We start from the raw sequence: 121,896 nt of genomic DNA, 5'->3' as shown, positions 1-121,896 counted from the left end.
CAACTTCACTGCTTTTACAGGTGAGTTAGTGTTGTGCTTACAGAGACCCTCCCTCCTCCCTTCTGCAAAGATGCTAGAAGAAATGTTCGGGGTAGGACGTCGCGCCGCCGCCTTTGAAAACGGCTCGGCGGGCCCGTCCCGCTGCCGGCAGGGAGCCGGCGCCCAGCTTCGTACCTGGCAGCTCTCGCCCGGCCGCCCGCCCCGGCTCGGCTGGGCAGGGAGCCCGCTCGCCCCGCGCAGTCCCGGCCGCCCTCGGCAGGCGGCCCCGCGGCTGCGCTGGGACCCGCCGGCCGCGGACGGGAGCGCGGGGAGCGGCGTTGCCCGGGTGGCGGGGTCCCGGACGGCGCGGCCGGGCTCGGCGCTGCGGCGCTGCCCCACCGAGCGCTGGGGCGCGGGCGCTGTGGGGGATAGGCCCGGGGGGACCCCGCGGGAGGGGTGCCGAGGAGCAGGGGGGCCAGGTCCGTGTGGGGCGGGGAGCAGCAGGGAGGGATGGCCGGCGGGGTGGGCGCGGGGGCCGAGGCGAGGAGACGGAGCCTGCCCGAGGAGAGGTTTGCTGAGACCTCTCCTGTCCCCCCTTAGGGAGGAGGCGGCGTTGTCCAGCAAAGGTGCCGCCTTTCCCGAGCAGCTTCTCCCGGTGGGGCAGCGTCGTCTGCCCCTGCAGCTCCGGTGTCTTCTCCCTTCCCCTCGGAGAAGCGAGGGGCAGAGCGGGAGCGGGCGGCGGAAGATGCTGTGCCTCCCGGTAGCCTTCCCGTTGCTGCTGGTGCTGGTGCTGTGCAGCCAGGGCACAGAGAGGTGTCCCTCAGCCTTCTGCGAGTGTTCCGACTGGGATGACTACAAAATCACTTGCAGGGACATCCACTTCATTCCCAGCCTGCCGGCGGACACCCAGACCCTGTGAGTACATTGGGATGGTTTAGGGGAGATGCTAGCCAGTTGTGAGTATTCATATTCTGCAAGCAGGAGATGCTCTGAGCTAATGCCCTGTGAGATGAGGGAGGGAAGTGGTGAGAGGGGGAGTGCTGTAATTTACCTGGGCAGTACAGCATAGCGGGAACGGCAATATGCGGACTCTGTGTGTGTCAGGGAGACGCAGTGACTCTCAAACCTTATACAGATGTGAAGAGATGATTGTCTGTCACGCCTGGAAAGTTCTGGGTAGGCTATGGGAAAATGAGTCACTTGGCTGTTTGTGGGCAAAATGAGTGGAAGGCTGGATTCTGTGTGGCATGTGCCTAGGGGGTGAGGGGAAGGAAGAATAGATCAAACAGTTTTGTAATTAAAAAAATAATAGGAATTGGTTGTGCCACCTCGCAAACAGTTCCACAAAAGCTTCCGTGCACTTTAAGCTTCTTTGCCAAAGCCCAACAAAAAGAATCCATGGGAACTGAGAATCCCAATATACCGTCTGGGAGACGAAGTACTTCAGATAAACAAAAGTGTGGAGTATGGGACAGAGCAGCAAATCTGGAGCTTGCCAAAGTGATAGAGCAATTCAAGTACCTAAAACTAAGTGTTTAGTACCATTACAGGCACTGTCGAGTATCTTGTCAGGTTTCCTGCTGCCAGTCCAGAAGTGTCATATCTGTCAGCCCCATAGAGATATATCAGATAAATACTCTAGAGAAACTGAAATGGCACCAGTCAGCTATAACTAAGCAGCTGAATCACTCCTGGGTTTTACGTTGTCTCCTAAGGCACAAAATGTTTCTAGTCTCCAAGGGAAGGTTCATTCGTAAGTAGATTACTTTCTGATAAAATAGACTCAAATATAAAACTCAAACTCATTTGATTTAATTGCAAGATAAAATGATAACAGGTTGATTGGTTTATGCCTTGATAATGATTCTCGGGACTTTATTTGAAAATATGAGCCACGAAGTTACTTGAACTTATTTGAATGGACTTTTCAAGATTTTTTATCACCTGAAAGTAAAGGCTAAGCAAATGGATCACTTACCTGAAAAGACAGAGAAAAAATTATTTATGTTATTTTCATTACTTATGCATGCCTTTAATTTTTTGGATGACTAGACTGCGGTATTTCAGTTGATAAGGTTTTAAATTACATGGTTTTGGTTTGGTTACTATACTTTTGTATATACAGTTTATTTAGTTTGAAATTGCAGTAATGTGACTGTATATAACAGGTAGTATGTTCTTTGAAATCTACCATGACAAGCTAGAAAATAAAGCAGTTGCAGTTTGTAGGAGAAATATGCCTTCATACAGGCATTTAAAATAGTTAATAGAAACAATGAGGTCACATAATGGAATTGGATACTTTCCTTGAAAAATGCTGGTATGACGGCTGAGAAGTACCTCTCCACATACAGTTTCACAAATAAAGCACTTCAGCTGCTGGAGTTCTAGTGTTTTAAACACCTGTTTTAATGGGGGCTCAAAGATCACAAGCCACTATTTTTAAAAGACAAAACCACCCCATGAAAATCTTATTTCCATGGAAAAAGTAATTAACAAAAACAGTTGAGAAATCTTTTAATGTTTATTTTGGGGTGACCCTTGCAAACTTCTCAAGAAGTGTACACCCTATCATTATAAGACAAGAAAAAAAATCCAGGTAATGACAATTGTGATTTTATAGTGTGTGGGAGAAAAGGTAGAACATGCACTGTATAGTCTGTTTGATTTGATAATAAATGGGAAAATTCTCTAAGGAAATAAGGAAAACAGAGCTCTTTTCACAAAAAACAATTAGCATTTTTTACTTGTTTGCAGTTTTCTCTCTGGATAAGGTGTGTATATTTTTTTTATATATTATTTGAATTGATGAAGTCTGGTGGACTGTATCTAATTCTGTAGTCCCTTGCTCTCAGCAAATGACTTAATCTTTCTTTCCCTCCATATGTTAAATGGGAGTCATAACAGTTACTTGTATCTGTTTTTCATTCAGAGTGCTTTCATACGCTTCAGACTGACTTACTTGCATGTGGAGTATAAAATAACACAAAGAGTTTTCCTGAGAGATTGTAAGATGTGTGCCCCTGCTTCCGTCATGTTTTGCATCCTTCTGCCTTATACCTGGCAACAGTTCTGAATTAAAGACAAAAGATTTCAAAATAAATGAAGTTTCTGTTAACCTTAAGAACAAATGAACACTTCTTTTGAAGTGAAGTATGTAGATGTGCGTATCTACGCATTATATGTTGAAACCCTCTACAATTTTCCCCAAATCCAGCAACTTTGTTACTGGTAAAGTAACTTTGCTTCTTGGTGATTATGCGTGAACCTTAAGATTGCCGATTTTAAAACTTTCTTATGTGGCTATTCAGTTTTGTAGGGTTTGTAAAGCTGAAGACTGGTGAGTCCAGGGACACTTTGCCAGCTTGTGGAGATGATGAGCTCTTTTCAGTGCACAGGATCTTGACACTCCAGTTAAAGTTTCATTCTGATTATTCAGTTGGGACTGTTCTCATTTCTCTGCCCTACTTTAAGAGAGTGGTTTAAGCCTATTTTTAACAAGCCATGCTTATAAGAAATTGCAAAAAATGTTTATTTTTAACTCTTTTAGTGGAAAAGTGTCATGAACTTCAGCCAGGAAAATGTGTTTGTTTTAAACCAGTTTTAATGTATTTGTCCAAATATAGTTAATGCAGGTGCTTATCCAGAATGGCTGAGTGCACAGATAATGTTCTTGAAAATGCTTTTTTTCAGTACAAGATTTTTCTTTTTTTTCTTTTTCTGTGGAGTAAACAAAATAAGTAGAAAGAAAAAGGTTTTGTGCATTACAGGCAAAGCTCGTCTTGTTGCCTGAAGTTAAGGATTATATACTCATACCATACTACGGCAGGAAAGCAGTTCTAAGTGGTATTGAAATACAATACTAAAAATATGAAATTAGGGTTTAATAATTTTGATGCATCTATAATATTTTCATGCCTCTTTCTGCACAACTGACACCTGGTTTGGTCTGTGCCATTTTAGCCCTGCCTGGCCCTCCTTTGCTTCTGCCCCTGCCTATCTTTGACTCCACTCCTCCTTCATGCTGTGGCAGTGGCACTACGTGCACGTACTGAGGGGATCCCTGTCCCAACCCCTCGGTTGGCAGTACTTTTCTCTTTCACCAGCACAATGTTGGAACAGAGCAATGGTTGGTGCTATAACCTCCTCCGTGTTTGGTGGAATATGCCAGGGGAGATACTGGCCTTTCAGTGCAAACAGATCCACTAGGAAGTGGGGGTTAATGACTCTGAAGAATTACTTACACTTACAGATCACCAAAATCCCACTGAACCTCTGTCCAAAGATATAATTACATGATAATGCTTGAATTATTGTAATACCATTCTTGGCATTTGCTTACTAAAATAACTTCAGCTCCATTTCCTATCCCCAATATCCTCAATACCCTCGCTTAACTTTTCCACTGCTTAAGAACAGCTATAGCAAATCAGTCCAACGGCTCTCATCTAACGCAGTATCCTGTCTCCAGGATTTCCCTTCTCTTAATTTTCCTTAGGTATCTGCATACAGAAGTCATATGTGGTACTCACCATGAATAGTGTCTCAGCTTTCAATTATTTTTACCTGCAGGAAGCTTCTAAACTCGATGTGGTTTTGTCGTTGTAGTAACCCTCAAAGGATAGCTTTTCTGTGTCTCTTGAGTTTCATGTCTGTGCCTCATTCAGTTGTCTCTTGAGCCCATTTCAACATCCATAATATCCTTCGGCAATGAGTTCCACAAGTTTAATAGAAGTTGCAAGAACTCTTTTTTGTTGTAGTTGTTGAAAATGCCACATTGTCCTCCCATCAGCAGCTGCATCACAACATTTTCAGGTCCATGTTCTGTCCCTTAAGCCTGCTGACAATATTCTCATCTCCTCCCTATACCTTCTATAGCAAGCCAATAGTAGTGTCTGATGTTCCTTTCCATAAATGTTACTCAAAGCAGTCTCATCTGCTGCCTAAAACCCATATATATATATATATGACTGGACAGAAGGCAGCGTCTCCTGAGTTCAGAGCTGCGTGAGTGCTGAATGATTATTCCCCACAGAATGGATAAGGGCTGAGCACTCTGCTTTTTTTCTTTTTTCTTTTCTTTTTTTTTTTTTAAATTTTCGGAAGGGATGCTAATAAGGTCTCAGTCCTGTACCCAGGTGCTATTTTCACATTGCCATAATCAAATTGGGTTGAAATTGGACAAGAAGGAGTTAGGGGGGGGACAGTGGAACTGGCAGATAAATAGACACAAAAACAGTACAGTCTTTAGGAATATGCTCTTTACATGAGGTATTAAGCTATGGTTCTGCATCTGCTCCAGGGTGTTGTCCATAGGTAGAATCCTGCTTTTTGATAAATGCAAGGTAGCTCACCATTCAGGGACAAGAAGCCCTGACGTATGTATGTTTACTGTGGTGGTAAGGGTGAGCATGTGGATACCAGGATAACAAGATGTGAATCAGCTGGTCTGTTTAGTTCCCCAAGCTGTTGTCAGCTTTTGATAAAACAGATATGGAAACTGTGTAACATTTTACATATTTACAACGTGTTATTTTGAATTAGCAATGATATGTTAAATATTCATAACTACTTACTGATAAAAATGGTTTTTTGAACTGGAGAACAAAATACATAGGGACTTAACAGTTTTACCTGTAATAACTGCATCACTGGCATCCACATTTTTTGTAAGCTTAATGAGTAGTTTAGAGCATTTTGAGTTCACAGAAGCTGCAAGTAAAAATGGAGATGACATCTCTACTTTATATTGAAAATAAATTAAACTGATTTAAAATATTTTCCCCCAAATCTTAGTCTTAGGAGTTGTTTGAAATTCAGAGATATTCTGACTTCAGGTAATTCTATTGTGATCTTTTTATAGTCTTCATTACTTCAGAATTAAGTATGGAGCCTCATAAATACATCTTCACAAATAACCTTGCAACATAAGCACATAATTATTATCCCTATTTTAAAGATGAAGTACCAAGAGTCTAAAAGAACAGGAAAAACACTGACATGTTTAAACAGACAACTGAAGGAAGCTATTAGGGCATCCTTCAGAAAATGGAAGTCATGCCCCAGTGAGGAAATATTTGGAAACTTGCAGTAATACAGTACAAAAATATTTTTATGAGAAACTTGTAATATCATAAAAATTCAGAATAGTCTTTAAAACACGAAAGAGGGTAGCCTGAAAAACTTCTGCCAAACTGAAGTGTCACTATGAAGCTTGTTTGAAACAAATTGAAAAATTGAATAGAATTACGATCCCTGAGCCAGTTAATACTTGTGTAAGAGTTCCAAAGACATTAAAATACAAAATTGCTGCATTACCTACTGTAGTGTGTAACTTACCATTTAAATCAGCCATGGTGACAGAGGAATGGAAGGTCACAAGTCTAGCATAATTCTTTTTAAAAAGTGCTTTAGGGAATACCTTGGGAACTACATGCTGGTAGGTCTGTCTTCATTGGAAGACTGAAAAATAAGAAGGAACCGATCTGGTTTTCATAAAGGGAAAGTTCTCTTCACAAATATATGTGTTCTTCGAAAGAATTAGAAACATGTGAATACATTGATTTTTGAACTCCCATTTTCAAAAAAAAAATCAGCAAAGACCTTAGGAAAGACTTCAGACAAATTAGTTGTTAGACATAGGAAAGAAAGCTGTTTTATGGATTGACAGCAGGTTTAAGCAAGGAGAAAAGAAGGTGGTAACAAACTCTTAATTTTCAGAATACAGGGAATTCATCAAAGGACCTTTACTTAGAACTGTGACATTGAACACTCTGGGTGTAGGCTGCTCCTTGTTGAGGCTCTTCCTAGTTTCTTTTAATCTAGGTGTTGTAGTAAACTGCAACAGCTATGCTGTGATCTTGATGAGCGAGCTGCCATCAATACATGCCAGTTTTATATCCTGCTATTTCTCCTCAAGAGCCTGCCACCAGCTATTATGGGTAGCTGAAAAGACAAAAATCTTACTGTTCCCTTTGAGTGAGCCTAATTGCCCGTAGAGTGAGCAGGAATTACACAGATCCATTGCAGGGGGACTAAAACCTATAGTTTACTGGTTTAGCTTCATAAGGGTTGATAATGCAGCTTCTTGCCCACATCTTTTAGAAACTGGCCTCATAAGATTTCAGTAAGATGTAATCTTAACTACATTGTAAAAAAAATATTTGGGTTGAATGGCTTGTGATCTACCGCCATTTAACTGTAGCAGAAAGAGCGTGTTTGCTTTCTAACAACTCCTTGTCTGTGAACATAGTCACATAGTCACATAGTAAAATATGTTATAATAAAATGCCATGTGCTCGTTTGTGAACTTCATTTGGTTTTCCTGCTTAGTAAGTTGTAGAGTCATAGATTTGAAGGCCAAGAGGGCTCATGGGAACATCTAGTCTGACATTCTGGATGATAAAAATCATAAAACTTCCCAATAGGTGGGGTTAATTAGAGCTCCTTCTCCTTTTTTATTTTTTTAGGGTAGAAAAATCCTATAATGTTGGCTTAAAAATAATATTAAAAAGAATCATATTAAAAAGAATCCCATACAACTGTTAACAATTTGTTCAAATGCTCAATCATCCTTGCTTTTTGTCTGTGTTTGTGGCTACTGCTGTGCGGTGCAAAGTAGGGAAGTGTATTTAGGCATTGAATTTACGCACTTTGAATTGCCACTCTGGAGTGAATTGACACTCTCTGCATTGACTCCAAGAAATTCAGGCTTCTAATCTTGATGCTCTGAACTGCACATAAGAAAAGTTCCAGAACTATCCTGGAGTAAATAGTTGAGTAAATAGTAAATTCTCTCCCAAGGTGAAATCTGGGCAACTGTAGCTTTATGCCACTAGATTTTGTGAGGTCTTTTCCTGTCAGGTGAAAAAGTCCCGCATTCTCACAGTTAACATGATCAAATTGCTCCTTTTTGTTTTGATAAATTGAACAAGTTATTATCCTGGTGTCTGCCACTGTAAGGCATATTTTTCAATACTTTATTTAAACCTGTGATTCCTTTCTGAACTGTCTCCAACATTTCTACTTCTTTCTTAAACTTGAGCATTAGAATTGAACTACCCATATGCTTTATTAAATATTTTTGGGCATAGAGCTCCAATCAGTTATCCACTGAGCATAAACCTTAAGTAATTTGTCATTTTCAAAGTCTTTGTTTTTGAGAATAGTGTCTGCCCAACCTGTAAGAAAAATTTGTAGTTTGCTGTTCTTACATTTTTTTTCAGCTCATCTATTTCAATGCACATTGTCTGCTTCACTCAATTTACCAAATGTTCCAGCTCTGTGTTTATCAGTGACTTGCCTTCTTCATTATTTACAATTCTCACAAAATTTGTTCTCTGTTTAACTTACGTAATTCAACACCTTCTTCAGTCTCCTCATCAGAAAGTCTGCTTTCCTTTTTTGTTGGATCTGGCAATATTTGTTGTTCATATTGGGATTGTAAGGAATTTATTCCCCTCATGTTTTTTCTCTCTCAGACTGTTGTAGTGCAAATAACTCCGCAGCTGAAAGATTTCTCTTATCAACTTAACAAAAACAATATGGTGCCATTATTTAAGAACCATTTCTGGACTTAAACATCAGAGTCTAAATCTGAATATTCCTTGTAAAACAGAACCTTTTACGTAAAGATCTTATAATCAATGGAGGACCAAGTTTGCTGAAACTTTCAAATCTTCCTATCTTTGGAGTACTTTTTGCATCTTGCAAAGGTAACTATTCCCTTCATTGCAAGAACAGAACATTGGTATAAGGTCTTTGTCAGTGAAAGGCAATTTTCCTTTTTCTCTCTTCCCAGATTTTCTCGTTTCCTGGTCCACCTTCCTCTTGTAACTGAATGATTTTAAAAGTAGCCTATGACATCATTAACCCATGGAAAAATATTATCAAAAAGTACCTCAAAAGGAAATCCTGTTAAGAGCAGAGGAATAGTTGTACTTGGCCAGACCAAAGGTCCACCTAGTCCACTATCCTGTTTCTGGTAGAGTCCATGAGCAGGTGCTGAGAGAGGAGTATAAGAAAAAGAGAAAGGAATATTATACTTTCCCCTAATATTCTCTTAATCTTTAACAATAAGGGGATTCACGAGCTAGATGTTCTTCTTGTCCCTAGGCAGAATCAACTATTTTCATGTTGTTTCTGAAAGATGTTTTGTTTTTAATAGCTTTCAGAGATGAAGTCTTCACAAGCTCTCCTCAGCAGTATTTTCCACTGCTTCACTCTCTTCCTGATGCTTTTCTTTGGATTCTTTCCAACTAATCCACAATTTTCCTGAGATGTGCTGTTCCAAAATGTGTCAATATTGGTGCTGACTAGGTACTACAAGTAGAATTGGTGTTCCTAGATGTAAAATGACACATGTGGGGAGGTCAGGAAGAGATGGGGTGTTTTTTCCTGAAAAAAACATTAAACTATATCTAGCTGCTGAAGAAGGGAATTAGCAAAAATTCCTCCACTTAATAGATTGAATTGAGGTATAGAAGTGAAGTGAGTTTTTGTCTAAATAAGAAACAATTATTTTATTAGGCTACAGCGTGACATTAAACACATAAGGATAGCTGCGCTGACTGAAATGAAGGACCCATTTTGCCGAGTACTCTATATCTGAGAGGGACCACAGACAGACTGGAAGCGTAAGAACAGGCCAAGCACATGTGATACTCCCTCAATACTTTCCCAGCTTTTCACCTTTTTCAGTTGAAGGTATTTCCTGACCCTGTTCATTAATATATTTTTTTGCCTTTTTTTTAATTCTCAGTGGATTTCTCTTTCAGTTGCACATCCAATTTTGCCTTGAGCTTATATCAGCTTCTTGTATCCACAATGTCTTTTGACAAGGAATTTCACAGGTCTGCTTCCTGTTGCATGAAGAAACACTTCCTGTTTGGTTTTGGTGGTTTTGTGTGCGGGGGGGGGGGGGGTTTAACTTCCTGAGCTTGTCTGCCTCTAGCTTTTTGTTCTTGTTTTTGATGAAGGAGTGAATAGTCATTCCCATCTTCTCCCTGCTCTTCCTGATGTGTAGACCTGTATTATGCCTCCGTTCAGCCATTCCTCAGCCAGAGTGTATGGTCCCAGGCTACACAGTATCTTCTGTGGAAACCATTCCATACCTTTGATCACCCTTCTTGCTTTCTTTGTATTTCTTCCTTAAGTTATTCCAGTAAATATTCTACTCCAAGTGACAATACCAGTGCTTTACAAGGTATGCAAGGTACAGACAAACCCTAAATTTGTACAGTGGCAGAAGTGTGTTATCTATTCCTTTCCCAGTATTTTCTAACAATTTGATTTGGGGTTTTTTTGACTGTTCCTAAGCACTGAATCCATGTTTCCATGGAACTGATGCCAGGATCTAACATAATGCCACGATCAGCTCCTGAGTGAAAATGATGAGCTCAGAACCTGTCATTTTTAATATATGTATCTATGTATGGTTTTCCCCCTGTGTATCATTTACATCTATTGACACCACATTTCATTTACCATTTTCCAGCCACTTGGTCTATAAAAGCCTTCTGAAATTCTTCACAGTCAGCTCTTAGCATTACTACCTTAATAACTTCCTAGCATAAGCAAACATAAGCAAACATGTTACCTTACTGTTCACCCCCTTTTTCAGGTCATTTATGAACGTATATTAAACAGCCTGAGTTCTTACACAGATCCCTGTGGAACTTCATTTACTCTTCTCCTTTGTTTCATTTTTTAACCAATAATTTATTTGGAGTGTATTTATCCAAACTGTCACAATCTTGGAAATGAACTAGGCTTTTTTCTTCCCTAAGGAAGAACTAAATTTTCCTTGTATATTGAATTGTCTCCCCTGGGAGAAGATAATTGCATAAACTTATTTTTAATAGGTAAAATCCTTACATAAACGTTTATACATGCTGGAAAATAACAGTGAAAACTATTTCTTAAGGAAGATCTAATTAAAGATACAAATAAATATATTACCTTAGAAACTGCTGAATGTGCTCTCTTTGATCAGCCTCAAAACTTAGATCTATTCACTTGTATATTGTCAACCTTACCTGAGTATTTCATTACCATGTTCGCTGTCTTTGGCAGTTTCTCTAAGATTCTAAACCTGGAGTGTTGTACAGTCTGAAATACCAGCTGGTATACCATTGCTTTTGTTACTGTTAATAAAAATGTCACAGGTGCTGACCCCAGGTCTCCATACAAGTATTTGTTAGTTTTCTGCATCCTCCACTGAGGATTTTAGACAATCTGGCAGGCAGAAAAAATGTCTTTGAAAGGCTGTCACTGCATTTTTAGTACTGTTCTGGATGCCCTTTTAAAAGAGGTTACATTTTGAATGTCCATTTGCATACCAGTTGCACTTCTCATACCTACCTGTATTTAACTTGCATTGTCATCACCACAAGTCAACTCCAGGTCATTCCTTACATTCCTCAAACAGGAAAAAATCAAGCAAATTACATTCATTATTTAATTAATTGTCTATATTACTGTCATTTGTGGACCAAAACCCTGTAACTGTGGGCATTGTACAAGGACAGGACATAGATGGTTCTGGCCTCCAAAAGTAATGTAGGACTGCAGATAGATATAGACAAACATGGGCATCTGTAAGACAGTAGAAAGCTGTATATTTACATATATAATGTATGCACATTTCTGGAATAGGGTTGTGTTCTTTTCCCTAAGGTAGAGCTCTGCCACTATTGTAATTTATAAATGAAAAACATTTAAGCTAAGCGAATATGAAAACAAAATTACTGCTTGTGTGTGTTTTCAGTAGAAATTCAAGCAGTTTTGAAGTAACTTCCCATGTAGTTTTATTTCTAAAAGTTCTTTGATGAACCTTAACAGTATTATGATGAATGTTTCTTTACATTTCCATATGTGCTTTTAATGTTTGTCACATGTACAAAAAATTAGGTTTCAGAGATCTTTCTGAATTTTAAAGTATCTCTGACTGTTTATAAAGGCCTCTGAGGTTTTTAAAGCCTGTCTCCTTAATGTCACATATGGTGTCAAACTTTCTTTGTCTCAAAACTAGATGTTGCTTTTCTGTTCAAATGGAATAGCAGGAAAATTCTTAATTTTCATTTGAAATGTAAAGAAAATTATTAACTAAAGCATGCTGTTCTATAATCCCTGCTTAGCTAGTCACATTCCAGTCAATTTCCCCCCTTCTTCCCGAATAAACATACAAAGATTTCTTTAAAGGGAAGTGGTTCAAGTGGTCTGTAGTGCAAATATGACCTACTGAAACATTTTCACAGTCTGGGAGAATGGCCACTGTACTCCAGCAACTTTTTAATCCATATGTCTAACTCATCCAGAAATCAAGAAAATTAACAAAAAAAAGTTGAAAAAATGCTGTAATCATATGCAAATGGCAAGAAAGAAAGGCTACATAGAAAAAGAAGGCATCATTTTGGTGGAAAGGGTGAAGATTCTCCTCTTGTGGATCTATGGTACCAATTTTTTTTCCTGACCACCAGAGAAAAGGTAATGCTGTTGCTCAGAGTTGTGATTTTGCAATCAGTATAGATACACATGTTCAGAATTACATCAGGAGCAAACCTTTTCTTCTGTGCTACACCAATTTCAAAATTGCCATCAGGACTATCTCAGCCTCAGTTGAATGCATGCGGTCATGTTCAGGTATGACAAAACATTGTAAAGGAGATAGCTTCTGAAATAGTCCTTGAATAATTTTTTTCTTTGTAACTGAATTTACCCACCAAGAAAGAATAGAATTATTTCTCTAATAGCTATGTTAAGCTCCAGACTTTCATTTTTTTAACCTTTGTTCACTCTCTTGTTGTGACAGAGACTTCCCCTTTTCCCAACTTGCATCAATCCTTGTGGAGGAAAGGAGAGGAATTTCACCACTCAGAGAGTTCTGCAGGAAAATTGTATTTCATATAGTCCTAGTTTCTGTTACCATTTGTGGAAACTCCCTAATTAAATGGGTAAGGAGAAAACTGCATTTTTTTAACATGGAGTCTTTTAAACTATTTTGGTGGGCATTTCCTTTCTGACTAATGGGTCTGAGTTGAAAGCAGCTTACTTCATTAGTTCCTGGGAGACAAGTGTGTGTACTAACTCTTTGGAGTGTCCTGGAGCATAAAAACTTAACAGTTATTGTACTGGGGCATAAAGAAAGCTCCATCTCACCCAAGATCCTGTCTTGAACATTCACCAAAAGCAGATACCCAGAGCATAGGGTATGAATAGTCTTATATACAGGGATCTGCTGCAGCTGAAACTAGCAAGGGATGTGAAGGGTAACAAGAAGGACTTCTGTAAGTGCATGGTCAGCAAAAGGAAAACCAAGGAAACTGTGGGCCCACTGTTCAGGGGAGCAAGGGACCTTGTGACAAAGGATATGGAAAAGGCCTCAATGCCTTCTTTGCACTGTTTTGTTTGGGTTTTGGTTTTTTTCCATCTGCTCCCAGGCCTCCTAGGTCCCTTTGCCCGGTAGCACAGCCTGAGGAAATGGAACATTACCTGCAGTAGAAGATAGACTAAAGAAGCACTGAAGTGTACTGAACATACAGAAATCTATGGGACCAAATTGGATGCACCTAAGGGTGATGAGGGAGCTGGTTGATGTTACAAACATCATGCACATCTTCCATTAAGGCAAAAAGGAGGATCTGGGGAAACACAGGTTGGTGGCTGCCATGTAGTTATTGTTTGTATGCAAGTCATTCTGTACCTTTGAACATTCTTCTGCAGGTGCTATATACACAACCAGTGGCAAAACATTTTTCTTTATTTTGTTCTATTATTTCTGTCTTAATAATTCCTAACATTCAGTTTGCCTTTTTGACCTCTGCTGAGCAGCTGGCAGCAATTACAGGCACTTAGTGGTCCTCTGATTAGAAACAATAGTAGCCAGCAATTACAGCCTGTTCTTACTATCATTCCCTGTAGGAAGTGAACCTCTTCTGACTGATGTTTTCTGAAATTCCATGGTCCCATTTGAACTTTCTTTGCAGCCATTTATAGGCTCTTAGCTTGATATTTCAGAAGCACAGCTCTTCTCTATTATATTCAAAGTACATGTTCCTCTCGTGCAGATGGAGCAAGGTAGTAGGCTGTTTGGAAAGGTGACCAGCAGAGATCTGCCCAGAATTAGTTAACCAGAATAAATCATTGTGATTTTTAAAGAATATTTAAGTGTGAGCTGAGACTGATAAGACCTTTAGAATTGATCATAATGAAAGTATGCCAGTGTTTTTAGTAAAGTATTATTTTTATTAGTAATTATCAGAAAAAAATCTAGGCATGAAATATTCTTTCACGCATGGGACTCTCTCTTAGATACCGGGACTAAGAAGGAAAACCAGAAGAGAAATCCTCACTATTTCTACAGAAAAACTGGAAGATTGCAGTACTAAAGACATTAAGCAGAGAAATCTAGGGATCCAGTGAAAGGTATAGAAGAAAGAAAAAATAGGTAAGAGGCATAGGAGGTCAGAGCAGAGACAATCTCTTTATGGTCTGTCTTACTAGCTGTGGCTGAAAGATAGCCTTAAAAGAGTTTTCATATTGTGCCGTTGAGGCAGTTTAACTCTTTCCTGAATTATACATAATTATACAGTTAACATGCTAGGTTATAGTGTTAGGTTTCATTTCAATTACCTTTACTGGCTCTTTAATCTCTGTATTTAACTGTCTCCTTGTCCGTGAGAGAAAATAGCTCACACTTTCCGTGTTGTGTGACTCAACCTTTCTTCTTAAAAATTGCCGTTTAAAACGTTGGTTTTCCTTAAATGGGGGTATACTAGAGGTAATTGCTGTATACTTTGGTACCTTTGTTTTCATTTCAAAACGAGTTGAAAAGATTTCCATGAAATTACTCTATGATGCTTTCTTTAGATCCAGACAGACCACATTCACTTTCTTGAGATCAAGAGCGAACTAGTCTTGTTTTAGCATGTGTCAGCAGCTCGTTACCTTTGTTGAGGTTTAAATTGTAATGAATTTACTGTAGGTGCTATCATTGCTTCTACTTGAGTCAGTAGCATTGGATTTTGGAAAATCCTGGATATCATTATTTCCCATTGACTTGGGTAAGGTATTAGGGCACTGTCTGTGTTGCAGAATCTTGAATAGAATAGAAGCTGTTGACATAAAATGGGCTTTTTGCAGATGGGACTACTTTTAATTCTTGAGTAAATCAAGATACTTTTTCTACTCTCTAAAATTTTGGCAACTGTTTGAGAGACACTTAAGTGTGGTTAACAAGCTGCTACACTATTAGCAGCTTCACAACTAAATTTGTTAGTTTTTTCAAGGCTTTTTCATGTGTTTCCTGTGAAGATGAGGATGTGTAAGGGCTAAGGCCAGAAGAATACCAAAGCATGTTTGAAATTTTTGAGGAACTGAGATTGTACTGCAAACTACCCATCCCTGTTTTGGCAGATCAGCATTTGACAGTAGTTTGTCTGTTCTACATGTGAAATTATTCCATCACAGTTGGTAATGAAGGCAGATCATTTAGATTTTTTTAAACCACTTCCTGAAATGGTCCAGTTTTCCAAATATGATCACCTTTTTTAGACTGTTTTGAGGTTCTGTAAATGCATGTTATGGAAAATATCAAACATTTATTGATTTTGCAAATACATAAAAAGCCTGTATGAGTCAGATTTGGGAGAAGTTGCCTTCTTAACTGATACCAACAGAAAACATACTATTATTAGCTTTTTGCAAAATACTCTGTGAACAATTGCTTAGTAGTTACAGTATTTTGTAATATTTAAGCTTTTTCTTTCCTTTTACAGTTATACCAGTAAGCTCTGTTTCTCAGTTCAGAAGGCTGTTGTGTGCTTCTGAAGTGTAATGGGTTGGAAATTTAATGTCAAAAGAAAACAATGTAATGAAAACTGACTCCAGTAGCAATTCAAGATTCAGTGTACTGTAACACTTACAGAATCAGTCTGTTAAATGACTGTTGAAATCCTCTCCTAAAACAGAGTTTTTTAACTCTGGTGTAAAACACTTTTTTGCTACCAAAACTAGTCATCTCCACAGACAAGGAAGAGATAAAAATGAGTTTCTACTGCCATATCACCATTGTCTTTTGTGACAATGTGCAGTATTCTCATTTAAGTGAACCTCTTCTTAGCATCTATAAAAGAAGTATTTGCAGTCCCTCTGCTTTTCTGTTGAGCAAGCTATGTGTGTAGTTAAAGCATACTGAAGTAATGCTTGCTTCTACTGGGAACGGGAATGGCTTTTTGGTTTGCGCTTGTGCAGTTCCCAACCCTGGCTGGGTTTCTGTGCCATGACACAGGGATTTTAAATGTTACAAACATACAGGAAATGCTACTGATACTGATACAAAGACTGATAAGCAATGAAAAAAAATGTATTCAATGTTCAAAAAATACTAGTTTGATTTTCAGTAATCTCTCTGGTCCCCTACTGTCACTCATTCCTGTTCTTCATCTGGTCACTTCATTGGGTTGGTGTGTGTGTGTACAGTAAAGCAGTGCATAGTCTGTAAATAATTTCAAGAACCCTTAGAACAGTTTTGTCTATGACTCACCATTGTGGTTATGAACAAATAATTTCATTTTAACATTTCACTTTAACTGAGAGGATAATACATACTAATTTTTTGGACCTAGTGTATGTCAACATGCAGGATTTTTGTATGTCAACATGCAGGTTTTTTGTATGTCAACAGCAGGATTAAAGAAGTAATACCATGTCTTTTTAAGCAAAATATGTAGGTAAATACAATAACATGCATCAGATTTTAAAGGAAATTTTAAAAGTACAGATTTTTGTAAAATGCAGTATTTTGGAAGCATTTTATGTTGCAGCATGTGCATAAAATTATTTAAATGATTACCTGAAAGACAAATGATAAGATATTTTAATGGATTTGTTAAGTATAACAGTGTTTGGTAGAGAAGTAATTATTTATTTCAAGAAAGCTCAAATCTGGTTTTGGCTTCAGAAATAGTTAAATACTTTTACAAATGAAAACAACTCAGTGTTGTTCGGAAAATGAACTAATTGCAACTAAAACTTTTTTTTTAAGAAGTGTAGCTGTTTCTTATGATAACCTACAGAATATCCAGATATTGCCAAAGGTCAAGGAAAAAATCTTCCAGTTGTGAGAAATGTGGCCAATGAATAGGCTGCATGTCTTTGTTTGGTATTTACATGTGATGTCTCATCAGGTACTTGACTTTTACTTTCTTTTTTTAATGCAAACCCAGCAGTTATACACTGGGTTTACAGGTATCCTGTGTACTGTTAAGTGTATTAACAATTTACTTTGAGGAATGGGAGTGATATCTTAAACTGATATGAATTGAAAATTTCAAAGGTAGCTCCCGGTTTTGTTCAGAACTCATTTTATGGGTATGTTTGTAGAGCTTGGAAACACATTTCCCAAAACAAAGCAGTTAGTTAGCTGATTTTTAGAGGGTTTTTTTTTTAGTTCAGTATTTTACTTAGTAATTTATTGTCTTTTCAACTTTATTTTCTATTCAACTTTGCCTTGAATAAGGAGAAAATATTTAAAACAGTTGATCAATAGTCTTAGTGTTTATACATAAATGCAAATATCAATGGAGAAAATAATTTTTATCCTTCAAATGTTAAATACAAAGGCCTTACAAAGATCTTATCACTATGCAGGGCAGTTGTGTATGATTTTTATAAAAAATTGTTTTAATTTGGCATAAGTTGAAGTGTGACTTGTCACCATTTTAAATCCCAGTATTTTCCTTTAGATCCTTTAAATTGTATTGGCCTTTGCTGCTTTTTCTGAGAGAATATTTTGTATTTGAAAAATAAATTTAGAAAACAGAAGGCAAGTGATTTAATGATATATCCAGATCAGGATTTTACTGAGTCACATTTTAAATGCAACTTTAAAATTAGCAGTTATTTCTTCTCATTTCTTAGCATATACAACTGTGTTATTGCAAGGATATTATTTAATTTAAATCTTCCACAGAAACTTACAAATGCACATTGAAGTGTGATCTTCACTGTGATGGTCTTACTGTGACACCCTAGAAATACTTCTGTTGTTTGCATTTTGTATGGCCACCTTCCTTTAGCATTGAAATGTATACTAAGCAAAACATTAAGCCACTATCTAGTTTCCTATTTGGTTTTTCTTCATATTGTAGTGGTACCAATTATGTTTTTACCGGCTCAGCCAGCATCCTTCAGCGGTTCTCTGTATTAGTGCAGTTCCTCACAGGATTCTTCCCTATCACATTTTTTGCAGTTCACGGTATCTCAACTATTTAGGATTAAATGCCTCTGCATTGTAGGTATTTAAATGGCACACTTTCTTCAGCACTGACAGTTCTGAAGTCTCTTAAATGACATTAGCAACCTGCTGTTTTGCTGGTAAATGGAAGGTAACATTCAGCAGAGCCAGTGCCTCCTGTCAAGTCTTCACTTTTTACTCAAATCCAGCAAGAAGCACTGGGTGATCACACATTGAGCAAGAATAAGCTCTGACCTTATGGATTGGTGTTTTCTGTTTGCTATATATTAGCAAGTAACCAACCTGAATTCTTGCCTGTCAGTCTGACAGTGTCCATATGCACCTCATTACATAGGAAGAGGATATGTTAACACCAAGAACTTACTTTCAATACAAACTTGTCCCAAATGCCGACCTGCACACTCTCATTTTGAAAGGCTCTAGTATTTCTCTAATTTCTTAGGGCTGGGCCAGTTTTGATGTAGACTTTATGTTATTCTTTTGGACTGCTGGTTCATTGTGGGAAAGTAGCTATGTAGTCTTCTAGCAAATTCAGAAGTGATTTCCTACTTTTAGAGTTACTTTGCTGTGCGAATCTTTCCCTTGCTCCTACCACATTGGTAATACTAGCATTAGGCACTATGGGTGATTGTCTTCTGGTAAACCTACCATGCGTTTCACTATGTGAAATGCTTTATAGCTATTTTTGTACCGCTGAAAGACTATGATGCATTTATTTTCGAATAATAAAAAAAAAGTAATATTTTTAAGTTTGTTTAGTTTGCGTTGGGTTTGTTGAATATAAAAAACTAGAAGTTAATGTGTCAATAATTGTTTTACCTAGCCATTATTTTAGCTGTCGTAGTTATTGCTCCTATAAAAGCTGAATGACTATTCCTTGTTATAATTTTGTCAGAAAGATGAAATTAGTATGCAAAATTACTTACTTTGTTTCACATATGGTCAGGTTTTTTTTCCTGTCTTTGTGGAAAATTCTTCATTAAAATACTTCTAGCTATTGTTGCCATGATTCAAATTATGGATCATGTCATTTTAATCTGAAATGGTTTGGATGCTTCCTATTTATTTATTATGTTTTGTAGACAGACATTTAGAAAATATTTTAAAATGAAAAGGCTGAGTTTGTAAAATATATATTTACTTCCCTAATATATCTTACTGAAGTAATATCACAGATACTGCTGAGGATGTTGTTGAAATCATGTGTGTGTGTATATATATATGGTTAGACATATATTTACATGTTTCTTAACATAGAAAAGGTGGAGCTGTTTATATTTGAGGAAAACGTTGCTTTCACTTGGATTTTTCACTGACTATTTGCCTTCAGGTCCTGCTAAAAGATAATGTCCTCTCAGCACTGGCATGGTCAACTAGATGCTTTTTGCTTCCTTATTTAGGGCTTCAAAGTAGCTGCAGGGATTGCTGCAGACAGGCTGCAACTGAGCAAGAAGGGTTTCCTTCTCTGCCATTTACTGGAGCATGAGGTCAGGTCCCCTGTTACAGATGATTTCTGTGAGTCTGGGTGCAGCAGTGGTCCATGAGAAGGGATGGTGCGACCATCGAGATCCAGGGAGTAGATTCAAAGTCCAAGAGATATTAAAGGGGAAGAAAGAACCATCTAGCCTTGAAGTCATCCAAGAGAAGAGACTTGTTTTCCAAATTTGTATGTAAGGTGGAGTTCTTTGGTAGGCTGTTGGGCACTGAAATGATACAGTGTCAAGAAAAAGTGTCAGACTCTGGGGTAAAATCTAGTGTATGTAACAAATGGTACTTTAAACCAGGTGCTACATACTTCGTACAGCTTTCTTCCCAGAGCAGATTTGGGAAATCTAATGCAGCATGAATGTTGAATTAAGCTAATAGACATTGGAATAAATAGTTTAAGTGAACAGTTTAATATTTATAGTTAGGCAAATATTTCCATTTGCATTACAATATGTATTTTCTCATGGTGTGTGTTCATTTCTTGATTAAATGAAGGAGGTTGAAAACCAGGGGTTGTTTTTTGTAAGGAATTCACACATGCAAAGTTTAAAAGTATTAAAAAATCATTCTGTGTTGTTATATTATGCAGAGCAATCACGCAAGGTACCTGTAAGGTTATGTGGAAAGATAGTAACTGCTCCCCTAAGATTATCTGATCAAGGACCTTGTCAAATGGGATGCTAAGGAAAAGGGAGGCAATAAACAAAACATACAGAGACACAGACCTCACAGAGAAACAATAACAAGAATGACAAGAATGACAAAACAACACAAAGACACCAGCTTGGTCAGTTACACTAATTGATGGGCTATCAAGAAACTGCAGGCATCACTTTGAAGAGGGGCCAACCTGGACTTTGCAACTGATAAGGATGCAGACCTTGGGGGTCCTGGATATTGGGAGGAGGGATTGGTGGAATTATGCAAACTGATGAGGCAATGTGCAGGGGAAGGGAGTCACTGGGAACAAAGGAAGAATAAACAGAAAGGGATATAAAAGGGGTCAGTTACACATGAAATGGGGCTAGTCAGTCCATTTGACCGAGCCCTGTGCCTGATCACTGCAGTCTGTCCTATCTTCTTACTAAATCCTCATAACATTATCTATTATGTGTAGTCACGGTTGAAGTTACATTAGATTTTGCTGAAACATAATATTTACATATAATACGAAGGTCATATTTAGATATGGTATGAACCTTAATGAAAAGAAAGTATAGATGAAATCAGAGGAGGGGAAGGAAGACAGCAAATAAAAGGCTTGTGCAGGATCATGCTGAAGCTCCATCTCTCCCAGTCTCCCGCCTGCAGCTGTGACCAGTAAGGTATGCCCCATGAAGAGTATATGAATAAAACAAACGTGCAGTGACACTGTCCTGGAATAGTCTCTCAGTTACAGTTCATGGTTCATGCACTTTCTTAACCTGAGAATTTGTATTTTATATGTCCAGATGTGTTTTTATTCCATTAATCTGTCCAGTCACTTTAGAATCCAGTATTTTTACCATTTCCTCTGGTACTGTCCCATCTCAGAAAGGGCTGAAAGGAATGTTTTTCATTTTTCCACCACCCAGGTCCCTGGCCAGTTTACCAATATAAGTAATTTGATTTAATTTCATATTAATATGCTAGGCTGTACATGAGGGAGAGCTAAGAAGTGACACCCAAACTGTCCAGCCACTTCTGCCAACATCTAACAAAGACTATCCCAGTTAAATCTACCATCAGAGTCCTCATGCAATCGCGCCCATCTCTGTCTCTGCAGCTAAAAGTGTTTGGCGTCTTCATTTACCACTTTGTTGTGTGGGGTTTTTTCTGCTTTGCAAACTCAGGTGATAGACATGGGTGTTTAGCCTGATCTGGGCTTGGTATAGGGTATCAGAGAATGAGTGGGAGAAAGTCATGGTCAGCATTGTTGAAAGAAGGAATGCTCCCTCCCACCAATCTCTCACAGGTGACAGATAGGAAGGACACCCTTCTGCTGCTGCCCTGTCTTGATGAACAGAGTCTCATGCTTGGGAAACAAACCAACCCCCAAAAACCCCACAACAGACCCCAAACTCTTGAGAGGCTTGTAGCTAAATGCAGTTGTAAAAATCTTTTTAAAAGACCAGTGCTTTTTATAAATGTGTTTAGTGTAGCCTTCAAGCTATTGGAAGAACTTCAGCACTGAGTCAGGATTCATCAGCAATGAGAAATAAAGCTTTCAAGTGATTTACCAAGTAAGCCAGAGAGCAACAGAAATGTTTTCTCTTTAGATTTTCATATATTCTATCACACCTACATCTGTAAGTTCTCACTCTAATAGTATTTTGGCTACTTGGTGCACGCTATTAGTGCTAGTTATCAGATGAATAGGTGTAATTGAAGTGGACGTATACCTTTCCTACATTTTCCCCTGGATTTTTTTGGCTTTAACACAAGACAGTAATAGAAATGAAACAGTCAAACATAAGCAGGCAGAGACTGTGGCAGTTACACGTACACACGGATTGCCTGTACCTCTCAAATGGAAAAACCCTTGATATTTCTCTGGGCCTAGTTCCTAGGTACTTCTGATATTCACCAATTTCAAATGTTTGAAAATGGTCACCTGTAAGAAATGATATACCTATAGAAGTTTTCAGTTTAACCTCCTTATATGCTGAACACCGACTTTTGTAAGTCATAAGACAGATTCTATTCTTGTGCGTATGTGCGGTCGAAAGAGAACTGGGATTACAAACAGTTTCATTTGAATCTTGCTGTAACTCCTTGGTACTAGTCTTCCTCTAACTGTATTTAGCATTCAACAAAATAATCAGCTATGCTGCAATTCTGACTTAAATGCCCAAGTGGAAGTGAGGAACTCCGGGCTTCTGAGATGTAATTATGGCTTTGCTTAACATTAAAATAGAGGGCTGTTAAATGTATAGTCAAGAACTGTAATCTGTATGAAGAGTTAGTAGTGTTTCATATATATGGGCAAAGCTTTTCTCCTATTTTTCTAATCTTGATTTATTAGTGGAATATTTTTGTGAAATTGTTTTTTATTTCTATTATTACCTTGTGTCATGGTTTAACCCCAGCTGGCAGCTAAGCACCACACAGCCACTTGCTCACTTCTCCCCAGTGGGACAGGGGAGAGAATCAGAAGGGTTAAAGTGAAAAAACTCGTGGGTTGTGATAAAAACAGTTTAACAGGTAAAGCAAAAGCTGCCTGTGCAAACAAAGAAAAACAAGGAATTAGTTCACTACTTCCCATTGGCAGGCAGGTGTTCAACCATCTCCAAGAAAGAAAGAAAATTTTAAAAACTTCAAACTGACTTTCTGACCTATGAAACTGGGAAGTGCAAACTAAATGTCATCCTATAAAACTTAAAATGTTTTTCTGAAACATTTTCAAAACAACTCCTTTAGCAACAATGTGATTTGTATGCTTTTGTATCTCTGCAAATATTGATAGCATGTTTGTAATGAAAATTACCTCAAACTTTGGGTTCTTCTTTTTGAAAGATTTTATGGAAAAAAGACTGAGGATTTTTTCTGGATTTATTGAGGCTTTTAATCTGAATGAGAAAATAAAGGTAGAAATAAATGGTAGTACTCAGGTTAGCACAGGAGTAATTTCTTCATTAAATGGTATTGAACATTCCCATGTGTATTGACTTTGCCTTAATATAAAAAGGAAATTAAGTGAGCCTGTTAAATATGTAAGTGCTTATAGTTACAGTTTTTCTCACTTGGATAACTAATGCATATTTTCCCAGTAAAGTTTTTTCCTTTATTCTGAAAAAGCTTACTGTCTTCATAAACATACTGTGGCTGGGTGGATACTGGACTCACTTGCTAAATTTCAAATTGAAACATGCAGGTTTAAAGAAAATTTCTAATGCATGCGAGAGAGGAAGAATCACAGTCCGTTAATATAATGAATTCTCAATTATTCATCATATGTTCACACTGTATGTTACGGTTGACAGGCTGGAAGTCCTGACCTGGCTTGCCTTTCTTGTTTCTGGCTTTGGCCTTTAAATTCCAAAACTTGTTGCTTTCCCAGCCTGAAGAGTGTATTAACATAGTTGGTAAGCTTGTGATCTTTATATGCAGTTAGACCGAGCTAAACTAAAGCTAGTCTGTTTAAATTACTCTCATTTTTGATCCATCATAGACTGTTCTGTTTGAGAATTTTCTCAGCCTGTCTTCTTCCCACTCCAAAGAATTACTGTCCATTCCACAGCCTTCTGCATACCACTGGTGCCTGGTGGTCCTCAACCAATAATTATCCAGACTCACACTTGGGAAACAGGGACTGAAGCAGTGATTTTTTTCTGCAAAGTTTTAAATTGCTTTAGGAAGTGGCTTAAAATTTGCAGTAATGTATCAGCCCACAGGTTTTTAAAACTCAGAGAGAACTGGAGCTTTGCAGGTGATGGTACACAAAGGCTGGCTTAAAAGTTTGGCCCTGGCCCCAGACCTGTTGCATTGACTGCATTTTATGGTCTGCACAACCATTGGCTCTGTGAACCCAGTCAGCAATCTGTTAAAACAGCAACTAGTTGAAGAATGGCAGCTAACAAACACCAATTACTTTGTCAGTATATGCTACATGCTATTATTTAGCATCTTGTTTATGTGGCAGGTGTATTAAATGAACTTGGAGCCTTCTAGTTTTGCTGACAATTTCTGATACTGTTTCACCTCACAACTAAGCTTTTGTCATGAAATGGGCTATTTCTTCTCTTCTTCTGCCTAAGATTTCTTTCTATTTATACTTTACTGTCTCTCTTTTCTTTATGAGTCCATTTATAAACATATCCTGTACCCCATATGGTTTTTTGTCATATTGCAGAATGTTGGTTTATCTTTAAACTGTAGCAGATGATAGATATGAAGAAATACGATACTCCCACTTCCAGCCCATATAATAAATTTACCAGCCATTCAGTCAAAATATAGCCTTTAAGGCTACGTTTCTTCATTGTGTCTATTCTTGAGATAGTAGGAGCCTTGTCTAGAAATTTATAAATGCAGAGTAATTTCATAATACAGCAACTTTGATATAATTAATTCATAAATATTATCCAGAATTTCCAGGCTTTTCTGACGGGATGTGTAAATTTCAGGTATGTCAATGAAAGAGTAATGCAAGCTCACTTAGCTCATGTGTAGCTCATGAATGATGTGTCTGACTCTGTTATCTGAAAAAAACGGAGAGGGATGAATGTCTGACATAAGAGCAGGAGGTCAAGAAGAGACTTAGGATGGTGTTTAAATCCTTGCTTTTCTGGAACATGGAATTATGCATGGGTGGTAGGTTAAGTACTAGTTTCTGTAATGATTGGTGATGGGAAGTAACTATCATGTGAGCCAGCATTTTGTCGGTGAACAGAGGACCAGGGGGATATAAGAGAGGTTAAAAGTGAGCTTGGATAGTTGGAATTGGCTTAAACTAGGTTTTTCTTGGCTTCTCAGGGAGAAGCCTTAGGACTGCTTTCTTCCCCTAATGCAGCCTAAGATACCATTAGCCTTCTTTGCAGCAGGGGCACATTGCTAGCTCATGTTCAACTTGGTGTCCACCAGGACCCCCAGGTCCTTTTCTGCAAAGCTGCCTTCCTGTCAGTTGGCCCCCAGCATATACCGGTGCATGGGGTTGTTCCTCCCCAGGTGCAGGACTTCGCACTTTCTCCTTGTTGAACTGTGTAAGGTTCCTGTTGGCCCATTTCTCCAGCCTGTCAAAGTCCCTCATTCACGCTGTTCTACTTTAAGACTTGTTAAAATCTGTCTGAAACCAGAACTTCCTCAGTCATCACTGTCAGCTTCCTAAAAGGCCCGGAAATACAGACAGGTGTTAAAACACAACAGCAAGATCAGCAGGCTGTGCTGGACTAAGCAGCTGGTTTTTACAAATATTTTGTCTAGGACTGTGATAATAGAAGGAAGCAGTAGTATGAAGTGGAGGCGGGAGAAGGATGGGAGAGCAGTGGTATGGGTGTCAAGGTGCTATGGGTGCAGGGGAATAGGCAAGTATACCTCTGGACCAACTGACATTCCCCTGGTTGGGGGCTTGGTGGGAGCTGGGTGGATTGAGGTCAAGATAAACATCAACGCAGTGTTGGAAAAATACCAGTTTTTAGGTTCTCCTTGCTCATTCTTGTAACAAGTATAGAGAGTAGGGGAGGTATACTTCGGAAGTAGACAGAGCCTTCCCCTGGGATGATAGGAGTGTACATTCTCTTAATTTATATTTTTACTCAAGATGGAAGTTTTAAGAATTTCTACAGATATTTTTATTTCTTCTATGCAAGTTCCAGAAGCTTGATAAATCTTAAGATGATAATATTTTTGTCTGTGTAATCAAATATAATTATTATAATCAGATGCTTCACATTATGAACCAGAAAACAGAATTAGGAAATCATCCTAATTTGTTTAATTTTTTTCTACTGAACTGTTCTTAAACAGCAGCTATGGGAAAAGTTTATAATTTGTTCTTGATTATTCTTCAGACTATTTATTGACTGTAAATTATGTAAGTGTATTCCCAGATGTACTGGAAAACCAAAAATTATCTCATCCAGCAATGACAGTTTGCAACTGTAAGTTTAACAGACATTATAGGCTAATTTTCCAAAGCATTTCCTCATTTTTTTGGAGGAGTCAATCTGCTAGAGATTCATTCTGTTAAGAACTTGGCTGTTGATAGGTATCTCCCTTAAATATTGCCTGTTTTTCTGACACCTCCTGCAGATGGGTAAGATACATAATTCTATTCTCTCCTGAAGTGCATCTTTAACTGGGCTTAAGCTGAAAAATAACAATGTACATGCCATCCCCACATCAGAGGTTTAGGGAGAAAGAATGTGGTATTTATTTCAAAGTATATGGAGAATTCTGTGGCAGTGGTATGCAATTGCTCTAATTCAATTTTGGCTGGTATACCTGAATTTCTTGCTCGGAATGAGGGAAGGGATATCTTTGTGGAGTCTGAAATTATTAAAAGAATGCTTATACTCATTTACTTATACTCATTATACTTCATTTACTTCAATGGGCAAATATGTTTGCTGGTCATGCTCTGGGGATTTGGAAGGTCCCTCATTACCACTGAATGCTGAGTTCCTAGGAGAGACGATGCAGAAGGTTGTAATTTAGATTGATGGAGCACACCAAGCAAACCAAGCCACATAATGAAACAGGAATAGAAATGAGGCAAAGATGGAAACATTGGGAAAAGGGAAGATAAGAATAGAGATATTGGAGGAGAGCTGGAGTTGTTTAGGACTTTTTAATGTTAAATTGTACTTACCAAAGGATATTAACTGCAAACTTTTATTTCTATAGGAGGTTTATGGAGACTCATCTAAGAACAATTCCAAGTGACGCTTTTTCCAATCTCCCTAACATCTCTAGAATGTAAGTTCTGTTTCTGATATTATTCTTTTAGCTCTTTTATTAAAAATCACTTTCCTTCTCCAGAATTCTGTCTTTGTGTATAAAATCTTCTGAAATGAAAATATTCTTGCACCTTTGCTACCTCACCGCTTACATTTTAGAACTGCAAGTAATCATCCCATTGTTTATAACCTGAACCAGCTATAGGAAGGCATAGGAGGCGTTTTTGGATAAATGCACACCATTATTGGAGTAGATGTGATAAATAAGGCTAGAAAACTCTTTTTTTTTTTTGCAGTTCTCAAAATATGATAAATGGTTTCATTCATAACAAATGAACATATGCTATTGCTGGTCCTGGTTAAAAATTTGTTTCTAGCTCCCAGCATGATTTGTAACTCATTTCATTGGAGACCCTGTGGCATTTCTAGACTAGGGATGGACTTTGACCAAAACATTAGTATTTGTGTGATGTGAGAGGAACTTATATTGTGTCACTTCCTTTGTATGTAAACACTTGCATGGATACAATCCGTAAATGCACAACCAGCAGCCTCTACCTATTTGTTCCATGTCAACATTTGTCCCATTGAAAGTAGCTACCCTTGCACCGCACTGCTCATTGATGTGAGCAGTCTTGAGATAAAGTTGTCCTACCTTTGTTTCTTCTTCTTGGTGGCTGGCCCATGATCTATCATCCTGTGCATGGCTATTTGATGCCGAGAACTTCTCTGCCATCTCCCTATTCACTCCCTAGAATCAGTCATGTAATTTAGAAGGGACTTCAGGAGGCCTTTAGTCCACCACCTGCTGGAAGTTGGGACAACTATAAGGTCCAACCAAATTGCTTAGGGCTTTATCCAGTCTGGTGCTCAGCTTTTTTTTGTGTCCACTGTTAACTAAATAAACCACCTCATTCAGTAAAAGGCTCGCATTTTTCTTGTTCAGCCTTTTATTACTTATGTAGCAATAGGAGCTCTTCTTGTTGTCCTTGACATTCCTTGCAAGTCTCAACTCCAGCTGAGCTTTGGCTGAATGGCTGAGATGGACTATTATTTAAGAATTCATGAAACAGGACTTTGGGGGGACATGGAGGTCTGCCTAATTATATTTTATAGTTTCATCCAGGTCTACTCAAGTAATGACTTTCTAAAATCCTCATAAGTAATTGTTCTTGACTATCTGCAGCCTCATTTACCATCTCAGTTTAATGAGATAGATGGTGTATTGCTTTGGGGTTTTTTGGAGGGGGGGAATGTCTCTCATATGGCATATAGTAACATATAAACCTGATAAACTTTGTTCAAAGCAGAGTTTTATTAAATGTAGAAGGATGTCAACTCTTTGGCTTTCTGTGACACATAATCCATTGCTTAGATGCTTTTCAGGTTTTAAAATTATCAAATTCTAGTATTTATGAATTTGTAAAAGCACAGGTGTTCATCTGAAGAATTCAGTGAACCCCTCTCTAAAGATGCCTAGCCACTAAAAACTTCCAGTAGCCAAAAGGCTGTTACACCAAATCTTCCTAACCTTCATGGCACTGGAGGTGAAGAAGGGGTATTCACTCTTCCTGTCTCTAGATCACTTAGTTGCCTTGTAGGCTAAGGACATGTAGCCACCTAGTCTCTCTCCATGATCGTTAAGAGTCAATGACAATCTTTTGCCTATACTGTTTGGTAGTAACATGGTAACATAACCACTCTGTGGCATGCTTTGATCACATTTCAGTTGAAGAGGAAAGTTAAAATTACAAAGACCTTATGGCCTTGAATGAGACAAAGAGGTGCTTTTTACACATCTTAAGATAATATGTTGGCATCCATGTCAGTTTATTTGGTTTGTGATTTCAAGGCTACCTGGGGAAAACAAATGTCAATATCTTCCCCAAACTATTCTTTAAAGAGAGTATCTGAATACGAGTTTTACCTTCCCTCTACTCCACATTTATGCATAGGCAATTAGCATAGGTACTGTTGAATATAGCAGTAACCTACCTAAAATCATGACCTTATGCGGCAGCATTACACTTTCTCTCCTGCTGTGCAATGCCTTCTAGATTACCACATTTCTCTTTCTCTTGTTAATTTTTAAAAGCCCATGAAGAGTAGACAGCGGTTTAAATTTGAACAGTGTCAATGCCCTTCTGGATTTTTCTTATAGCATTATTACTACTACTACAAATCATGAACTCACACCTTCTTAATACAAATTTTGGGTTAAGGAACCAGTACTTGTATTTTAACTACAGCTCTTGTGTGTATGTCTTGGCCTTTAATGTACCACATGTCTCATTTGCCTCTCCCAGCCCATAATTTCCATCAGCAATGAAAATTACCAGGTCATTCCTTGCTTTGTAAACTCATCTAGAAAATGTTCTGAAGTTTCAATAGGGTGATAGAGACTGTGTTTACTGTTCCAGATATAGCACTTCATTTTGCTATATGGTTTCTTCTATATAATTTCTACAAATAAACCTTTTTTTCTTCTGTACTGAATAGAAAATTTAGTTGTCCTCTTTATGAACCTTGTTTAAACAAAAATTTTAGAGCTACTATTTCTTTTAAATGAATGCATATCTATGTACTCTTGATAGCCAGAAATAGAGATTGTGCTGCTTTGCCACAGGAATGAAACAAAAAGCATTTCAATGAAATGCTCAAGTGCAAAGCTAATTCATGTCATAAATGCATCAGTGCACTGAAAAAAGAAGGTTTTATAAGGTATTCAGATGCAAGAGAAATTTCTGGTTTACATCCTTAAAGCTGCAAATACATTAAATCTTGGTAGATGGGCTTCGCCTGGTATTTCCTACTGACTTAGAACAGGTTGAACATTCAGTATTTTTAAGGTCAAGGATAAGGAACCTTTTTCCTGGGCTCAGGATGATGCTTTGGGGTCACATTCATGAGTACCTCACAGACACCTGACCTGTAGCTCTCCGAGCAGTTTTCTCCACAGCTTCTCCACGCAAAGTAGCATCCCCGCATTGCACAGTGCTCTCTGCCAGCAGCCCCGTGCAGAGCACAACATTTCCTCTGTGCACTGTTTTCCTCTGTGCAGCACAGTGGACACCCCGTGCACACTGCTGTCCCACAGCCAGTGCCACCACACGGCTCCCCACACCTAGCATGCATCTGCACCGCAGTGCTCCCACACCTCCCCGCTCCCCAGTGTCAGCCCATACAGTACAGCCCCAACTCAGGGCTTCAGTTGCTTTAGCTGCTCCTCGTTGTCCTCTCATGAAGTATCCCACACGTCACTGAGCTGCCCGCCATCAGCAGCAGAGGAGAACAGGGGCAGCCAGTGGGCAGCAACACAGCTACACAGGGGATGCTGAGGCTGAAAAAAAGCAAAGAAAGGCAGAGAGAGGGAGAAGGAAGAAAACAGGGCAGGGAGGGGGCCTTGTGGCTACTGCCACGTGCTGATCTGCTTTAAATCCTGTGTTCTCAGGCTCTTTCTGAATGGGCAATGGTGATAAAGTGTTGTCTGCAAACAGACTTTCTCTGAAGCTGTGCCTTTGGTGTTTCAGCTATAACTGTATTCGCAATGGGTGTTGACGGCATTTTGAAATCCTGCAAATTAAACACAGCTGGTAGGGAGAGGAGGTGTTGAATTGTAACACGCCTTCAAAATGGGAATTTAAACACACTTTCCCTCTTCTTCTGATACAACTACTTCCAGTTCTGATTGCTGCGATTTTCATTTCTTACATTTAACATGTTGTATTACGTGTTCATTAGCCAGAGCCAAAGGTTTTTGGAGGCACACTGAACACCTGCAAGTAAATGTTTATGCACCATTAATACGTGTTTTTGTTTGACATTCCTGTCTCAGAGGAGATTTTGAATGTGTCTGTGTGGTTTTGGGGTGTTTATCTGGATGACACCAAAGCAAGTAAAACTACTCATTTCCCTGTCATCAATGATGATGTGGTTTAATTAATGTACACAAATACATCTGCTTATGGAGCAGAAGAGTGGAGGTCAACATGCAAAGAAAATAAGCCGTTTCCTTCCCACTTTTGTCCCACAGCTGAAAGATACAGAACTATAACTCAATCAGCTCCAAGCCAGGCAGTATAGTAAAAATGTGACATGCAGTGTGGTGGGAAGGGACATGGTGGCTGTAGGAGTGAGGGAGGGGAGGAGGAATCCCTGTTGCCACTCTTCTGCCTCTTCTCATATATGAGAGAAAAGGACTTGCCTGCCTGATGTAAGGTGACCCATTTTGATGATGGAGCACACAAAAAGTATTCTCTATTTCCTAGCCCCAGCATGAGGATGCAATGTTTGTTCATTATCTGTTTTTAATTTCATTTTCTGTCAAGCTGATTTATATATAGCTGTTTGCTACATAGAGCAACTTTTTTTTAATGTGTCATTGATATAACCTATCTTTTGGTATGTTAAAATGTAAGCTCTGTTAAAATGGAATAATTCATTTTCTTTTAAGATTGAAACTCCAATTTCCTGGGCAATAGACATTTATTGCTTACAGGAAAACACAATTAAAGCATCTCACATAAACATCTAACCCTGCAATACTCAATCACAGAGGTACAGACTGGAAATACTTTCTTTCTTGTATTCCTCTTTTATTACCTTCCTTCCTTTTGGAAGAGGCAAATAGCTTTGTAAAAGCAATATTACTGTAGAAAAAGAATCTGCTGGTCAAACAATCTCTACTAATTACTTTTCTGGTATCTTTTCAAACACTGTTGAATACATCTCCAAAGCGACCAATAAAAAGTAAATTTCGTGTTAGAAGAGTCAAAATTAGTTCAGGTCTCTGGTCTGGAGAGGACATAAATTCCCTTGGAACAGTTAGTAGTATTAGTCATCTGCTGGTTGTTAGAGCATGCGCTGGTCACAAAGTATTCTTTCCAACTTTTTTTAAAACATTTTAAGTATTTTTCAATATAAATTGAAAGAAATAAAGATTTATCTTCTTTAAAATTTCCACAAAAAATAAAAATCTGATCCATAATTGATTGTATTAAAAAGCCCTCCTGGGTTAAATGATCATATTTTAATTTGTTATTTACTATTATTACTCTTAATACTGTCATCGGAAAAAATTGAAAGAATGTTAAAAATCTTCTCTGTTTTGTTTAAGGAACACAACCCTATTAGAATTGATGTAAAATACCAGTTGGATATTTTTTAAATTAAGTATGATTCTAGGTCTTTGCAGGTCTACTGATTAAAGAGGAGGAAAGGCATATGATATAGTCTCTTTATTATTACATTTTATTTGATTTTGACAGCTAAAATTGACATCTAAGACTCTTCTAGTCAATTTAATTTTGTGCATTTAAAACAATGATCAAGTTGCTCAGGGTATGTATAAGCATGCAAAATATTAAAAACTGAGTAACTTCGATCAAGAGTATCAAAAGATAGTAAATAATAATAATAATAATAATAATAATAATATAATAAGGCATTCAAATTATTTTAAAATATTTATAGATTACAAATGTGATATAAAATATTATTAGAAAAGTAAATAAAATACAGGAATACATCTTTTAAATGCTATTCCAACATTAATACATTTTGAAACTCAGAGATATTTTGAAAGACAGAATCAGATAATTTAACCCAAAGAGTAATAAGTCAGTCAGTTACTCTGAAAATCTGCACTAGTTAGTTGTATTGCAACTTACTCACACTTCAAAGCCTTTGACAGTAGTTCGAGTATTATCATCCTCCTAATGATGGTGGAGAGACTCCTTAGAGCCATTTTCTCATCACGTTCAGTAGATCACTAGTAGTACAAATGTGACTCAGTCTAAACAGTGTGCAAATAAATATTTCTTAAGCTTGCTGTCTGGCTTTGCTTCTGAGATACATTACTCCTTACATCCTTTACAACATTCACTGTATGGCTACAGTTTCTCTCTAAATTCATGTTAGAGCACATTTTTTTCCTCAGCAATATCAAAGCATAAGTTGCCCTGCTGATCTGTTTCTCTCTAGAGAAATTGAGACAGTTGTTGCAGTGATGGCCCAAGAACCATCTTTGTTTCTTTCCTTCTTTTTTAATTCTTCAATACAGAGAAATATGGCAATTTACCTCAGGGCTAGATCCCCTTAGAGAACTCCAAGGTGATCTTAAGTGGGGAAAAGGGAAGAAATATGATTCTGAAATGTGAAATATGGATGTTTGCTTTTGCTGCTTAACAGCACTGTTGTGGTTTTTTGATTTAACTGTATTCTGCAGTATAGTGTGCATCTAAGGCATCAGTCAAAATCAAAATCCTGGTGCAAGTTCCTCCCTCAGACACTGTCCATGTGTCTGTCAGTGTCATGGCAGTTGTATGAGAAAAAGAATGAGAGAAAAAATAAAGTGGCAGGATGGTACTAGCCATGGCTTGCCAAGATCTGAGACTTGTTTCTTTTTCTGTTTGCTGGCGTTTAGCTACATCTCCATAGATGAAACACTTCAGAGTCTAGAGGCCCATTCCTTCAACAGTTTAAGCAAAATCACTCATATGTAAGTACTGTAATTGAATAAATGAATACAGTGATAAAATAAATTTGGGGATGTGTGGAAATAACATACATGTTGATGTTTGAATTGTCATTCTTGTCTTCTTTGTAGCTAAATATTTCTTTTCTCATTTCCTTTCTCCGTAATGTGGAGTCGGTCTCTTTTTCGACTTGTGCTTTCTTTCCCTACATCATTTTGGTTCCCTTGCTCTTCTGTATCCTCCCATAAAAATTTAGAAAGTGTAGTGAAAAGAGCTTGATGGCAAGATGAAATAAACTGGCAACTAAGAATTACTTCTATCAAATTACTGAAGGTAAGTGTAAAACAGTAATATAAGCACCAGAAATAAAATCAGAAGGGCCAAAGCAAAGAGCAAAATGGCACTGGCTGGAGACATGAATAATAATAAGTAATCATTCAATGGAACAGGGATGTTATGGACAAAGGCTTCTGGGAAGTGTTTTTATACGTTTTTTTTTCTTACCAGTCCTCACCAAATGATGCACTAGGGCATTTACAATAGTGGTAGGGTACCTGCATCTAGGGACCTCCCATCATTCAGCAGTACCCTGTCAAAATGAGAAGGTAATGTATTGAATAGAACTTTGAATAGAGCTTCATAGGATCCATCCTGCATCTGGTACTCTTCCATGTTTCCATTACTGATCCAAATGAGGGAATAGAAAGCACGCCAGTGTCGTAAAGCTCAGATGAGTTGCAGTTTGGCATATTTCAGAGAAGATTTGCATTTGCAGAGGTTCCATGGGAGAGCACTGTCAGTCATCACGGATCCAGAAAAACATTGTCAGAGAGGAAAGACTTTTGTGTCCAGAAAGGAAATATGACAGAGGCAGATATATCTTTTAAGGTTGTTGCAAGGTGTGAAAGCTGCAACTCATTTTCCACACTGATATTTGACAAAGCAAGAGTAATAATAACCTTAAATTAGATTAGGCAGGATTCATGCTAAACTCTAGGAAATATTTTCATATGGCTGGCATAAGTAAACACTAGGATTGTTTTCCTGGGGAGGTTGTCCTTATCCCTGGAGGCCTTTAAGACTGTCTGATCAGGAACTCCATAGGTCTACTTAATCTTCACTCAGAAAAAGATATTGAACTAGATGATCTCTTAATACTGCTCTATTTTCTATAATTTTTTTCCTTTCACTTAACACAGTGTGAAACAGAAAGGTTAATAAAAATAAAGGAGATAATATCATTACTGTACTGTAGATAAAGAGCAACTAATGCTGGAAAGTGGAAGTGCCTCCCCTAAGAGTACCTGATAGGCAGAGCTAGAAGTAGAGTCCAGGATCCTGAGCCCTAGTTCAGTCCAATAACACGCTCCTGTAGTATTCCTGAAAGAGTTTCACAGAAGGCTTTGGTGTGATAACAGTACTTATCTTTGGTTATAATTCCATTCCCTCTTCTGTAGATGGCTTTTCCAGGCCTGTTGTCTTCATGTTCTTTCTTCCTCTTTCATGGTTGTGTCTTTAGCATTTCTTGTTTAACACAAATGAACGTTTAATGAAACATCTACTGGCAGCACATTTTATAAGCAATGAATAAAGCATTTGGCACTATGCCCTACAAATTCCTCATGCAGTACTTGTTTTGTGGTTCATGTTATTAGATGTTAAAGATAAAATGCTCTTGGGCCATGCCATTTCATTGCAGGATTCTTCCATGCAATATGCAGTGTAGTATCTTGTCTGTTTAAAGTTCTATGGGTATAAAGGTTTCTTGAGGATGGCTTGAGGAAAAAGGAGCTAGCTGGCTAGATAGCTGTTTTCTATGGTTTCTGTATTAGATTCAAAGTGGAGAACAGACTAGAAAAATCTCCTTCAGGATCTTAATTCATAACACAAAGCTGATCTCCTTCAAAGGGTAATGCAATGTAAGCCTTTGAATATAAGAACTCTTCTACAAAATGCACACTTTTAAACATGTGACTTGTTTGAAGGAGTGGTGGATGGAGCTGTGGCGTTGCCAGTGCCTCCCAAGGCACTTATTCTTGTGATGTGCTCTGTAGCACTGCCTAATTGGCATTACTTTCTGCTACCTAAAGGGTTGGTGAGGAATATGAGTAGAAGCCTTTTCTCTTGTCCTCTTCCAGTCTCTAACGACCCCCAAAGGATGTTTATATTCCCACCTGGGAGGACAGCCAGTGCCCCTTGCCATAAGCATGCCCCTGTTACAGCTCCCCTGAAGTCAGGTCAGAACACACCAGCAAGGTCCAAAATCACTGCATTATCACACCCAAGCCAGATCCTAGGCCTAGATGTGCTGTCCATGGCTGGGAAGCTGCAGGCCCGGGCAGGAGTCAGCAGACCTCATGGGCACCTACACTCACGTTGCCTATGGCACAGGCTGCAGGGAGGGCAGGATGGGGAGGAGGTTTCCTGATCTGCTATATGAGGGTTATGGTAATGTGGGACCCCTTATATTTCTCGCAAGGCACTACCAAAAAAGAAACTGTACACAGATGTGCAAGATATACTTTTTTTTTCTGTGCAAGAGAATACTACTCAGGAGAAGACACCAGAACTCTACTCACAAAAGCTATAGGCAAACCCCAGACCTTTGCAGAGAGCCCACAAAGAAGGGCTACCTCTACCATTCAAAAGCGCTTAGCAGTTTTTTAAAATCTGTTTGGAAGTAAGGCACAGGTATTATTTAATCAGGGAATAACCAGGCATCTGGCAAATTAGGTAGTTGCATATAAGCTGTAAAAGAAAGGAATATATAAATTTGACCATTTTTCTGAATTCTGATTTGTTAACACTTATTGTTCTTGGGTTTGATTTACTTTCCAAAGAACAAGATTATTCAGAGATAAATGTATATGTTGTGCTATGCATTTGTTTAATGTTCTCCACTTGCATAGTTTTTTCAAAGTATTATTGCTAAAATAATACTGGGTAAAGATTATTGCAGGGTATTTTAAAGGAAATTGAAGTTACTCTAACAGTTTTGAAAAGAAGTAATTTCACAGAGTTTCATTTTCATGGGTTGTTTTTCATGGACTTTTCATAAAGTGCAGTTTTATGTAAGCAGTCTTTTTTACCCTAATTTAAACTTATACACATAGTTTCATTTTAAAAACATTTGTTTTTAAACATAAGAACTTCTTAGGAGAAAATTTAGTGTTTGTAGAAGGGAGGAACTAATTGCTTTGGCTTGAGTCAAGTGTCATGTGAATAGGCATCCTGTGTTCGTCATCATCCCTGTCTGCCAAGCCTGTTAGTGTGCTTCAGCTTTGATCTTCAGCGTTCCATTTTCTTGGTCCTTATTCCGTTCATGTGCCTCTGTCCTGACTTTCTGTTCCTTCCAGACATCAGCTCTCTTTAAGCATAGGTCATATTTTTATGAACCTATGCCTGTCAAGTGCTGAGTAACCTCTCCAAACTAAGGATACCGATCACCTGCTGTATTTTAATGGGCCAGATCTCAGTTTGGTTGTAATTAATGGCAAAATTCCCCCTCTATGAAGATGAAAATCAGGGCCAAGACTTTGTGGGGGTTTTTTTTCCCAAATTGTGTTAAATTGGTCTCACAGTGGTTTCTTGTCCCTTCTTTTTGTCTTTACCTATTTTAAGTATGTCTGTGAGACAAACTTAACATATTTACAAATTCAGAACTGTCTCTCCCCTGCAGTGGCATAAGTATTTATTTTTTCTAGATATAATTGTGAAAGTGTCTGATTAGCAGTCAATGTCTCTGTGTAGTTGTCTTACTAGTCGAGCTGCAGCTTCGTAGCATTATACTAAATAAAAAGCTTTTGTAATTAGGTCATTGTTTCTCAGCAAAACATTCCTGTGGAAGGAACCCCAGAAAAATTTACTCTTCCTTTTCCCTTTCTCTGTGTCTCTGCACACTCTCCTCTGATACGTCCCTACTCCCTTCTCCTCCTCACACCAAAAGCTCTCTCCTCTTACACAACCACATGAAAAGCCCTCTCAGCATTTGGGAACGGGGCCAAAGGTTATGGTTCAAGTGGCTTGTGCTCGTATATGCGACGTCATTTGGAGAGCTGGTGGGGGACTGCTCTCCATCTCTGCAGTGAGCTGCGGTGAGCTGGAGCCAAGGGCCGGGGCAGTTCTGCCAGCCTCCAGGTCAGGGCTGCACTTCTCTTCTTGGACAGCTCGTGGAGCCAGGTTGTGGGATACAGCGCTGCAGAAAGGAGAGGTGATTTGATGGAAATATCTGAGAAGCAACTGGAGAGGGAGACTGAAGAGATTTGGGGGTACTGCTGTATACCTGCAGTGAATTTCAGGGCACTGGGACAAATGCTGTGCGGAAAAATCTTGTTAAAAGCTGCAGTCTGGAGGTAGGGAATGGACTGTCGGGAGCCCAAACCAGTTTTCTGGTGCTAGCAGTGCAAAGGCTTGGCAGGTGCATGCAGATGAAATAACATGGATAGTTTGGCTGTAGGGGGAGAATAAAACATGGAAGTATATATACAAGTGACAGAAGCCAAGGAAGCTACAGGCAAAGTAAGTCTAAGAAGGTAGAGAGGGGTCCCAAGTTATTACAAGAAAAAAAAAGGGCTGATTTAAAACATTTGAGAACTGTTGACCTGGATATCCTTAGTCTTCCTAGGTATCTCAGCATAACATGATTATATCGAGACTCCATGGCTAGATTTGCAATTTCTGGATTCTGGCTTGAACAAATTCAAGAATGTGTCAATATTGCAAGGCAGGTATGAAAGACATGTCTGGTCAATGAAATTTAGAAGCCACTTAAATATGTAAATGTGCTTTTTTTAATGTTACTGAAGTCATATAGGATGTTAAGTACCTTATTAACCTTCCTAGAAGTTATCTGGTGAACTTATGTCTCATTAACTAATTCATTAGACTAATATTTGAATAGTTCTTATTATTAGTTTCATTTTTAGATTCATTTAGATTTGGAACTAAAAATTTATATCTTTGTAAGTGAACATAAGTTCATAGTTATTTGTAAGTCTTGACACAGGACTTTATATCATCAATGCACATCTCTGCACATCTGTTCTTGACGTGTTTAAGTTTTTTAAGTATTTTCTCTAAAAAGCAAAACTGAGTTGCTGTTCATGGACAGTCAGGTGGTGGTTTGACTGTGAACCTAGTACATTTTTAATTACTAGTCTGAGTGCCAGAAATAAAATTTAAAATATTGACTGTCTTTAAAGCACAAATAAGCCAATTCTTAATTGTTTTATGTACTTTTAAATATAAAGCAGAAGCTGAATAGTTTGTAAAGTAACTTTGAATAATTTTGTATAATATTCCACAAATAATTCTGTTACCTTGTGGGTAGGTAGCAGCATCCTTCTTTCTTATGAGCATCTCTAAGTAATTTTAGTTAGGACTGCAAAGTGAAATGTTTGTTCAGGGACTTTTGCCTCTTTGCGTCAATGGTCAATGAAGATGCCTATTAACCGTCTTAGGGTTTTTTATATCTTTAAAGCACTTCATTCTCAGAAGGACTCAGAATCGTTATATTGCTCTTGGATGCAGAATTTAAGCACTGTATGCTAAGATTAAGTTGTATTTATAGAGTATGTCAAAGTTCCATTTCAAAAGTCACTTAAAATCAGCTCTCAGACACTTAGATACCTGGAAACTAACCTACTAGACATTTTTAAGTATACTCTTTGGCTTTATCTGCATTTTAGGCAGCTAAAACTACTAATAGTTTTCCTAGAGCTGCTTTTCAAAGGAACCTTAACTTTCTAAATTCCTGGGTTTCAATCTTTTCAATTCACCAATTCAGAAAATCTTACTGATAAAAGTGCAAACCCTGTCTAATGAATCTACCACTGATCAACTTGCTTTTCTTAGTTTTTTGGATGCTTTGGAAGTAATCCTTACACCACAGCAGTCTTTTGATTACAATTTGAAAATTACTATCATCTAACATTTAGACACCTTTGAGTGTATTTCTCATGACTGATTAATGCAAAAGAAATTGTGAAATCCAGTTTATGTATCACTATCCTGTTAACTGATGAGATCAGAACTATTCAAATATCTTTTCTCTTTATGGCCTCAACTTCATAGGCTCCAATATTCATGGAGCTATAGACATCCTTTAAATCTGTGATTTTACAGAGGGATTCCTTCCAGTACTCTGAGATTAACGATGTTTGAGTGTGCAAAACAAGGACAGCAGCATAGTTCATGAATGGAACTGAATTTGAAGATCTTTCTCTTTTTCATGCATATGAAATGAGAGGCCACATATCCAGCCAGTCAAGTGCAAGAGGCACATTTGACTGCACTAGAAGTAGGGAAAATTGGACTTTTCTCCTGATTTTTTTCTTAAGCATAGCATTCACTTTGGCCAAATCACCTTTTACCTTTTTATACCTCTCTCATCCTCTTTCTCATCTATTTTGACTAGAGACTTCTAAGCAGCTGGCTGTCTGCTGTTGATTTCTGTAGTGTCTATCACAATTGGCCCTTTTCTTCCCTTTGGGCTTTAAGAAACCTCTGTAATACAAAGTGTAGGATGAAATGCAAATATAAATACAGTATATATTAAAGCATGCTTCTTTCCTAATCCCAGCATTACCAATTCAAGGAAATTGAACAGCAGGGACATAAACATTTCCCCAATGTTTAGTTGAATCATATTGGTTTCCTCACCCACATTATTTCAGCTTTTCTCTCATTACTGTGCCAACTGTCTCATCTGGCAGTTTTAAATATTTTATTCCCAGACTAATTAGTTTTTCATTTGCCTTTGTTAAACAGCACATGCCCTCTCATGGCCCAGTTATTTAATAAATCAAAATCTGATTGAATCTCATTGCATTATTTTGTGCTTCCAATTTTAGTACCATCTGCAGATTTTAAATTTTACTTTGAGTACTCTCATCCAAATCATTTACGCAGAATACTATGAATAGCAACAAGCCAAAACCTGATGACTCTATGGTACTACAATGCATTATCCATTTCCCGGCTGAAGGTTGATCTGAAGACTGTCTTTCCCTGCAATATGTTTGGTCCACAACAAAGGATTATCTGGCCAGGAAGCTCATGAGTCCAGCATTTTAAATGTAGTCAGTGATGGAAAAAAACATGCCAGTTAGTTTATAGAGCAAATTCCACTGTTGGGAGCATGATAGCTACATAAGTAATAAAATAATTTGAGAAAAGCAAGAGACTGACATTGAGAAGATTTCTTTTAAATACAGAAACAGTACTGTTCAAAGTAGCTAACAGACGTGAAGAATATTTGAATACAGCACTGTAATAGCAGTAGTATAGCTATTAATTACCTCAGTTTAACACGGAAGTAAATGGTAAATCCTTGTCTCCCTGCAATGTTGGAGTAAACAAAATAAAAACTGAAGACTTGAAAGGTGGAGCAGAACTCTTTTGTCAGTACAATAGTATATAGAGAGGCTGAAGTCTTGGTACCTATATCTACATACAGATTTATCTACTGTCTTACGTCTCTTTTCCCACTATTATTTCTCAGACAACTTGGCTGGGTAGATTTTACCCTGTAAAAATTATTCCAGTGGCAGAGGTATCCTTAAAACCCAGCTTCCTGATACCAGTATTTTGTAGGTTACTTGGCACTGTTAGGACATGGTAAATTAAATACTACTGGTTTCTGCCCATTGAGTCTCTGCCCAGCAGCACCACTTCTTGGACTGACTTAAGACCAGAACATCACCCACACAACCTGCACCACCATGCCATCTATACCTGTCGTCTTCATCAAATTTCTCTATATAAGTAGCAAGAAGTGCTTCCCTCAGTCCACTGCTTCACAACTAGTCTCAGGAGGAAGACTGGCACTGTTCTTTCTATATAGTTTTTATATTAAGAAAGGCTGAGAGTTGTTCCAGCAGAGCTATAAGACCAATGTCCAGAGCTGGTTTAAGGTAAAGAAATAGAAGCAAACATGCAAAAAGGGCTGTCACCTTCTGGAAGTAAAGAGGCCAGGAAAGGAAAAGTGTGCATGTGATACGGGCAGGTATGGGTGGGTTTTTTCATAAAAGATGAAAATTTGGTATGTCTGCTGAGTCTAGACAGGGAATTTTGGCACAGTGTGACTGTTGCAGCCAGACTTCTGACTGTCATTAGAGATACAAAAGAAAGAAATCTGCTGAAAAAAAGAGTAATGAGAAAGATTGAGGAAAATTGTATAAAGGGCACAGACAAACATTTCAGAAAAATGAGGAAGATTCATGATGCCAGGCAATGATCATGATGGCTGGAGAGGCAGCAGCCCCACCAACACACCAACAGAAAGCATGCAGTATGGCCATAGCCATGATCAGTGTCAGGCTGGTTCTTCAACATGTGCAGTCTAAAAAGCCATCTGCAGGCCAAGCTGTCACCTGGGTAGACATAACTGTGGACAGAAGATGTAGGGAATGAAGTCTATGTTACATTTTGCATCAGTATAAAGCAAGGAGACACGCTATCCTCTATACTGCTGGGCATGGCTGTGAATGGTGTATCCATTTCAAGTCTCAGAATGGAGTTAATTTAAGTGACCTGAGCCATCTTTTGGATCCACTGATGAGTTCTGTAAAAGAGACAGGAAAAATAATACAAAATACTATTAGAGTGGAGGTAACCAGAAAAACAGGACATAAAATTATAAGCTGAATAGATGGTTGTAAATTGATAGGATTATTATACATCAATACTGAAAGTTTTGCTTAACTTTTCTTCTTTTTACTCAACTTTGCAGACACAAAACTCTCACCATGTTCAAAGTAATAGCCATTTTCACAGGTTATTGCTTTGATTTTAGGACCATGCAGAAAAAGGATCCATAATCAAATTCCAGGTGCTTCTTCCCCCCTTGCTTAAGCTAGCCAGTCTCCAGGACTGTATCTATCCAGACGATAATTCATCATTGTAAGATTAGTCAGAATGCATAGTGTTCTTCTGCTAGTGCTGGCCAGTACAAAAGCTCATTGCAGGAATTAGGTCCCTGAAATTTCATTTTAACATTGCTCATTTCTGTTATGATAAGTAATTAAATATTAATGATCAATGTGGTAATGTTCCTCCCTTTTTTTACAGTGAAATTCGAAATCTTAGAAACTTGGATTACATAGATCCAGATGCCTTTAAGAACCTCCCACTTTTGAAATACCTGTAAGTATTTAGCACGTGTAACAAGTTGGCACTTAAGCCTCACAGAGTACTTTTTACACTGTAGCAGTTTTGTTTCTTTGCATTTCATTTTGGAACTGATTGCAATGTTCTTCCCTGTTGCTTTATTTTAATGACAGAAAGGCAGCTAGGGTAGGGGTTGGAACTTCGACTACTTTTGTGAGAGAGGAAAACATGTTCACAAATTCATCAGTAATTTTGCCATTCTTCTTATCCATTAAATGTCTGGAATACACTAATGTTTCCTTGGCAAAATTCCACAGCTAGCTTTCTTCTTATGATAAATGCTGTCCTACTATATTTTTGTAGGGAATAGTGGGAAGGGGGGACACAACAGAAATATACACATCTTTTATATTTACTAGATATTTACACAGGGATTTAAAGCATACCTGTCAGCTAAATGTGACAAGCCTGTCTATAGGCTCCTGATTTCATATGACCTCTATGGCAGAAAGAAATCCTAAAGAATTCTCTGTATTCCCTGGAAGTTTCTAAAGAGCAGCACTGACTAACCAAACCATGAAATTTTAGAATTATAGCATAGGAAAGAAAGATGAGAAAGACAATAACTTCCGTGATTTTGAGTAATGTTTGGAAGACTCTGGAAGGGGTTCTGTGTGTGTGTGGTGGGTGTAGCAACGAGGAGGAAAAATTTTTCTAGATTTTTCCTATAGATCTGAAAGCAGTAAAAAGAAAGTAGTCAAAACAATTTCATTTCAGGAGAACAGTTTTAATGAGAACTAAATTTTCTTAAGCTATTTCCACTCTACAGGAGTTCAGAAATAAGGGGCATTAACTGTATTCACATTTGAAGACAGTTTCCCTTTTTAGAGCTATTTGAACAGCTCTTAGCCTCAATGTAAGATAGAGGATTTGGGGGTCCAGACTGTTGTCTGAAGCAGCCTTAATCTCTCAAGTGAATCCAGAGTTATAATTTTTTTTTTTCCCTATCCACTTCACAGGCTACTTCCATCTGCAGATCTGCTTAACTGTCTTATTATTCTCTGCTCCCATATTTTAGATTCTATAATTTATCATAAATCTGGTATTTTGATTTTTTTAAATTGTTCTTGCATCCTTATATTTTGGGCAGTTGATTATAAATTAATTGACTGACAACAGAGAGGATGAAATAACCATCCTGCACTGTTGCTTTAAATATATTTGTTGTTGTTCAGTGATCCAGTACATATAATTCTTTCTGTTTCTTCTCTCTTTCAGTGGTATTTTTAATACTGGACTCAAAGCATTTCCAGACCTCACCAAAATCTACTCATCTGATGTGAACTTTTTACTGTAAGTATGTGTCCTCACAGATGGTTAGAATACTGCCATCCTCAGATCCTAAGAAAACCTATAGTGAAGGTTTCTGTTTTCAAGAAAAATATCAAATAAGTCTGACAAAGCACTTTTCCTCAATCTGTATTTCAATAATCATTAGTACCAAATCTGGGAAATGCCAAGTCACCTAGCACTATACCTTTGACTTGGATGACAGACATGGACACACAAGCGCATTTCTCTTGAAGTAGCCAAAGCACATGACACACAACTTCTACAGGCCTTTTGCTTTAGTTTGTTTTTGTAATGGCTGTGCAATACCTGAATTAGTCTGAAGTCAGAATAGTGTGACACACAGGACCTGAGCCGACATACGGCCTGCTAACATGAAGTATCCTATCAACATTCTTCTAACAAATTTGTGCTAGCATGGTGAGCTCATATTACACATTTTCTGATACTACTCTTCATTGAGCTCCTATATTGTTGAATCATAACCTCCATTGGCTATCTGCCTTCTTTCTTCTGACCCCACCCTGAGCACAGAAGACTCAAGAGCAGGAGAACTGGACAATCTTGAGAAAATTGTTTATCATTGCACCTTTAAAAAGCTCAGAGTTGGCTGAGCTCACATTTTTAGGAAGATTTTGGTGAAGATTTATTGTATCCAAAATATGTTGCTTCATACAATTAATGTTTTAATAAAGAAAACAGAAAAGGAGCTTAAAAAGCAAATCGCTGAAGCTAGGAAATAAAGTAGAGCTTTTAAGTCACTAGACCTGGAGCACCTTGGTTTCATGACAGCCTTAGTAGTGATGTCAGCTCAGGCTGGCACAGCATGTCTAAGAAAGAGGACTACCCATCTCTCTGCTGTCACTCACCCTTTTTTCATAGTAGTTGAATGAGATGCATGCTCTTTCAGATTGACAGCATAAGCTTCTGTGAACACACACTTTGCCTAAATACCCTTGCCCAACCTTACTTGAGTCATATTTCAAGTACAAGTCTACAGAATCACAGAATCACTACAGTTGTAAAAGACCTGTAAGATCATCAAGTCCAGCCATCAACCAACACCACCATGCCCACTAAACCATGTCCCGCAGTGCCACGGCCACACGTTCCTTGAACACCTCCAGGGATGGTGACACCACCACTTCCCTGGGCAGCCTGTTCCAGTGCTTCACCACTCTCTCAGTAAAGAAAATTTTCCTAATATCCAGCCTGAATCTCCCCTGGCGCAACTTGAGGCCATTTCCTCTTGTCCTGTCGCTGGTCACTTGGGAGAAGAGACCAACACCCACCTCTCTGCAACCCCCTTTCAGGTAATTGTAGAGAGCAATAAGGTCTCCCCTCAGCCTCCTCTTCTCCAGACTGAACAACCCCAGTTCCCTCAGCCGCTCCTCATAAGACTTGTGTTCCAGACCCCTCACCAGCTTCGTCGCCCTTCTCTGGACACGCTCCAGCACCTCAATGTCCTTCTTGTAGTGAGGGGCCCAAAAGTGAACACAGTATTCGAGGTGCGGCCTCATCAGAGCCGAGTACAGAGGCACAGTCACCTCCCTACTCCTGCTGGCCACACTGTTTCTGATACAGGCCAGGATGCTGTTGGCCTTCTTGGCCACCTGGGCACACTGCTGGCTTATATTCAGCCGGTTGTCAATCAACACCCCTAGGTCCTTTTCTGCGGGGCAGCTTTCCAGCCACTCATCCCCAAGCCTGTAGCATTGTATGGGGTTGTTGTGACCCAAGTGCAGGACTCGACACTTGGCCTTGTTGAACCTCATACAGTTGGCCTCGGCCCATCAATCCAGCCTGTCCAGATCCCTCTGCAGAGCCTTCCTACCCTCAAGCAGATCAACACTCCCACCCAACTTGGTGTCATCTGCAAACTTGCTGAGGGTGCACTCTATCCCCTCATCCAGATCATCGATAAATATATTAAACAAGACTGGCCCCAAAACTGAGCCCTGGGGGATTCCGCTTGTGACCGACCGGCTGCCAACTGGATTACCCTCCATTCACCACGACTCTCTGGGCTCGGCCATCCAGCCAGTGTTTTACCCAGTGAAGAGTGCACATGTCTAAGCCACGAGTCTCCAGCTTCTCCAGGAGAATATCATGGGAGACAGTGTCAAAGCCTTTACTAAAGTCCAGGTAGACAACGTTAACAGCCTTTCCCTCACCCACTGGGCGGGTCACCTGGTCATAGAAGGAGGAGATCAGGTTGGTCAAGCAGGACCTGCCTTTCATGAACCCGTGCTGGCTGGGCCTGATCCCTTGGTTGTCCTGCACGTGCCCTGTGAGTGCCCTCAAGACGAACCTCTCCATAGTCTTCCCCAGCACCGAGGTCAGGCTGACAGGCCTGTAGTTACCCGGATCCTCCTTCCGGCCCTTCTTGTAGATGGGTGTCACGTTGGCAAGCCTCCCATCGTCTGGGACCTCCCCTGTTAACCAGGACTGTTGATAAATGATGGAGAGTGGCCTGGCAAGCTCCTCCGCCAGCTCCCTCAGCACTATTGGCTATTAAAGACTGAGGCAAAGAAAGCATTAAGTACCTCAGCCTTTTCCTCATCCTTGGTGACAATGTTGCCCCCCACAACCAGTAAAGGATGGAGATTCTCCTTGGCTCTCTTTTTGTTGTTAATGTATTTATAGAAACATTTTTTGTTATCCCTTACGACCATGGCCAGATTGAGCTCTAGCTGGGCTTTTGCCTTTCTAATTCCCTCCCTGCGTGACCTAATGAGACCCTTGTACTCTTCTTCAGTTGCCTGCCCCTTCTTCCAAAGGTGATAAACTCTCCTTTTTTTCCTGAGTCCCAGCAAAAGCTCCCTGTTCAGCCAGGCCAGTCGTCTTCCCCGCCGGCTCTTCTTACAGCACATGGGGACTGCCTGCTCCTGCGCCTTTAAGATTTCCTTCTTGAAGAAGGTCCAGCCTTCCTGGACCCCTTTGCCCTTCAGGACCGTGTCCCAAGGGACTCTCTCAAGCAGTGTCTTGAACAGGCTGAGATCTGCCCTCTGGAAGTCCATGGCAGTAGTATTGCTGACCCCGCTCCTTACTTGGCCAAGAACTGAGAATTCCATCATTTCATGATTGCTAATGTCCCACTGAAGGACCAAAGCTAAAGTCTACAGTCCCACTGAAGGACCAAAGCACCTGGACTGACAATTACCTACTTTTAAGCTAGACTTCCTAGGTGGAGCCATCTCTCATGAACTAAAGGCCTCAGCTGAAAAGAATTTTCCCACTAGCAAGCTTTGCTAATTTAGTTGGGTTTGTTCACATGAGGCACTTTTACATAACGCTAAGACCTTCTTCCTTTCTCACAGCTTAAAACCCATTAATTTTAACTAATTTAAAGACACACCCTCTGCCCTTTCTTTTTTTAATATGGCTTGAAGCAAATTGAAGAACAATTTATTGGAGAAAGAGAATGGGAACACACATGGGGGCAGGGGGGCCTCCCACCATTATCTTTAAAGGTATTTCAGAAACAAAGAGTTCTGCTGTAAAAAAGCAGGTGTTTCTTGGTATTCAGAAAGCAAAGATGACATCCATCTTTGTGCCCTAACCTGCAATTTAAGTTCAAATTCTGGGTTGTAATCAAGCCAAGAGGGAAGAGCAGCTCAGATGAAGACTTTCAGGCTGACACAAGGTAAAAGTATCTTGGTCACTACTTAGTCCTAGAGAGGAGTTAGTAATCTTGTATTGTAGCAGTGTGTTCAGCTGGAAGAGGCTTGACTGCTGGATGGGCTAGGTAAAAGGCTATTAAAAATGAGAAGTATTATGCTAGAAGGTGATTTGCAAAGACATGATTGATGGTCTATCCCAGGCATTGTTTCAGTGCTGCTAAGGGGTGTTCTTAATCAAGAATGGTCAGTCCCCACTGCATTCATGGTCTGCCATTGGCAAGATAAACCTCAGAGTAATGTAAAAATGCTGGTTGCTTTGCTAAAAAGTCTAAACCTGTAGTGAGCAATGACATCTTCCCTCTCAAGGATCTTCTGAAACAAGAGGTAAGCCTTGGGCTAACTCATGCTCCATAACCTGGAGCTGCTATGTTTGCCTTAGCTGTAGGCCTCTGAGATTGAAACCTGAGTCAGCCAGAGCTCTGAGTGGGATACAGCTACATCTTAAGACCCATTAGGGAGTTCCTCAAAGACCAAAAGGATTTCAGCTTAGATTAAGCTATACTAGATTGTAAATTAAACACTATGTTTACTAAGTAGAAAGAACCAAGAATTAAATAGGCTAGATGAAACAGAAGCAGTTTATACAACCATTTGTGTCCTTGCTTCCAACCAACTCAGTGACTTTCTCAGTGGCAGATAGCAAAACATTATTTTACTTCTACCTTGAAAATTTTTGATAAAGATCACTAACAAAAAATAAACCTGGGTCTTATATGCTAAAGACCTTTTAAAGAGTAGACCTGCACTTTCAAGGGAGGTATTTCTAAACATTGCTATTCAATGAAAGATAGCCTTTGTGTTCCTTTCATCAAGAAAAAAAATCTGCTCTTGAAGAATAATAGGTTTCTAAATTACGAATAAGTTATAGCTGGGGAAAAGGCATTCATTATATCACTATTGGCCTTTGAGGTCAAACAACTTACAAGCAAACATTTGTTTAGAAAAGTGAACCAATCTAAAGAATGTAAAACCAAAATAACGTGTGGTAGACACCACCTATTGGTGAAAACTACTTGGAATGAACATGGTTGTAGTACAGTTCAGTGTTAGCACATATATAGCACAGAAAAGGAATTAAATTGTTCCTGTCACATGGGCAATTGTTAGGACTTCTTGACCCATGGACGTTTTGGTCTGGCCTTACTAGACCACATCTAATCCACAAGCTGAAGAAAAGAAAAATTTGCAGAATATTTTGGTTTCCAGACTCTAATATAATTCAGGAAAAAGCAGAAAAAGGACAGTCAGACACTTTGCTCTGTCCTTTGTTTCTACCAGCTTTTTCCACTCTCCTTTCTCCAGTTTAGTCATAGTAAATATCTTTAGTTTTTCTTTGTCCCTTTTGTCACAACCAAGTTTTGGTCTAAAGATACATAGTATTTATTAAGACTGCAGAGTGGGACTAAAAAAGTATTTAAGAAATGACAGATAATGAAACACTCATTTGGACAAGAGAGGAATCATTCAGTTAGATCACATAATAAGTTATTTCACTTGTGCTAGATGCAGTTCTGTAAAATGAAACGCCTCTGTCCTGAATAATGTATTATCTGATGTCTTATCCGAGCTTAGCTAGAGAGCAGGATCTCAGCTCTAAAGTCACTTGGGCTGGCTCAATTGACACTGCAGCACTATTTACTTCGCTAATTCTCTGGCTTATGAGACAAGGGACCTGTCTGTGCTGTTAACCACTATAATCACACAGGATGGCACACCTCACCAGGACTATAAAACCCATCTACTTCACAAGCTCACTTCCTGGGTGCTGGAACTTGCTCAGTTCTTAATCATCCCACATGTATCTTCTGACCTTAGATACAACTAAACAAGTTATTCTACACTTTTTTTTATTATCAAGGCAGAAAACAATTAATAATAAAACTGTTCTGGAGAAGCTCTATTGGGCAGATGTCTGATTGTGATGTTTTATCTCCTTTTTCAGTGAAATTGCAGATAATCCTTTCATGACTTCAGTGCCTGCAAATGCTTTCCATGGGCTTTGTAATGAATCTCTAACTCTGTAAGTTCTTCCAGTTCAAGTCACAAGACAATCGCCTCTCTCAAGCAAATATTTAAATGTTTAAAATGTTTTTTAAAAAAAATATCCCTGTCCTACTCTCTAGTAGTTTGTAATAGAGAAACACCATAGACAGGCAGTATCCATAATTTAGTTTGCATAAATCCTTTACTTTGACAGTGATTTGAATCAGGCCTGCTGCTTTTCTTTAAAACTTGCTTGACAAAAGTGGTTTTGCTTTTGTATGACCCTAATGCCAGTGAATGGTCATATTGGAGAAAAACAAAGGGAAAAGTTTGCAGAGTTCTCCTTCTGTAAAGCTACAGCAAGGTTAGAACTGTGTCTGACTTCTTTGCAACTAAGTGGCACATACCATGAAAACTCATGGGTGGCAAATGTTAGAAGAGACTTATTTGAATGAAAAGTGTTAAATGAAGTTCAGTTATGCAAGTCATACTCATAGTGAGCCACAAGAAAGGGCTGAGGGGAGTGAAAATGACTCTTATGAGTTATGACCTGAACTAGGGGAAGAGAACTAGAATGCAAAAGAATGAATTCTAAAGAAATTCTAAAAAAAATTCTTTTGCTCTAATGGAGCAAAAGAATGAATTCTAAAAATTCAGGCAGGCCTGATAGTAAAATCATACCTATTATTTTGCTAGTTATTAGTTCCTTTAGCCTTCCTTAATCAGTCCTAGCAGAATTTGTTTCCTTGGTTTTAGTTTGAGGGTAAGAAAGTTATAGCAAAATGTTTTAGTTTAGTTCTATCTTAGCTGTAAAAAGGAAAAGATGGCACACCTGCCACATGGGATTCTCAATTCAGCTACACTCAAGAATGCTGCTGGGCATTTGTTTGACCTTGTACTATAATTGCTGCTTCTTCAAGAGATTAAAATTAACCTATCCATAAATGTGCTGTTGCCAAGAAAAATGATACATTAGATATTAGGTATTCAGGTATTGAATTAACCCAAAATACACTAATTTTTTTTTTTCTTGCAGCAAACTCTACAATAATGGTTTTACCAGCATCCAAGGCCATGCTTTTAATGGGACAAATCTGGATGCTATGTAAGTAGCAGATCATTCTCTTCTTTCAGAAAAAAAAAATTCTATAATAAATACTCTATGCTTGTTGGAGGTTCTCAGATACATATCTTATCCTAATTATTTTTAAGGAGCAAAGAGAGGATATTAATTTCAGCCAGCAATAAAAATATGGGTGCTTAATGTCTTCTGCAGTGTGCTTTCATTTGGTATGTACATTTATAGCTCAGAAACAAAATCATGGCAGGTAATTCCAGTGTGAATTTTGTTCTGGTTTGAAGCTACAATAAAATTTGTTTTGATCAGTAACGTTTCTAAGACAATTTTGAAGATAATTATGCTGTTTTACTTACAAGAGAATTTATTTTAGTAAGTGTAGCACTGATAATGGTAGCAGCCCTTTCACAGAAATCTCTTACGTGCTAAAAAGACAAAAAGGAGAGTGGTGTAAGATGTTGGAATCAATTCAGAGGAAGCAGTCACTTGCACTAGAAATGAGAGATGGGCATCTCAAAAGCGTGAAGCAACCATTTCAGCTTTCCTTTCACCTTATTGTAGTTTCTGGAAAACTAGTACTTAGTGAGTGAATATCCTTTTTACACCATACCCAGAATCATCTGCCTCAATCATTAACACAGAACAAATCTCAATTCCAGAGGCTCCATTCACTTTGGCAGAGCTTACTCTGGTCCTACAGAGGTTTGACTGAAGAGTGTGGCTGGCAATCTCATGAGTAAAGAGATTTCTTCATCGTGAGCTCTTAAATCAACCAGAGAGGCATGAGGATAGATATGATTATTTTCAGCATTTTATTTTAAATTGGGCTTGAATTCTGTAAGAATTCTATAAAAGCATCCTTCAAATGATCTTAATCTTTCCAAACTGCCTTTTTTTCCTTAACAGCTATGTCGACTTCTTGAATTTTGAAAAGGTTTGAGTTAAACTAAAGGTCTTTTTTTACTCACATTAGTTCCGTTCCTTTGGACTTTCATATGAGAAAGAAAGTTTTCCATGATGACATAGTGTTTGTACTAGTGCCCACAGAAATTGCAAGGTATAAAATACAGCAAAATGAACCCGGTGTCTTGATTGAATCCCTCTAAGCTGTATATGCAATACTTAAATTCTTTCTAAGCCTTAGCCAATATATGAACTGTGTTGGCTCTTCCATTTCTTACATTTTGATGAAACACAGGTTGGAGATGATTTTGTAGGAAATTTTCTTTTTGCTTCTCTGATAGTGTGCAAGTGCTATAGCTTCTGGCCTCTTTGGAATTTTCCTTATTATTAAAGAATCAAGTGAAAATGTAGTTTTAGAAGAACTGGAGTCCTAAACATCTGCTTTATTGGACTGGGTGGAAGTAGAGAAGCAGAAAACACATACTAGGTACTGCAGATACTGATTGCTTACTTTCAGAAAAAGTTTGTAATTAGTATTCTTTAAGGGTATTTCAGTATTCTTTAAGACCTCGAGAGTAGAGGGCCTTACAGCAAGATCTGGATAGACTCAAGAGCACCAACCATATGAAATTTAACAAGAGCAAGTGCCGAATTCTTCACCTGGAATGGGGTAATCTTGGTTTTGCATACAAACTGGGGGATGAGAAGCTGGAGAGCAGCCCCACAGAAAAAGATCTGGGGGTTTGGGTTGATGACAAGTTGAATATGAGTCAACAGTGTGCCCTGACAGCCAAAAGGGCCAACTGAGTCCTGGGGTGCATCCAGCACAGCATAGCTAGCTGGTCGAGGGAGGTGATTGTCCCACCCTGCACTGCACTGGTGTGGCCACACCTTGAGTACTTGTGTGCAGTTTTGGGCGCTTCAACATAAGAAGGACATCAAAATACTAAAGTGTGTCCAGAGGAGGGTGACCAAGATGGTGAAAGGCCTTAAGGGCAAGACTTATGAGAAGCAGCTGAGGTCACTCGGTTTATTCAGCTTGGAGAGGAGAAGGCTGAGGGGTGACCTCATGGCAGTCTACATCTTCCTCAAGGGGGGCAGAGGAGGGGAAGGTGCCGATCTCCTCTCTCTGGTGACCAGCAATAGGACACAAGGAAATGGAATGAAGCTGTATCAGGGGAGGTTCAGATTGGACATTAGGAAAAGGACCTTCACTGAGAGGATGGTTGGTCACTGGAACAGACTCCCCAGGGAAGTGGTCACAGCGCCAAGCCTGTCAGAGTTCAAGGAACATCTGAACAATGCTCTTAGTCATATGGTTTAGTTTTAGGTAGTCCTGCAAAGAGCAAGGAGTTGGACTCGATGATCCTTATGGGTCCCTTCCAACCTGAGATATTCTAAGTGAATCTTTCCAGAGACTGGCTATGATGCACTAGTTAAGCAAATTTAAGGAAACCCAAAAGAACTAAAGCCAGGCTTACTTTCAGAGCTTTATCTACCAGCAGTAAAAATGGTTTATTACAACAAACAGTTTTCTCCTAATTAAATCATACGACATTTACTTGGAGCAAACCACTACTCCAGATTTACAAGGTAAACTAGGGAGCTGAATATCAGTGGTAAAGCCTTTATCTGTTTGATAAACTACATTGAAATTTCTAAACTAATTTTCTGAAGTAGTTTTGTTACCATATGCCAAGATAAGGTATAATTTTGCTAAGTGCAAGCTTAGAAATTTGTTGTTTCTAGCAGCAGCATTATGTTAATGCAAAAGGCAAATATTTCATTTTCTGTATTCTGACATTTCTAATTTGAACTCCTGTTTATCTACCACTGTACAGCGAAGAAAGTACCTGTTTTCTTCTGGGTCTGATCCAAGGTCCTTTGGACTTGATGAAACTAGGAGCAAAAAGAAACTAAGAGAAAGAGTGAGGGAAAGAAATTTTAACAGGTTTTGAATGATGATGTCAAAGAGGAAAACAAGTAAAAAAGGAAAACAACCAAAAACAAGAATTCATTTTTGACAAATCATTCAAAGACTCCATGTTCCATCCATAAATCGGAAGACATTTTGGGAATCTCGGAGGCTACGTTCTACCATGCAGTGTGCCTTTCTACCACTCTTGCAGTATAAAAGACCTATGTAATTCCAGGAGGTCAAAATCAATGACAGATAAATGCAATCAATGCAGATAAAGGTGTGGAACCATGCATAAATGGTTTCTGTTATCATACTGAATGATGGCACTACCTAATAAATCTTCTCATCCCACAAGGATCTGTGTTTTATAGCAAAGCACAGTGTCGCTGTATATGTTTTATAAAGGCAGGGAAGTAAAGAACCAGGAATGAAAGGCCAAATGACACTTTTACTAAACAGCATTCATCTGAAACGTGAAACCTTCGTTCTAACATATCATTAAGGTCCATGAACAGCATCACTCCTGCAGGCTTCTGCAAAGCGTTGCTCCTGCACCAATGTTTATTTCTGTAAGGAAATTGGTGAGGAAAGAAGATTTTTTTTTTTTTTAAAACATATTTCCAGTGAATGGCAAAATATATTTGTGATGAGCTTTTACAGAGTTGTCTAAATTACTGAAATGGAAAGTGTGCAATCTCAAAATCTAATTACAAAAATAAACTCCAAAAGAATATATTTACTTCAGTATACACTCTCAGGGATCACTTAGAATGCTTGGCTTAGCTCAGAGTCAAGATAAACAATGGTGTAGAAAAAACATACGATGAATCCTTAATACTGCTCATTTACCAATGCATCTCTTTTGCCTGTTCTCCCTTTCTTTAACCTTCATTTCATAATCCAACAGGATGCATGGATACATTAACATGTTACATGTCCAGAACCCATTTAATACTATAGTGGTGATACTTAAATGTGTGGCCAATGTATTATTCTTCTCCTTGTTTGTTAAGCTCTGCTGCCTTATTTTAAAATCAGAAGCTGAAAGAAAGCAAGCAGATACTATGAAATAATACATAATTCTATAAGCCAGTGAGGTATTCCAACTAGGAATTTTGGTAACTTAACTTTGTTTTTAACTAAGTGATCCTTTGGAAGAAAATTTTGCAAAACCTCCCTTTTTCCCTAATCTGGCTGTTCATTCTTATTACATCATTCCCTGTGCTGATAAAATTGGCTGTGGAACTGCAGTAAAACCTTATCAGTGAAATAATCCATCTTAAAAAAAACCACTGAGAAAAGTGTGTCCAGCAACAAAATGGGGGATAGTATGAATGACCTTGTACTATGGAAAAAGAGAAATAGAAATCTTTACACTGAAAAAAGAAAGGTATGTGGAACTATATGTTGGTTAGTTGAAGTAGCTGGTCAGCAGTTTTTATTCATATCCTTTACCCCCAGAAGAAAATACACTTTTAGTAAAAATAAAATATTTTGTGAAAATATCTTCAGACCTTTCAGCTTTTTTCAGTTTTTCATCTCAGTTGAAGATTTTGAATATTTTGGATAATCAGAATTTTTTTTTTCTTTTGCTATCTCATGCTTTTCATGTTTGCTCTGTATCTCTAAAATGATGTCCCTAAAGAGCTCCCAGAATGCCCTCAATAATTTAACTTTCATACTTTTGTTTATTTTTAAGGAAGTTTTCTCATATATATGTTTTTCTCCTTTTTGAAGACTATAGCTGTTGTGTATTCTTTGGCTGTTTTGGTCCTACAGAGTTGCTAAATATCACTACCTGGTGGTTGCTCTTATAAAACAGACTTTAGACTGTAACATTTTGAAACAGAGTGTGGGTGCCACTCAAGCTGAAATCAAAAGTTGCTTTTCCTCATATGGACTCTCTAACCTGTTGCTTTATGAAGCATGCATTGATAATGTCTGAATACTCAGTATCTCTGTCACGCCCTGACATGACATTGTCCTGTTTTACATAGCAGTTGGAATGCCCTATTACTGTTTCATGTCTTCAGAAGATCCTGCTCAGCATACTGCAGTCATGTTGTTTTCTGGTGGGGCTGAGAGTTAATGCAGTATTTTTCCCACTTGCCCCTGGATCTTGAGTCTGTAGAGATTCTGTATTAGTCACTAGCATAGTTAGCTTACTGATCTGATTTGATTAAAAAAATGAATAAAATTTTAAAAAGCCTTCTTTTACTTACAGCACTATGAAACCATCAGCATATCCTACTCCAGATTCAGCATTTACTACTCCAGATTTCCTGCATACTTTGCACTGTGGTATTCATGTCTATCAGATTGCCTTCCACCAACTTTCCAAAATTACTATTATTCTAGTGTCCCCACTGAAGAGAAATATTCCGTTTCACCCCTGTAATTTCTGAGACTTCCAACATTTGTTTAGATGCATGGGTACTACTGTTGTGGTTTTCTTTTCTGCAGTGTATTTAAATGACATTCTATACCATTTAGCTATTATTAACAACAGGATTAAAGGCACTCTCAGAAGGAGCTATACTGGCTATACATAAACTTTCTTTGTCAAATTAATATTTACCAATGTCTTATTCTTTCCATTTAAAAGAGGTACCTATCAAAATAAAAGGGCTTAAACAACTGAAATCAATTAGCATCAGGAAATTGTACATTCTGATGGGCCTGACTCATCTGTGTGAAAACTGGCAGCTACCACTGCAGCCCCTCCTTGGTAACGCATGGTTATGAACTTCCCCAAAGTCTCTAGCTGGCTGTTTCTATTTGTAAGTTTGAAGATTTTTATCGTGTAGGTAAACTATTATATTTCAGGTTTATCACTCACTATGGTGTTCAAATATCAGGCGAAAATATGTCAAAAATGGACAAGCAATTATCTGGTTGTATGATAATGTTTAGTTACTAAAGCAGACAGGTTTTATTAGGTCGGGCAGGTTTTTGTGTCCTCCAAACCTACAAACTAGATATTGAAATCTTGGATTAATTCTTAGCTTGTGCTCTGGTTTCTATTTTTGTATTAGATTTGCAGACAAAATCATGAGGAAATTTGCAAACTGAAGAAAAAGTTCACAACAAAAGTGACTAGGTTGTCATTTACAGAATATGAAAGTCAGTTCTCAGAAAACACAAATGTCAGGTGATACTAGAATGTCATATATTTCTAAAGAATGAAAGCTTGTTTCAAACAGCAATAGCTGAGAAGTTGACGTAAGCTATTTTCCTCTGTAAGAAACAAGGCTTTAGGCATGGGTAATGTCTAATGAATAATATGCCAGAAGTGTTACCTAGGCTTGGTTCCCGAAGACTTTGTGTTGTGTAACCCAGTCGAAGTGCATTTACTTCTCATTTCTGACTATGGTGATCAATATAAGCTTATATCATATCCAGTGAATGTTATGGAACATTTGCCAATCACTTCAACCAGAACAGGATTGGAATCTTTGCTTGATTTTTTTCCACACCAAGAAACAGTTGCTCTGACTTTATTACTTTTACAGCTAAACCCCAGTTCAGCTATCTGAATTTGAAAGATTCTTCCAGCACAAAGATAAAATAGTGGCCTTCTGCACTTCTCTGAGTCAATTCCATTATCTCCACAGCCACCAACTCAAATGGCGTTTTTGTTACAGAACTTAACAATTAGGAAAGGTTTGACCTTTGTGTCTTTGCCACTACCTGGCACAATGGCCACAAATCACAGCAGCTTCAGGGACACCCCCTGAAATCTCTTGTGACAACCTTTCTATTGTATTTTTTGCCTTCCTAGGTACATGACAAGCTAGCTTTAAAATGTTTATAATAGTTATAGTACCAAACATCCCTCTCTGCTTGAGGTATTACTACCTGCATCAGTAGTATCAAATTCTTTCTCCTTTCATTTCATTTAATTTCTTTAATAGGTCTGGCCTGGGCATCTTATAATTTCTGTGCCAACTGCACTCAATTTTATGAAATTCCTCTTTTTAAGATAATTATGTTTAAATTCTGAGCAATGTCACCTGGCTTCACTGGGGCAATATTGTTGGTTTTCTCCTATTTCTTTCTTTTGCTGCTGATCTTATAATTAGGAATTTTCTCTGCTTTTATCTACCCTGTGAAACATGACCTCCGTAAGGCAGTCTCTCTGCAATCCTTGCAAAGTTTCTCTCCTTTAGCTGAACTGAGGGCCACATAATCGTCTCTTGAGCAATGTTTTATGGTCATCATCTGCACTCACCTTCTTTTTCTTCATTCTTGCATCACAAGGCCTCCACCAGCCCTGTGCCCTTGTTGGTGAAATGTCAAGCAATCCTGACACTTGTAGTTGTTGGGCCTGGGACACCCACTGTTGTCATACTTATCTCACTATGAGTTCCTTTTCCTGGTTCTGCTGGACCTGAGCTACCTGAGCAGCCTATGGACCCTGTTGTTGCTCCTAGACTGCAGCTTCATGCTTTAATTTGTGGTTTGCTAATGGGGCCATTAGACTTTACCTTTTCCACTATCCAGAAAATTGCTAACATTTATAAATGGGATAGTCACAGGTGCTATGAGTCTCTTCTGCCTAGGCACCATGGTCCTTCAGGGCCTTTATAACGTTGATCGTTTTGCCATCATTTCATCAAGGGGAACATACATTCCCGTTGACAAATTTCCTTGGCAATTTTCTATGTTCTCCTCCTTAATGGGCTGCATTGCATTTCTGCCCTGAAGCACAGTCCTGCAGCTGTACCATCCCCTTTGCTGCCCTAGTTCAAACTTCTCTCAGAGGTCCTTTTTCTCATCATAGTACAGAAACAAAATGCTTGGACTGTTTTGTCTCCTTGCATATGTAGTGCCCCTCAGCCAACAGAGCTAGATGCTCCTCCATCCTCCTCCACGGACTACTATATTTGGTAAATGATTCTTAATCCCATCACAAGATTTCAATTTCCATCTAAATTAAGTTAAAAAGCATGACTAGGTTTGATGCCTGCAAGCTGTTTCTCTTGTAAACATGGTGACAGAAGTGGATTGAAACTAAGTAAAAACACCACCTAGGGTTTAATTGCTGGCTTAGGGAAAGAATTATCACAGTAGTATCCATGTGTACATATCTATATACGTACACACACACATATACACGTATATAGGTACGTGTGTATATATCGCAACCTAATCTTCAGTCTCTTTTCATTGCTCAGCTAATTCAGCATGTTCCTGTTTTGTGTTTAGGAGATCTAGCTGCTTATAACTGCAGTCCTCCTTCCTCCTGGCTAACCAGGAGGAACCACCTCGTCAAGGAGATTAACATGCCTGTTGCATTTTGTGCAGTACTTTTTAGCTGGACAATAGTTCCAAAACCACATTTTTAATCTAACTCTATGTCAAATGTACCAAACTAGTACACACAAGCTGGCACAGTATGCAGAAAAATAACGCTTATTTTTTTATTCCATAATGTTCTGTGTATATCTGCTCTTCACAGAATGTCATAAAATGTGTTCAGTGCCGCACATCCACTGTGACTCTGGCAGAAAAGCAGGATGCCTGTGCTGCTTCTGCTCCTGCAGCTTTTTTAATTTATGCTTTCTCTTTGTACACCTGCAATTGTGGAACTACTGAAGCCAATTATTTCTCCCTGAAGCCTTTCAGAACAAAAGTCTCGGACAGAAATGCACAGCCTCTCTAAAGCAATTTAGAACTTGACTGAATTACCTGTAATAATAATCCATGTATTTATAAGTTTCTCAAACAACAATTTCAGACCATGGTAAACAGGATTCCAGCTTAAAAAAAAAAAAAAAAATCAAGATTCATTCTAGATCAGTCACTTTTAAATCTACAATCACAGAACTGAATTTAACATTGATTGTTCCACTTGGGTTATGTTAATTTTTTGAGTGTTCAGTAGCCTTGCATTGCCTGTCTTTAATCACACACCTTTAACTCAACTCTGTAAATTCCCTACTTCCTGAATCCACACTTTCTTATAAGTCATTTTCCAGAGTGATGGGAATTAATGTTGGTCCTTGATTACATGACTCATGTAATGATAGGAGAAATTTGCAGCATTCCATATTTCAGGAAAGTGTTGGCTACTCAGGAAATTGGTCATGCTTTTGCCAAGACTTTAGAATCATCATTTTTTTTTACATAAGTTTTATATTATTTTTTCCTTCAGATTTATCCTCCTTCTCACTCCCTCTCTTGCTCTTATAACAAAACTTCATTCTTAACTGTTGACCTTTATATGGGAGTGTCCACTTGGCTATAGAGATTTTAAAGCATTTAAAACTCTTATTATCGAACTCAAAACAAAGAGGGAATTATTTTCATGTTTGTTCACGATGTGTTCCTGTAAGTATCATGTATGCATGTGTCTTTATGTGTATGGCAGAGAAAAAGAATTTTGAGCAAAGATAATTTATTTTGCTAATTTATTTATTATTTGCTGAGAAATTTAATTTATTTTCAAAATAGCAAACCTGTATTTGTTCCTTGGTACACAGAAAATGAAGTAATTATGCTGATTATGCTTCAATATGGTGTTGGGATAGGATTGCCTTCTGTGAATCCGCTCAGGCAAGTAAACTGAAGATCATCTTCTTTAACCTATGGATAACTATTTCCAAATCACTGTGTTTTGTTTGTTTCTGCAGCTATCTGCACAAGAACAAATACCTGGAAGTTATCAACGATGATGCGTTTCTGGGAGTACACAGTGGACCAACTCTACTGTGAGTAGGAGAAAATGAAGTAGAGAAAGCTTTAAAAATGATACTATTTTAGGTTAGACTTTCTTTCCAACCATTTCTAGCAGCAAAGCAGGAGGGATGGGAATGGCATGTTTGCAAAAAGAGTATCAGCAACAAAAGTTGTGCTTTAGGGAACTGATTTAAGAAATGTTTGCATCTTACATTAGAAATACTGTTCCTACCAATTTTTCTTCTGAAAGATTCTGTACTAGAATCTGTCTTATGACTGTACAATTGTAGCACAATTATAATACAAACTAAGGACTCTAGTAGCACACATGTAAAGGAAATTGAAACAGAGATGAAAAAATAATTTTAGACAGAATAAAGTTACTTCTGGTGCTGTCTTTTGTTCTTTCTCATGTAATTTGGCTTCCCGTCTGATTTTATAGTCCTCCAAAGAACTCTTCACTAAAATTGGGAATTGCAATACAGAATGAAACAAAAATCTTTACAAAGTTTAAGAACTTTAAGAAGAATCATATTCCCTGACTCAAATCATCTAGCATGTAACATAGCGTATAGGACTGATCACGGGGAGAACTGAAGTGCTGAAAGTGGGATTCCCTCCTCCACTGCAAAACCAGATGGTGCTGGCAGTGCTCACTCCATGTAAGAATCAGTTTTACTTTCTGCTCTTCAGGAAAACAGCATATTTATATCAGAATAAGTGTGTTGTTCACAGAAAGAATCCCAGTAGCTAGCTATAATAATGAAATGGTGCAGAAGACATTATTTTTCTCCCAGAATCTTCCCAACTCCAGAAAATCAGGCTGGCTACCAGCCACATAGCGATCTACAGTAGAAGTTGTAACGGTCATAACTACTTTATGCTAAGAAGAGTTGTGTCCCTGCTGTGCAAAGATGCAACAGACCTTTGATCATCATCAAATCTCTGGTTCTCTCTGTCCCCTGCATCTCAGGTCAGATGCATTGCAAGGCTGTGTGAATGATAGCCTGTCTTCTGCTTCAGTCATCTAAATTATTTTGTCTTGTGGGGTGAAAAGGAAGATCTGGGTGAGGGCCCACCTTTCAGGGCCACATCATTCCTCCACATCACTCTCTACCACAAGGTCCACTGCAGTTGTTAGCGGAGTCCTTGGGAACAGGGTCTGAGAGCAGTTCTGGGGAGTATCAGGTTTTCCTTTCACCATCTCGAGGGGACAGAGAAGCACAGACCATTCATGGAGTCATACTGCTGAAGCAGATATCTTAAATAATTGGACATTGGAGGGGCAGTCCATAACAATCAGTCATTCCAACAGCAAATCATGCCAAACCACTCCTGTCACACTGGGGTGACATTTTGTCTGTCTCCTAAAGTCACCTCTCTTTCCCAGTGGCACCTGATGCATCACCAGCTGCCCCCTTTCAGAGCAGCTCAGAAAGACAGAGTTGGGAAGCACCCATGCAGTCATCCTCGCAAAGACATGCAGGCCAACTCTTTTCATTGCCCTTCCCTCTACAAAAAGCTGCTGCAGGACTACATAGGTCCGTAGGGATAACGTTATGCCACGACCTTCTCATCTGAAGTCTGGCAGCTCTGGCTGCCAGCTGGTGGGCCATGCCTCCCAGCGCTTCTCTCCAGGGGCCTGCAAAGGGAGGAAACTAGTCCAGGCCTCTTCCTTTGAAGTTACAAAGTCATTGGGATGCAGGTGTGTATAAGAAGAATATGTAAAGGTGGTAACACGCTGCACTGTGTCCCTCAAGACACTGTCAAGGACTAACATGCCTACTTTTTTCTTTCTTATCACTGAATCACCTGAAGGATAAGCTTCAGTTGTGCCATGAGGGGCCAGATCCTGAGATACCAGGTAGCAGTCTCTGATGATGTCTTTAAAAGTTATACATTCTGGATAAGAAAAGCACAATCAAGGCCTTGGTCCACCATCGGGATGAGAACGGCCATCTAGGCAGAGCAAAAGAGGGTGTTCTGGAAGCAGAAGGCAACAGATCAGGAAGGAAACCTGAAAAAGCTTACACAGGGGCTGTTAAACCTCCTGCTCAGGGAGCCTTTGTGGTGGCTGTCCCTCAGAAAGAGCCATTGCTCCTTTTCCTCCCTGCTGGGTGGATCACCTTCATTTCCACCGCTTCTGCTTTCAGGAGGACTCAGGCCACCCCACCCTGACTGAGATGGTCATTGTAGCAGTACTGTGATGGAGGCTGTGCTGGTGCTGAGTAACCCTTTCTTTCCATTAGTATTTGGCTAATGAGGCCTTTTTCTTAATATTGCACGTGGCACCAGAGAAGGCCTTTCTCATTTTGTACCTGTCCAGAAAGACATTTTTCAGTTGACGTAACTTTACCTGGACACCATATTTCCATTTTGATACTACTTTGTCACAATAAATACACAGTCTCAAAACAAGGTGCACTCTCCTATTAAGTTTGTGGTCTCATACGGCTCACTGCACATCTTCCCTCTGGGGCTACAGGTGGCACGATAGGTTGAAAAGCTCCTTCCTAGGGACAGCAGAAGACAAAACACTTGGGATCTAAAGTCTAAAGAAGGTTAGAGCTTGCAGCATCACAGATTTTGACTCTTGGAGTTATTGTGGGTATTTAAAGCACCAGTGGTGTTGTTATGCTAGACAGGTGAACAAGTAATGACATGCTGCAAAGGGCTGTGGGGTAATCATATGCCGTAATAAAGTTGCCAAGTAAGCTCACTCTGCAAGGGCTAGCTTTGAGGTGTGTGAGCTACACAAAACCTCTTCATTTAGGGGCTAGAGATGACTTCCTAGGACATGCATACGTAACGGTAAAGAACTTCCTTCTCATTCTGTGTTTCCAAGTTAGATTTCTCAAATTATTTGAAATTTTTCTATTCTTCTATAATTATTATGCTAGCCCAGCTGCCATTGGTCCTTGATCTCAGGATGTGTTTTACATTTGCAGCCTAAACAGCCAGTTATCCATCTCCCAGTAGAATGATATACCTCCATAGCTAACAACAGTCCTAGTAGTATTTATAATTAAAGAGAGATGTGGTACTACAGTGACATTACAGAGAGAGGTATTGCTTCTCAAAGGCAGAAGGCAGAAAATGGCATGTAAGCAACAGTAAATCAACAGTGACTAAAAAAGTTGAAGTATTTTACGTCATGATCCTTTGATTTGCTAGCCCTAAGCTAAAGATTTTAGAAAGGTGTTGCGGTTTAATCCCGGCCTGCGTCCCCTCCCAACTCCTTCTGCACCCCCAGCCTGCTTGCTGGTGGGGCAGGGTGAGAAGCAGAAAAGGCCCTGATGCTGTGTAAGCACTGCTCAGCACTAAGTAAAACATCCCTGTGTTACCAACACTGTTTTCATTCACGAATCCAAAACATAGCCCCATCTATGCTTAATATGGCCCATGGACAGGACCAACCATCTGTTGTTAGCTCTTCAACGAGATTAATCCTGAGTCAACTAGAACTTCAAGGCAGCTGTGCCTGTATCTTCTCCCCAAGCCCAACAGTTTAAAACAAGCAGAGTTTTTGAAAATAAAACCTGCAATAACTAAGTGCTTAGATACACACCCATATACACATACATAAGAGACTTCAAAGGAATTCAGTAAGATAGAACAGAGATGATGTAGTCTCGTAACTAAGTCTTCCAAGCCCTTTCTTCTCACTGAACAGATCTTTCTTTCAGACTTTTTAACATCACTTGATAACACTCTGAGTTGCAGCAGACTTTGCACGTTCCCCTCTGCTCCCTGGAGATTGCTTCCATGACCTGAGTCCTGGGCTGGCTCCTCCCTTCTGCTCACAGCTCTCCAGGAGCTGCAGCTCCCTCCCCTGCACACCCAGGGTCCCGGAGAGGCTCCTCTCTGTGGCTGCTTGCAAGGCACAAGCCCTTGTCCCCCAGGATGTTCCTCCTGACCCAGTCATTTCTGATGGGAATGTGACAACTGTGAATAAAACCAAAACAAAAAGGGATATTGTCCTTCTTGTTACCTTGTTATTTGGCCTGTACAATGAACCGTGGCACTGACTTTCACAGTCAGTGATGCGATTTTGTGAAAAGATTGTACCTTTTCTCATTTTTAAATATCTTACCTCACATTCTTAGATGCCCCAAAACTCATCTCACAAGAGTGAATAATCATTCCCAATCACCTTCTTTATGCTATGCATGCCATCTGTAGTGTCCTACTGCTTCCGGTCCTAGCTTTTTCCAAGAAAAAAATCCTTATCTACTCCTTATTACTTCATATATAAACAATCTGATACTTTTAATCATCCTTGCTGTAGCTTTTCTGTGCTCTTATTGTAAACTACATATAGTATTTAAGATGCAGTCATATTACATTTACAAAATGAAGTTTTTCTGTTCGATTTTCTATTTCTTTCCTAAAAATTCTTAGCATTCTATTTCCCTTCAACATTACCGAATAGCACTGACCTGACATTTGCAGAGAGGACACCAAGATCTTTCCAGAGTGTTAGGTAAATTAAACCCCATTGTCATCCATGTGCAGTTAAGATTGCTTTTTCCTAAATGCACTTTACATTCATCAATATTGAATCATGTCAATTATTTTACTGCTCAGTCACTTAGCATTACAGAATCCTTCTGCTTCTTTAGACAATCAGCTTAAGCTTTCAGTACCTTGTATTATTTTGTGTTGGAAACAAGCTTTGTTGCAGTTATTCTCATTCTCTTTCCAGACCATTTATGAGCATTTCAGTAGTACCAGCACTAGCCTAGCCTCTGTGGGCCTCTGCTGCAATGATGTGTATATTCAGATGCCAGTTCATTTTCCATTTTTCTTCTAGCATGAAAACTTATCATCTGTTCCCAGGCTTCTCCCTCACTCTTATTTTTTTAATTAATCTAGGAGAGCCATTCCACTTGTCACATAACAGCTTAGTTACCTCAACAGCCCTTGATATCTGATTTTGTCAAGGCTTTTCAGAAATCCCAATTCATTGTATAAACAGGATCATCTTTCTCCATACACTTGCGCCAGAACATCTTCAAAGAACTCCCAAGAGTTTGTGAGGTGTCACTTCCCTTCCAAAAAGCCTTAGCACCTCCCATCACACAGCACTTAACTGTGTTCCCTTCCTGCAGGTAGCTGCCACCACCATGAGGACTTGATAGAGACCCATGGGGGTTGCTGAAAGGCCAACCTTGTCTTGGTAAGATCTAGTTTACCAAGATGTTTTGCTTCAGAAGGATAGCTCTATAAAATAAGGAAATTAGTGAAAACCAAAAAGGAGCAGGCCACTAAGCTGATTAAGGGACAGGAGCATCTGTCATATTTGGATAGGCTAAGAGAGCTGGAAATGGTTAGTCTGGAGAAGAGAAAAGTCAAGGGAATCTTATCAGTGTGTATAAATACTTGAAAGGGGGGAGGCGGGGAACTGCGAAGATGGAGCCAGGGTCTCCTCAGTGGTGTCCAGTGACACGACAAGAGGCAACAGGCACAAACTGAAATACAGGAAAGTCCATTCCAACATAAGAAAAACCTTCTTTACTGTGAGGGTGGTCAAATGCTGCAACATATCTAGAGAGGCTGTGGAATCTCCAATCCTGGAGATACTGAGAAGTCAACAGGACACAGCTCTGAGCAACCTGCTCTAGGTGACCATGCTTTGAGCAGGGAGGTCAAACTGGATGATCTGGAAGCTCAACTATTCTGTGAATCTTTAAAAGATAAAACGATAGCAGGCAGCATTCAGACTCTTCTAAGGGCCAGTTCAGGGGCTTGGTAGAAACATATACTAGCTATCAAAAAGGACTCCAGAAGAACAAAAAAGTTTTTGTGGTTGAAATCAACTAGTTCTGACATATTCAAATACGTATGATAGCAAAGAAGCTATTAGAAGTAAAAAAGCCCTCCTACAGAAAGATTAAGCAATTTCTAACTCAATCTAAAACCAAATACACGCAAATCAAAAGAAAAAAAATAAAGCAGAGCAAACCCAAGTGTTTTAGAAGCAATTTGTCTAAAGCACAAAATTAGTAATAATTTTCTTTTAGGTGCAAGAAACCAGCCAGTGGGTGAGACTTCTAGAAGGATAGGAACAGCACTCTTGGGAAAGAATGGATAGAAAAAAGCTGAATTATTTATTATTAGGGTGTTAATGATAAAAGTGCTCAAACAATGTTCCTACACTAGAACCTTTTTTACAGGTTTACTTCCTTCCAGAGTATAACTCTGAGAAAACATCTTGACTTCAAGCGTCAGTAGAAGAGGGTTTGAGACAAAGCGAAAAATGAGTGGAAAACACTAGCAAGACCAGACGACATTCACCTAAAGGAAATCCACCTGAGGTGGACTCAGTACCAGAGAAATAGAGAGCAGCGCACATAATACTAAATTTTCTGAGAGTTTCAGGATGGACTGAGATAGAAGATTTTAATTTAAATTATGAAGAACATTGTTTTAGTAATTACAATGCTTTCTATTGAACTATCCCAATAGGTTAAAATGAGTCTAAAGAGGTCTAAAGGAAAATAGTTCTTCCAATGGAAGATGTGATTTCTTTAAAGAATTTTTTAAAAGTTTGTTTTTGCATATGCATTTGTATCTGGTTGACTTTAAAGGTGTAATTTGAAAAGTCCTGATAATTCTTTATCATCCATATTCTGCACTATGAGACCTTAAAGACAAAAGCTTTAAAACACAGAGAAAATTCATAGGAGAAACTCATATCCTACTTGAATTTGAATGGTATCAGAACCTAGCAAAGTGATATGAAGTCCCCACCTCCTCTGGATTTGATTTTTGCTGTAGAATTCTATGAAACTCCTAACTTACTGGGAGAACCTGAAAATATTCAGATCCAGTCACCGGATATTCTGACGTTTGTCTTTTCCTTCCTTTACCTAGGGATGTCTCCAGAACAGCCATTGCTAACCTTCCAGCCAAAGGACTGGAAAGCCTTAAAGAACTAATGGCCAAAAATACGTGGACTTTAAAGAAATTACCAGCTGTAAAAATATTTCTTCAGCTAATGAGAGCTGACCTATCATATCCAAGCCACTGCTGTGCTTTCAAGAGCTGGAAAAAAAACAGCGGGTGAGTTTCACTAACTTATATTCAATTTTAAAGTAAGTGAAGACAATCTTTTAGTATTAATATAAAATTACATCTGTTGACACTTTTGTGACTTTTTTTTTCTAGGTATAGAGGACATTCTTTGAAACAAAGATTACAATCTCAAACTGACAGAATAAAGAATTTTTTATATAATAATTTGTAGGACCTTTTGCAATAGCTCCTCCTTTTGTTGAGCCTAAAATTAAAGGGAAAAAAAGAAAAGGGTGATGTGCTATAACACAGAATGTGCTATAGTAATGCCTGGAAAAAGAAGTTTTGGAGGGGTTACAGCCTCATGTCTCAAATGTTTTCTAACTGAAAAGCTCAGAATAAATGATTCTGTAATAATCTTGTAGACAGATTATTTCAAATTCCATTTTGGCAGGATTTCCAGCCTCCCATCAGAACAGGTGCAGAAATTCTGCTTTTTTTCTTTTGGAAAGAAAAAAAATACATTTATAGATGTCCTGATGCAACACAGCGACTCATCTGCTGGGGGGAGGGAAGGAGGGGAGATGACTTACTGTGATTAGCAGCAGAATTTTACTGCAGAATGCAAATCCATTGCAAATTTCTCCAAAGTTTAATAAGGTTTAGAGAATTCTTATCCAGGCCAGCCCCTGATTTAGAAGGACAGCCCCAGTCTTCAGTATTGCAGTATTTGTGGTTATAATCCATAGTATATTAAAAATATGCTATGATAAATATATGAATTACTAAATAATAAACTCACAAAGCAATAACATTCATAATTACAATGGACTGGGAAAGTGAGGACAGAAATAAAATAGCACAATCTAATGACTGAAAGAAACAAATATTTGTATGTCTATCATTAGAGATGAAAATTTATCAGACTGAATTGTATGCAGTCTCAAATTGTAGGCAATCTCAAATTCTACACTCCTGGAAATGAGAAATGCTAAAGGTTATGTGACAGTGGATCACAGTGATCACAAAATTTGATGCCAAATTGCAATTTTTTTTCCAGTAAAAAATATGAATAATTTTTGACTACAAATACAGATGCATCATACCATGAGGTACAGAATTCCCAACCATTACACTGCTAGTTAGCTGTAAAGCACCTCCAGAAAATACACAGAACAGAAATTAAAATTATGGAAGTTCTAAGAGAAATTGATTTGTGAGCAAAAATGAAAAGGAAAGTAATGCTGTCTGTATTATCTAAGAAGTTATAAACAGTAGTTAAAAGTCTTGTTACCTACAAAGAATGTAGATCCCAAGAAGGAAGAGGGATTACGGATGCTGAACAAGCCAAATTACTACTGGGGATAGCTGATAGCAATGAAGAAGGAAAAATATAGTTTAAAAAAGTGCCCAGACATGCTCAAGTTTATTACTCACTATACATTCTATTAACAGAAACGTATCCGATTACATTTTTATAGCTATGTTTTCATTCACAATGATTTGCTTTTGAAGTGTTCCCTTTGTTTACTCCCTGTACTCCAGTCAGACTGTAAATGCCAGTGGTGATTTCCCCCTCTACTCTTTCAGAATCCTGGAGTACCTGACATGTAACCAGAGTGGCAGTCACAGCTTTCATAAGAGAAGATCCGTCAAAGCTCTCAGAGGTCCATTTTACAAAGACTATGCTGAAGAATACACAGACCACACCGATACTGTGTATGACAAAAACACCAAGTTCACGAATTTTCATGAAAATTCCCATTATTACATTTTTTTGGAAGAGCACGGAGAAGTAAATCTTGGGTTTGGCCAAGAGCTCAAGAACCCTCAAATGGAAGATGTCCAGACCTTTGACAGTCATTATGACTATCCGGTCTGTGGAGGCAATGAAGACGTAATATGTACTCCAGAGCCTGATGAGTTTAATCCCTGTGAGGATATAATGGGATATAAATTTCTGAGGATTGTGGTGTGGTTTGTTAACCTGCTGGCCATCCTAGGTAACATTTTCGTCCTTTTCATCCTTCTCACCAGCCATTATAAACTGACTGTACCACGCTTTCTGATGTGTAACTTGGCCTTTGCTGATTTTTGCATGGGGTTATACCTCCTCCTGATCGCTTCAGTGGATCTCTACACCAGGTCAGAGTACTATAACCACGCTATAGAGTGGCAGACTGGGCCTGGTTGCAACACAGCTGGCTTTTTCACAGTCTTTGCTAGTGAACTTTCTGTATACACACTGACTGTAATCACCCTGGAGCGTTGGTACGCCATCACTTTTGCCATGCGCCCAGATCGAAAGATTCGCCTCCGGCACGCCTTGGTTATCATGCTGGGAGGGTGGCTCTCGTGCTTTCTTCTTGCCCTTTTGCCACTGGTTGGCATCAGCAGCTATAGCAAAGTCAGCATCTGCTTGCCTATGGACACGGAAACACCAGTGGCTGAAGCCTACGTTGTCTTTGTTTTAATATGTAACATTATTGCTTTTGTCATCATTTGTGCCTGCTACATAAAAATCTATGTAACTGTACGAAACCCTCAGTACAAGTCAGGGGACAAAGACACCAAAATTGCCAAGCGGATGGCTGTGTTGATTTTCACTGACTTTCTGTGCATGGCTCCCATCTCTTTCCATGCTTTATCTGCCATTATGAACAAACCATTGATAACTGTCACCAACTCCAAGATTTTGCTGGTACTCTTCTACCCACTGAATTCTTGTGCCAACCCCTTTCTTTATGCTATTTTCACCAAAGCTTTCCGAAGAGATGTGTTCATCCTGCTAAGCAAGTTTGGTATATGTGAGCATCAGGCTCAAGTCTACAGAGGTCAGACAATCTCAGCCAAAAACAGCAGTGGCTCTTATGGGCAGAGAATCAGCCGAGGGATAGGTCAGATTCTTACAAGCGTTCAAGACCCAGTCAATGATTACCTTCCTGCCGTGACAATGCAAAACCAAATTCTCGTGGAAGAATGCAGGCAAACTGAGCTATAACATCTCAAAGTGAGGTGGTTGTGCATACAATGAATTGAGTGAGAAGAAAACATATTCTCCATATCCTTTTTCCCTAGTCTATCCTTTGTGATGTCTGAAAGTACCTTCAGAGTGGTCTTCTTTTAGACAAGTCACTCACTCTTGTCAGTGCAGGTCAAACGATACTGTTCTGATGATAATGCTGGAAGTAGAAGCGTACGTTCTATCTAAATAGGAAAATTAATATACATAAACTCAGCAAATATGAAATACAGCCTCATCTAAAGAATTTAAGGAAGGAGGAGACTAAGCATAAAACTTGGGGGTACTTCTATGACTAAAAAACGGGCATGAAGTTTTATAATTAAAACAGGGTTAAGAAAAATTAAAGGTTGAAGTTCTCAAATGCCAACTGCCTATGTGTCAAAAGGTTCAACTGGTTTTCTAATAGCAAATTTCTAAAACTTCCACCAGGGCCTAAAATGGAACAGATTCCTTCTGCTTCTGCCATCCTGACCTAAAACAAAGCTAGTCTTTTGTTTGCAGTTCTTGGTTTAGCTGGGTGAGGTGGGAAAAGAAGCCTCTTCATACTGCCTTTATAGCAGTAAAAGGCAAATGTCATTGATGTGGCAGCTGTGCATAAGATAACAGGTAAGAAACATTAGGGCATTTGTCTTTGTGTGCTGCAAAAATTCCCTTGCTATCACAACTCTCTCACTTTTTGATAAACCAACTGAGGAGATGGTTCAGTTTGAATTTGTTCTGAAGACCAGTCTACCCAGTCAAGTTAATGATGTTTGTATTTTTTTGATGGCTGAAACTTAAGACTGTACTAAATTTTCTCCCAATTACCTATTCTTCACCTGACTCCAGTACTGTTTAATCTGAGCATGTTTATTACTTTGAACACCCTGTAACTACTGCTTTCTCACCACTACTGCTATCCCTACTTATCCCTCTCTTCCAGGGCTAGAATGACTTTCCTTTTAGCACTTGCTACATTGAGCTGCTTCAAATCTACACTTAAACAAAGGGAGTGGATCATGCCTTCAGGTTACTTCATGGCCTTTGATTACTGAACTGAAGGCAAAACTTGTTGGAGGCACTAGCGGTTAAAGAACATCTCTCCATCTTGCACTGAGATCTGTTATTTGACTTTTGTAACGTCTGCAGTACAACTACATAAACCACACAGTTAGCTTCTGGTTGGCCATAGCCTCTCTATAGCTCAGACACATAGTCTCCACACTGTGCTTAAGGAAATCCAAGCTCCGATACAAGGAACAACCCACAGTCTTTTGCTCCAGTGAAGCACTAAAGCATTCTTCTGCCATACCTGCTGCTAGATGGGGCCAGACCAAGATCAAGCTTGGCTGTGCTCAGTCCATCCATAGACCACAAACAAATGAACCACGGCCTGGGTCTCTACATCTCCTGCAGACATCAGGACTCAGGGTAAAAGCTGCTCTGCACCAGCTTGCTTGTTAACACTTTTGTGGCCCGAGTGCCTGGTTTTGATAGCAGGATCAGACCTGTTCTCAGCCAACTGTAGAGACTTAGCTCTGTAGGACTGCTACCAAGATTGCCATTGATCATTTCACTCTCATATTTGGAAGGCTTACCATCAGAATGGAGAATATTGGGTGAATCTTTGCCTTCAGGTACGTATTTTAAAGTTTATTTTGTATTATCTATACAGTTTTTAATGGAATTATAGTCTTTGAGGAACTGTAATTAAATTAAACAGAAAATAGTCAGATCTTTCATAATGTGGGTTAGTAGTATCCAGAAAAATGTAATGGTAGAGCCCTTCAAACTGCTAGCTGCTACAGCTGGAAACTGCATAATTGCAAATGCCATGTACATACTGCAATTCAAACTCAATTTGATTCCATATTCCTGATTATAAATGAAGGCTGCTTCAGCGAGCAGAAACAAGGTTCTAGATTCATCAACTCTGTGAGAGTGAATTTTTCATAAAAAAATGATTGTCATTGTTAATGTCATTAAAAATCTACAATATTGCAGTATAGATTAATTTAGCTGCTTAATCTGGGGAGGGGCATGCTTCCATTTTTGGTTGACTCTCTGCAAACTTTGAAACCAAAACCATGCAAATAATAATTCATTACCTCCTTTTGTGTGATCTAGACTCACCCAGTGTTAATCAGAAACATAAAGGTAGCTTCTTAAATGTGCCGATCAGCAAAATTTCCTACTCTTCAAATGGCTGCATTTGGAATGCTCTGGCTGTGTCAGAGTTCTATACAAAATGCGTTATGTTGAGATGCAACCCTCGCCCTTGGGTTCTGTCACCCTTCTATTACTGGAATAATCATTAAAGGGAGAAAAATGTTCCTGAGTGCCTTTATTTAGTATCTCAGTAGCAGCTAAGACAATCAAGTTCTCATGGACAAACTACATTTATGCTACAAGACTTCATAGATACTAGTGTACCAGTGGAAAAGAAAATCCAAGCTTGAATCATATTCTTTTTCAGAAAGAGAGGAAAGACTAAATCAACATTTATTTTAAAAATGCTTTTAAAAGTAACAGGGGCCACTTATTTCAAACCTCTTTTTACCTTAAAACAAACCAGAATATTTGTTCCATGGAAACTAGTAGGACATTGGAAAGATGTGGTATGTTGGACTGATTGCAGTATGCTTTTGAATTAATACAGCTGTTTGCCATTACCAGTGGATGACAGATATTTACACATTATTGAACTTTTTTATTTCCCATCTATTAAAAGAATTCTGTGATATTGCCTTTATGAATCGAGTTTGATATTTCTGGTTTATGTCTTGCATATTCCTTCTTGCGCTTAACTTAGTAAAAAATATTTTAAAAGCTATTGGAAAGATCCAGGCAGTAGACTTTAATTTATTTGCCAGACTTTTTCTTGTAAATGTTTGTATTCTATAGATATTCTCTTCCATTTCTGCTCTCATCAATCCCTTCAGCCATTTTTGGTTTTGCATATACCCTTACGTAATACTTTCTATTTTAAATTTGTCTCAGCAAGGTGTATTATTTCTGGCATTCAGTACATATTTTCTCTAGAACACTTTAGAAATAATGCAAGACATTGGAATAAAACGTTTTGTTTGAAATTGTAAGAGGCTCAGCAAGTTTTTTCTGAAGGTTTTAAAATATTTTTCCTATAAAAGAAGTTAATACTATTTCTCTTGCACTCAACTTCATTCTTCTCCTTGGCTGGCCTACAGCCAAAAAGACTGACTACATGACACACGGTTTGACAGAGATTTTGGGTCTTTCCCCACCACTAGCTGGGAAAGGGATGTCCTAAATGGCCATCTCAGACAGTGCAGCAGGGATGGAAAGGAAGAGTAACCATCATTAATTACATCCAGGATAATCCAAATAATCATCTAACAGCCATGAGGTCCTCTTCAAAAGACTAAATCTGAAATCTGATCTTTTCCCCTCTCCTTTCTAAACCTAATGTGTATGTAACAGCCATAGTGACTAAGGATTGTATACTTCATGAGAAAACACTTGCATAGTAAGAAGTTTGTGTGGTGGAGAAACTCTACTGCAGGAATTCTCAGAAAAGCTAAATTAATCTGCCCATATGCAACCTTACAGAAGATCCCTCCCTCCCACTAGGTCTTCCCTCAGAGCAAGTGTCCCTTGTCCTGTATTTGCCAAAGCTTATACTACCAAATTTTATCTTCAGTAATTCTTATCAGTGGGGGGGGAAAAAGTAATGATCTTTGCTATATGGATCCTTGCATTACCTGGAAAAAACCACGTGAGGGACAACTCACACTGCTGAAAACTATCAAAGTGCTCAAATATCAGTCAACTCTTGACATACCTTCCCTGACCCAAAAAGCTCAGCTGACTTCAGTATCTGTGCACCTTGCCACTGCCTGTAATTGTACTTCCCTCCTAAATGAAACTTTAGGGTGCAGGGAAGGTTTTTTTTCTCAGTTATAGATGCTAACTGGCATCAGCTAGGACAATCAAGCTTATAGGCAAGAAGAAAATCCAATGGGCCAACAAGTGACAAGGAATAAATAGTTCTTTCTAGGAGGCCTATGCTGTTCAGTATGTGCATAAGGGACCTGGAAAAAAAGAGTGAACAGTATGATAACAAAGTTTGCCATAATATCAAGATATTCAGAGCAATAAGAAAAACAGATGGCTATGAAGAACCGTAGGAAAACTTCTTAAGACTGAGTGACTGGTAAGAGAAATTCAGTGTACATAAATATAAAGTGAATCACTTTGTAAAAAAAAAGACAAACTGACATCTTAAATGATGTCCTCTAGGCTGACAACCCCAATTCAGGAACAAGATCTTAGGGGTACAGTAGACAAGTCCATGAAAATACCAGCTTATGCTTCCTGGAGACCAAAAAAGCAAATCAAATTGTATTATTGGGAAGGGAGCAGAACATAAAACCAGTAATTATTACATAACTGTATAAATCTGTACCTTGAATAGTGTAGCTCTTATCTCCGCAACAGAAAAACAGTATCATAGAACTAAAAAAGTTTCAGAGTACGGTAGCAAGGAGAATGAAAGGCTTGGAGTTACAGCTAAGGAATCATTAAGTAGGACCCCTTAGACTAGAAGGGAGATGACAAAGCTTGATAAAAACATGAGCAGGAAGGAGTAGCTGAGTTACTGAACTTCTTGCCAAAGGCTGCTCTGGGTAATAAAGTTTACATGAGTTTATGGAGAGACTGAGAATTAATGGAAGAGAAATCTGTGGAAAGATACTAAAACCACAAAAACCGTCTGTCTCAGGATGCTTCTGAACTGCGAATACATGGCAGATGGGAGGCACTACTTGGGGAGTGTATCACACATGCTTGTCTATTCTTTTATGCTTTGCTCGCCATACACCGTTAGCAGCTATTACAGTCAGGATTCTGGCATAGATGGACTTTGGCCTGTTCCATGGCAGCCACTTTTGTGTTCAGGCAGTTCTCCTATTCAGACTGTGACGACAGCTTCAACTGCATCTTCCTTCAGTAGGCCTGACCACTTAGCCCATATAGATAAAAACAGATCCAGCTGAGTGAAGAAGAGCCTATCTCCTGTTCACAGCACTACCTCAATGGATTTTACCTCATGGCTCAAGTGAAAGGGCAGAGGCTAGCTGCCTTCTCTCAAAACCCTGCACAGAAATGGGAAGAGCCAATGTCACCACTCTTCAGGGCTTCGGCTGGCTCTGAGATTTCAGATTGGAGAACAGAAAATCCTGTTTCGGGGTGGCAGAGAATGCCATTATTTTCGCTACATAAACTTCTGTGATTCTATTTGCATAATTTGGTGGTCATTTATACACTATGAAAGATTTCTTCATTCTCAGACACTGTAGAAAAAAGCTGTAAAGTTGAGCTGGAGCCTTGGCTATGAGGACTTGGAACTTTCTCTGAGCAATTTAATTTAAACTGGCTATAGCTGACTTCTGGTAGTCTCCTCTCTCTCCACCTGTAGAGAGATGTGGTTTTTTTGATTGAGTAGGCATTTATTCTACATGACACCACCTGCAACAGGTCAGCTATAGTCAAAGTAAAGCACACCCTGCTATGGTATCCTGGAATCTGAAAATAGCACAAGCAATAAAAGGTACATTTCAAATCACTACCATAGCATTTTGGTTTATTAACATAAATGAAAGACACTTATTTCCTTTCTTGCTGGATAATTCAAATATTAATTCTCACAGCACAGTCTTTGGAAAATCCATACCAAAACCACTCCTTAAGAAGTAAGTTTGATTTGAGCAGACCTCCTATGTTTATGCGTTAAAATGAACCAAACCTTCCCTTCCAGGCTGTTTGGGCAGGCTGATGAGCAATAGCAGCACAATCAGTATTGTTTTTCTAACAGATGCCAGACATCCTCACTCTAAAACCACTCAGTAATCAAATGGTTTCTGGGTTGCAGTTAAAACTGGACAGGGTGAGGCACAAAATTAATTGCCTATCATGCCCTTCCAGTATGCACTTCCCTTCTCCTTGGTAAGGATTCTGAAAACTTATGACACTATACTGCACTTTGATGCAGGCTTTGTGGGCTAAGACACAAGGCATTGAAGGGCCATCATCAAGCCCTGGAACAGATGATAGTTAAGAGGTCTTAGTGACGCACACCGAGAGATTCTAACAGCATCGTCAACCTAGAATTCACAATGGTTCAATAATACATCTGCATAAAACTGAAATACTTTTGATTTGCTTAGTCACTTCCATCTCACCTGCCTTATTTTTGTGCAACTAGAAATTATGATGTGAAAGCAAACAAATGGAGGCTCTATGAGGTTAATACACAAAGTGTTTCATCAGCAGAAGCTGTCAGTTCTAATTTCCTAGCCCCATCTCACACCTGCCCCCCATGCACACACATTGGTATGAATTGCCACAGTACCTCAAATTATCAGGTTCTCAGATCAGACAGAATACCAAGCCTGTGGAAATTTGTAATTTTTGTAATTGTTCATCCTTATTTTCCACCCTAAAAATATTGGGTAACTATTCCAAAACATGGAAAAATCTCCTTAACTGTAGTGCAGGACTTGGACATCATTGGGGCCATCCTGAAGTTACTCCTTCCAAGAGCTTAACTTCTGCAGGATTAATATGAATCAGCTTGAATCTTACCCTACTTTTTGGGTAGGAGCTTTCTGTGCTGTCCTGATTATACACAATGTGTGTATGTGTGGTCATCTGAAGTCCTATCTTTAGTGTGGCATATCTGTGCAGTTCAGTTGAAGCTCATGAAGCTTTGTTAATTAGTTAGAGGAGGAGGGGCACACTCATTGTGGTTCTCAGCTATTTACTATGCAGCTGTGATGAGGAGTCTCCTCTGGGTTGTCTATTTTTCTTCTAAGGAATGAAAGCTGTTGTGAACATCAACTTCATTCACAACATGTCTCTAAGAGCTCACTAAACAGTCATTACAAAGTGATTGGAATTGCTGGATTGTTACTTGCATGTATACTGTGATACTTTTTATAAAGACCTACTTTGCTGCCAAGAGCCTCCCTGTTGCAAACACTGAGACTGATAACTGGCTCGACTGCCAAACCCATGCTGGCTGTCTTACAGCTGAACAGTTTCAGCTGAAATGACAGCAACTTTTCTTTGAAAAGTGAAGAAAAATGACAGCACTACCTGTCTTTTGTGAAGGCAAAGCTGCAACAAATCAAATCCAAGTTGTAACATGGGTTTTAACAAAAAACTTCTCACTGCAACTTCTGAGGCACTGTCTGAATGTCTGTCTTCTCCACAGCTTGTTGCTGACTGGCATACGCATGATAGTGCTGAAACACCAAGCAGCATGAAGGTTGTATTCGTGCTGCATGTACAATGCTGGTTTCAGTTTGACTGTAGTGAAAGAATTCCCTAAATCATAGGTGGATTACTGCTGCTGCCTAGAGGGAGCTGTGGAAACAACAGATCAATTCTTTTTTAGCCAGCTACAGATTTCCAATTAAACCCAGCAATGATATGTCAGTACAAAGCAGCAAGAAGTATATTTTCATAAAAGGCAATTAGGAGGGGTGGCTGACACACTGGAAGATGCACTTTCCCATGAAGTATCAAGGAAAAAAAAGAAGGTTTTTTATTCCTTACATACACTTCTCTTTTGACAACTAAGTATGTTAGCACTTGGTCTTTGATATTTTTTTTAAAAGGCTGGCTACCTGCTTTTATCTTTATTCTCTGTGCTCTCTCTGTTTCCTCTTACCAGATCTGCTTTACGTCTCCTTTCTCTACTACAAAAGAAACCCCATGCTCTATTTGATGAAGTACTTTACATTTTCCACCTATTATTGTAAGTTATTTAAGCTACATGGCAACGTATACACAGCAACCTCAAGGAGAAATTACAAAGCTGTTTATGGGTATGACAATGATTTAGGACAGAAAATGAAAGCCAAAAGATACTCTGAATAAACATTAACAGCAACTTGATCTGCTAAAATTAAGAATTGCTCCACTTTCCCTCTGCCCCATCCCAAACCCAATTCAAGTGATATCACAGAATCACAGAATGATGGGGGTTGGAAGGGACCTCTGGAGATCATCTAGTCCAACCCCCCCACCAGAGCAGGTTCACCTGGAACAGATTGCACAGGAATGCGTCCAGGTGAGTTTTGATTATCTCCAGAGAAGGAGACTCCACAACCTCTCTGGGCAGCTTGTTCCAGTGCTCTGCCACCCTCACAGTAAAGAAGTCCTTCCTCATGTTCAGGTGGAACTTCCTATGACCAAGTTTGTGCCCATTACCTCTTGTGCTGCCACCGGGCACCACTGAAAAAAGACTGGCCCCATCCTCCTGGCACCCACCCCTGAAGTGTTTGTAAGCATTAATAAAATCCCCCCTCAGTCTTCTCCAAAAACCCAAGTCCCTCAGCCTTTCGTCATAAGAAAGATGTTCCAGTACCCTAATCATCTTTGTGGCTCTACAGAAAGGCAGAAGTGTCTGTGATGTGTATGTTTCTTCTTTAGCTAACCAATTTTCATCAGTATCATCATCACACTTACCAAGCCATTTGTCAACTCTCTACACATACAGAGTTTTACTAGATGCTGCTTTAAGATCAAAACTACTTATTAAAATTAGACAGACAAATTCAGACCACAAAAAATAGTATGTCAGAAATACTATTCCCAGCACTAATGCTTTGCCTTTGTTAAAAGCTTGAACCAGGTAAGCTTCAGAAGGAAAGAGCTTCCATCCTGCAAAAATTCAAGTTTTCTGCAACAAGGCAACCCAAAACAGAATAAAACCTACAAGCAGAATTTCCACAGGGTGAATTCTGTGATACATTCTTTTTAGAAATGCTTTACTCCCCAGAACACTGTTTCCCAGAATAGGTTACCTGTTGAATCTGGACAGCCCACCTGGAGTCAGACAGTTGTTCTTCTGAGAGGAAAGGTCTGTACAAAATCCTCGGACATTGGTACAGCAGGACATAGGAGGAGCACTATCTTGCAGCAGAATTCCTAGGAGAAATGGGAATAAGCCTTTGGAAAAATGAGGAAGCTAGGTGGTTTGTCAAATAAGACTGCCTTCCTTATTTTGCTTGTCCAAACCGTTTTCCCCATCATCAGCTAGGAAAGGTTTTTCTTTACCTTGGCATTAAATCCCGCCAGCTCCAGCACCTGTAAAGCAGCATCCCAACTCTCTTGGGATTCAAACGTGTCTTCTGTTCCAGACATCCACAGGGCTTGTCCGCAGTGCAGTTCTGCTTCATTTGGTACCTCTAGCAAAGGAAAAGCATTTCTACCTTGACAGAATCACACATTCACACGTAACATTTTTTGTGTTACAAGATTTTTTTATTTATTTTTACAATTTAATGATAGTCTGTTTTGGATTTCTTACTGAAATATACTTATCCAAATGAAACACTTGCTGTTTTCAATTACTTTTGTTTAAAAAAGTGAACTAAAAATTAAAACAAAAACTAGAAAGTGTAAACCAAATACGCCCAGCTATGTAATTTTTAAAATAGTTATCACTAGAAGGCATTTTAAAATACCAGCTCTCCAATATCCATCTTCAGAGAGGGGGTTTTGATCCATGGAAGCAAATAGGCAACTCAGTATCATTCGTAATGCAAAACACTACTTTCAATTATTTATTCTCTCGGCATATTACCTCATTATAACCCTCGTTCAGGTCAGGCAAGGACATGCGCATTTATACTATGTAAAAAGATACAATTGCACAGGTATTTCACACAAAAATAATTGGGAAAGTCTTCACTTTAAAGAAAAAAATTGTCATAAAAACAGTTTTCTGAATGTTACATATCCACACTGAAGGTCAAAAGTAGTTGAACTGCAGTTCATTTGACTGTACTATAGATGTCATTACATCCAAAAGGATTGAAGTTGTTTTGGCATAATCCCATTAGTGGTGAAAGAAATAGTTTGAAAAAAGAGTGACAGAGTCTGCTCAGAAAACAAGCAGCAAGACCTTCAGCCTTTAAGAGAGTATTTTTACAAACAAAAGTCCTGGTTAGAAAAAAACAAAACATGAACTCCAAAGCTGGTACATTTTAAGACAAGTTGTAAGGAATGATGTGTAGTTGAAACTAAATGGGGATATACTGAAAGCTATGCTAATATCCCAAGATTCTTATCCTCTCATACTGTTGCAATTAAAATAATAAAGCCATAAAGAAATCAAACTGATGGGGGGGGGCAGGGGGAAATCAGGTGTTTTAAAATATAAAATTAAAAAACCCAAAAAATATCCTCGAAATAATTTGCTCATGCACAGCTGGGAGAGCACAATTAACATTCACAATTATAATGTTCTCATCTTTCCTTACAGGGATGAAATCCAGATTTTTTTTGTGTTTTGAGTTTGCTACTAATTTGTCAGCATTCTGCTTTCCCACCTCTTTTTAGGGTCCTTTTGAAAATATTTTGACCAGAGCAACAGGCCATTTTTCCAAACTGTTTTTTTTTTTTTTTTTTCTTACACAGTATGCAAGCTCAGACAGAAATGATATTTTTTGGTAAAACATCATAATTTCTGATAGATATTTATCCAGAATCATCTCCAAATCCTTTTCAAGATGACAAGTAAGGCAATTTTATGCAAAAAGCAGTACTGTTTTTTTTTTAAATTTGCCAAGCATTGAGGGCTGGAGGGCAAGAAAAGTATGAAGGAAAAAACCCCCTTGAGTATTAGAAAAAATACCACTCCATATGATTCTTGGTTTGCTATACCTTTACACCACTATTGCTAAAAGATTACTTCAAAATCACCACATTCCAAAAATACAATGCCCCATACAGGCAGTAGAGCCTATAGCTTACATTCTTTCTAATTAGATTTAGAATTTCAAGTTCAAAATTTAGATTTAAAACTAAAGCACAAGTCACATCTGAAGATACTGCTTTTAGCCAGGAACTAAAAAGATGTCACCTGCTTACACTAGAAAGCAACTCTGTCAAATCAGTTTCACTAATGAAGACGAAACATTTTTGAGCAGCCAGCTATCACCCAAGAACACTGTATTTTACTTCTCGATATTGTCTTGCATTTCCATTTACAGGAAACAGATGGCCCACCAAGTTATTCAACCAATCTTGTCTCAAAACTTAACTCTCAAGTTACCATAGGGAGAAAATTCTTAAATAAATATGGAAGTCTGGCCTCAAGATTAGAATGTAAATTACTTATAACATTGTGATGATGTTAAATGAAAGTCTACAAGGCTAACTCAGCAAGTAGGTGACAGTGAAGTTACCTGTGTGTGATGAAAATAAATTCCAAATCTTCAGTGTTATTACATAATAGTCATTAAGCCTCATATATTAAACAAATGCACGTGCAAGATAGTAAATGAAGTGGCAAACATTTTTAAATAACATCTTTAATTAAAGTTTTTGCAAAGGCAAAATATTAAACTTAAAATAGGTCTTAGTACATCAAAATACTAAGTTCTCTAATTGTATTCCAAGCATGGCCTTTGAAACATAATATCCTGTATATCACAGAGGAGCAACCTTGATCTGCAATTGTACAGAATGAATTTTACAAACATAATAAATATATTTACCCCCTTACACATAACAGTATATGTACAACAGCAGTTGACAATAGTAGCTCAGAACAGCAAAAAAGGATATTCCCCCACTCCGTAATCTATTGGTACCCTATGCACTCTGGAACATGTCTCATTGGATGACCGTACATACAGCTAACCCAAGGTAGTTCTTCCTGTGAAAAAAAAGCTCCTTTTGTTCCACAATGTCTAATCCACGAAATAATAATTAAAAGACACACTGCATGAACTGCCCAAAAAAAGTAGACAACAGGGAAACCAATGGACTGGTTTGTACACATTTCCCAACCAATCACAGCAATGGGAAAACGAGACTTTAAATGCCAGACACCAATACATAACAATATGCAAGTTTCTTCATCTCGTACAGTCACTAATCTTAAAGTCTGAAAAGAACTCTAATTTCAGTTGGGGGTGCATGGGTGGTGTGGCACAAAGTAAACCCCACTATGCTGTGTAAGGCAGCCCAGTATCAATCCAGTGTGCATTATCCTAAAAACCACTGTTCACTTCCTTAACATCTTACTGCATTCTATTAGGAAGCTTTTGCTTTGGGGGAAGTTTTGGGGGGCTTTATTGTTTTTAAAGGCGCTTTTACAAATTGAAGAGATTGAATCAAAATGAACTTTAGGTAACAAGGTCTAACTCCTTCACTGGAGTTAAGACATTTTACTCTGGTAGTGTTACGTGGTGACATAATTACTGCTAACTGTCAAGCGGTGGAATTATTTTCACAGACTCAATTAAGTTTACTTTAACACTCCTAATTGTGCTGCAGAAATAGAAAAAACATTTATAAAAAAATCTGTTACATGACACAACATGTTCTTTGCTCTTTTCTAGAAACTGTGCTTCAGAATCACGTATCATATTCTTGGAAATAAGCTCGGACCACAATTATCACTTTAAATCATGTTTAGGTAACTGAATGATGTTCAAATGCAACTTGTGAGTACAATGCAGGAACAAGGAGCATGAAGCCTCAAAGAAATCTTGTTGCTAACTAGAAACTGAGGGGGAATAAAAACATATTTTATTTAAATAGTCCAATATAAAGTTCCTTATGTGACTAAAATCTCTATCTCCTTATCAGAAAACATATTTCAAGTTGTTTTCAACTTAGATGTTTTAAAATGATTGCACACACTAAAACCCAACAGAATTAGAGCAAAAAAGTTGCTTTTCTGATCAAAGCACTACAGGAAATTTACTCTCTCAGGAATCAAAAAAAGTATTGTCATACTGGCAAAACAGGTATTCTGCAAACTGAAAAGGCACAAGACTCTCAATTTTGCCCAGTTGGTCTACAAGTTTCCATCAGCCATCATGGTTATAATTATGAAGTTATCTTTCCCCATTTTTTCCATCATAAAAAGGTGCTCCATTATCTGTGCAAATTTTAACATAAGCCCTCTTGAAATCATTAATTGTTTCCATAATACTGAACTATTTAAATGGGAAAAAAACAACCAAAAAACCTATTTCCAAGGCGGGGGAAAAAAAAAAAAATCATTTATGAACATGGGAATCCCTTGCCCTCTGAAAGGAACAGTTTCTTTGGAACCTAATGAAATGGTCTATTCAGTTACATTGTTAAAACCATGATTAAAAATTCAAGTACAATAATAAAATTAAGCAAACTACATTCTTACAGCAAGCTGCTACAATAAAATGAAATTAAAACATGCTTTTTGATTTAAAAAAAGGAACACTTGATGTAGCAATAAGAGCACAGTTTGGTATGTTCATGTTTGACTGGCTTTCCGAAAACTTCACAGGTTTTTGTATTTGAAGACAAAACTTATCTGCAAAGCATACCATATAATTAGCTTGCAAGAGACTGTGCAAGTTCAGAAAGCTTTGAACATCCTTCAGAACAGGCTAACCTTAAGTGACCTTTAAAGTTCTGCTATCCCTTAAAAATAAATAAAAAGGCTATGCAGCTTCTAGTATATGTACGTGGGTGAAAAAAAAAAAAATCACTAAAATGTATGAAAAAAAAGTGTTGTACAAGTAATCTGGGTTCCAGTAGTATGGACAGGAATCTATAGCTAAAGGGATTTTTTTTTTTTTTCCTTTTATTGGTTTGGTTGTGCAGCATTACGGGAATTTTTCTCAAGTCCACTACTTAAGACTTACTGGTAACAGATATGGAAAAGGTGAGGGAATTAGTACAATTATTGATTTCATTGCAGTTGTACATAGAAGTGTCAACAGTGGTAAAAAAATTAAAATAAAATATCTGCTTTGTTCAAAAGAAAGCAAACACCGATCAATTTGAGATACCTTGAAGCCCCAAGCCAAAAATGCACCCTAAATGACAATTCCATTACTTAAGAATTAATTAGAAGAAACATCAATTAACTTTTCATAAAGCTTATGTATGTAGATGGCTTACTAACAACCATATGGCTCAAGACATAGCCTACAGGCAGTTTTAGTCTGCACCAATGAGAGCACAGGTGTACAAAATCACAGCAAAAAAAAACCCTTTACAATGTGTTTTGCGTTTTCTACATACTGCTGAGACTACGAATCCACTTGGAGGCAAGTCAGTCAGAATGAAAGCGCAGTTGTTATACACTGCTAAAATATACTTGTGACTTTGTTAACTGTTTAAAAACTTTCATTCTCAAGCAAAAAAAGGTCAGAAATCATGGTTCAAATGTCTGCCTCTGAAAGTCTTCCCCAATTTAGTTAATTATCTTCACTGTGTCCTTTTTTTATCGACTTTCCAAGCACCAATGAAAACAAAATTTTTTTGAAATGGTGAGCCACATGAACATTACTTCCTCAACAGTTTCTGAAGTATAACGCCCATTCCCTCTTTTCATTCAAAAGTAACTGTATTTCCAAAGCAGGGCTTGCAAGAATAACCTGTGCATGAAGAAAAGGTATTCACTTCTCAGGAGAGGAAGGGAAGGAGGGGGAGCAACCTTGTTGCTTTTCACAGAACCAAAACAAACAAAAAAACCCCACCAAAAACCACACCTCTGGAAAAGGCAAGTGAAAAAGTGACTACAAAAGGTTTAGTGCATCTGACTGCTTGTTTTTTTGTTACCAAGACAGTCTAAAGATACTTTAACAAAATCTGTGTTCTCAAAGCTGTGCAGATCTCTTCATGAAATTACATACCACCTGGAAACTTTAGAGATTAACTGCTGCAGGTAACTTATGGCTATACCTTTTAGTAAAGTGGATCTTTGATTAACAGAGTTGCAGCCAGGATGTTAGAATTTTTAATGCGATTTTCTGTATTAAAAATTTAGTCATTCTTGTGGTCTGTTGAATTATTTGTGGATGTCTGGACTACACATGTAGTAAGCAGGTGAAGGAATGCATCTATTATGCCATTACCTACATATTTGTTTCAAAAGGTCTCCAAAGCCTTTTTTCAAAAATCAATGGAAACTATATTTTTCGTTTCAGTTCAGTGATGCCGAATCACCACCAAACAGCAAGAATATAATTAACAAGGTAAGCAATCTGACTTTTGTGGGGGGGAGCTACAGGTGCTTAGTATTTAAAAAATACAGCCCTAAATAAAAGGTATCACTGACATGAAATTAAAATAATTTTGAAATATAAATGATCATTTTACCATTTTGTAACTGCTAGGAACAACAACCTATTTATGGGGAACTGAATTGAAAATAACAAACAGATATAATAATTAATGAGCATATCAGAATTAAAAATATTTTCCTTATACAAGTTATTTAAATTTTAACACCTTAATTCTTACCCTTCTGTACAAAGCTTGCACGCAGTTTAAGTAACATTCTGACCATCCTCACTACCAAAAGGAAGTGTTCAAAGCAAAGATTTGTACACACAATAAGCATTTTCAGATTAATAATCCATCAAAGGGAAGAGTTCCTTCAATCAGTGGAAGAAGTATTTTAAAATCTTAAATCAAGGGAAGAAGGGGGGGGAACAAAGCCTTACATGCTAAATACCAGCTGTAGGTACCTGTATGTAGAATTGATAATTAAGGTATTCCTAACACACAAAACCAGCTCCCAGACAATGCTATAGCTGCTACAGTCCATGGCTTGCTCATCTGAAGTAGTGTCTTTGTTGCCACATTCTACCTTTGTTCCAATACTTCTGTTTATTGTTTATTTCTGATGTGCAGATACACATTTTGATTGGAGTATACATCCAAGTCTCAACCTCTCCTTCTTTTGATTTTTTTTCCTTTTACAGAGTTTTTTTCCTTTGTTTTGTCTTTTAAAACTTCACCATTCTGCATCCCCAATGGCTTTGGAAAATACATAATCTCTTCCATTAAGATTCATGATGCCATCTTTGAGATGAAATTTCCATTTGTTTTTACTTCTATGAATCTAAAAATAGGGAAGAATGTTGAACTATTACTCTGCATCAGAAATAGGTAATAATGCATAAATAAATTATAAGGGCAAGAAAAAAATGAAAGTAACTATTAGACATACATTGCTAAATTACTACAAATATCTTGAAAATCACTTCTGCATTTAGCTATGAAAAACAAAAACTAATTATACATATAGCAGTATTTTCTGTTTTCATTTTTTAAACCAGGGACAGCAACTGTCACAAAACCATGCAAGCAGAGGCATTCCAAAATCCAAAGCATACAGCATATTTTTAGAGGTGGTTGGAAAGGAAGAAGAGAGATATATCCACCTGTGCTGCTTTAATTTCATTAAATTATATTTGATTATGACAGCCACAAAACTCCACTTGAAAGCCAGAAATTCCCATTTCAACCCCACTGTAATAGAAAGACTAACTTTTTAAACCAGCCCTGAAAGTATCAAACACTAAGTTTTATTATTTGCACCTCTTGTCTAAACTCCATTCTGCATGAACACTAGTTTGATTATGTTACGTATAGATAGATAGCAGGCCTATTCAACTTTCTACTTCTAATATTAGAATTTGACTCCAGGTTTCCAAAAGTTAAGTTTTGATTAAAAGGCAAGTGGATCATTTACAAGGTTTTCAGTCTGAAAATCTCTACGGTACAAAACGCACAAGCTCATATAAAATACATGTACTAGTCTTATGTTCTATAACTTCTCCTCAACGGAGAGTCATTGTATACGATTTACATTCCAATGCTCATCGTAAATTGTCAAGTGAGGAAAGTAACATCGCCAGTATTGGGGATGATGGCATGAAGCTTCAACTTTAACCTACAGTCTTCCCAGTTAAAATATTAGCCCTTTTAAGGCTTTGTTTAAAAGTAATTTGTAAGAGTAAGCTGGGAGATCAGTCCAGCTATTTGCAACAACCCAAGAAATACTAGGACAGCATTAAAAAAAAAAAAATGAAGACATTAATTCCACTCTTGATCCCCAGGGAGTCCCTATTATGGAAGGCTGTGACGTAAAGGATCTTCAGGTTATAATGGGTATTCCTCTTGACACAGGATAAGACAAAGAATAAAACAACAGTTTTATTCATATGCTATTTGTAAAAATATTCCGTACAGAAGTAACTCTTCTTTCTTTATGCACACTCCCAAACAAATACTACCTGACTACAGGAAGCAGGTTGACCAATGTGGTGAAGGAGATCAGAGAAGATACAAGGACAACAAATAGTTGTAGTGTTGGGAGACTGCAATTATCTTATGCCTCCTACGTAAACATCAAGGTGCAGCATTGAGGCTGTTTTAGATACTATACAATCAAGTCCTACTTCATGAAGAAGCTAAGTCAGGAACCCACAAAACACAAAATCCTTTTCTTGGTTCAAGACACTGTGCAGGGTTTAAGTTAGAAAATATCACCAGAACTAACAGCAACTACGTAAAATGAACATTTTCCCAGGGGTAATAAGTCAATAAATCCCCTAGAACACTGTTTAACTACATTTATGTTGTTATGTTTAATTTAAAACTACAAAAAAAAAAAAAAAGACCACCATATACTGTAAAGCACAGAGCAGATGAATACCTGCCACCTATCAAAAAGGGCATAAGAAAAAGCAAAAGACCCCCAGTACAATTAAGTAGCAGGACAACAAGATATTCAAAGAAAGCAAATATCTTTCAAAAAGCTGAAATGCTGTCCAAAAGAGAAAAGATTATCATAAACTTTTGCATATAAAACAAAAATTTAATTAGGTGATCTACAAAAGTTAAGAAAATTTTACAAAAGGCATAAAAATAAGGAAACCCCATTGCAATTTTTCAATTTCCATCAAGGACAGGAAGTCTCATCATCTGCTATTAGTGCTGTAGAAACAAACAGTAAAGCAGCACCAGAACAGGTATAACCATAGCACTCAATCAATTAATAGTACTACTGTTTGGTCTGTGCTCACCTTAAGCTAAGAAGCCAGTGGTAACAGCAAATAAATTGGCTTATATACTCTGGCTTATATACTCTGCTTGCCCTTCTGAATGGCACTCAACAAAAATCCCTCATCAGAAGCATTTGAGCTGCCATAAGGAAAGAAGGAAGGTCCTCAGATGAATAAATAACTGAATAAAGATTGGAAAACAAGGGTAAAAACACTGGTTTTACAGTGAAATGGGATCATTCAAGAAGAGATTTGTGCTGGCTGGAGTCTGCATGGTTTAAGAATTCACTTATGAACTGGAAAATAACAAAACATCACTGATGATACGAAAAGAATAGTTACTGAAGAGCTGCAGAATGATGTTACTGCCCTAACTCATTGTGTAATAATACAATGGTGGCATTCAATGTATATGAAGGTAGTAATAATGGAAAAAACAATTCCAACTTGCATGGATAGAAAAAATGATGGGTTTGAGTTGACAATGACAAGTCAGGAATGAGATCCCAATGTTTTAAGACTTTTCCATGAGAACATCAACTCTATATTCAGTGGGGTCGAAAGGACACATGAACTATTGCAGAATATTGCTACACCACTTAATAAATTGAAGGTTCACCTGTGTTATGAATAGCTCTGATCCTCCCTCAACCTTACCTACCCATATCAAATAAGATACAGAAGAATAAAACAGATCTGGAGAATGAAGGTAAGAATAATCAAATGTTTGGACAGCTGTACAAATAACAACTGAGTAAAGTAGAGCTCTGATTTCAAAGAGATGACTGAGGAGGGTTATGATGGTCTGCAATATCATAAAAGGCACCAAAAAAGCAAAGAGGAAACACTTGTCTATATAAAGAACTAGGAGGTATCATACGAAACTAATGGGTTAAAAACTAGGTAATTCTCCACGCAGCACGTAATTCATTTATGAAACTTCTTGTCATAAGACAAAGTTTACAAGGATTAAAAAAAAATCAAATTAATTTCTGACAAATTAAGGAAAAAATCCTCTGCTGGCCATTTCATACAAAGCCACTATCTCTCCCTCAAGAGACAGTTCACAGAAGGATGGTAAAAATGCTTTACATGAGCATCGCTACCTGTTTGCCCTCGTCTCATTGTTCCAGAGGCACCCACCATCAGCTGATGCAGGACACTGTGCAAGAGGAAACTCTGCTCAGAACAACTGAGTTGATCCTGTGTATTTTATAGAGACAAACTGAACAATGATTATTTGATAAGTGATGAAGCCCTTTCAGAGCATGTGGCACTAGAGGTTAATAATGGACATCGTTCCCTACTCAGTTCATATTCTTAACTTTTAAGTTCCTGTTGCTCAGCTTTAGCAGCTCCCAACAAGCTTTTCTGACTGCTATTCTGAGATCCCTCACTACTCTCATGAACTGCCTCAAAAAATAACAGTTCTGGATTACAGTCTGGAGGAGACAGATGGCTGGGATGTAGATACTGATACCACTTTCCTCTATCTTAAATTCTCTGTTGAATCTGATGACAAGCCTAAGCAGAGTCTGGGCATAACTGAAGATCTTCTAACCAAGCCATTCTCAGTTAGAAAAAAGCTTACAGCTTTTTTCTGCTTTAAAAAGGATCCTTATTCATCATAGTCCAATTAATCTAGCATAGGAAAAGAAAGAAAATCCACATTTAATAAAACTTTCTGCATACTACCTCAGTAAAAAGGTGTCTGATATCCTCTAGACATATTTAAAATAATTCAGACATGGATGAATCCTTGCATATTCCAAGGGCAAATATGCAAGAAGAAATTAGTCAATATAGAGGAGGAAAGACAGTTCAGCAGAATTTAAAGCAAAATAAGCAAAAGCATACCACATTGCCATTTCAGTAAAGAATGTACAGCACAGAAAGAACCTTCTCCTCTAATATTCCTCTATTCAATCAAGAAGAGATATTTTTAGTGATCAAGGAACTTGTCTTCCACAAGTGTAACATCATAATGACTAACTTCTTCCATTCATGGCCACAACAAATGCACAAACTTACTTATAATAGTTCACTTCTCCTGAGCCCAGAGGACTGACCTTTTGCTAAAGGTCACAAAAAGACATGATGAAGAAAAAGAAAATGCAGCCAAATTTTTCTAAGCTTTACTCATTACCAAGTTTAGTACAAAAATGTCTCACAAACTTGTTTTGAAAACAAACAATAGCTAATTCTTATATTACCATTCACATTATAATCTTTACAGATCTACCTGTACTTAACAGTCATAAAGATATTACTTAAAAGATAGGAAGAAGAACAGAGAAAGAATTCTTGGATTCTGTTCTATAGAGATTACCTTATCATACTGGCACACAACAACATTTTCCGTATCGAACAGTTCTTGTCCTTCCTCATCACTCACATCATCTTCACTGTTAAGAGGCTCCTGAAAGAAATACATGCAAAAAGTTATGCTGTAAGAGGCCAGATTCTGGGCGCTGCAGCCTTTTGTCACCGCAACCATTCTATCCTTTACTGTAAATGTTCCAGCACTTGCAGAATGTCTTTACAAATAAATTAACATCATGCAGATTTTCATTTTTCTAAAGCATCTAAGCAGTACAAAGGTGACGTTAGTCACATCACTCTCTATGTGCCATTAAAAATAGAAACTCCATGACTTACTCATGTTGGATGTACCACAAACAGAAACAGACCTCAACACATGCAGAAAGTTTTTGCAGGGGGAAAAAAAAGATGCTTTAAGATGATCTTTCATTGATACATACAAAATAGCTTCTCCAGACCTTCTAGAATGTCTTTTCATGTCCCTTAAAAATTACTTTTCCTTTCTTCCTCTTTCTGCTAACACTCTGTTCCAGCAGAGATCTGGGTTGGTTTTTTTTAACCTCGTGTAAATAACAAACATTTCAAAAGCTAAAACAACCTCTAATAAACACAAAACAACTTTTGTGAAGTCTTATGTATGATCCTCATCTTCCCACCCACTCCTAAATATAAGCTAAATGGGGGAGATGCTAGTAAGAGAAGAAAAAGTTGTACTAATTCCTTCCAAAGTAATGATATATTTTACGTTACTTCAAAAGCTTTAAGGAACTGGTCCACTCATTAAGTAACTGCTGATGATCAAAGGTAGCAGAAATAACAGGAGATCTCTGGCATGCTGATAACAAAGTCTTGGCATATAAAAAAAATTCCATGAGAATGCTAGCATTAGGGCACTATTAAAGAACACTTAGTATTTAAGCATGATGACCTATACTTAATAAGGCAACTATTAAAACATTCAAACTGACACCAATGCTGATCAATATAATGGAAAAGTGATGTGAACCCAACCTGTCAGTTGCAACAGAAAACTACTGTTAGACACCACTGTAGATGTACTACAGAAAACATGATTTAACTCCTTGATAAAAATTAGAAATTTTACCTGCATATACTGCATGGGTGATACACTGTGAAATGCTACATATGCTCCTCATATAGGCATTTTAAAAGGAATCTTAAAATAACTGGAAAGGCTGCAGAGAATTGTGGAAGTGATCTGACAGTTCAAAATGCATTTTAGGGGTAGGTTTAGGGAGCACCGAGTTTCCTGTCAGAGATTGAAATAACAGTACTTTTAGCTTATTAGTATCCCTCCCCCGCCCCCTTTTTTTTTTTTCTTCATTTCTTATTCCTGTGGTGCTTTTTGAAGCAACACCTCAAAACTTACTAAGAACCACTGGCTCAAGTCCAAAACCAAGCAAATTCAAAGTCTAAATTAAGCACATATTGTTAAGAATGCAACAATATTCACTCCTGCTCCTATCTCCTGATTTTGTTAAATCAAGGTCAGATGTGTTTCTAGAAGGTGCTTTATAATCAAATTTGAGTTCTCAGGCTTGTTGTAGTGTAACAGAAAGCAACAGAGTATCAGCGAGATAAAGGTCAGACCACACCTATTGCTCCCCTCAGTGAACTAAATATATGCTCTCCTTTTTGTCAGTCTTCCTAACACCTTGCTTTTGTATGCACTCAGTCCCAAGTGGAGTTGACTATTTCTGTTTGCTTATGAAGGTTTCATAATTTCATTGCTGACCTCTCCATAACATCAGAAATATTACAGCTGAAGTTTTTAAAAGGGCATTCACAACAATTAACAGTGTTTGCTGTGTTCCCTGCCTTTCCCAGCTCCATTTCAAGGTGCTCTGCTAATAGACACAGTTTCCACAACTTCAATATGGGAAATAAAGAAATTGAACTACAAGGATAAAAGTTTTAGTCTCAAAATTACTGGAATATAATATTATTTGAAGCATAGAGTTTTCTTTCAAGTATTGCAAAAAATTAGAATGAAACACAAGCATGCTCCAGTCTTCTGAAATAATGTTAAGTTTACCTCTTCAACTTGGCCATCTTCACCCCCATCTTTTTCTTTGTCTTCCTCTTCATCATCATCATAGTCTTCTTCCTCATCTTCTTCTTCTTCAGACGATGTGTCCCCTGCTCCATCAACTTGCAGAACAAGTGGTGCTTGAGGTTGTGCCTGTTGTTGTTGAGGTTGCTGCTGACCGGCTGCAGGAATCTGTGCTTGAGCTGGTGTAGGGGCAGCCACTGTTGTAGGTATGACTTGTGTTTTATTTCCTGTGAACAGGATCTGCTGAGGCTGAATAATCACTCCTGTCTGCTGGGAAATCCCTCCAGGGATAGGAGCCAAAACCTGATGGAATATCACTGCAAATACTTTGGCTGCTAACATAACAATCTACCACATCACTTACTCACAGAAAACAATTAGAGCATATCAATCTGACTTGCACTAATTAAAGAAGCAAGAGTTATAACTATTCCAGCCTGTATCAGATACATAATTTAATCTTCAATAACGTATCTTCTCTCACTAGTCGGTGTTCATTTTCTGCATTTTGCATTGCTAAATTTAAGAAAACCTACTGTCTTTCCATTCTAAAACACTAGCACTACTGCCACACCCGAGTTCCAAGCACAGCAGAGGAATGTCTAAATTCACGTAAAAAGATTATTTTTAAACCTTCTCTATAAAACATTTAGCTTTAAATTCTCTACAAATTGTTATTCGTGCTTAAACTGCAGAACTCTGACACAATGCTAAATTCAATTCTTACACAGTCTGGACACATTTGACCTTGTAGCTGAACAAAAATTCTCATAAAACATACTGTATACACTAAATAAAATAACTGGGCGGGGGGTGTGTGTTTGTTCTAGGTATTTTCTTCTATATGTTACGTGACAGAGAATCATTTTAACCAATAAACACATTTTTAAAAGGATGTAGACTAGAATTATGGACATAATATAATAATTGTCATCAGGGACACACAAAAGAAATTTTAAACTGCAGCCAGTCAGAATCTGACAAGAATAAAAGTGACATTGAAAACAACACTTCAAAATTGTTCATTTTTAAGAAACATACTCCTTAACACAATGCTCTTTTTTCTTCTTTTTTTTTAATATAACATTTCTGACTTTGTGTTCTATTTCAATTCGCTCACAAAAATGCAAGCCTCTTTAGTAATTACTATAATGTTTTTTCTTTCAAGTGTACCTATTCAAAAATTTTTCTTTACCTGCTGTATAACAGGTGCTTGTACTCCACCAGGCTGCATTTGCGGTATGACCTGCTGCTGTAGAACAACTGGCTGCTGTGGTTGAATGATATACTGAGCTCCATTTGCAGTTCTAACTACTTGGAGGATCTGGCCTGTAATAAAATGAATACCAAATTAAATCAAATGCAGAAATTCACTTTTAAAATTATCTTAGTTTAGAAGGTTGTTTTCTGGAAGAACACCAATGACAATTAAAGGAGAGCATTTATGTTTCGCTTTCACCGGTGAAAAGATACTATGCTATAGCAGCTGTGTCAGAAACAAAGAACTAATAGGGTTGTTTACCACCAAAATATAATCATGAGAGATGCAATCCAAAAATAAATTTACACATGCAAGCCAAAGTCTAATCGTTTAACACAGCACAGTATTTTAAATATTAGCTCTCACTTAAAAACATACCTCATGTTTCAAAAGATAGATTTTACAGACAGAAACACAAATGAACACATACCAAAACAGGAATACAGGTATTCACACCACAAAAATTCTACCCACTGCTAACACTGTGGTATTTCCAGGGTCCTGTCAGATGATGTCCCTTCCTCAGATTCTTTTCCCTCCTCTTACCACATTACAAGAAATTCCTCTATGCATAACTTTCTTTGCAACGTTATCATGCAGTTGCCTTTTTGAAAAAATCTATCCTTACAATTTTTATCCACCTCTCCTTTCTGTTCCCATAATGACTGTACTCGATTTTCTTTTATTATCCTATAGCTTTATCATTTTATACCTTTCGTCACTTCACAAAATACATCTAAGACTCACACACCATTGGAGATGGCCTCCAACTCTGAAAAGCAAGTGCTAAGATATATTCCAACATTAGTTTTTCACATTTCTAATCAGAAAGATGGAGAAGAAGAAATTAAATTAGATAATCCTGAACTTCATACATTTCCCTCAAAGACTGATTTTATTTCCTGTTCTCTCTCCCCAGGAAAATGCAAAACCCTATTTACTGAAATAACTAAGTATATCTTAAATAAGTGACTACCCTAGCCCCTTGTTTAAGAAAACATACTACAAATATTTGTAACTGAAAAAAACAAATTATGACCATAACAAAAGTAATAAATGTGAGACACAGATTATTCTATGCTATGTCAAACATAGATGTGCTTCCTTAAAAATTGGAAAGATTTTAATTTCTAGAACAGCTACACATTTAAATTTCATTTCAACTACATATCCATTAAACATTCAAATGTTTAAAGCAGGGAGGTTAAGTCCCAGGTGATTCTGAGAAGACTAGATGAATTACTCTGGCAAAAGCAGCAACTGATCCTAGAAAACGAGCTTTCTCAGATCTTCCTTTATTCTCCACACAGAACAGATCTAGAATCAAGCTTATAAAATCAACATAATACAAAAGTATATGAAGCATCAGATATGCTGTTCATAAAAGTAACATATAATTATATTCTAAATGTACAGCATGACAGTATTTAAAAATGATAAATCTAAAATACAAATAGCATTGCTAGCAAAATTAGAAATTCCACTGTGTGCTTAGCAGGTATGAGAAACCTTAAGACATTCCCCATCTGAAGTCACAGATTAAGTGATCCTGCTCCTTTATAACCAGACTAGTATCTGTGCTCAGATCATGCATCACAAAGCTCAGAAATACACAAAGGGGAAAGACAGCAACACCTGTCTTCTTGCTTCACATGCTTCTCTAAAAATTTGGAGAAATACAAAAATGGAGAAAACTGGCACAGCATCTAACCCACACCACTGTTTAGGTCAGAACCACAAGGTTCGTAAAACTAGCAAGTCAGTGAGCAGAAGAGTCCAGGAGTCTACTGAAAAGACTGCATTACCTTGTAAGGGCGGATTCCCAGGTTCTGCTTTTTAACAATATATAGGAGGGAGTAAACCCCAGAAATTCTCCATCCCAAGCACCCTCAAAACCATTGTTTGATCTCAATATTAAGACAGTTACCTGAATTTGTAAGTATCTGCTGAACAGGAGTAACACCAGCAGGGAGAGCCAATGTAGCTGCAGTGGCTGCAGCACTCTGAAATACAAGAAAAGCTTTTAAACCACAGATGTTATTGCCAGTGTTTCATCTCACAACATACTGCCTGAAAACATGTACCTTTTTATTGCTGTTTACAATGTTTGCACAAAAGTTTCTGCAGCTATTGAAATGCAGTCATTAATCAACTGTACATTATACTACATATAAAAATTATTTTCCTTTTTACTTAATAGGAAGACTGAAGCAACAATCACTAAAAATCACACCTTAACTCAGCTCCACATGGTTTCTTGGTTTCACAGAATCACAGAATGATAAGGGTTGGAAGGGACCTCTGGAGATCATCTAGTCTAACCCCCCCACCAGAGCAGGTTCACCTAGAGCAGGTTGCACAGGAATGCATCCAGGAGAGTTTTGAATGTCTCCAGAGAAGGAGACTCCACAACCTCTCTGGGCAGCTTGTTCCAGTGCTCTACCTCCCTCACAGTAAAGAATTTCCTCCTCACGTTCAGGTGGAACTTCCTATGACCAAGTCTGTGCCCATTACCTCTTGTGCTGCCACTGGGCATCACTGAAAAAAGACTGGCCCCATCCTCCTGGCACCCACCCCTCAAGTGTTTGTAAGCATTAGTAAGATCCCCCCTCAGTCTTCTCTTCTCCAGACTAAAAAGACCCAAGTCCCTCAGCCTTTCCTCATAAGAAAGATGTTCCTGTCCCCTAATCATCTTTGTAGCCCTTTGCTGTACCCTCTCCAGCAGCTCCCTGTCCTTCCTGAACCGGGGAGCCCAGAGCTGGACACAGTACTCCAGATGCGGCCTCACCAGGGCAGAGTAGAGGGGGAAGATAACCTCCCTTGACCTGCTAGCCACACTCTTCTTGATGCACCCCAGGGTGCCATTGGCCTTCTTGGCCACAAGGGCACATTGGTGGCTCATGGTCATCCTGTTGTCCACCAGCACTCCCAGGTCCCTTTCCACAGAGCTGCTCTCCAGCAGGTCAGCCCCTAACCCATACTGATGCATGGGCTTATTCCACCCCAGGTGCACTACCCTACACTTGCCTTTGTTGAATTTCATAAGGTTCCTCTCTGCCCAACTCTCCAGCCTGTCCAGGTCACACTGAATGGCAGTGCAGCCTTCGGGTGTGTCCGCCACTCCTCCCGGTTTTGTGTCATCAGCAAACTTGCTGAGGGCACACTCCATCCCTTCATCCAGGTCACTGATGAATATATTGAACAGGACTGGACCCAGCACTGATCCCTGGAGAACACCACTTGTTACAGACCTCCAATTAGACTCTGTGCCACTGATCACAACCCTCTGAGCTCTATCTACCAGACAGTTTTCAATCCACCCCCCGTTGTCCGTTCATCTAACCCACACTTCCTAAGCTTGCCTATGAAGATGATGTGGGAGACGGTGTCGAAAGCCTTGCTGAAGTCAAGATAGACAACATCTACTGCCCTTCCCTCATCTATCCATCCAGTCATACCATCACAAAAGGCTATCAGATTGGTCAGACATGACTTCCCCTTGGTGAATCCGTGTTGACTACTTCTGATAACCTTCTTTTCTTTATCTGCAAGCTCAGCAGATTTTTTTTCTCTTCTGCCTTCTCTGCTGATCTACTAGTAGAGTACAACACTCCATTGCTCGTGGGACTTTTACTTACACTTTTTCAAAACCGCTAAAGATATGGGCCTACAAATCTGAAGAAACATAAGGTACTGAAGCAATGATCATGTTCGCCTGTCTTGTTTTCACAAGGAGTAGTAATCTGGTTTGCACTTTTCTTCATTCTGTAAATGATCTGCATTTCGAGTCCTGAATAACACAGCTCTTTTGAGTGAATATACGCATGCAGTATACAGACTGTTCACAGAATGACTAATTTTTTTCTCTCAAGACAGCTGGTTAGAAGAAAAAGCTGAAGACTCTCAATGGGTAATGATCTGAACTTACAAGGAAACTGAATTCCAACAAAACGATAAGTGCGCCAAACACAAAAATCTGCATTAAGTCCTTAACTCGCAGAGGGAGATGGACTTCTCCAGAGGCCTCTCCATTTCAAGGGTCTAACTTCGGCTGCCTATGGAAAAGCCTCCCTTTCCCCACTATAAAGGAACCATAGCCAATTACTCTTTGCTACTGAAAGGATTTGAACTTTATTACTGGGTAGAGCACATGCTTCCTGTTTATAAGAAATATGATCTCCCCATATTGGCTGGTCAATATAGTAGTTACAACTGCCAAAATTAGAGATCACCAAGCAAAACTGAAAAGCACTCGTCTGCATCCTCATGTCACAGACAAAGGCAGATGAATAAACTCTCATTACTCTCTGCGTTCCAAGATATTCAAGGTCTGTCAGATCTATTCTTTAATACCAACTTAAATGTTTCTAATAAACACACACAAAAATTCCAAATCAATTCTGTAACTATTTACTGAACAGTAGTCTTCTGCAGTATACAATTCATCTACATTTTGACAGCAGCAGAGTTTTAAAAGCATGACATACTCATTTTTGCAATACCCATCAACAAGATCTAACTGAATGAGACAGAAAAAAAAATGTTTAACTGTTGGACTTGGGAAGTTACAAATGGTTGTAAAACATGTAAGGAAAAGATAGATGTTAACGTCCTCTCGGTCTCTGGGTAAATCATGCTATTTGAGTAACGAAGTTCAGGTTCTCTTCTATAGTAAGGTCAGCAGGTAACGGAGAAGTGAAGGCTAAGCAAGCTGCTGCAGCTTTGACTAATCATGAAACTTTGTTTCATGTGCCTTTTCCATAGAAGTGGAAAGAATGTAATGAATTCTGGTCTTAATACACATATTTAACTTGTATTAGATGTTGTTTTCATAGCTTTGCAAGCAATTTTTCTTTTCATTAAGCCAGGGCATTTAAAGCAAGATAAGATAACCAAAATTAACCTCTAGAGATAAAAACTGCAAGAAAAGGGTAGATGACCAGACTCGGTTTTATATGCTATTACAAAATTAGTGAAACAAACTAATGTGACCAGAAAACACTGATGTGAATTGCTAAATAATCTCTCATTTAATATAAGCTTAAGTTTCAGAATGGTTAGTGTTTTTTCCTGCATCTAGCAAATACAGTGTGCTTGCATCAGTTAGTAGTGTTGTGTTGGTATATGATGAGCACATCACCATGCAGATTCATACCAACAGTACTCCAATTTCTGATTTTAAAAAAGTTTTGGTTAAACACATTTAAAGCAGAAGATCAAGGTAAGTTCTACATTTGTTATCAAAACTGAAGTCCTGGATTACTGTTCCTAGACTGTCAGTGCAGCAGCAAAACTCAGAAGGATGGCAGACAGCTTCACCAGTGTCCCCTAAATTACTTTTAAACATCTGATGACTAATAACAGATTTGTGTTTACTAGTTAATCAAAACAACTTACATAGTAACAGTGTTTGCATGTACAAACTTCTGTTTTTCTTACCATGCCTGATGCATTCATGTGTGGTATCAGCTTGGAATCTGGCACAATAACCTGCTGCTGAGGTGCTAGAAACAAAAAAATAGCATTTCATGAAAACTACACAGTCTGCCCAAAATAACATCTAAGCCAGAATAACTTAGAACATCACTCAAACATCAGCTGAACTTCATTAAAAAAAACAGCTACTGAGCAATCTGATCTTATTAAGTTTTACTCTCAAGACAATATACAACAGCGGCTCTGAGAGGACATATGGCTCTTTTGGCTTTACAGATCTTATTTCAAGGGCTTCAGTAACCTATTCTGACCCCTAGGTAAAGCAAGATTTAAAATACATTTCTGAAATTAAAGGTATTAGTGAAATGTTGATGATGTCCAGTATCAGAGTTCTCCAAAAACATCAATTGACAGTGGTTAACTCTTAAAACAGACTTAAGCAAGGATTACTGCAAGATGAAGAGTATGTTAACAGAATGCAGCAATTAGCTTGAGTTAGGTCTAGTTAGCATAGCTGTTAGCATAAGCTCATGATCTTCACTGTCTTTCTAATGAAACAGATGAAATATTATCAACCACCTGTTCCAAATAACAAAATAGTTTTGGTATGCTGAAGGAAATAGATAGCTGAACTATGCAAACAACCTGTTGATCATCTAGAAGTGCAAAAGTGTCCAAGTCTATAGAACAAGCAGGTTGTCAGCGCTAATATCAGTGACAGTAAATTGGAAAAATGACAGAGCAATTTGCAACAAACTAATCATCAACAAGGTATTCTCCATCCAACCCTATAACTAAGGTCACTTAAGAATACTGGTGATAACAGAGTTTCTGGAAAAGATTCGGGGGAGGGAAGCCCCACAACCTTGCACCAAGATCTCAGGCTGTATCTTGAACTTTCAGGGAAAGCAGGGAGGGCAAAAGAGCTCAAGAAAATCTCGTGACCCTATGCCAGGCCCACACACAGGACAGGAGGAATCACCATGCTGATCATCCTGATCTCTCCCTGGGACTGCACCAGGTTGTGCAAGGAACTATTACACCATCTCCCCCACAGAACAGGGAAGTCAAGTAATTCATAAAACTGCATGTCTGTCATTAAAGTGCCTTGATACCCTAATTTCATTTAGCCTCCATATTGTCATTTGGTCATAAGCCACAACACTGGGCAACAATAAATCAGTTTTAAGTGTATTACTATAGGCAGAATCTTATTCTACCCTAAGACACAAACGGGAGGAGCGGGACCTCCATATTAGTGGAGGGAAACTCGTCAATAGAGTCACAGCTATTCAGCTAAGGAGCCACTAGAGGTCTTGGTGAGCAGACTTTCCAGGCTCTGCTGACTGTAACTTAAGCTAAGACATCCGGATCATTTGAAGTCACGTGTATTTAGGGGTCTTAATCTCAAAATGAATTTTATCCCAACAGTCGAAACTGATTTATGTCCAGGCAAAATACAAAGTACTACACAAAGAAAAAAACCAAACCAAATAAAACCCAGAAAAAACACACCAAGAAAAAAAAAAGCCCCAACAGCAGGTTCTTGTCACACTAGTTCCCTTCTGTTTTGAATATATAATGGTTGGGTTTGGGGTTTTTTTTAGGGGGGTGGGGAGTGGTGGATCAAGTCATAGCTATCTTTTGTGCCTATGACAACATAGGTTCTGATCCATGAAATCTGATAAAAAGACTGAAGTCTGTGACTGGCTACCACAGATAAATATTTTATGCCACAATTTTAATAGCACATTGAAAACTCAACCCAAGCATTTCACAGGTGGCAGATTTGTTTACACAGCATATATGCAGTAAAATACAGTAGTATTTATCCTAGTTTTCAAATGAAATTGTAATTGGTGAAAATGTTTCCCTTAAATTATTAATGGAGAAGACACAAGACAATAATTACAAGAAACAATACTGTAATGGCTAGCTAAAATATAGCTACACAGTGTGCGATCTTTTAAGACCACAAAAATACCCAGCCATTATGCTTTTCTCTTGAAACTTGTTCTAACATGAAAAAACATTTCCTACATATACTCAGACTGTTCTACAAGTATTTTTCACGTCCTAGCATCCACTTTTGCTAAACAATGATATAATTTTTTAAATTAATTTGCTCCTAATGACATTACTACCTCATGACTAAATTGTCAACTGCATATGTTTATTGGACTGAAATTAGAGCTGCTAATGGATTTTTGACAGAATCTGAAAGTCATGTATTCTTAAAACATGCTACAGAGTAGAAGACAAAGAATTCAGCTTTTCCAAAATCTTCTGAAGAATACGACTAACTCAAATACCAAGATATTTTTTGCCAAGGCAGTTCTCCTGACCCATTAAATAGAGGCAAGAAGAGACAAAGTTTAACATAAAGACACAAAGTTATCCATCAGATAAACATCCTGCCCTGGATTTAGAATATGCTAAGGAGTTGGTCTAACTTGAGAGTCTTTCGCCAGAGAGATTAGAGAGTAAGTCTGACCTTGCTGAGACGCTGGAATAAGGACCTGTTGTGGCTGAGACTGCTGCTGCACAGTCTGCTGCGGCTGAGGTTGTGTGTGATGGTGGTGGTGATGATGCTGCTGTTGCTGCTGCTGCTGTTGCTGCTGTTGCACCTGCAACAAAAGCTGCTGCTCTTCTGAATGGAAGCCATCTACAGCCTTGGACTGCATCAGCTTGTTCTCCCACAGCTAGTTTGCAAAAGGAAAGAGAAATCTCGGTGTACAATTTTTACTCAGCAGGATTCGTAACAATATAAAGACAGTACTCCAAAATCAAATTTGTTTTCACTGTTTATCTTGTACAGTCTACTTAGCCAAAAAGCCCTTAGGCAAATACAGACTGAAGAGGTAACTCCACAGAGGTAATGTTTTAAGAAGAGGAATTAAATATCCCTTAAGAATTGTCAGTCCAAGCTTAAGCTTTAACATTCTTTCTTTCTTCCAAGTGTGGAAGAATCATAACAACCCTAATAGAAGCATGAATTGAGATGAACCAGTAACTTTAAATTAGCCTTCAAGTTTTCACTTCTTTACCTTCTTTCTTACCTCTTTAATCACAGAAAATAATTCTTTATTACAGCTTTCCTCAAGCCATTTCTTCTTGGAACTCCTCAATAAAAGCTGTTTGAAGACTACTGCCTCATAACACACTTCAACAGAAACTACCAGTATACCTAAGATAATGTCTTTACACAGTTTCTACCACAACAACAAATTCAGCTTCTCCAGCCCTTCAGTTCTTGTTGTCAGCTGACATGTCCCCCAAGAAAAGCCACAGATGCAAAAAAAGCAGCTCTTGCAAAAAGACAGCAACGCAAGTATTCCGTAATACATCAGAGACAAAAAGACTACAGGCACCCAGGACTCCTGATTTCAAATCCTTCTTCTCTCTTTCCTCATTCAATCTTTTCTGACATCATTTGCAGAACATGTCTGTGACACAAACACCAAGGTGCTTTTCTTATAGTTCTCTCTCCATTTCCACCAAGCCAGGTCATGGTTTCATGGAAAAAAGTCTTCACCTGTTTCTGTCTAGCCAAACTCAAAATTCCTTTTCCACTCCATCCATTTTTTTAATACTTCAAAGATACTGAGAGTGTGGCATGTCCTGCTTTCTGAAGAATACCTTATTCAACAGCTGAGATAAGCAGGCACCTACTTTCCCAGTTTCCTTTTACTTTATTTCTTTTTTCTGCCTTTTCTCTTCCCTTTTGAAGGGCTTCTTTTACTCAGAAGAATTTGAAGAAAGCCATAGGAGACCCACCAGAGCTTAGGTCAACATCCTGCCTTTCTTTGGGACCCTTGGTAACAGTTCAAACCCGCTGTATTGAACAATTCTGAATCTGAGAGCTTCAGAGAAGTGTGATGTACACAGTGCAATTTATTACACACCACCCCCCAAAACCAATACTTCTGCAAGCCACAAACCATACATGCAAAAATCTGACAATGCATCCAACAATGCAACTCTTCTTCAGAAAGACAAAAACAACAAGCAGAGCAGGCTTTTTATTTTTTCTGCAGAGAAACCTTAAAAATTGTCTGCCTCTAAAATAAACATATTCTCCCCTTTCTTTTTTAAAGATACAACATTTCGGGGACTGAAATAACACTGTGAATTCAGATGCCTGCTGTTAGTTTATGACAAGTTTGACATGCCAGATTAGGCAAAGTAAACAAGGTGAGCAGATCTCTCTATACGGCAGTGTAATTCAAATGATATGGGGCTACAGATATGCAGATTAATACAATGCTTAGCTAACTAAAAATTAGTATTTTTACTGTGTACAACAGTAAGCAGAGCCAAAAACCAATTGCTGTATTGGTCTATTAAAAAAACCTTTTAAGTTGCAACTTACTGTTTTGAGTTCCATAAGAACTTGTTCATCCACTCCTTCATCCAGAAAAACTTCTCTAACATCATTGATGACATCTTCAATTACAGACCTGTACAATTTAGGCTTTAAGAAAAAAAGTAAATAGTCAGCATTGTTCTGAAAGAAATTACCACTTTAAGGTTAAAATAAGATTTCCTGCCACAAAAGACCTCTGAAAACTGCATTACAGAATATACAACATGTTTCAGAGTGACTAAAATATCCAAGGAGGTATAAATCAGCAAGAACAGCTCAAACTAGGTGAAAAGGGAAGGGACTGTTTGCTATCTTTGTGACATAACTATGGCACAAGACTTTTCAAGCCATGAGGAATGTAATTCAAAACAGAGAAAATGAGATTGTTTTCCATTCAGTAAATTGGTTTCCTGCTTGCCAATGTACATACTGAATATGCAAAAATATTTGCATGTGTGCAAAATATTAATGTCAAAGAATGTTAAAAGTTCAAAACTTTTAGATAAATACAGAGAAAAGAAACTTGTTAGGAACCAAATATGGCTCAGAATGATCTTGGCATGAAAAACGTTGAAGGCTCAGAAAACTGGAAGCATTCATGTGAATGTCCTGTTCTTCCTTACACATCTGTTTACAGAAACTATTGAAGACAGGCTATTAGGCTAGACAGACTTCTGTTTTCAATAAGTACTTACGTTTTTACATTAGAAACTTTTCAGGGGGAAATACCACAAATACATTATTATTCTATTACGCTGATTTCATGCCTAAACTGTCAATGATAAAGTGAATTGTCAATTCACTTTAGGTTACCAAAAGAAGCTGTGGAGTCTCCATCCCTGGAGATACTGGAAAGTCATCTGGACATGGTCCTAGGCAACGAGCTCTAAGTGGCCCTGCTTGTGCAGGGGGACTGCAAGATAACCTCTAGAGGTCCCTTTTAACCTCAACCATTTTGTGAATTTTAAAATGCAGGTACAATTTTAAATAGTGAATATATATATATATACTTAACCTTATCAATGAAAGCACAAAGTTTAATTCATAGGACCACAGGAGAACTGTACTATGCATGTGCTGTATCTTTTAAACAGTACAGCTTGGACCTCTCTACATACCTCAACAGTATTTTGGCTGCGTTTAAGTATCTGTGCTATCTAACTGCAAGGTAGCTCTACGAGCTCTAAATTAGGGTTGATCAATCTGCAGCCTGTGAACCATTCACTGACCAGGGCTGTTCCTTGGGCTGGGGGTAGACAGTTTTTAAACTGATCTGAAACTAGTTGCAACTTACTGTAAGCTGACATCTTCCTCTACTCTGTTCCGCAACTTCCTTACGCAATAAATCCCAAATGACACCACATACACCAGAGATGTTGCAAAACAATCATTCTGTACTCGTGCAGTGAGTTTGGCACCCCAGCAGGGCTGTGCCGCCAACACACACGGAAAACCTCCGCCAAGCACATGCAGTTAGTCCAGCAGTGCTGGAACTACACAAATTTACTGCAGGCACTTGAAACATTTATTTTATGCATAAGCAGTTGCTTAATGCATTCCAGAAGTGATGAATTTGTTACAGATTACACTGCACACATGTCACTGAATTGTTATGCCTATGTTATGGAATAATGGAGGGGGAATAGCAGCACAGGATTTACCAGTCCAGGAAAAAGCTGAGTGGCTAATAAGCACAAAAAGAAATTGAGTATCTTTGCTTTTAAATGTTAAAAAAAAAAAAATCAAAAACCTTAAAGAAATGCATTGATATTACAAGGGGAGAAAAGAACCTATTTGGAAGCCTGGAACTAAGAACTAAGTAGCCTGATGGCTGCTTAGTGCATTATTTCCTTAGTGTTTAAAACAAACTCTGTATGTGGCCATACTCAAACGATTTTTCTTACAAAAAACCCAAACAAACAAACAAAAAGAAGGGGGGGGGAAGGAAGAAAAAAAGAAAAGCAAAAAAAAACCACCAACAAAACCCAACATATCACTCTGCATTATTGACCACACATCAATATTTTGGCAAATGGCATGCTATCAGCACCCTATTTTTTTTTCTTCATTTTACATTTCATCAGTTTTCCACTTTTCAGCTTTAAAACATGCTGCTGCAAATCCAGTAGCTGAAATGTTAGTATTCATCCTTTTGTCATTTGTCTCTCCAAAAAAAAATTCCAGCCTCAAGTAACAGGGTAAGTTTGCCATCCTTGAAAACTATATTTACAGCACCTACACCCAAAATTTAACTTCTCCCAAAGAAAACATACCAGACTACCTGCAGATTTTTTTCTTTCAAAACAATACTGCATGCTCACACATCCAGGCTTCAAGTGCAGCATTAATTGTGCTTATAGGAAAATGTCTCTTTGAAATAGACTTTCAAAGCCAGAGTACTCTTGAGAGCTAGTATCTTACTGCGTAGTGAGTAACTTAGAAATACCAAGCATTATTAACAGTATTATTTTTCCACTTAGATTTAATTCACAGCAGATGCAAAAAGACATTCTACTTAATAACATTAAGTCCTACTATTCCCATAATTAAACAAATTGCATAAAGCTTATACGATTCAACTAGCACAGAAATGCTACTTAACCTATTCCATATATTGTTCCTTATTGTAGTAAAAGCAACTGTTCCTTAATGCCAAAACCACATTCTGCAAATAAACAAGCTTAACCTCAGGCATGTGAGTTACTTAAGTCAGAAGAACTACCTGTATGTCTGAAATTACAATCAAAATTCCTGCAGAATGGAGATTACATTTTCTCCTCAAATCCTCCTCTCCTTAAATCATGTATTAGGTCCACTTTTCTAATAAAACAGATTTTACACAAACAGGTCTTAATAATTTCCACCAGCAGTTACCTCCTCCTATCTCCACAGTCAGGCATTTTTGTAAGGTTTATTCACAAAGCCTCCTCTGTCTATAAAGCCCTAGGAAAAAATACCAACATTCAGATACAACAAACTGACCCTACAGCCCAACAGTCTGGTTGGGAATGTTTCCTTTTTTCCCTATGTAGTAAGGGGAAAAAACAAATTCAAAGAGCAGGATACTGGTTTCTAGTGTCCAGCATTAGTTTAGCAGAAGAGCAGAAAGGCAGGTTAAGAGCATAGATGTTCACTCTGCCATTGACACAGTGTCCTTCTGTGCAACTTCCAACAGCCCAAGCAAGCAGCTAAGCCCCGCAAAAGACACCACCACCACAGGGGTGCAGTGAGCCTAGCAGGATGCAGGTTAACAAACCCACAAGCAGTTTGTACATCAGAATTCTTGGATGCTGTTCTAATCACACAGTATCACAAGATATGATACACTCATGGCTGTATGATTAGAAGGAAGGGAACAGAGAAGAAAGTGTCTGCACGCTTATAATGAAACAGTGTCTGTCTGATTTTACCTATATATGTTTATGTAATACTCAGAAAAATCCTGTCCAGTCGAAAACATTCTCTTGTGTACACTCCTACTGAACATCCAGCCAGCCCAGGCAGAGGCAACGCCTTCCAGAGCAGGAGCAGCAATGCCTCCAAAAGCTGTCCATAGTGGAATTTTGAAGAATATCACAGAACGCTCTCTCCCTACCTCAAAAGAGGCAAATCCAGTAAAATTACAAAACGGCCTTAAGCCCTGCTCTTTAGAAGGGAGCACACTGCATTGTTGGCTTTAAGCATTATTTATATGATGCTCAAGCTTTTTATACAAGCCACCTAAGACTCTGGAGTGGAACGACAAAATTATTTTCATACACTGCTTATTCAAAAAATAAACATTAGAATACAACTACTGAACAAGTCTAAAGATGGGACAGAAGGTGAGTTAAGCTTTCCAATACATTTCCACATTCAGTCAAAGAGAGCAGTGAGAACATAATGGAAACTTTAAAGATTGCTATTAAAATAATCATGCTTTCATCTGGTTTATATTGAAGTGCCTCCCTCATAAAGAGTACTTTGTTGTAAACTTCAAGCTCTTTTAAGAGCAAAATACTCAAATCACTCTTCAATAAACACTATTCCAAACACTTGCTATAGATTAAAGACAACAATTAAAATTCCTGATTTATTAGATACAACCACAAACACATAGAAAAGATCTGAAATCTAGTACTTCCCCCTCTGGGAACATATGGAAACGATTATATTTCACTTTCTCTGTGCATCTTGTAAAGAAAACTCCCAACTATGGTGGGACTGCTACACACACACACACTCCAAATCCGAGGAGCAACCAGCAAGCTATTTTAAGAAATGCCACATGCCTTTGGGGGCTTACACTTCCTACATTCCTTTAGTTTCAAGGGTACAAAAACTGCATCTCTATAACTATTATCACAACACTTGAGATTTCAGCAGTTTGGGTTTCCAATACCCAACACATTACGGAGAGAGATATCAGGGCACACTTTGTGCATTTGACAGCAGTTTGTTCCTGGTTGCTTCTGCAGTTTTCCCTGAAATGTCGCTGATCTTTCTGCTGTCTGTGCAGTTACAGCTGGAAGCTAGCTACATGACAGCTACAGGAGCACACTGTAAAGGTAACTAGTTTTAGTCACAATTACATAAAAGATGTGCGTAAAAAGTTGTAACACATAATCTACATTGTATGCATTAAAATTTGAGCTTTTTCTACGTTGTTGTGGACTTTTACAAATAAATTACCTTTGTTACCCACAAAATCTTATACTGCGTGCAACTGTTAACGTCTTATATTTGTCCTTTATTAGGAAGAACAGATTTCTACCAGTTCAGATTTAAGCAGATGCTGATCATTTTCTTGCAATCAAAAAATAAAGCCAGAAGTTTATAAACAGAAGGACAACCAACAGATTAAGATCACACACATTCAATACGCATCCTACTGAGTAACTGCCCTGCATACATGGCTGACTACTTTCCTAAAATTTCCTGATACAAAATCTGACAAAATATCAAAGCAATGATGATACTTTGCAATTGCATGACAGTAACTCACAGGCAGGTCTGTAAAATTTCAGACTGGGAAAGGAAAACTAGGATGCTTTGCATTTTCTTTTGCATACCGTTTTGCAGTATACCAAATACTGTAATTAAACCAAGTATTAGTGAAAATTCTAAAACCTTTGCTCTGCCTGGATTGTAGTAAAATATTTGTAAACTTTAGTCACCAGAAACGCACAGAAATCATTGAGTAGTATCTGTGGCCCATGACCCACAGACAAAACTTTCATGTTAACATTGCTTTTAGGGGGACAGCTGTAGTCAGAGCTTGGCAGAGCACCATAAAATAAGTACCACATCTCTCCTTGATGTACTGGTTAAGAACCATTTAAACTCTATTTTCACCACCCAGCAGAAAATCTACTTCGAAGAGCTTATGGGAGCACAGGAACATGCACTAGCTGTATGCTAGGGACCAAAAAAAAATAAAAAAAAGGAAGAAAAAGGTACAGTTTCAAGCGCAGGAGAGGATGAAAACTGTCTTTGTGCAATGCATAAAAGCAAGGGAAAGTCCATTTACACCGGCTAGGAGACACCCCCCCGCCCGAGGCGGCAGAAAGCACCACCGCTCCGGAGGCCGGCGGCGACGGGGCCAGGCGGCGCGAAGGGAAGGGAAGGGAAGGGAAGGGAAACCCGGCGAAAGCCCGGTCGGCATCCGAGGGACAAGCCGCCCGTCTCCCAGCCTCCGCCGCGGACGCATGCACCTCCCAGCCGGCGCTCCGCGGCTCGCTCCCTATTTAAAGGCTGATGTGGTGTTTAAATGGAGAGGCGGTGACGTGGGGCTGGAAAGCACCTTCCCATCCTAGCAGAGTCTATATTAGAGAGCGGCAATAGCTCTATATAAACAGGGCAGCCACAGGGAGGAGGAACACAAGGAGCAGGGAGGCAGAAAGGCAGGGGGAAGCCATGATGGATCTGAGAGCCACAAACAAGGGGGCCGAGCCCGCCGCCGGGACGCCGGGTTTGTCTCCTCCAGCGCTTCGGGGCGGGGGTCGCGGCCGGGGGGCGCGCAAGGGGGAAAGGAGAGGAGCGGAGAGGAGAGCGGCGGCCGGGGGGGCTCGGTGGCTGCGCAGGTTTGTGTGACTGCTTGTTGCAAACCTCTGTGAGTACAAGTGCAGCAGAGAGCCACCCGCCAAGGTGCAGAAAGCACGAGAAGGGAAGGGGGGGGGGGGGAAGAGGTTGTTTTTTTTTTTTTCCCTCCTCCTCTGTTTTTAAAATAAATACTGCCTCGCTCGCCGGAGAGAAGTTGAGGGCTTTCGCCCGGCTTAGCCGATCCGGCCGGGCTGGGATAAGTGCTTTTCAACCATCGCCTCCTTCTTACAAAGCAACATAAAATGGCTCCAGCGCAGCCCGGGCGGGCTTCGCCGCCACCGACACCACAAAACTGAAACCTGGCTCGGGCGCCGCTTCCCCTCGCCCCGGGACGGCGGCGGGGCGGGCGGCAGCGCCCGCGCTCCCCCGCCGCTCCCTCGGATTTTCGCCCCTTCCCCGGGCGGCTCCCTCCGGCGGCGACCCCCGCCCGCCAGCCCTCCCCTCCCCTCCGCACCCCCGGCCCGCGGGCGGCGGCGCGGCCCCTGCCTCCCCCGCGGGGCTCCGCCGCCCGCCGGGCCGCCCCGCCGCCCCCGGGCCGCCGCCCCGCGCCCCCGCCGCCCCGCTCCCGCCGCCCCCGGCTCCGCTCTCTCCCCGCCGCCGAGGCGGCCGGCGCCGGGCGCCACAAGTTGGCTCCCCGCCGCGGGAGGGAGGCTGCCCCGCGCCCCCCGCCAGCCCTTCCCGCCGAGGGGGAGGGGGCCGGGGCCGCTCGAGGCGGGCGGCGGGAGGGAAGGGAGTGCGGGGGAGGGGGCGGCGGGCCCCGCCGGCTCCCTCCGCCCGCGCTGCCCCCGGGGCCCCCCTCACCCCCCGACCCGGTCCTTACCACGGGGTTTGTGTTAGTCGAGCTCGCCATGTCCCGAGCCCCCCGGGACGCCCCCAACCGCGGGGGGAGTCGCCCCTAAAACAATAAACCTGCCCGGCTGCGTCCCCCCAGCGCCCGCGCGTCCCGCCCCGGCTCACGGGCAGCCCCGCGGCCTGGCCCGGCCTGCTTCGCCGGCCCTGGGGCTGCAGCCGCCGCCGCCAGCCGCCCGCTCTGCCCGCTTCGCCCCTTTATATAGCGAGAGCCGAGCAGCTGCGCGAGCGGCCAGGGCGAGAGGGGGACGCGGGCGGGGGGGGCGGCGAGGCACCGCGAGAGCTGCGCGCGAGACTGCGCTGCGCCGGGCGCCGTCACGTGAGGCGCCTGCCAGCCGCCATGACACCTACTGAGGCGGAAGTAGCTGCGCAAGGTCGCGCACCTGGCTCCCGCGCAGCCGGGCCTACCGAGGCGGAAGTCTCTGCCTAGCCTCTGCCGGCGGCGCCGGAGGTCCCGTCCCCCCCTCCTGCGCATGACGTCATGGCGCCCGCGAGGCGGGTAGCGGCGAGGCGGTGCCGCTGAGGGCCGTCTCGGGCAGCAGGCGCCGGGCGGTCCGCGGGCCCTGGCGGGACGGGTCCCGGCGGCTGGCTGAGGGCTGAGCGCGGGCTCCCACGGGGCGGCAGCCTTTAAGGAGGACACGACTGGGACCGAGTTGGCCCGTGCTGCCGGTCACGGACGGCGTCAGACGGGGGGAGACGTTAACTCACCTCGGCTCAGTCCCTGGGAGCTGCTTGTGCTTTGGCAATCGAAAACCGCACCACAGCCTCCTACTTCAGGGCAGAAATGACTTTTTCTGGGCCTAGAGAAGGGGGACGTAATCTTCTGGTCTGGCAAGCGCTGGTGCCTTCCCTCACAGGTGGTTAAACAAAGGCCCCGCGGGCCCAGAGGCCACTGCTGTAGGCCACAGGCCCCAGAGTGCTTCTGGGCTCCGTGCCACCACCTAGGCTGGTAGCTTGAGTCCAGAGCTGCATAGGAAGAGGGAGCCAGCAAAATTTACGAAATTTCTGATACCCTCCATGAGGGAGTTGCTGTGGCCCACAGGCAGTCACCAATTTGCAAAACTGCTGCTTTTAGCAGTTCCTCGCAGAATTGGTGGCAATAGGATCTCCCATCTGTGCAAGAAGTTGTCGGAGCCCTGCCAGCTGGCTTAACTTGCATTTTTCCCTCTTCATTGCTTTCTCTTCCTTTTCCATGATCTCCTTTTTCTATGGCAACCTGTGAGACGCACATAATACAGGAGAATCTTCTCAACTATGAGTATTGTTCCATCAAAGTTAACTTCACCGCAGCCACCTTCACTCAGTCCTCAGCACAACTTCGGAACCCCGCTCATCCCTTAGATCTTCACCAGTAAGTCACCTGTGTAAGTTCCACTCAAGCATAAGTGAAAAATAGCACTGAATTCTGACTGCATACACAAAGCATAGCAGGTCACATCTCCTCAACCAATACTGTGGTAACTGTGCTACAGGCTACATTTGTTACGTTACCTTCAGCCTGAAGTCCCACCTATTAAGTAGCCCGAGCAACAAGGGAAGACCTGTCTGGTATCTTTTGATGGGAGGGAGTTTGTGAGTGGGTACAGACGACCTTCCCATCCCATTCCTCTAAATCCTGCCTTCCTACAGTAATGAACAACTTCCCTTCTGGAGTGCAGACTTTGTATACGGACGTGACTGGTTTACAGTGGGCCAGCTGATGAAGCTGCTGTTCACTGTGCATACTGCTGGAGCCCCGGCCAAAAAAACTGCATAGTTTACAAAGTTTTACCATTCTCAGCTGTCCTTTTTGCTGGAGTTTTCCACCTGCAAAGCACATCCAACAAGACTGAAGAGGGTCTGCCCCCTCAGAAGCCATAATTCATGGTCTGATGAATGAACTACGAAGACTGATTGAGGTGCTAGTGTTACTTGACTTCCGATGCCTCCAATAAGAAGGTAATCTCTCTCAGAGTTTGTAATTCACTGTGAAGTGAAACTGCTGAAGTGACTGGCATGACACCAGGAAGGAATCAGATGGCCATTCATACCCTTCCTCTTTTCGCCAGGAGGCACTGTATAGCTACAGTTTCCTTCCCTGGAACTCCCTCCCTGTTTTTCAGAGTGGCTTACTGAATAATTAAAAAAATTAACATACGGGCATGATAGCAGTAATGGCTCAGTCAGGTACCATGCTCCTTTCCGTAGTTCAGCAGACTGTCTTCCCAGAAGGTAAGAACTGTGTGCATAGCCCTGTCACAGTTTCTCAGGCACCAATATCAAGTTGTGGTGCTCCACTGCAAACCCCTGAGTACCTCTAAAGAATATTGTTGTGAACAAAATCAAGCCCTCATGAGAAATGCTCCATTGAGTCAGACTAACGGTCCATCTAATTCATGGCAATTCAGTGGCTGCTTGCAGAGAGCAAGTGAGTTAGCCGCGTGCTGAAGTCTGTTCACCTTGGTTTTCATCAGCATCACAGCTGCCTGCTGTATCAATGCTAGGGGATTCTACTTCATTTAGCATTTTGTTAGACTGGAATAATTTAGATGTTTATGTATAGTGCAGTAGAAACACTGATAATCTGGATAGCATCAGGAGGCATAAGCTACATAACAGCATTATTTTTATAGTTAACTATTTATCTGCCAGCATTCTCTTTTGTTTGCCAGTCAGGCATGAATTATGTTAAGTTTGTGTGTTATCCTGTCTGTCTTCTTTCTCCCTAAGGTTTCTACCACTGACAACTCAGGGTGGCTTCACCAGGTTTAGCAACAATGTCAGCTTTACTGTTGGCTGGACGCTTTTATTTTAGCTATTGTACTGTCTAGATGTGAACTCCATAGTGATGATGGACATTACACCCAGAGCAAAGAGAATGACATTTGGGTAAACTTTCTCCTTCACTGCAAAAATCGTGGCAAGGTGGGATAGTGTAGGGAGAAGCACATTTGTGCACAAGATCAAAAGCTGATCCTTGGTGTGCTAGAGGAGGAAATAAAATAAAAAAAAGTTCCCACTGAATTGTAGGCACCATCATCTTTATTTTTCTACCAAATGTTTGAGACAAAGAGAAATCGTCTTTGCATTCAGAGGCACACAGTCTACATTGAGTGCCCTGGATGATTCTGTCCTATCAGTACCAGAAGGATCCCTTGCCTTTCCTCAGCAGAGGAAGTGACTACTGCAACAGTAGCTTGGTAAGTTTATGTAAAGGGTCTAGGATATGGAGATGGTTTTAGTTCATCTCCTTTGTGGTCCATCAGAGAACTAAATCTTTTAGAAGAGAGATTTTTTGAACTTGTGAGTAGGAAGCACGGGGGGGCGGGGGGGGGGACGGACAGGGAATAAATTTTCTCCAGTATGATTTTTGGGTAGTTTGCACTTCCATTCTGAAGTTCTTGGCAAGTACTAATGTGTTGTTCTTTGCAGCATATCTTTCAAGAAGATATTTTGCAAAGGAATAACATGTGTAAGTATTTGCTAATGGGAGGAGGAATGTGACACACTTGAATCTAGAAACTCAAAGGTGCTAAGTACCTGCAATGGCCACTGAAAGCCACCAGCTAGCAATTCAGCTGAAAATAAGAACCACAAAATCTTGATGCTAAGTCAAAACACATTAAATTTAAGTTATGATCTTCAGTTTTTATTTGTTTGTGGGTTTTTTAAATGGAGGTTTTTTGGTTCATCTGAAAACGGTAAAAATAACAACAATCTGAAGCTACTCTTCTGTCTCCCAAGAGCAGACCATGAGTATGCCTGATCTACACCTGGAGAAATCAGTACCCAATCAGTTATCAGGGTGCCCTCATTTTTCTTTGAAAGCATTTCTGATAATACAGCAAAGCCCAGAGGACCTAGTATGAGGTGTGGCTGACACAGTGGTTTATAATTTCTTAGTTCTTGAAACAACAGAAAAGCTTGGTAAGTGTGAGGAACGTCAACTGGTTCCCCTCCTCCCTGGGGGGCAGTTAAGCAAGCAAAACAAAAATTGGTCTTAACTATATTACAGGAGTGCAAACCTTAACATAGGTAACAGAATGAGGCTTACTGTCAGCATGCCTTTCAGATTTGTCATCATAAGTCTTGTCCACATAGCCTATTTGCTATTGTAGTTGTGCTGGCAAAGTCTCCCACTGTGGGCACGAAGACATCATACAATATTCAGCCAGTATATTACACTCTTTCCTTTAAAACAAGCTTAGCTGTTGAACACTTTCCAGAAGGCTTTGGCGACGTAGTATTATTATTAGCCAAGGAAGTAAACTTTCTTCCCCAATCTCTGAAATCATAGTTTTCCAGAAGAATGAGGAGATACACATTTAACTTTAAATTGCAACAGCATGTGTTAAAAGGATAAAACAGGAGCATACACAGAACCAAGTCAGTCTAGAAAATCTTAACAGGGGAAAAAGCTGTTTGAAGTTATGCTCACACATTGTAAATTTAGAGCTTATGTTCACCTCTATGTTTAACTCGCTCTTGCTGCTTCTACTCACTGTACCAAAGAGAGAATATAACCTTAAATAAAGAAAACCCATTTTCTCAAATTTTTTTTTTTTTTAAGTGTCCCTACAGAGCTAAAAAAAAAATAGTAAGTGGCCCAAGCTGCAATCCAAACTTTGGGCACAGGCAGAAGTTAACAACAGACACATCATACTGTAGCTTTTCTGGATGCAACCAGCCCTCAAGAGTCAGAAGAGATGCTGACACATAATGGAGCTTATGTGATATTAGTTTCAGACAGTGTTTAGGTATTATATAAACATTCTTTAATTAAAAGTTATAAAAAAAAAATATTGAGCAACACTTTCCTTCTGACAGCCTTCTCGCCATGATCTAGTAGCTGGAAACAAAAGCCAGTAAACATATCCCTCTTGCCTTCAGCACTTGATTCCCCCCCCTCAAATTTTTGAGCAAGGACATGGAATTAAATAACTCTCATCACCCTTATTCCAAGGCATCTCTACTTTTCTGGATGGATTTACTCTCACATCTAGAATTTGAAGCACAACAATACGCTTTACCAAAGCACACTAACACCAGTTTTAAGGGTCTAACATATGCACAATTCAACTGCCACCCTCACAGCCCACAGAGAACCAAACCTTGTCATCCTACAGCAATGTGGTTTGTCTCCAGTGACCTTTCAGAGGGCGGACATTAACGTTTCAGCAATTTCTAAGCTTGAAGTGCTAAAGCAGGCAAGGCCTTCAGAGAAGCTTGCTACACATTAAGCTTTTATTTTATGATTAGACTTTTAGAGTCTCAGGCTTGCTCTGCTCTTACCAAGTGCTTACTCAAGCAAAGTAGGAAGCACAAAGAATTTTTCTTTAATATAGACTAAGACTGTTTACTGTTAGAATATGTATAGTTGTTTGAAAACAACTTATATATACACCTTTATCATTAGGGCATGTTTAAACAGGACTATAAAACTATGCGCTTAGTTATACAGTCAAAGCCACATAGCTACCAAGATTAGAAAGCCAACTTCCTTCCTCCAAGCGAAATACATAAATTGCATCTTCACAGAAGACTATGTTAGCAGGTGACCAGCTACTATAGTTGTTTCATTACTGTAACTCCTTCTGTCCCCATATATCTCCAACAGACCTCTCAGGCCTTCAAAAGCTAAGGAACAATACCACAAAACCCAGAGGCCTGTACACCCATCAGAAGACTTTCTTCTAAAGCTGCCACTAACTGCTAGACCCTCTCCTCTCAATGCTATGATTTCTCCTCTAGCAGAATCACAGTTCCTTCTCTGTTTTATACACAAATGCCATGTCAGATTTTGCAAAACTATTCCTTTTCTAGGACCACTTGTGCCTCTTCTGCTTAGGGAATTGACTTTCCTTAGCATCCCTCAGCCCATCCCTCAAAAAATCACTTAACATAGCTGCACCATGGTCTTTATAACAGCTCTTTCTAGTAAATGATCAGTTACAGCTGGAGGAAGCAACATGCTCTTTTCTAGGCCGTTGCCATGCGCTGCATTTATTTACACCTTAGCAGAAGTTTCTGCTGTCATAGATTTGTGGATCAGAGATTGTTTCTTTCATGTCTGTGGTTGACAAAACTACGCTTAGTTCATAAAGGCAAAACTTAATTGAGACACTGACCCCATCGTTCCCACGACCCCCAAGCATTCAGTGATAATGAGGATTTCAGGCATTTGTACTTCCTTCCCATACCAGTGTGTGCTTGTGCCACCACACTCTGCTTTTGCAGTTGTGCCAGTTCCTTGCTGTGCCATTTTCATTTTTTTTCCCTGTGCTGGCTAATTTTTAACCTGGATCAGTTTCCTGATATGGTTCATAGGGCAGCCCCACAAAAGATGTGTTAGTGCAACTGAAAGAGCTGGCAGGAGTAGAAATAAGTGACCAGAGGAGGAAATGCTTCAAAACAACATTGTTGCCAAATGCTTTGTCATGTAGAAAAGTCTCCAGTCTTCCTTTTATTGAAGAATTGGCCATTACTAAAATGCACAGCCCTTGCTGTAAGCAAGCTATAATGGTTGTAGTAAGAAGATTACTGGTTTTAGGGCAGAGACCACCCCTTTATTTTTTGCATGTGTGTACATGTTTGGCCTAATGCTTAGGTCTCTACAGATTGGATGAATCATAGTTTGAATACAGAGTACTGATTCTTAAATAGCTAAAAAAAACCCCTAAAATTCTGAAGGCTAGAATTTCTCTGTAAGGACATGAGCTAAAGGAGTGCCTTCAAGTTACACATTCTGTCAGTACTACCTTGCTTAAGTGTTTTTTAAGTAATAACATTAATCACTTGCACTGGGACTGTTATGAATCACAGCTACTCAACTGTGATGATGTTCTGACAACAGCCAAAATATTTCTGGCTCTGATCCATGAAGCTGAGCAACAAAGTAAGTCAGGTAACAAAAAAATCTGCACTTAAAATACCAATTAGATTCTCTCTACAAGCAACGTCCTACATTACAGTTCTAAAGCAAAGCTTTACTTAGCATGCTGATATTTTTACTGATTACTGCCATATGTTCCAGCCAGCGGCTATGATGTGCAAAGGTCTACAGCAAAACTGAATTCACTTCAGCAAAGTTATTTCTGATTTATACAGGCATCGGAGAGTGAAATATTCATAGAGAAAAATTTGCACAGAGTGATCTATAATGTGGCTTCGCAAGCTGTGCATACCTCAGGCTCCACGTGGTGACTTAGGATAAAGCAGTCACCCTAGAGTGTACCAGAATACAAATATGTGGCATGTAACTATGGCATGGTGCTGGTCTGTGTGCGTGATAACCCTGTGATTCCTTTGGGAACATGTGCATGTTTGTGTAGCCTCTGCTTCCCTCACACAGCTGGCGGGGTGGGAGGCTGCACACAGGCAGGCACCGCTAAGCAGGCATGTGCGGTGGTGTATTTTACCCAGTAGTTTGTCCCGCAGCCACACATTCACGTGTCCATAAACTAAAAATGCTTTTGTGCAAAGCAGGTTTGCTCCACTTCTGATGCTCGCTGCCTCCCACTTAGTATGTCCGTTCCTCTGCAGCCAAGTGAGTGGCCTTGCAAACTGTGCAAGCTTCTGACTTGCTGAGGATCGTGTAGAGCTGCTTTAAGGGCACAAGAGGCTACAGCTTTCATGGAAAAAACATGGGTGTGCCCTAAACTTTACAGTCTATTCAGAGGTGATCATATGACCCCTCTGGGACCCAGCATGAGAGGCATCAGGCAGACAAGAGGAATCTTTGCCTTCCCCCCACCCCAGATGAGTCCTAGTGTTGTTTTTCACAGGACTGGGTGGAATTTGCAGGCAACAACTCCAGTTCGGTTTTGGCTGTGTTCAGCCTTCCCAGTGAGGAACAGTGAACATGAACTCAGTTGTGGCCAACCTATGGCTTACGAGCAGTTAACATGCAGTTCCCATGCTGAGGCTAATTATCTAACTGGCAAAGCTGTGCTAGTGTGAGGACTGCTGGGCAATCGGAGTCTCTGGCTTTGAGAGAAAGGGAAACAGCGGGAATGAGCCAGCCCAGCTCATCCTGTAATGGAGCTATAGGACCCTAGGCATTTATTGCCATTTCTAACCTGTGACCCATTTCCAGAGCTCCTCTCTGCTCGAGTCTTCATGCTAAATGATGTGTAACCTGGGAGTCTTTGACATACCAAGATTTTGACAGCTGCAAACATGTAAAAAAATGTGAAACTGCGCTTATAGACTGGAGCTCATATTTTCCCTCAGCTGCTTGTTCTTACTCCCTGCCTTGCTGCTTTGGATGAAAGATTGTTTTTCCATCTTTAAGCATCATCTTCCACTACAAATCTTCCTAGATTTGCAATATGACCTACTGTCATCAGCCATCTCATTTCTCCCACAGACTGACTCTAGGCAGATTAGTAGTCAGTATGTCTGTGTCTCTGTTGAAAGAAAACATTTCTAGTGAGGCATCCCATTGCACCCACTATACCTACAATTCTGCTTGCACTCTGTTTTATGGTATGGGCAGAGCACGTGGTGAGCAGAAAACAGCACTTCCAGTTTATAGTTTTCAGACAGCTGCATTTGTGCTGAAACGACTGATCCATGGTCTGACCTATCTAGCCAGATGCAGACGCAGTATTAACGGTTATAGGGCGAGGGCCCAACACTGCCTTTATTGGCACCAGGAATGATTTTTCCCAAGAAGTGCTAGCTGTTGCTGCAGCCCACCCCAGCAGAGTCTGCATGGGGCTGGGCTCAGCTCCTGTCAATGTTTTCACTGGCCAGCTGCCAATGAGGTGCTGATGGGTATCATCTAACGTGATGGGGATGAGAGTACCTTCAAAGCCAAAGTGATAATACCCTCTACCCACATCACCCAGACAGTTACATATACCTACGAGTGGTCAAAGCAAGTCCCTTGCCCTGCTGCCAAAGCCAGCTGAAATTGGAGATGAAGCTGGAGGATGCGACCAAGTAACAGTGGTGCCAAACTACAGAGTCACTTTCTTTTAGACCTAACAAAGCAAGAAAGACCAGCAGTAGCATTTAAGCTGTACAGCTTATTCTCTTTCCATTATTGTAGACTTCTGCTACAAATCTCCAGGTCCCTCCTGCCCAGTTTCCAGCTATGGTTTTCAAGACAAATTCACACGTCTTTCTGAATGTTGCAGCAGGCAATGTGCTGTATTGATATCAGTGTAAATTGCTAAGGAATGAAGAATACAAGGGCATAGAGCAGAGACACTCAAGGTAAATCACGCTACAAATGCTGTAATTCTGCTAAGGACCTTGAAGGGAGAAGATGTACTTTTGGGTTAGAGAAACAATGGAGGGACATTAGATCTGCATTCAGCTGGGGCTCTATCATTCCAAGGCAGCGATTTAATGCTATCTTAGCTTTCTTATCGTCTGAGAGGTACAGTCTTTTATTGCAGTTAACTCTTCAGATAGCTTAATTTCTTAATGTTTGAAAAGGACTATGTGATATTTAAATGGAAGGTGATGGGAAAGGACAAGGTGATACCCTAAAATGTATAGGCCATGAGTTTTTGCACTGCTTGAAAATACCACATCACCTGGAATGTATCTTAATAACTCCTAGGTGGAGCTTGTACATTTGGCTGACTTGATTGCGAACATTCAAAATCAATTACAAAATGTAACCAGCATGGATTACAACGGATTTTATCAAGCAAGTGAAAAAGAATCTCTCCCTTGGGTAGAAAATCTTTTTATGGGAGATTCCCAACATAAGGGAGCTTTTCTAGCAAACTTGAGGAGGAGGCTTATATCAGGATGGTAACTATCATGAACTCTGATCGTGGCTGCACTGTAAATGTTTCTTTTCCAAGTCGAAAGTAAAAGATGTAGCCACAAGAGGGAGGCAGAACTCCTATGCCTGTAGAGTAACCACGGCAGAAAACAAAATAAATGAGAAATATGTTTTCAAAATTTCCCTCTTTGTGCTAAAATTGTCCAGTAGCACTCTCATTGAGAGCAATGACTGTTGGCTGCAATTTCTATAAAAGTAGGTTCATAATGCATAGTAAATGTTAAATTATTAATGTAAACTGAAAATCAGTAACTAGTACATCTTTTTCTTAAACCTAAAAATTAGGTAAGAAATTACTTCAGGACAGATTGAAACTGATTTTCATGTGCTTTTTGTGGGTGCTGGGAAGGAAAACTGTCCCCATGCTGTAAGGGATTTATTTCAAAGGCATATAGTTGTATTCTTGCCAGGCTGTAATGCAGAATGATAATTTTGTTTCAGGAAGGAGACTTTTTATACCAAATTACGTCTTAGAAAATGCAGCACAAGGATGTATTTAAATACTTCTATTTCCATAGCACCTCAGCAAACAGATAAGGCACTATCCTCAAATGGTGCTATTACTTACCCTATAAAGTACTTTCACTGGGCAGCAGGCCTTCTAGGTTCAGTGAGCTCATCAGAGAAAGATATTTGTCTGGTGGGAGAGGGCAGGTCTGGTGTCCAGTTCCCGCTCCAACTACTATTTCCATAGTTTACTCAACAGCATTTTAGAAACTGCAGTCAAAGATTAACAAACCCAGTCAGTACTCTAAACCCTTGAAGTCCTCAGTCCCTCTTTTCAGTCTTGAACTGTCTCCACCTCTGTCCCGGCCCTCTAGGTAGCCTCAAACGAGGAGCAGAAAGGGATCCCAAACCCATTCGCTTGCCTGCAGTGCAGTGCTCTGACCACTGACCAGGTTTATAGCACACAATGCTCATTCTGAGCACAGCAGCAGATTAGAATACGAGAGAGAGGGAAGGTAGAACACTTGGCTTGAAAACCATCTAGGACTGTGGTAGTTTGAGGCATGCACAGGAACAGTAGGTGTATGTAGCCATCTTTCTTGCAAATTTGTGAGAGCTCCTGGGAATTTTGATGCTTCCAGAATAAGGCAGCAGCTGCATGGGGTTTACCAGGTGGGAGCAGTGGGCTTGGCTGCCCAGATTCGGACTTAGCCCCACCGGTGTACTTTGGGGTGGCGGGGTGGGGTGGGGTGGGTGGGTGCCTGTCTTCTGAGGAGTGGACAGAAAATAAAAAGGTCAAACTACTGTTCTTTCCATCATACAATGCCTAATTGTATAGGCCTATGCATGTCTATGCAACAAACACATATGCTTTTGCTTTTTAATAGACAGTAGTTAAAAGTTACTCTCTTAACAGCATTTTCTGTTTGAGGTATTTAAAGTGCTTTACGGATGTAAATTTAAACTAATTCTGTGCATGACTGTGCAGACAGGTAAGGACTACTTGGGTGAAAAGAGCAGTCCACACCACTGAAAAGTTAGTTTATCTGTTGGTCTTTTGTCAACTAAATATGGAATCAGCTGAGGTAGTCAACTCTTACATCCAGTTTTGATATCTACCT

General features: G+C 39.3%; 2 protein-coding genes across 2 annotated transcripts; one reads left to right on the top strand and one right to left on the bottom strand.

Moving 5' to 3' along the window:
* Positions 1-724: 724 nt before the first annotated feature.
* Positions 725-70,300, top strand: TSHR (thyroid stimulating hormone receptor). The gene is made up of 10 exons (XM_059819716.1): positions 725-894; positions 27,047-27,118; positions 33,524-33,598; positions 42,645-42,719; positions 43,962-44,036; positions 49,659-49,736; positions 50,736-50,804; positions 60,237-60,314; positions 67,159-67,347; positions 68,890-70,300. Exons 1-10 carry the CDS (start codon positions 725-727, stop codon positions 70,298-70,300), a joined length of 2,292 nt encoding a protein of 763 aa, XP_059675699.1.
* Positions 70,301-85,467: 15,167 nt separating this feature from the next.
* Positions 85,468-110,574, bottom strand: GTF2A1 (general transcription factor IIA subunit 1). Its single transcript, XM_059819610.1, has 9 exons — positions 110,516-110,574; positions 103,621-103,722; positions 101,743-101,950; positions 99,252-99,316; positions 95,740-95,815; positions 93,747-93,880; positions 92,534-92,854; positions 90,485-90,574; positions 85,468-86,207 (listed from the first exon to the last, which is right to left on the bottom strand). Exons 1-9 carry the CDS (start codon positions 110,543-110,545, stop codon positions 86,100-86,102), a joined length of 1,134 nt encoding a protein of 377 aa, XP_059675593.1. The 5' UTR covers positions 110,546-110,574; the 3' UTR covers positions 85,468-86,099.
* Positions 110,575-121,896: the final 11,322 nt, after the last annotated feature.

Source organism: Gavia stellata, chromosome 7 (assembly GCF_030936135.1).
Source record: "Gavia stellata isolate bGavSte3 chromosome 7, bGavSte3.hap2, whole genome shotgun sequence".
NCBI classification, from domain to species: domain Eukaryota; kingdom Metazoa; phylum Chordata; class Aves; order Gaviiformes; family Gaviidae; genus Gavia; species Gavia stellata.
This window is presented reverse-complemented; position numbering and strand designations above follow the sequence as displayed.

Bases quoted from the DNA above. Each gene is read 5' to 3' on its own strand.
- TSHR (XM_059819716.1), top strand. From the start codon at position 725: ATGCTGTGCCTCCCGGTAGCCTTCCCGTTGCTGCTGGTGCTGGTGCTG. The intron at 27,119-33,523 runs GTAAGTTCTGTT...GCTGGCGTTTAG, and splicing joins CTCCCTAACATCTCTAGAAT to CTACATCTCCATAGATGAAA. The intron at 42,720-43,961 runs GTAAGTATTTAG...TCTCTCTTTCAG, and splicing joins CTCCCACTTTTGAAATACCT to TGGTATTTTTAATACTGGAC.
- GTF2A1 (XM_059819610.1), bottom strand. From the start codon at position 110,545: ATGGCGAGCTCGACTAACACAAACCCCGTG. The intron at 99,317-101,742 runs GTCAGACTTACT...TTTTGTTTCTAG, and splicing joins TATTCCAGCGTCTCAGCAAG to CACCTCAGCAGCAGGTTATT. The intron at 92,855-93,746 runs GTAAAGAAAAAT...ATATTCCATCAG, and splicing joins AAGCACCTGTTATACAGCAG to GTTTTGGCTCCTATCCCTGG.